The sequence below is a fragment of the Ictalurus furcatus genome, chromosome 7, assembly GCF_023375685.1.
Source record: "Ictalurus furcatus strain D&B chromosome 7, Billie_1.0, whole genome shotgun sequence".
NCBI lineage: Eukaryota > Metazoa > Chordata > Actinopteri > Siluriformes > Ictaluridae > Ictalurus > Ictalurus furcatus.
This window is the reverse complement of record NC_071261.1, coordinates 5,839,551-5,983,729: the sequence shown is the minus strand read 5'-3', so window position 1 is coordinate 5,983,729 and position 144,179 is coordinate 5,839,551. Positions and strand designations below refer to the sequence as shown.

The 144,179-nt window shown below is 39.5% G+C and overlaps 4 protein-coding genes across 6 annotated transcripts in view; 1 reads left to right on the top strand and 3 right to left on the bottom strand.

The window, feature by feature from the left end:
• Positions 1-35,643: 35,643 nt before the first annotated feature.
• Positions 35,644-47,161, bottom strand: c7h14orf119 (chromosome 7 C14orf119 homolog). Its single transcript, XM_053628007.1, has 3 exons — positions 46,343-47,161; positions 43,225-43,629; positions 35,644-36,340 (listed from the first exon to the last, which is right to left on the bottom strand). The coding sequence occupies exons 2-3, from the start codon at positions 43,624-43,626 to the stop codon at positions 36,167-36,169; spliced, it is 576 nt and encodes a 191-aa protein (XP_053483982.1). The 5' UTR covers positions 43,627-43,629; positions 46,343-47,161; the 3' UTR covers positions 35,644-36,166.
• Positions 47,162-49,977: 2,816 nt separating this feature from the next.
• Positions 49,978-90,861, top strand: mmp14b (matrix metallopeptidase 14b (membrane-inserted)). Of its 2 annotated transcripts, XM_053628006.1 has the most exons (11): positions 49,978-50,200; positions 50,353-50,450; positions 70,421-70,569; positions 71,275-71,397; positions 71,711-72,018; positions 85,722-85,883; positions 86,112-86,284; positions 86,373-86,511; positions 86,621-86,771; positions 86,855-86,970; positions 87,335-90,861. In XM_053628006.1, the coding sequence occupies exons 2-11, from the start codon at positions 50,355-50,357 to the stop codon at positions 87,727-87,729; spliced, it is 1,812 nt and encodes a 603-aa protein (XP_053483981.1). In that variant the 5' UTR covers positions 49,978-50,200; positions 50,353-50,354; the 3' UTR covers positions 87,730-90,861. The 2 variants fall into 2 exon arrangements, with proteins under 2 accessions (XP_053483981.1, XP_053483980.1); XM_053628005.1 differs by having other exon boundaries at positions 49,978-50,450.
• An 11,837-nt stretch (positions 90,862-102,698) lies between these two features.
• On the bottom strand, positions 102,699-107,420 carry LOC128609515 (uncharacterized). The gene is made up of 2 exons (XM_053628003.1): positions 103,947-107,420; positions 102,699-103,138 (listed from the first exon to the last, which is right to left on the bottom strand). The coding sequence occupies exon 1, from the start codon at positions 107,396-107,398 to the stop codon at positions 105,509-105,511; it is 1,890 nt and encodes a 629-aa protein (XP_053483978.1). The 5' UTR covers positions 107,399-107,420; the 3' UTR covers positions 102,699-103,138; positions 103,947-105,508.
• A 35,891-nt stretch (positions 107,421-143,311) lies between these two features.
• Positions 143,312-144,179, bottom strand: part of cbln12 (cerebellin 12) — a 2,462-nt gene continuing 1,594 nt past the window's right edge. For both annotated transcript variants that reach the window (XM_053628002.1, XM_053628001.1), the window contains 2 exons: positions 144,120-144,179; positions 143,312-144,006 (listed from right to left, as the gene is read on the bottom strand). The exon at positions 144,120-144,179 is cut by the window's right edge and continues 60 nt beyond it. In XM_053628002.1, coding sequence (XP_053483977.1) covers positions 143,809-144,006; positions 144,120-144,179 — 258 coding nt within the window. In that variant the 3' untranslated portion in view covers positions 143,312-143,808. The remainder of the gene's footprint in view (positions 144,007-144,119) is intronic.

Sequence of the window (144,179 nt, the reverse complement as noted above, 5' to 3'; positions counted from 1 at the left end):
CACTTTTCATCAAAAGTACAATAACAAAACTAGTTGCCATTCATCCTGTGTCCCCTTACACACCTGTGCTCTTTATACGCTCAAAACGCTATACAGCGAACGAGAAGGCGCTAGGAGCAAAGGAAAGTGGTTTTTCTAACAAACTCATATAATCAGTTGCCCGACCTACTCCAATTTGATTCTTTTCACATATTTAGACATAATATAGTACTATGAAATGTTTCTGACCCAAAATATTACGAAATATGATTGTTTACATTAAAATGCAAAAGTTGATGAAAAAGTATGATAAGGTGAAAAAAGTGACATTTTATGTCTAGAAAGTCACTTTTCATCAAAAGTACAATAACAAAACTAGTTGCCATTCATCCTGTGTCCCCTTACACACCTGTGCTCTTTATACGCTCAAAACGCTATACAGCGAACGAGAAGGCGCTAGGAGCAAAGGAAAGTGGTTTTTCTAACAAACTCATATAATCAGTTGCCCGACCTACTCCAATTTGATTCTTTTCACATATTTAGACATAATATAGTACTATGAAATGTTTCTGACCGAAAATATTACGAAATATGATTGTTTACATTAAAATGCAAAAGTTGATCAAAAAGTATGATAAGGTGAAAAAAGTGACATTTGATGTCTAGAAAGTCACTTTTCATCAAAAGTACAATAACAAAACTAGTTCCCATTCATCCTGTGTCCCCTTACACACCTGTGCTCTTTATACGCTCAAAACGCTATACAGCGAACGACAAGGCGCTAGGAGCAAAGGAAAGTGGTTTTTCTAACAAACTCATATAATCAGTTGCCCGACCTACTCCGATTTGATTCTTTTCACATATTTAGACATAATATAGTACTATGAAATGTTTCTGACCCAAAATATTACGAAATATGATTGTTTACATTAAAATGCAAAAGTTGATGAAAAAGTATGATAAGGTGAAAAAAGTGACATTTTATGTCTAGAAAGTCACTTTTCATCAAAAGTACAATAACAAAACTAGTTGCCATTCATCCTGTGTCCCCTTACACACCTGTGCTCTTTATACGCTCAAAACGCTATACAGCGAACGAGAAGGCGCTAGGAGCAAAGGAAAGTGGTTTTTCTAACAAACTCATATAATCAGTTGCCCGACCTACTCCAATTTGATTCTTTTCACATATTTAGACATAATATAGTACTATGAAATGTTTCTGACCCAAAATATTGCGAAATATGATTGTTTACATTAAAATGCAAAAGTTGATGAAAAAGTATGATAAGGTGAAAAAAGTGACATTTTATGTCTAGAAAGTCACTTTTCATCAAAAGTACAATAACAAAACTAGTTGCCATTCATCCTGTGTCCCCTTACACACCTGAGCTCTTTATACGCTCACAACGCTATACAGCGAACGAGAAGGCGCTAGGAGCAAAGGAAAGTGGTTTTTCTAACAAACTCATATAATCAGTTGCCCGACCTACTCCAATTTGATTCTTTTCACATATTTAGACATAATATAGTACTATGAAATGTTTCTGACCCAAAATATTACGAAATATGATTGTTTACATTAAAATGCAAAACTTGATGAAAAAGTATGATAAGGTGAAAAAAGTGACATTTTATGTCTAGAAAGTCACTTTTCATCAAAAGTACAATAACAAAACTAGTTCCCATTCATCCTGTGTCCCCTTACACACCTGTGCTCTTTATACGCTCAAAACGCTATACAGCGAACGAGAAGGCGCTAGGAGCAAAGGAAAGTGGTTTTTCTAACAAACTCATATAATCAGTTGCCCGACCTACTCCAATTTGATTCTTTTCACATATTTAGACATAATATAGTACTATGAAATGTTTCTGACCCAAAATATTACGAAATATGATTGTTTACATTAAAATGCAAAAGTTGATGAAAAAGTATGATAAGGTGAAAAAAGTGACATTTTATGTCTAGAAAGTCACTTTTCATCAAAAGTACAATAACAAAACTAGTTGCCATTCATCCTGTGTCCCCTTACACACCTGTGCTCTTTATACGCTCAAAACGCTATACAGCGAACGAGAAGGCGCTAGGAGCAAAGGAAAGTGGTTTTTCTAACAAACTCATATAATCAGTTGCCCGACCTACTCCAATTTGATTCTTTTCACATATTTAGACATAATATAGTACTATGAAATGTTTCTGACCCAAAATATTACGAAATATGATTGTTTACATTAAAATGCAAAAGTTGATGAAAAAGTATGATCAGGTGAAAAAAGTGACATTTTATGTCTAGAAAGTCACTTTTCATCAAAAGTACAATAACAAAACTAGTTCCCATTCATCCTGTGTCCCCTTACACACCTGTGCTCTTTATACGCTCAAAACGCTATACAGAGAACGAGAAGGCGCTAGGAGCAAAGGAAAGTGGTTTTTCTAACAAACTCATATAATCAGTTGCCCGACCTACTCCAATTTGATTCTTTTCACATATTTAGACATAATATAGTACTATGAAATGTTTCTGACCCAAAATATTACGAAATATGATTGTTTACATTAAAATGCAAAAGTTGATCAAAAAGTATGATAAGGTGAAAAAAGTGACATTTTATGTCTAGAAAGTCACTTTTCATCAAAAGTACAATAACAAAACTCGTTGCCATTCATCCTGTGTCCCCTTACACACCTGTGCTCTTTATACGCTCAAAACGCTATACAGCGAACGAGAAGGCGCTAGGAGCAAAGGAAAGTTGTTTTTCTAACAAACTCATATAATCAGTTGCCCGACCTACTCCAATTTGATTCTTTTCACATATTTAGACATAATATAGTACTATGAAATGTTTCTGACCCAAAATATTACGAAATATGATTGTTTACATTAAAATGCAAAAGTTGATGAAAAAGTATGATAAGGTGAAAAAAGTGACATTTTATGTCTAGAAAGTCACTTTTCATCAAAAGTACAATAACAAAACTAGTTGCCATTCATCCTGTGTCCCCTTACACACCTGTGCTCTTTATACGCTCAAAACGCTATACAGCGAACGAGAAGGCGCTAGGATCAAAGGAAAGTGGTTTTTCTAACAAATTCATATAATCAGTTGCCCGACCTACTCCAATTTGATTCTTTTCACATATTTAGACATAATATAGTACTATGAAATGTTTCTGACCCAAAATATTACGAAATATGATTGTTTACATTAAAATGCAAAAGTTGATGAAAAAGTATGATAAGGTGAAAAAAGTGACATTTTATGTCTAGAAAGTCACTTTTCAAAAAAAGTACAATAACAAAACTAGTTCCCATTCATCCTGTGTCCCCTTACACACCTGTGCTCTTTATACGCTCAAAACGCTATACAGCGAACGAGAAGGCGCTAGGAGCAAAGGAAAGTGGTTTTTCTAACAAACTCATATAATCAGTTGCCCGACCTACTCCAATTTGATTCTTTTCACATATTATAGTACTATGAAATGTTTCTGACCCAAAATATTACGAAATATGATTGTTTACATTAAAATGCAAAAGTTGATGAAAAAGTATGATAAGGTGAAAAAAGTGACATTTTATGTCTAGAAAGTCACTTTTCATCAAAAGTACAATAACAAAACTAGTTGCCATTCATCCTGTGTCCCCTTACACACCTGTGCTCTTTATACGCTCAAAACGCTATACAGCGAACGAGAAGGCGCTAGGAGCAAAGGAAAGTGGTTTTTCTAACAAACTCATATAATCAGTTGCCCGACCTACTCCAATTTGATTCTTTTCACATATTTAGACATAATATAGTACTATGAAATGTTTCTGACCCAAAATATTACGAAATATGATTGTTTACATTAAAATGCAAAAGTTGATGAAAAAGTATGATAAGGTGAAAAAAGTGACATTTTATGTCTAGAAAGTCACTTTTCAAAAAAAGTACAATAACAAAACTAGTTCCCATTCATCCTGTGTCCCCTTACACACCTGTGCTCTTTATACGCTCAAAACGCTATACAGCGAACGAGAAGGCGCTAGGAGCAAAGGAAAGTGGTTTTTCTAACAAACTCATATAATCAGTTGCCCGACCTACTTCGATTTGATTCTTTTCACATATTTAGACATAATATAGTACTATGAAATGTTTCTGACCCAAAATATTACGAAATATGATTGTTTACATTAAAATGCAAAAGTTGATGAAAAAGTATGATAAGGTGAAAAAAGTGACATTTTATGTCTAGAAAGTCACTTTTCATCAAAAGTACAATAACAAAACTAGTTGCCATTCATCCTGTGTCCCCTTACACACCTGAGCTCTTTATACGCTCACAACGCTATACAGCGAACGAGAAGGCGCTAGGAGCAAAGGAAAGTGGTTTTTCTAACAAACTCATATAATCAGTTGCCCGACCTACTCCAATTTGATTCTTTTCACATATTTAGACATAATATAGTACTATGAAATGTTTCTGACCCAAAATATTACGAAATATGATTGTTTACATTAAAATGCAAAAGTTGATGAAAAAGTATGATAAGGTGAAAAAAGTGACATTTTATGTCTAGAAAGTCACTTTTCATCAAAAGTACAATAACAAAATTAGTTGCCATTCATCCTGTGTCCCCTTACACACCTGAGCTCTTTATACGCTCACAACGCTATACAGCGAACGAGAAGGCGCTAGGAGCAAAGGAAAGTGGTTTTTCTAACAAACTCATATAATCAGTTGCCCGACCTACTTCGATTTGATTCTTTTCACATATTTAGACATAATATAGTACTATGAAATGTTTCTGACCCAAAATATTACGAAATATGATTGTTTACATTAAAATGCAAAAGTTGATGAAAAAGTATGATAAGGTGAAAAAAGTGACATTTTATGTCTAGAAAGTCACTTTTCATCAAAAGTACAATAACAAAACTAGTTGTCATTCATCCTGTGTCCCCTTACACACCTGTGCTCTTTATACGCTCAAAACGCTATACAGCGAACGAGAAGGCGCTAGGAGCAAAGGAAAGAGGTTTTTCTAACAAACTCATATAATCAGTTGCCCGACCTACTCCAATTTGATTCTTTTCACATATTTAGACATAATATAGTACTATGAAATGTTTCTGACCCAAAATATTACGAAATATGATTGTTTACATTAAAATGCAAAAGTTGATCAAAAAGTATGATAAGGTGAAAAAAGTGAAATTTTATGTCTAGAAAGTCACTTTTCATCAAAAGTACAATAACAAAACTAGTTCCCATTCATCCTGTGTCCCCTTACACACCTGTGCTCTTTATACGCTCAAAACGCTATACAGCGAACGAGAAGGCGCTAGGAGCAAAGGAAAGTGGTTTTTCTAACAAACTCATATAATCAGTTGCCCGACCTACTCCAATTTGATTCTTTTCACATATTTAGACATAATATAGTACTATGAAATGTTTCTGACCCAAAATATTACGAAATATGATTGTTTACATTAAAATGCAAAAGTTGATGAAAAAGTATGATAAGGTGAAAAAAGTGACATTTTATGTCTAGAAAGTCACTTTTCATCAAAAGTACAATAACAAAACTAGTTGCCATTCATCCTGTGTCCCCTTACACACCTGTGCTCTTTATACGCTCAAAACGCTATACAGCGAACGAGAAGGCGCTAGGAGCAAAGGAAAGTGGTTTTTCTAACAAACTCATATAATCAGTTGCCCGACCTACTCCAATTTGATTCTTTTCACATATTTAGACATAATATAGTACTATGAAATGTTTCTGACCCAAAATATTACGAAATATGATTGTTTACATTAAAATGCAAAAGTTGATGAAAAAGTATGATAAGGTGAAAAAAGTGACATTTTTTGGCTAGAAAGTCACTTTTCATCAAAAGTACAATAACAAAACTAGTTTCCATGTATCCTGTGTGTCCATACACACTTGTGCTCTTTATACGTTCAAAACGCTATACAGCGCTTCAGAAGGCGCTAGGAGCAAAGGAAAGTGGTTTTTCTAACAAACTCATATAATCAGTTGCCCGACCTACTCCAATTTGATTGTTTTCACATATTTACACACAATATAGTACTATGAAATGTTTCTGACCCAAAATATTACGAAATATGATTGTTTACATTAAAATGTAAAAGTTGATGAAAAAGTATGATAAGTTGAAAAAAGTGAAATTTAATGGCTAGAAAGTCACTTTTCATCAAAAGTACAATAACAAAACTAGTTTCCATGTATCCTGTGTGTCCATGCACACTTGTGCTCTTTATTCGCTCAAAACGCTATACAGCGCTTCAGAAGGTGCTAGGAACAAAGGAAAGTGGTTTTTCTAACAAACTCATATAATCAATTGCCCGACCTACTCCAATTTGATTTTTTTCACATAGTTAGACATAATATAGTACTATGAAATGTTTCTGACCTAAAATAATACGAAATATGATTGTTTACATTAAAATGTAAAACATGATGATAAAGTACGATAAGTTGAAAAAAGTGACATTTGATGGTCAGAAAGTCACTTTCCATCAAAAGTACCATAACAAAACTTGTTCCCATTCATCCTGTGTGTCCATTCACACTCGTGCTCTTTATACGCTCAAAACGCTATACAGCGCTTCAGAAGGCGCTAGGAGCAAAGGAAAGTGGTTTTTCTAACAAACTCATATAATCAATTGCCCGACCTACTCCAATATTATTTTTTTCACATAGTTAGATATAATATAGTACTATGAAATGTTTCTGACCTAAAATATTACAAAATAATCCAAAAGCCTATGTGAAAATCCTATTGGGTTTTTGTCGTGGGAACCTGTGTGATGATAACTTCCCGGTTCCGGTACAGAATGACGTCGTCCCTGCACCTCTCCCCACCATCATGGCATATCATTTGGCACAGAAGACTCCCGCAAGAAAAGAGAGAGAGAGATAGAAACATGCTATGCATCTGATAGATTGCCGTCAGGTCAGCCAGAAAGATCATGAGAATGTTGTGAGCGTTTTTTTTTTTGTTTGTTTGTTTGATAAGCTCTGAAAATTAGTTTTGGAGACAAGTGTGAGTGAAAGCCTAAGTGTGTGTGTGTGTGGTGTTTTCTGCATGGGCAGGCCTGCTTCTGTGTGAAAGAAGAAAAAAAAGAAAGAAAAAAATTAAACACTGTGTGTGTGATATTCAGATTGAGATGGGTAAAACAGAACTTTGTAATTTTTGCTTTTTCATTGAATGGTTGAATCTTGTACAGACTGTGGGGTGTGAGTCTGGTGGGACTTTTTGTAATATAATAATTACTTGCTATCAATAACCGCTGTGACTGGTTTAAAAATTGTAGAGCAGTCAAAAACTTGGCATTGTAAACATTTTCGACATCTGCCAGATTGCCCGTTGTGTAAATCGCTTAGACCTGTAATATATAAAAAATATTTTCCCAGATTGTGCGATCCAGAAAAAAGGAAGACTGAAGGCGAAAAAGTTTCTCCAGTTACTTAGAATCTCGATAGTTGGACTTGGAAAATGATTCACTGTCGTAAGGAATTGTGAAAAATCACACTTATCAAGCATAGCTCTGGCTTATTTTTCTTTTTAATTGTGGAGATGGATTTTTCTGTTTTCAATCCCATATTTAGTCTTTCGTGTGCTCGTTCATTTAAAATACTAAAAATAAATAATAATAATTAGGGATGCACCGAATGTTATTTTGCCAAAAATAGCAAAAAAAAAAAAGCACTTTCGGTGTTCGGCCGAATAAGTGAAAAGGCCGAATAAATTTGACCGAACAATTGCACGTGTGATGACGCGCCAAATAGCCTAGCAACCAGAGTGAGATGCGTGAATTTCACGACCTCCACTTCCGGCAGCACGCTTGGAGCAATGAGCGGGCGCGCATGCACGTGCTACGTGCACAAGCGCATGCTCTTCAGATGTTGACAACCGTGACATTGTTTACTGTAGACACATGCACGTTTGTTTTGTTTCTGTTCCAGGGTATTCTGTCACGTCGCGAGACGTAAGGGAGTAGAGTACGGAAGCAGGTAAAGACGTATTATTTAAGGGAGCATAACATTAACAACATATCTAACTATACTATATCTACTATAATACTCTGCGAGGTGTACAGGGACGCGAGCGGTATATATCCCCAATATAATCAACCGTATAGAACTGAATACAGCCATTTTTTGCGCTCGTCAGTATACCTTTTAATGAACTTTTTAGTTGTAGGCTACAGAGTGTTCCATTCTTTCAGCAGTCCGTTATAGGCCTAACATCGGCTATTCAAGGGGCTCAAAGATGAGCACATCAAAATATTTTTATTTTACTCATTTATTTATTTAAAGTTATATTGTGCCTTGATGGTAGCCTATGCCTGCTGGAATGAAAAAAAATGTTCAGTGTTAAATAAATATTTTGAAATTGTAATTTTTGTAATTGATTTTTTTCTTTGTAAAGCAAGACAAAATAGTAAAAAGCACATTTTGACTATTTAATTTATGCAGTGGTGAAAAAAATGGCAAAATATATGGAAAAATGCGAAAAAAACGTGTTCGGTTTCAGCCTTCGGCTTTCGGCCAAGCTTTTCATTATATTCGGTTTCGGCTTCGGCCAAGAATTTTCATTCCGGTGCATCCTTAATAATAATAATAATAATAATAGAAATTTGCATTTTGAACACTTTTCAAAAGTCTGCATTTTCAGGCCCCAAAACACCATTGTTGTGTAAAAGGCCCCTAAGCCTTTGTTGAGAAATGAATAAGTCAGACGCTCAGAATGTGGAGGAGAAAGTCCATTTGGACCTTTCATTTATATCCCATAAATTAATTGATAATAAAGGGTTTCTCTTTTTATGACTTGTGAGCAGAGAGAATAAAAAGGAATATTTTTCTGTAGGCCTAAAAGGAGGTCTTAGCCCAGATTATAGGCCAGGTTTTGTTAGTGATGTGTCGTTTGTGAATGAGTCTGCTCTATGAGTCGTCTCCCGTGTTCGTTATTTTTGTGAATTAATACAAGACAGAATAATAGGAGGATCTTTTAGCCACACTCCACAGACACGCGCACTTCATGCACTAACTGAATGTTGTGTTGATGTACATGTGTGTGTGACAAATCACGTGTGATAACATTATATTTTGTCATTCACACATATAGCCTTGTAGCTCAATTGTAGTCAGTTTGCTCTTTGAGCAGAATAAGCAGCCTTTGGACTGTGGATGAGAGGGATAAAAGTAGTAGATGCAGAGTGTTTCTTTTTTGTCTATATTGCTCATTTCATTCAGTGCTTTTATGTCTATAAAACCTGTAGAGATGTTAGGTATGATATTTGTAGTATGAATTACACCGGATTTTAGTTACTATTGTTATACAACTTGAAGTTAGTAATTTCTCCTGGTTTAAAAGGCTGTATTCTACTGGAGAAAATCTAATTGGAACAACGTAATTTTAAAAAATGATTGTTAACTTAAAAACTTGCGTTCATAAATATGGTAATTAAGTACATAACACTTAAATTCCTTTTAAATAGTGTGAAAAAAAAATAGTTGGAACAACTTTTATTTTTATGAGTAATCAATTTAAAAACTTGTGTTTATAATGCAGATTATTAAATAAGTTTTAATTGAAAATACATTTGATTGTATAGGAAAAGGTCATTTCTCTACCTCAGTGTAGTTCGTTGGTTGAAATTAATTTAATGTGTCATGTATGAAGGGTCTGAATGATATTTTGAGTCTGATACAGTTAAGTTAATAAGGGACAAGTGGGTGCATATGCACGTCTACCCTTTAAACTAAACACTATTGTTGTACATAGTAAAAAAAATTTCAATAGGTTGTTTTGAATAAAAATTAGTGGGATAAAAGAGACTAGAGAACTGTAAATACATGTCTAGATCTCATTTACTCTATTTTTTAGTTCTGTATTATTGGGATTATCACTTGTTAGCGCAGATGGGATATTAACATGTTAGGTTAGTGTACATCACAAATAGTCCTAGACTAAAGGATTTTTTTTTCATTCACCAGAATCATATTAAGAAAGGAATTCAGGAAGGGATAAGAATGAGTTCTAGTCAGACTAGAACTCTTTGACAGATTAACTAAACATGAGCGTAAAAGACCCCTTTATGATAGGTGTTATTCCTTTGATTAGAGAATTAGAGATTACTTTAGTAAATTTTTAATGATTTGATAGACCAACATTATTGAATCTATTCTGCAATATTTCATGATCCGAATGAAATTTGACACATTGATAAATCGATACAAAGGGCAGTGCAGTAATTACCTTTATCTAGAGATTACGCGATAAAACGGCTGTTGTGGTGCTATGTTTTTTTTATGAAACTTTGATTACTAGAAAATACTTCTTTTGCAATCTGATAACATGTCAACGGTTCACTGATAAGGCTTTTTAAAATTTTTGATAGGACACAAAGCTATGGGATTGGACTGTAATGATCTAATATAGTGGGATTTCCCTCTTTTAATAAAGGAACAACAAAATCTGATTCACAAATTTCTGGTATAACACCAGTGTCTAATGAAAGATTAAAAAGATAAGTTAAAGGAGATGAAATAATATCAGCTGCTAATTTCAAAAACACAGATTCCACACAATCAGGGCCTTGTGATTTGTTTATATCGAGCAATTTTAGTGCTCTGTAAACATCAGACCTCTTAATGTGTTAAAAACTGAACTCCTCATTTTGAATTGCTTTCTGCATTATTAAAATCAGCGTACAGTAAATCACCTGATAATTATTCACCTTTTTGAGTAGGCCTTGATCTGATGCATAAATTGAACATTTAATGATGGGTTTTGCAGTTGTGTTCCCAGTTGTCTGTCTCCAGTTTCCAAATCGGACAGTAATGGTGGCATCTTTCATCCTGAACTCGCCAATATACCTGGCACATTATGGGCTACCTAAGGTCGAAGCACGACAAGTAACATGTACATTGTATTAAGCTAAAGTGAAGTATAGTCATCCTGTGTTCTGTAAACAATATACTCCGTCCTCAGAAAAGGATGAAGGGACATGCCTAATTATTCTCGCAAGCTGTGATAACAACTGTGATAAGTTCTGCTATACAACACACCAAGTAACCAATGTTTAAGGCTGGAAGAGGATGACTTTTACACAAAATTTGCAAAATCACTGAACTAGTCATCCCAGTAACTCCATTAGTGCCCAATGTCCCTACTGTAACCTCTTCCATTCCATATGATAATTATTATTTTTCTGTTGTTGAACTGTGTTCAACTCTTTTTCCAGTGTGCCTGCATGTGAGAGCTCAAGGCCGTTACTCCCCTTAATATTCCAAGATCAGTAATACACCTGGGAGCATCTTCCTCAGGGGCCGTGGACTCCCCTGCGGTTTACTCCTCTGTGGTCAGAGACTCCCTCTCACGCTCCCAAGGCCGACATGACATGATTGCGGTCATCCTCCGCCCCATACCACACAACAAATGTTAAGCTTCCTGGACGTTATCAGGTATGGTCTTCAGTGTATCACTGATTGCTCTCTTCATGACAAAATCCTGAGAGCTGGGTGTTCTAAGGAAAAGACTTATGCTCTGCACCTGTACTATGGCTGGCAAACTACAACAAAGACTTTTACTTATATGTGACTGAGAGAGGTGGCGCCGATGCAGGTTGCCAGCTCAGGAGTATGAGGGCGCTTGCTGGTCTTTAGTTTATTTATCGAAAACATTGGATTTGGTGGCACAAGGATTGTCAGCACGTTTGCGTGCCATGGCTGGAGCTGATGTCTTAGTGCAGATCACTGGGAAAATTGCTCTCTCACACATTGATCTTACACTCATCACACCAGGTTACTTCTATTTTTATTAACATCCGCATACAACACATGACAGCTCAACAAAGAACAGGATATGAATTTATCCTTGTGCCACCCAAAATGTAACTATTAAACCTATTAGTGTGCCTAATACACCAACTGTAGTGTTGTATTGCCTAATTAATTCTGTGGCGCCAATGACTGAGAACACTCACAATTGCCTAGCCGAAATTCATATTTCCTCGAGCTTAAATTCGAACTTTTTAGACGTTCTATCTGAAAGATTTTGTGTCTGAAATTTCACAAACATTATGAGCACCCTGCTCTGCCCAGTTGGCTGAATTAGAAGCTATCACTACAGAGTGCGAACAGGTTAAGGGTAGAATTGTTTGTTTTTATGTATATGTATATATTCTGACTTTGCTTATGCCCATAGATTGTGTCATCTGTTTGGAGCTGTTTGAATGCAATGAGGCTTTAGAAAAAGCGTTGGAACGCCACATTAACATACCGAGCAAATAGTTTAATTGATTTCTGATTGTACCTACTGCACTTCTCACTGTATTAATTTCAGATGCGCATGGTTTTAACCAGTGCGCGAGGGGGAAGTTATGGGAAAGATAAAACAGCAAGAGTACTGGTCTCTGTACTTACAGGCAATGATGGATACTTTTTTTTTCTGAGTGTGATATTTATGCTCAAAACAATGTCAGAAAGGGAAAATCAGTATCAACAGGGCACATATCAATTCCAGAAGGGCCGTTTAAGCACTTGGTGAGAGACAGGTTTAGCAGATGGAGGGAGGCAATGCCATCAGCAGACTAAACTGCTGGTACAGTAATTAAATTTTTGAGCCGTAATTCCTAGATCTGGCATACCATCTCAGATTAGCTCTGGCAATGGCTCAGCATTTGTTTAAAAAACAGTGTTACATTAACTGTGAATAAATTAAAATTGTGATGTGTTTATCACCCTCAGTCACAGGGAATAGTGGAAAAGGTAAGTGGTACCTTTAAGGCTAAGCTTAATGCAATTTGTGCTGACGCTAAACTCGTTTCGGTAGATGCTCTACCTCTTGCACTCATGGCCTATCGCATGCAGACTAACAGAAATATGCATCCAACACCGCATGAAATGCTTACGGGTTGACCCATGTCTGTGTCATATCTGAGAGGTCCTTATGAAGGACTGCCGCTGGAGTAATTGCAGATGGAACTAAGAGCATATATGCGATAACTTACTGCTATGTATGAAGCTATCTATTCACAGGACCAGAGCTGGGGACCGAGAGAGGAGACAGTCCAGTGACTCCTGGAGAACTTGTGTACCTAGGGGTGTTCCAGCCCAGAAGGGAAGGGTGAGTGAAAGTGAGCACCTAGATTAAGACCTAGGAGAAAGGAGGATCAGGTGATCGAAGGGGACGATCCTATGGTTGACATTGCAGAAGAAAGAACAAGCCAAGATGGCTGATCGGCTGAACAGGATGGAACAGATTCCAGTTCCTCAAGTGAGGACGAAGAAGTTTGATGAGCCATGCCCTGGGTGTAAGTACTAGCTTGACCTCTCCACAAGGGTGGCCCCCTGCGATACGCAAAGTATCTGGGTCGAAGACAAACATTGCTAACACATCCCCTGAGAAAGGATGTGATGGAGTTTGTATTTTTTGCTTTTTCCATTTTTCTATTTTGGAATTTTTACATTTTCTATTACAATATAATCAATCGTGATTAAAGAGACAGGGTGGTCACTGTCTGATTTGTCTTTGTAATCAAACTGAAAATTTTTGTATTCATGTTCATTAGTCTATACTTGTATATGTGCTTAATCAACTGCTTATATATATATATAACTGCTTTTATATATATATATATATATATATATATATATATATATATATATATATATATATATATATGTATATATATATATATATATATATATATATATATATATATATATAAATTGTATACTGATAATTGTAGTCCTAAATCATTAATTTAAAAAAACTTTCACTGCACCATTCTCACTGTAAGCAACTTTCACTGTTACTCACTACTCACTTTTTTTTTCTTCCAGCACCACAGCTTCTATGACTTCATTGTGACAAAAGCTAGAGGCAAAAGTGGTAAGCATGCTTCTGATATTTTTAACACTCAAGTATGTCTGACTGTTTGAGTCATTCTGCCCATTTAAAACCAGTATTTCAATGCATATAAATTTGTCTTCAGGGCTTATGTGTTTGTATAGAGAGAGAGGGAGTGAGAGTGTGTGTGTGCACAGTGGTGCTTCAAAGTTTGTGAACCCTTTAGAATTTTCTATATATCTGCATAAATATGACCTAAAACAACAGATTTTCACACATTTTGGTCTCATCTGTCCACTAATCATAGGGTTGGCGGTTCGATTCTCGGCCCACATGACTCCACATGCCGAAGTGTCCTTGGGCAAGACACTGAACCGCAAGTTGCTCCCGATGACAAGTTAGCGCTTGCGTGTGAGTGTGTGTGGGTGAATGAGACACAGTGTAAAGCGCTTTGGAACCGCTAAGGTTTAAAAAAGTGCTACATAAGTGCAGACGACTTACCATTTCTCCAATATCCTTCTGGCTTGTCCATGTGATCTTTAGCAAACTGCAGACAGGCAGCAGTGTTCTTTTTGGAGAGCAGTGGCTTTCTCCTTGCAACCCTGCCATTCACACCATTGCTGTTCAGTGTTCTCCTGATGGTGAACTCATGAACATTAACGTTAGCCAATGTGAGAGAGGCCTTTAGTTGCTTACAAGTTACCCTGGGTTCCTTTGTGACCTCACAGACTATTACACCTAGGGCTGCATGATTATGGCCAAAATGATTATCATGATTATTTTGATCAATATTTAGATCACGATTATTCATTAATTTTAGGGCCAACATATTTTGATTGCACTTTCACATTTAAATAAACAGACCGCTGCTTTCACCTCCATGTCGTGCTACATTCCTGCTAATGTACAAATCTTTGCATTAAATTAGACTGGTCCTTAAAGTGCATCATCTTGTAGAAGCAATATATAAATAAAATTGTATCCAACATATAGGATAAGTAAAAATAAAAAGGCCATCAACCAAATGAAAATATGCATCAAATATCACAATATGCAACCAAATGAAAACAATTCAGGCGAATGCAGAAAAGTCAATAACCGTGTTTACAGGAGGAGAGACACAGCCAAATGAACCAATAGAGAGGTGCAGGGACGACGTCATTCTGTACCGGAACTGGGAAGTTATCATCACACAGGTTCCCACGACAAAAACCCAATAGGATTTTCACATAGGCTTTTGGATTATTTTGTAATATTTTAGGTCAGAAACATTTCATAGTACTATATTATGTCTAACTATGTGAAAAAAGTCATATTGGAGTAGGTCGGGCAATTGATTATATGAGTTTGTTAGAAAAACCACTTTCCTTTGCTCCTAGCGCCTTCTGAAAAGCTGTATAGCGTTTTGTGCGTATAAAGAGCAGCAGTGTGCATGGACACACAGGATGAATGGGAACAAGTTTTGTTATGGTACTTTTGATGAAAAGTGACTTTCTACACTTCAATTGTCACTTTTTCCACATAATTACAATTTATTCGCAACTCATAGATTTGAAGGAAAACAATCATATTTCATATTATTTTATGTCAGAAACATGTCATAGTATCATTATGTTATAAATATCTGAAAAATATCATATTGGAGGACGTCATGCAACTGATTATATGAGTTTGTTAGAAAAACCACTTTCCTTCACTCCCAGACGCTTGAAAATCGCTATATAGCATTTCCAGCGTCTGAAGAGCACCAGTGTTTATGGACACATAGGCGGAATACTTATCATGCTCTGCTTCAGTATGTCACAGTACATTTTGGCATTTATGGTTCCCTCAATGAATAGACGTATGAATGCTGCGTAGATGTATGAATGCTGCCAGCATTGCTGCAGAGGTTGAAGGGGTGGGGGGTCAGCCTGTCAGTGCTCAGACCATACGCCGCACACTGCATCAAATTGGTCTGCATGGCTGTCGTCCCAGAAGGGAGCGTCTTCTAAAGACTGCAGTTTGCTGAAGACAAGCAGACTAAGGACATGGATTATGAGCCCAAGATAAACTTTTTTGGTTCAGATGGTGTCAAGCGTGTTTTGCGGCAACCAGGTGAGGAGTACAAAGACGAGTGTGTCTTGCCTACAGTCAAGCATGGTGGTGGGAGTGTCATGGTCGGGGGCTGCATGAGTGCTGCCGGCACTGGGGAGCTACAGTTCATTGAGGGAACCATGAATGCCAACATGTACTGTGACATACTGAAGCAGAGCATGATCAGTATTCCTCCTATGTGTCCATAAACTCTGGTGCTCTTCAGACGCTGGAAATTCCAGCATGATAATGATCCCAAACACACCTCCAAGATGACCACTGCCTTGCTAAAGAAGCTGAGGGTGAAGGTGATGGACTGGCCAAGCATTTCTTCAGACCTAAACCCTATTGAGCATCTGTGGGGCATCCTCAAATGAAAGGTGGAGGAGCACAAGGTCTCTAACATCCACCAGCTCCGTGATGTCGTCATGGAGGAGTGGAAGAGGACTCCAGTGGCAACCTGTGAAGCTCTGGTGAACCCCATGCCCAAGAGGGTTAAGGCAGTGCTGGAAAATAATGGTGGCCACAAAAATATTGACACTTTGGGCCCAATTTGGACATTTTCACTTAGGGGTGTACTCACGTTTGTTGCCAGCGGTTTAGACATTAATGGCTGTGTGTTGAGTTATTTTGAGGGGACAGCAAATTTACACTGTTACACAAGCTGTACACTCACTACTTTACATTGTCGCAAAGTGTCATTTCTTCAGTGTTGTCACATGAAAAGTTATAATCAAATATTTACAAAAATGTGAGGGGTTTACTCACTTTTGTGAGATACTGTAAAGTCATAAACATGTAAAACACATCACAGTATCATATTAAGTCATAACAAGTAAGACATGTCATATATAGTCATAAACAAGTCAGACATCTCATATGGAGTCATAAACATGTGAATCACATCATAGTATCATATTAAGTCATAAATCTCATATTGAGACATAAACTTGTGAAACATATCATATAAAGTTATAAACAAGTCAAACATCTCATATTGCATCATAAACATATCATAGTATCATATTAAGTCAGATACAAGTCAAACATATCATTTTGAGTCATAAACATGTGAAACACATCATAGTATCAAAAGTCATAAACAAGTCAAACATCTCATGAACATATCATAGTATCATATTAAGTCATAAACAAGCTAAAGATCACATATTGAGTCATAAACACTTCATAGTATCATATTAAGTCATAAACAAGCCAGACATCTCATATATAGTTATAAACATGTGAAACACATCATAGTATCACATTAAGTCATCAAGAAATCAAACATCTCATATTGAGTTAAAAGCATATCATAGTATCATATTAAGTCATAAACAAGTCAAACATCTCATATCGAATCATAAACATGTGAAACGCATCATAGTATCACATTAAGTCATAAACAGGTCAAACATCTCATATTGAGTCATAAACGTGAAAGACATCAAATTATATTATTAAGTCATAAACAAGTCACACATCTCATATTTAGTCATAAACATGTGAAACGCATCATAGTATCATATTAAGTCATAAACAAGCTAAAGATCACATATTGAGTCATAAACACATCATAGTATCATATTAAGTCATAAACAAGTCACACATCTCATATTGAGTCATGAACATGTGAAACACATCATAGTATCATATTAAGTCATAAACAATCAGACATCTCATTTATAGTCATAAACATGTGAAAATCATCATAGTATCAAATTAAGTCATAAACAAGTCAGACATCTCATATATAGTCATAAACAAGTCAGACATCTCATATATAGTCATAAACATGTGAAACACATCATAGTATCATACTGAGTCATAAATCTCATATTGATACAAACTTGTGAAACACATCATAGTATCATATTAAGTCATAAACAGGTCAAACATATCATATTGAGTCATAAACATATTATAGTATCATTTTAAGCCATAAACAAGTCTGGCATCTCATATATAGTCATGAACATGTGAAACACATCGTAGTAATGTTGGCTCAAATTTAGCCTATTACCCAAAAACACTTAAAATTCAACATAGAAGCCAATACTCACATCTACCTCTGAGCCCAGTTGGAGATAGAAAAAAATACACCAGCCGTGAGTGAGAAGAAGCAAGGGTCCAGCTTTATTGTTCCATTCCACCACACGAGATCCACACCGATGAGAATTCTCAGAAGTGATCTCAATACCCTGAGCTTAAGCTCCAGTATTTATACTGTATTTACACACTAAATAACCCATATGTTTCAAGAAGACTATGATCTCACTACCAATAGGGTTAAAGAAGAGCTCATTTACCTTACTCTTATGTTCCAGAAAAGGGCTATTTCACTTACACATAGAATTGAAACCAGGGGTTTTAATTTACACATAAAATCAGAACCCAGGCATTTCTAATAACCCAGAAAATAAAAACCCAGAGTTTCTAGTTACTCAGAGGATCAGAAACCAGAGTTTTCAGTTACCCAAGGCATCAGAAACTTCAGTTTTCAGTTACCCAGAGAATAGAAAGTGGAGGAGACTAAACAATCTAATGGGACCTTGGTCTTATTGTTATCTCGAGGGGGGGCAGTTTGACCCAGCCACCCTTATAACTGGCTCTCTTCATGGTTCTCTTAAAATTAAGGCCTTCCTTGCGAGACGAGAATCTTCACCATCTGAATCATGAGTAAGTTATATTTTCCTGTATTTCTAGTTTTTATTTTCAGATTTACTCTATATCTCTTATTATATATGCTGCTTGAAAAACCGGTTTACTGTACTTCCTACTTCTTAATAGCATTTTTATAAAGAGTATATATATATATATATTATTATTATAAGACATTACCCTTATAATATCTTAATATTCCTTTTTATTATTCTTATAAAGTTATAATAGTATGTGTGTGTGAGAGAGATTGTGTGTGTGTGTGTTATGTCTACTTGCCCGCCCTTGACTGTACGAGGGTGTGTGTGTGTGTGTGTTTTAGCACTCCTCAGCTCGTACACTTCTTTCGACTTTTTGACTAACAACCCATAGTGTACTACTCTTAAAGATCTTTAAAGTGTTTTTTCCAATTTATCCACATCTGACTAATACCGCTTCTGTATGTCTAGGTGCCGGTGCCCGTCGTCAGTCCCTTCTCTCTCCGTTACTGGACCTGGATCTGGATCTGGATCTGGATCTGGACACTCATTACCAGCTTGTGCATCTCACTGCTGATATCATGATGCTACTTAACTATCTTCGCAGCACCCCCTCTAGGAATGGAGATCCGGGGTTCCCCCCTCTTCTTCGATACAGAATCTGCCCCGTGAACGTGCGTGTTGACGCCTCTACACAGTCAGAACCCCCCTCCAGCTTCCAGTCCGAGGATGATGTCGTCTTCTCTGATCCGGGCCCCGACCATTCGTCCCTCTTCTCACCTACCAGTCCGTCCGACTCTCAGTGGTCCGTTCACTTCACCCTCGCTGATTTCCCCATGTCCCCAGGATGCACCCCATTTTCTTCCCCCTCTCGCTCTCCTCCAGACTACGCACCCACCCGTCCTGTGAATTACCAATAAAATTACATTTTTACTCATACTAAGTCTCCCTCATGTTTATTTCATATCATTTTTATCCACAACAGTAACATATTAAGTCAGAAACAAGTCAAACATCTCATAAACATGTGAAACGCATCATAGTATCATATTAAGTCATAAACAAGCTAAAGATCACATATTGAGTCATAAACACTTCATAGTATCATATTAAGTCATAAACAAGCTAAAGATCACATATTGAGTCATAAACAAGTCTGACATCTCATATATAATCATAAACATGTGAAACACATTGTAGTATCATATTAAGTCAAAAAGAAGTCAAACATCTCATATTGAGTCATAAACATATCATAGTAAACACTTCAAGTCATACATCTCATATTGTGTTATAAACATGTGAAGCACATTATAGTGTCATATTAAGTCATAAAGAAGTCAGACATCTCATATACAGTCATAAACATGTGAAACACATCATATTATATTATTAAGTCATAAAGAAGTCACACTTCTCATATTGAGTCATAAACATGTGAAACACATCATAGTAACATGTCATCAAATAGTCAAACATCTCATATTGATTTAAAAACTTATCATAGTATCATATTAAGTCATAAACAAGTCAAACATCTCATATCAAATCATAAACATGTGAAACGCATCATAGTATCACATTAAGTAATAAACAGGGCAAACATATCCTATTGAGTTATAAACATGTGAAACACATCAAATTATATTATTAAGTCATAAACAAGTCATACATCTTATATTTAGTCATAAACATGTGAAACACATCAAATTATATTATTAAGTCATAAACAAGTCATACATCTCATATTTAGTCATAAACATGTGAAACACATCCTAGTATCATATTAACTCATAAACAGTTAAAACATATCATATTGAGTCATAAACATGTGAAACTCATCATAGTATCCTATTAAGTCATAAACAAGTGAAACGTCTCATATTGAGTCATAAACACATTATAGTATCAAATTAAGTCATAAACAAGTCAGACATCCCATATTTAGTCATAAACATGTGAAACATATCATATTAAGTCATAAACAAGTCAGACATCTCATATATAGTCATAAACATGTGACTCACATCATCATATCATATTAAGTCATAAATCTCATATTGAGACATAAACGTGTGAAACATATCAAGTCATAAACATGTCAAACATCTCATATTGCATCATAAACGTATCATATTAAGTCAGAAACAAGTTAAACATCTCATATTGAGTCAAAAACATGTGAAACACATCATAGTACCCTATTAAGTCATAAACAAGTCAAACATTATGACAATTTGATTCTATGATGTGTTTCACATGTTTATGACTCAATTTGAGATGTTTGACTTGTTTAAGACTTAATATGACACTATGTTGTGTTGTACATGTTTATGACTCAATTTGAGATGTTTGACTTGTTCATGACTTAATAGGATACTATGATGTGTTTCACATGTTTTTGACTCAATATGAGATGTTTGATTTGTTTATGTCTTAATATGATACTATGATGTGTTTCATATTTTTATGACTCAATATGAGATGTTTGACTTGTTTATGATTGTGATTATGATTAAGATTATGACTGATTTGTTTATGAAGTTTTTAATGTAAACAATCACATTTCATATCATTTTAGGTCAGAAACATGTCATGGTATTTTATTATGTTATAAGTATCTGAAAACTATCATATTGGAGGACGTCACACAATTTGATTATATGAGTTTGTTAGAAAAACCACTTTCCTTCCGTCCCAGCCGTTTGAAAATCGCTGCATAGCGTTTTCAGCATCTGAAGAGCACCACTGTGTATTGACACATAGTACGAAGGTGAACAAGTTTTGTTGGGGCACATTTGAATGAAAAGTGACTTTCTACACTTCAATTGTCACTTTTATTCACCTTATCATACTTTATTTTCAAGTTATAGATTTTAATGTAAACTGTTTAGTTTATGACTCAATATGAGATGTTTAACAAGTTTTTTGACTTAATAGGAATGTTTCACTTGTTTATTTTAGTTGATTTAATATGATGCCTAAACACGTCTGTGACTTAATATGATATGTTTAACATTTTTATGACTTAATATGAAACTTTGATATGTTTATGATTTAATATGATTCCTAGACATGTTTATGACTTGTTTCACTTGTTTATGAATTAATATGATGCTATGATATGTTATGATTCAATTTGAAATGTATCACTTGGTTAAGACTTAATATGATGTGTTTAACAAGTTTATGACTTAACATGATACTTTGATATGTTTCACATGCTTATGACTCAATATGAGATGATTCACTTGTTTATGACTTAATATGATACTATGATGTGTTTCACATGTTTATGATTTAATATGATTTCTAGACATGTCTATGAGAATATGAATGTTTCACATGTTTATGACACTATATGATGTGTTTCACATGTTTATGACTCAATATGATATGTTTAACAAGTTTTGACTTATGATTCCTAGACATGTTTATGACTTAATATGATGTTTTTAACTTGTTTATGATTTAATATGTTTCCTAAATATGTCTCTGCATTAATATTAATATTTGATGAGTCATAAACATGTGACACATATCATAGTATCATATTAAGTCATAAACTTGTTAATCATATCACATTGAGTCATAAACAAGTGAAACATCTCATATTGAGTCATGAACATGTGAAACATATCATAGTATCAAATTAATTCATAAACAAGTGAAACATCTCATACAGAGTCATAAATGTGAAAAATATCATTATTAAATTAAAAATGTGAAACATTCATATTAAGTCATAATCAAGTTGATTGATTTGATTGGCATCCTTCTGTCTTCGGGAGACGATGGTGTAGCATCCGTTTCGGGTGAATTTATTTGCTCCTTCTCAAGTGGCTGTACAAGCCAACCCGTGAGTGGCAGTCCTGGTTGCAGTTGCAGTCGCACGCTGTGGCTGAAATTGCCAAGCCTTCCCCTGTCTCTCTTGTCAGCAAGGTGCTTAAACCTGTCCTTCTCCGCTTTCTGAGTGCCCCATCTAATGGCAAAACGCCAGGCTGTACGGTCTTCAGTGCTGGATTCTAATGAACTAGGGTTGATGCCGCATAATCTCATGTCCTTCTTGCAGACATCTTTGAATCGCAGTTGGGGGCGTCCAGTTAGCCGTGAACTCTCAGCCAGCTCACCATACAGAAGATCTTTGGGAATGCGACCTGGATCCATTCTTTTTCCAGTTTCATTTTTATTGAACATTTCTGCTGTACATTTCTGCTGATCATTTCTGTTGAACATTTCTGCTGAACTAAACATTTCTACTGAACATTTCTGCTGAACATTTCTGTTGAACATTTCTGCTGAACGGGCGCACGGTGGCTTAGTTAGCACGTTCGCCTCACACCTCCAGGGTCCGGGGTTCGATTCCCGCCGGGGCCATGTTGTGCGGAATTTGCATGTTCTCCCCGTGCTGCGGGGGTTTCCTCCGGGTACTCTGGTTTCCTCCCCCAGTCCAAAGACATACATGGTAGGCTGATTGGCATGTCTAAAGTGTCCGTAGTGTATGAATGGGTGTGTGAGTGTGTATGTGATTGTGCCCTGCGATGGATTGGCACCCTGTCCAGGGTGTACCCCGCCTTGTGCCCCATGCGCCCTGGGATTGGCTCCAGGTTCCCTGTGACCCTGTAGAAGGAGTAAGCGGTAGAAGATGGATGGATGGATGGATGGATTTCTGCTGAACATTTCTGCTGAACTAAACATTTCTGCTGAGCTGGACATTTCTGCTGGACATTTCCGCTGAACTAAACATTTCTGCTGGACATTTCCGCTGAACTAAACATTTCTGCTGAACATTTCTGCTGAACACGTCTACCAAACATGTCTGCTGAACATCACCTTTTCTCTCCTCTCCTCCCCTCCCTTTCCCAAATATTCCATTGAGAAGAAAAAAGAAAACAAATTGAGCAACACACAGCAGTAAACATTCACAGGTTTTTTTATTTTTATACTAACAAAGGAAAACAAAATTAAAAGTACCCCCCCTCCCCCGGCTCATCATGGCTACCCAATAACTGTCGCTGGTTATACAGATATTGTAAGACCCAACAACAGGCACAAAAATTTATGTGGGAAGTGTCTGTAACTCCATAAAGTATACGATAAAGGGATGCCATTTATAAAAAAAAAAAAAAGAAACTTGTCCGTACAACCCTTCATCGTATACCTTATTTTCTTGAGTTTTAGAAAAAACATCACGTCCTTTAGCCATTGAGAGATAGATGGGTATTTAGCAGACTTCCAATGCAACAGTAGGGAACGTCTTGCTATAAGGGATTTGAAAGCAATAACATCCTTTTGTATCGAGCTCAATGGATCTGACTCATCAGTGATCCATTCTTCTAACGTGGCCAAGCCAATGGAAATGCTTCTCACAGAGGATGGCAAACATGCTGCTCGTGATGGCGCGTTCCAGAACTTCTGTATTGGGTACCCTGTCCTGCCACTGTACATGGAGGATGCATCGCAGGCACCTCAGGTGAAAGCTGTTGAGCTTCCTCTCATGCCTAGTGTAGGTTGTCCAAGTCTCACTACCGTAGAGGAGTGGGCTTAAAAATCAGGCCTGTTAGACACGCAGCTTGGTTTTCACAGTAAGGTTGAAGTTTTGCCACACCCTGTGACTTAGATTGGCCATAACTCCTGCAGTCTTGGTAATCCTACGATTTACCTCTGCATCATTGAAGAATGAACAGGATTTGGTTGACCCGAGGTAGGTGAAGCTCTCCACAACCTCCAGGTTGCATCCATCTATGGCAATGCTGGGAGGATGGTCTGTGCCCTGAGCCATGACATTGGTCTTCTTGAGGCTAATGGTCAGCCCAAACTCCTTGCAGGCGTGGGAGAGGCGACTGACAAGCTGCTGCAAACCTTCCTCCGAAAAGCATCTCACATAGGAGCAACTCAACGACTTTGGTCTTGGCACGAAGGCAGAAGATGTTGAAAAGCTTGCTGTCAGACCTGGTGTGGATGTAGACTCCCTCACTGCAGTCTCAGAAGGCATATCGGAGAAGCATGGAAAAGAAGATACCAAAAAGTGTCGGCGCAAGGACACAACATTGTTTCACTCCGCTGCTAACTGGAAAAGCGTCAGATGCTGCACGGTTGAAGCAGACTGTGCTATGCATGTCCTCGTGGAATTTGGTGATGACTGCCTTGAGAGTTCCTTGTCAATGACTGAAGTCTGGCATGCATCGTTGATGTGCTGCAGATCAGCAGTGAGACCAGGACACATGGTCCTGACGTTCCAGCTTGCGAAGCGAAGAGCTGGAGTCTTCTTGTTTTTTCCTTGCTTGCCTGGTGCAGAATTTATGGCCTACTTGTCGAGATGATTCTCTAAGCTCCATGCACCCAAGTGAAGCAGGCAAGCCATGGAGGGACAGCACCTTATTGGCTGGGGGCTGCCTAGCTTGAGGCGGGCGGTAGCTGTCCAGTGAGATGCGATGATCTCTCCCATTGACAGAAGCAAGCCCCTGGTGCCCGTTTCCTTCGCCAATCGAATGAGCTTAAAACCGGTGACTGCCACTACCCGTGTTGTGTCGGCGCCTTATAGTGTCGCTGGAGTGTGCTCTCCATTGGAGCTACAAAAGCCTGGGCAGGGTGATATGGAGGATCAGCTGTTTCCCATGCAGCAGACCCCCCCTCTCCACGCAGCTGGTGGACCCAAGGGAACGACGACAGCCGATACAACTTGGCACCAACAATGTCGCAGGAGTTGCCGGGACAAGACTACATTTGGCCTTGAACTGCCTTCGGGACTCTGGCTCCTGATTTGACTTCGAGGTTTACTCCTGAAGCCTTTTCCATGCATAGGATGGATGTAGCCGCAAGGCAGCGGAGGTTTAAAGTTCCTTCTTCTGTGAGCAACTGATTTTAAGGCGCCAGTGACCCGCCTCCGCCCCTTCTCCTGTCTGTAAAAGCAGGTCCGCCAGGCTTAGAAACTAAGCCACTCGAGCAGGCCAGGAGTTGGACTTGGTTGTCAGAGGCTATATGAGACGCACGCCATGGGAGCATTTTATAGATGATGTGAGCTCAACCATAGCAGCACCACCCCCAGCTATGACATTGGACCCCCTAAACAAGTTAAATACATCATATTAAGTGATAAAAATGTCTAGGAATCATATTAAATCATAAACATATGAAAGTATCATATTAAGTCATCAAATTGTTAAACATATCATATTAAGTCATAACCAAGTGAAACATTTCATACTGAATCATAAACATATCATAGTATCATATTAAGTCATAAACAAGTGAAACATCTCATATCGAGTCATAAACATGTGAAACATCTTGTTACGAAACAGGACTCAAACAGGAAGTAAGCGCAGGAGTAAAGTCTTTATTTACACTTAATTCACTGTACGAGGAGGCAGGAAACAAGGTCTAAACATAAACTTACAGCTGAAACAAGAAACCTGAGCTTAAACATTTGTCCTTTAACTAGAAATGAGGCATGCAACTACCGTCTAACCATGACATGAAAAGCTTGTGTAACTAGGACATGAAACTCTCGTTTAACAAAGACATGAAACTATCGTTTAACAAAGACATGAAACTATCATTTACCAATAACATGAAACACTCATTTAATTAAGGCCTGACATACTTGTTTAACTTAACATAAAGCGCTCGTTTAACTAAGGTATGAAACTCTCATTTAACTATGGCAGGAAACACTCGTTTATCTCTAGCATGAAACACTCGTTTAACTCTGGCATGAAACACTCGTTTAATTCTGGCATGAAACACTTGTTTAAGTATGGCAGGAAACACTCGTTTAACTATGGCATAAACACTCGTTTAACTCTAGCATAAACACTCGTTTAACTAAGGCATGACACACTCTTTTAACTATGGCAGGAAACACTCGTTTAATTATGGCAGGAAACACTCATTTAACTGTGGCATTGACACTCGTTTAACTCTGGCAGAAACACTCGTTTTACAAAGGCATGAAACTAGGAACAAGAAACCAGACAGAGCATGGACACATTACCGCCTGGCACCATTATACATTCCGTCTTTCCTCTATTAGTCTCTACTCTAATACTGCCCGATGTGCGTAGCAAGCAAGGGGTTTAAATAACCAGTCCCAATTACCTTAATTGCTGACAGCTGGTAACATTTCAAAGCACACCCTCGCACCTCCTCCAATAACTGAACAGGGCGGGGACAGAACAGAAACCAAAATAAGTGGCAGTGGCACTCCTGTACCCCTGTGTAATCTGTCCTTTCAGGAAAAAGGGCAGTCTCTGTCGGGCAACAGACAGGCGGAGCACCGCTTCCAGCATGGCTGGGGCATTGGGCGACGTCCACCATGGGGCTGGAGATTGGGGCGATGTCGTCAGCGGGACTGGAATGCTGGGTGACGTCCTCAGCAGGACTGGAACGCAGGGCAATGTCCTCAGCGGGACTGGAATGCTGGGCGAGGTCCTCAGTGGGACTGGAGCTCGAAGAGACATTCTCTGTGGGGCTGGAGATCGGAGAGACGTCCTCTGTGGGGCTAGAGCTTGGAGGGACATCCTCAGTGAGGCTGGAGCTCGCAGGGACATCCTTTGCGGGGCTGGAGCTCGGAGGGACGTCCTCTGCGGGGCTGGAGCTCGGAGGGACGTCCTCTGCGGGATAGGACAGCGGGACAGCTTCCTTGGTGGCAGAGACCTCCCCACGGGTCTCTAGCCGGAGCTCTGAGGTCGCCAAGTTGACCTCCGTCCGGGGCCCAGAGGTCGCCAGGTTGACCTCGGGCTAGAGCTTCAGAGCTGAGACCTCCCCGTAAGTCTCAAGCTGGAGCTCAGAGGTCGCCAAGTGGGGGCCCAGAGGTCGCCAGGTTGACCTCGGGCTGGAGTTCCGGAGCTGAGACCTCCCCATAGGTCTCAAGCTGTGGCTCTGAGGTCACCTGGTTGACCTCAGGCGGGAGCTCTGAGGTCGCCATGTTGACCTCGGGCTGGATCTCTGCACAGGCTTTCCGGTGTAGTCATTTGTGCTCCCGCCAGCTACTCTTGAAGCATTCCTTTGAACAGAAGAACGCTTCCTGGAGACCCAGTTTCTTGCAGGTAGGGCATTGTAGTTGAATCTCTCTTCCGCAGCCCACAGACGTGCATCTCGGTGTCCTCTCCACCAGGAACCTAAGGCGAAGCTGCGGATTCGAGCGTGTTCACCGACTTGGGAGTTGCGGAATCTAGCATGTCCACCCACTTGTAGCAAAGGTGGAAGGGTGGGTCAGGCTGGGGCTTTCCATTGACCCGCCACCCCAGTAGCTCCAGACCACAAAGATGTCCTGGCCGGTAGAATTCCTCGACAAAAAGTTCCGCGAACTGGGTGACGTCATGGAGAGCGGGCGAACCCAATACTCAGTAGTTGCTCCGTCCAGTCCCTGGCCGGACCACAAAAACGCGACACCAAGAACCCAATCCACTGGCTCTTAGTAGGCTTGGGATACGCCAGGCTGCAGAAATAAACTTGGCAGCTGCAGAGGAATTCCAGCGGGTAGCTCCCCAATCCCGCTGTTGCCGGTGGGAGTTTGGCGGCGAACCTTTTATGGGAACTGCACGGACAGGAAACGAGTGTCTCCCAATAAGGTGCCCTCCTGCTACTTCCATGGTCAGGAGCAGTATTCTGTTATGAAACAGGACTCAAACAGGAAGTAAATGCAGGAGTCTTTATTCACACATAAGTCACTGTACGAGGGGGCAGGAAACAAGGTCTAAACATAAACTTACAGCTGAAACAAGAAACCTGAACTTAAACATTTGTCCTTTAACTAGAAATGAGGCATGCAACTATCATCTAACCATGACATGAAAAGCACTTGTAACTAGGACATGAAACTCTCGTTTAACAAAGACATGAAACTATCGTTTAACAAAGACATGAAACTATCGTTTACCAATGACATGAAACACTCGTTTAACTATGGCATAAACACTTGTTTAACTCTAGCATAAAACTCTCGTTTAACTAAGGCATGAAACACTCATTTAACTATGGCAGGAAACACTCGTTTATCTCTAGCATGAAACATTCGTTTAACTCTAGCATGAAACACTCGTTTAACTATGGCATAAACACTCGTTTAACTCTAGCATGAAACACTCGTTTAACTATGGCATAAACACTCGTTTAACTCTAGCATGAAACACTCATTTAACTCTGGCATGAAACACTCGTTTAACTCTGGCATGACACACTCGTTTATGACTCGTTTATCTCATACTGATTCATAAACATGTGAAGCATACAGTGAGGGAAAAAAGTATTTGATCCCCTGCTGATTTTGTACGTTTGCCCACTGACAAAGAAATGATCATTCTATAATTTTAATGGTAGATTTATTTGAACAGTGAGAGACAGAATAACAACAAGAAAATCCAGAAAAACGCATGTCAAAAATGCTATAAATTGATTTGCATTTTAATGAGGGAAATAAGTATTTGACCCCTCTGCAAAACATGACTTGGTACTTGGTGGCAAAACCCTTGTTGGCTATCACAGAGGTCAGACGTTTCTTGTAGTTGGCCACCAGGTTTGCACACATCTCAGGAGGGATTTTGTCCCACTCCTCTTTGCAGATCTTCTCCAAGTCATTAAGGTTTCGAGGCTGACGTTTGGCAACTCGAACCTTCAGCTCCCTCCACAGAAAACAGATTTTCTATGGGATTAAGGTCTGGAGACTGGCTAGGCCACTCCAGGACCTTAATGTGCTTCTTCTTGAGCCACTCCTTTGTTGCCTTGGCCGTGTGTTTTGGGTCCTTGTCATGCTGGAATACCCATCCACGACCCATTTTCAATGCCCTGGCTGAGGGAAGGAGGTTCTCACCCAAGATTTGAGGGTACATGGCCCCGTCCATCGTCCCTTTGATGCGGTGAAGTTGTCCTGTCCCCTTAGCAGAAAAACACCCCCAAAGCATAATGTTTCCACCTCCATGTTTGACGGTGGGGATGATGTTCTTGGGGTCATAGGCAGCATTCCTCCTCCTCCAAACACGGCGAGTTGAGTTGATGGCAAAGAGCTCCATTTTGGTCTCAGCTGACCACAACACTTTCACCCAGTTGTCCTCTGAATCATTCAGATGTTCATTGGCAAACTTCAGACGGGCATGTATATGTGCTTTCTTGAGCAGGGGGACCTTGTGGGGGCTGCAGGATTTCAGTCCTTCACGGTGTAGTGTGTTACCAATTGTTTTCTTGGTGACTATGGTCCCAGCTGCCTTGAGATCATTGACAAGATCCTCCCGTGTAGTTCTGGGCTGATTCCTCACTGTTCTCATGATCATTGCAACTCCACGAGGTGAGATCTTGCATGGAGCCCCAGGCCGAGGGAGATTGACAGTTCTTTTGTGTTTCTTCCATTTGCGAATAATCTCAGCAACTGTTGTCACCTTCTCACCAAGCTGCTTGGCAATGGTCTTGTAGCCCATTCCAGACTTGTGTAGGTCTACAATCTTGTCCTGACATCCTTGGAGAGCTCTTTGGTCTTGGCCATGGTGGAGAGTTTGGAATCTGATTGATTGATTGCTTCTGTGGACAGGTGTCTTTTATACAGGTAACGAGCTGAGATTAGGAGAACTCCCTTTAAGAGTGTACTCCTAATCTCAGCTCGTTACCTGTATAAAAGACACCTGGGAGCCAGAAATCTTTCTGATTGAGAGGGGGTCAAATACTTATTTCCCTCATTGAAATGCAAATCAATTTATAACATTTTTGACATGCGTTTTTCTGGATTTTTTTTTGTTGTTATTCTGTCTCTCACTGTTCAAATAAACCTACCATTAAAATTATAGACTGATCATTTCTTTGTCAGTGGGCAAACGTACAAAATCAGCAGGGGATCAAATACTTCTTTCCCTCACTGTAGATTATGCTTTTTAACCAATATTGATTATTCGATTATGCTTAAGTAATAATTCAAAATGTTGGTAATTCACCATTAACATATCCAAATGTTAGTTACACATATTGAATACACTTTATTAACATATCCAAATGTTAGTTACACATATTGAATACACTTCATTAACATATCTAAATGTAGTTACACATATTGATTACGCTTCATAAATATTTTCGATAACATATGCTGATTCTCACAGCTGGACACTTTTTTATGATTTTTTTATTTTTTTTTGCTCTACAACTAAGACCTTATTCCTTCCCTTTCCTCTTTTACTACTTTTTATTTTACTTTTTGACCCATTGTCTTTTTGTTCCTGAATGTTTGGTTAGAACTTTCTGGAACATGGAGCTAATGCTAATTTAATATGTTCTGTCAGAAAACCCACACAGCTTGCAGCATGCTGTGGTAACGTTATTAGATTATATTGTCCACTTGCCATGAAAACAGACCCGTTGTTCAGCTCAACACACTATTTTTTTGGTCTCATTGAGTGATCCTGAAGGGATTGAATAATGTTTAAATGCACCTGTATTTTACAAACAGCTATAAAGAGGGCAGGAGGAAAGCCAAAGAGGGCAGGACTTGGTCAGACCTCCAGTCAGTGTCTGGGCAAAGACCACCAAGGTGTAAAACATACAGATATTTGTTCAGCACATTACTGTTCCTTGATGCTTTGAGGTTGTATTTAAAGTTGTATTTTTCATGAAACATTGTAGAATTTGGCAATATAGTCAATATTTTATAAGTGTACATTTAGTTTTTATCAATTAATTTGTTATCAGGAGGAGTGTCCAGATTGGCCCCCCTGGAGGTCAGGAGAATTGTTTGTTCGATTCAGAGGATGTGTGCCACACCACCCAAACAAATTCTTCCACCTGCCCCAACTGTTAACTTCCCCACAGTCACCCCAAACACCACTTTCCCCCTGTTCCCACCACCACTTTGCCAGCAGCAGCACACGGTTCGTTCACAGAGATGCTGCAGAACTGGCAGCCGATGGACGATATGCCATGAGTGTATTCTTCTACTTTCTGACTACTTTCTTTTGCAGGTATTAATTTTGTAGAACATGTTTCCTCACCTCCCTTAACACAGTGTTCTCTTGTAGCGCTGCCAGGCTGTCAGACTTTACGAGCCCCCCCTAGTAATCATCAGAATCAGGTAGGGCCAACTGTGATTTCCACTCAGCCATCTTACCAGAATTTGTATAGGTTAGGAATAAGACTGAGGATGGAGTTGTATAGTTTTGTAGTGTGTATCATTTTTAAATATTGTTAACTTCTTTATCACAGCCATGCTGAGGGAGGTGTTGACTAAATTAGAGATGGTGCTGGACCAACAAACCACTGGGATTGCTTCAATTACACGGAGGTCCAGGAGCAGTCTTTGGATGTTGATGAAGATTTACTGCCCCTGCATCCTTCCTCAACTGCGTAGTCTGGAGCAAAGGATGCAACAGAGCCCAGATTACAAGCAAAAACTGGTGAGAATTTTCTTTCTTTTTTGTTAACAATTGTTTACACAATTACACAGCTACTGAGAGCATTTCTTTTTTTCTCAAAATGACACACTCGTATTCAAAGCACAACATTCAACACCACTTTGATATGAGGAAACAGTTATGACCTAATATTTGGTAGAGGAGGAAAACATGGAAAACACACAGGGCAGGGTAACTGCAGGAGTAGTAAGGAGCACTGACACAGTTGACGAGGCAATACATGTTTGAATTATTTATTTTTAGATAATTTTATTTTATATTATTGTTTTTTTAAAAATCGGTTTTAGGTAAACTGGTTGACGCGTATTGATGGGGCAGATGTGCGCAGTTCCACCTGGTGTAATACGTCCTGGCAAAGAACCTAAATTGGAGGGGAGTCAATGGAAAGACTTCACTGGCCGCTCTCCAACTCGGAGAGGTCGTGATTGGTATGTATATCTGTTTACATACAGAATTAGCTGTCTCTCTCAGATGATATGTAAGGGGTAATCCACGGCTAGATGTGCATTAAACGATTTTAATGCATGATGTGGAGGCAAAGAACCACTCGTTCAAATCACTTAATGCACACCTAGCCATGGATTACCCCGCTTATACCATGGTCTTTCCACAATTAATAAAAGTTACAGCTGTAATTGATTTTAGAAACACAAACTTGGATTTAAATGTAAACTTTAATTTAAACTTTGGTTTAAAATAACCGTTAATTTCCATTAGTTAGGTGGTTAGATCTGGAATTTTGCCTGATATAAATCAGACACAGAGATAAAGTAGTGTGATAAGATTCCATTTATTTGAATGAATTGACAAATCTATCAGAGAGAGAGTGATTAAGCTTGTATGAATTACCTTTGTTATGTGTGACTCTCAGCAGTCAGTGTTTTGCAGCAGTAGTGTAATAAAACTGACAGTTGAATTACTTCATAAACGTGATGGTACCACCTCGTTGCTGAGAAATATAATGTAGCTTTTCAGTAGCAAAGCTATTATTATTGTTAAAGTTGCAGACAGTGCTGGCAAGAAGTGTCTGTTTGCTTAAGTGTGTTTGTGTGTGTGTGTGTGCATGTAGGCTGTGCATTGATTTAGAAATGATAACGGTGATTAAACTTACTGAAACTACTTGTGCAATAAACAGTTATAATTCCAGCCAACAAGAATCCAGTATTCACATTGACCATGATATAAGAATAATTAATGCTTAAGATTCATAATGACCTTACATTACATTTACATTTATTCACTTAGCGGACGCTTTTATCCAAAGTGACTTACATTACAATATGTATTGCTTTATTCCAAAGCTGCAGTTCAAAGAAACCTCTTCACGGCTGAGATGGAGGTGGAGGGGACCATGAAGAGGTGGCTCCAGCTGGCATCAAATCGAGAGTGTGGGCTCAAGAAAAGACTTCTGCAAAAGGAAGGTATTTAGAGTGTGTGTTGTTTTGACATTAATGGCTGTGTGTTGAGTTATTTTGAGGGGACAGCAAATTTACACTGTTACACAAGCTGTACACTCACTACTTTACATTGTAGCAAAGTGTCATTTCTTCAGTGTTGTCACATGAAAAGATATAATAAAATATTTACAAAAATGTGAGGGGTGTACTCACTTTTGTGGCATACTGTATACATAAATGCGTTTGTTAGAAAAACCACTTTCCCTTGCACCCAGTGGCTTGAAACACGCTGTATAGCGTTTTCAGCGTATGAAACGCACCCGTTTATGTACAAACAGAACTAATGAGAACACCCTTCGTCAGGGCACATCTGATGAAAAGTGACTTTCTTCACATCAACTCTCACTTTTTGAACCTTATCATACTTTATTATCATATAGAAGATTTTAATGTAAATATCATATTTTGTATCATTTTACGTCAGAAACATGCAAAATATCATGTTATAAATATGTGAAACATGTCATATTGGATCACGTCACTCGTGATTATATGAGTTTGTTAGAAAAATGACTTTCCCTTGCTCCCAGTGTTTTGAAACCCGCTGTATAGCGTTTTCAGCGTGACTTAATATGATATGTTTCACATGTTTATGACTTATAATGACTTATGAATATGAGATGTATATATCAACCTTTGATAGATCAGAGTTTTGTCTGGAAATCCCTTCATTACAATCTTAAAAGAAAATAACACAACGCAGAGGAACGACCCCTACATTTGCTAAAATACAAACAAACAACTTTTACTAAGCTCCTAGCACGTTTAACCTCTCGGCATAGCGGAATCTCGGAATCTCTTTGTGATTGTAGAACCATGCACTTTGACAACAACAGTTGCAAGACTTACTAGCAGATCCTGTGATTAAATTTTGTGGTTCTTGGAGACTTCTTCTTGCATCAGACGGTCTGCTCGTGGGCTGAATTTGCTGTACAGCCAGTCCTGACCAAATTGGCAGTCGTTTGAAAACTGAGCCATTTGTACATGTTCCTTACAATGGAATGATGTAGTTCAAATAATTTGGAGCTCTCTTAAATCTGTTACTAGACTCTTACAGAACTCTTTAGAGCTTGGCATGATGACACCACACACCTCAATGACAATGGGAAAAGCGTACACTAGATATGAGAGAGGCATACTTTTTTTTTTTTTTTTTTTAAATCAGGGACAATGCACATTAAAGTGCAGCTATTATGGATTTGAAACATGCCTAATTTTGTTTTAAAGATCTCATACAATAGATTTACTTGCATCCAAGATCAAAAAACAGTTTAATGTGCTCATAATTTAAACTGCAGCATTACCTTTTTCCCCCCCAGTGTCACAAACGACTCGTTAAATGATCCGTTCTAAAGGATTCATTCTAAATAACTCCTTTCAGAGAGCATACTCTGCTCAGGTTGGTCAGATGTCCCAGTCTGTTGTGATTGGTCTACCGAGCAGGTGATGAAGACCAGAGGCGGGGCTTTTTGTTACAAACCTACGTAGGTTAGTACAGGAAGTAAAGTCTGGAATCACTAACGACTCGATTCAGCTGTTCAGATTCGCTTCCTTCTTTTGGGAGTCGATAACTCTGTTTGTTGTGCGCTTTGATATTTGAAACTTTGTAGACTTTTTACATTCACAAACAGCTCTAACACACTACATGAAAGGAAATATCTGAAAAACCATAATAGGTGCACTTTAATAATACAAAAGAGATCAAATTTAGAGATAAAAAATGTGCCAGATTTAGCAAACTAGGCTAATTTTCATCTCTAGTGCCTAGTCAGGTTGATGTTATAATAACCAAATAGAAAATGGTCATTACACAAATACAAAACTATCATACCAGAATCTCTACAAATGCTCACATTTGATTTGACAGCAACCACATTTTCAATATCTTTATTTTATATATTATAATAAGACAGGTTCCATCTGCACTTCCTAAGCAGGTTCTCAATCTTGAACACCTCATTCTACTTTTATGGGTTTGAAGGTAGGTAAAACGTAGGGGTGTTCTTACTTTTTCTATGTGACTGATGTAGTAATTTTCACTATTTAAATTACCATAAAATGTCAATTATATGTCATTTGGTAGAGTATATCACCTTTATTAATAGGCACTGTTTCAAAGAGCATCAAAATGTTTGCTTGTCCAGCTGTGTTTAAAAAAATAAAAAAATAAAAAATTCCATGGGACGTACTTATTTTTTCACATGACTGTGTAAATAAAACACTACCATAAAGTTTGTAATGAGGAGTGTGTAAATCAGTATTTTAATTAAATGCAAGTTAAAATACAATTCCTGTCATTAAGCAGACTATGCAGACAATTTACCAACCATGCATTTGACATGTGACCATTTAGTTATTTTTGTTTTCATGTATGAACTCAATTACACTTTCCTTTTAATCATATTTTTGACATCATGCCTAAGGATTTCATTCATGATCAGCTAATCTAGGTTAATATTAATTCATGCTGTCATCTATAACAGTGCATTCAACCCTGCCTTTCCTCTTAGATCAGGAATTCCTTCATAAAAGTTCCTCAGATTAATATCAGTAGGCAGTGTGATCATCAGAATGGCATTATAGAATAGGGAAATGGAAAAGAATGTCAATCTGGTGATCACACTGCCTACTGATATTAATCTGAGGAACTTTTACTAAGGAATTCCTGATCTAAGAGGAAAGGCAGGGTTGAATGTGCTGTTATAGATGATGGTATGAATGAAATATCGGAGGAAAAAACAATTTATTTATACAAAAGCCATCAATCCCTTCCTGCAGTACCAGCTAGCTCTCTGTAGAACTGAGCAACAAAGATTGGATCCTTCTCTTCCAGTTTGGTCAAGAAGGCATTCCTTTCCTCTTCGGACCATGTATCAAACCACTGTGTCCAGAGTCTCAACTGACACTCAAAAATGTTAGGAGGGCAGTCCTTCACCTTAAATGCAGAGGGGGAAAAAAAACAACAGAATTTAGAATGGGCAGTTGACATCATGCCATGCATATTTGCAATGTTTAGGATGACTCAGATAGAGGCAGGGGATCCTTTCACAGGTGAATAAAAAAATCAATGACAAAATATCTTAATCAAAGAGAAATGGGTCTTTTAAGCAAAGGCCTATGAATTTGAGCTGTTTGCAACAACAGATCAATAAAATGTGACAAACAATTGTGGGAAAGTTAATTAAAAGAATATACAATGCATCCGGAAAGTCATGGCAAAGGCTGTGAATACTTATGTAAATGTGCCTTTTTTGTTTTTTATTTTTAATAAATTTGCAAAGATTTCAAACAAACTTCTTTCACGTTGTCATTATGGGGTATTGTTTGTAGAATTTTGTGGAAAATAATTAATTTAATCCATTTTGGAATAAGGCTGTAACATAACAAAATGTGGGAAAAGTGAAGCGCTGTGAATACTTTCCGGATGCACTGTACTCTAGTTATCTATGAGTATCCTTAATATTCAAACACTCTTATGCAACTAGTGTCTGCACTCGCAGAAGTAAGAAAAAGCACATGTGCTTACACACATCAAATGGAGTCAGTATGGATTGAAACTCCGGTTAAAACAGAAACAGCATAATGCATAAAATCATGCAGATATAGGTCAAGAACTTCAGTTAATTTCACATCAAACATCAGAATTAAAAAAAGTGTGATCTCTGTGACTTTAACTGTGGTTTGGTTGTTGATGCCAGAAGGGCTGGTTTGAGTATTTCAGAAACTGCTGATCTCCTCGGAATTTCACACACAACAGGATCTAGAGTTTACACAGAATGGTGCAAAAAACAAAAAAAACATCCCAAGTGCGGCTGGTCTGCTGACTGAAAACACCTTGTGATTAGAGGGAATAGAGGAGAATCATCAGACTAATCAGAGCTGACAAGGATGGTAAACAGAATGTAGCCTCATTATTACACCAATTTGAACACACTCAAACTACTGATTACTTTGTATGCAAGGTGAGTACGCCTTACATCACTTAGGTATTTTTAAGTATTCTAACAGAATACATTAGAATACACTCCCGTTTTTTGACAGAATGTAAAGTTGCAATAACATGTTTGAACATTCAACAATGCATTCAATAAAGACATTTATATTTAACTATGTCTCTCTGTCTTCAATTATTGTGCATTACCAACAGTAACTATGTTGCACATTTAATGCGGCTTCAGTCTTTGAAGCTTGATGCCATTTTTTACCACTCTGCCACATTTAGTGGTTATAGTGGATTATATTTGACTCTGACCTGCTGATTTACCACTGCAGGTACACATTGCTCTGTGCTATTTTCTTGTGTTTCATTTGTGCTTGAATCAGTATGGTTGTCTGTCTGTTTGACAGGGGAAACTCCTGCTTATTTTTCTTCAGCTAGTGCTTTCTGATTCTTCTGTCAGTTCTTCAATCTGTGAATGAATGATCTTGGACATTCATGCTTGCTCAGGACAGTTGCTGGATTCCAAACTTGCCCTTGTTGTATTCTAACTTTATCCCCAAAGAAGTATGTCTGGCAATTGTCTTGTTTGTCTATCATGATAAAACTCTATACTCTAATAATTTTTTTTTGCCTGTCAGTTTCAAGTTTCTTTTTAATCTTTCCATTTGCTTCTGGAGTAAACAATTTGCTGGAGGTTGGCAGTTTTGTGCACTTTTCTCAAAAGACCACCCATTCATGATGATGTATTTGCATTTCAGGATCCTCTGCTGTAGTTTTCCTGAACTCCAGTAGTTTCTTCTCTGAGATGGGCAGCTGAGGTATGATCCAGTTTACCTCCAACTGCTCTTTAAGCAGGTGTTCTGTATGTTCTTTGACTTAATACATCTGTGGAAAAGGTTTTTTTTCCCCGTAATTTAATTAAAAATGATAAATTCTTTATTCTAATATTTCGAGATACTGGATTTTTGAGTTCCATGAGCTGTAAGCCATAATCATCAAGATTGAAAAAAAAAAGAAAAAAAAAGGTTTGAAGTATTTCACTCTGTGTAATGAATCTAGAATATGAAAGTTCCACATTTTGAATTAATTACAGAAAAAAAAGAACTTTCCTATGATATTCAAATTTTTTTAGATGCACCTGTATGTGACTAAGACTATATTTCTGAAGTCTGGGCATCATCCTCTGTAGTTCAGAAGGGGTCTGATGGAGCGGCTTCTTGAAGATATTCAAGTGGTTTGTGATCACATTCTACACTTATATATATATATATATATATATATATATATATATATATATATATATATATATATATATATAGCCTTTAAGAATGCATTTGACAAAGGAAGAAGTTATTGGAATCATTCTCATGGCTGGATCAGGAAGTTGCCACAAGATTTTAATGCACATGAAATTACATGCAAAACACCAGATGTGTTCATAGTTCATAATGAACAAGTTCATAATGAGTGGGAGAGATGACTCGTGTGTTTACCAAGAAATGGTAATCATCTAGAGGATGTTTTGTAAATAAAGTTACATTTTGTTAAAAAGAGACTTTTGAAACACCTTGTAGAAAAATATTAAAATGTTGGCTACATTCATCAAAATTCCATCCATCCATCCATCCATCCATCTTCTATACCGCTTATCCTTTTCAGGGTCACGGGGAAATCTGGAGCCTATCCCAGGGAGCATGGGGCACAAGGCGGGGTACACCCTGGACAGGGTGCAATTCATCGCAGGGCACAATCACATACACACTCACACACCCATTCATACACAATGGACACTTTAGACACGCCAATCAGCCTACCATGCATGTCTTTTTGACTGGGGGAGGAAACCAGAGTACCCGGAGGAAACCCCCGCAGCACGGGGAGAACATGCAAACTCCGCACACACAGGGCCACGGTGAGAATCGAACCCCCGAACCTGGAGGTGTGAAGCGAACGTGCTAACCACTAAAATTGCATTGTGGCTTTTAAAAGAAATTAAATGAAATCATGAGGTGATGTTCTATACTTGTATCAAAACATTTGAAGAAATGTTCACCAGTCACAGATCTTGAAGTCAGCACCAATTATTGTATTTTTTAATAATTTAAAATATGTTATATACACTGGGGGAAATAAGTATTGAATGCATCATCAACATTTCAGTAAATATATTTCCAATGAGGATATTCACATGAAATTTTCACTTGAATACTAACTCAAGAAATCCAAACATTAAAGTCAATAAATGAAGTTACGTGTAATAAAGAGGAATGACTCAGGAAAAAAAGTATTGAACACACTAACTGAAATGTATTTAATACTTAGTGGGGAAGCCTTTGTTTGTAATGGCAGCTTCAAGACACTTCCTGTATGAAGAAATTAATGGGCCGCAGTGTTCAGGTGTGATTTTGCTCCATTCTTCTAAACATATTGTCTTTAAATCTTGTTCAATTGGATTCGAGTCAGGTGACTGACTGGGCCATTCTAACACCTTGATTTTTTTCTCTCTGAAACCAATTGAGAGTTTCCTTTGCTGCATGCCTGGATCGTTGTCCTGCTGGAAGTCCACCCACGTCTCATCTTCATCATCCTGGTGGATGGCAGCAGATTCTTCTTAAGAATCTCCCGGTAAAGGGCTCCATTCATGGTTCCTTCAATTATATGAAGTCAGTACCATGTGATGAAAAACAGCCCCACACCATGATGCTTCACCTCCACACTTCACTGTTGCTGTAGTGTTTTTAGGGTGAGATGCAGTGCCATTTCTTCCCCACACATGGTGTGTAGTATGACAGCCAAAAGATCAATTTTGCTCTCGTCTGACCAGACTACACTCTCCCAGTATTTCATAGGCTTGTCCAGATGAGTTGTAGCAAACTTTAAACGAGCCTCGACATGCCTTTTCTTTAGTAATGGAGTCTTGCGAGGTGAGTATGAGCAGTGGAGTGCATTGCCTATTGTTTTCTCTGTGACGATGGCACCTGCTGCCTACAAGTGTTTCTGGAGCACTTTCCGAGTCGTCCTTGGCTCTTGGGCTACTCTTCTGACTATTCTTCTGACTCCCTGGTCAGAAATCTTGTGAGGAGCTCCTGTGCATGGCCGGTTGATGACGGAGTGATGTTGTTTCCACTTGCGGTTAATGGCCAATGGTTAAAAGCACCAATGGTGCTTACTGGAAGATTCAGAAGTTTTGAAATATGTCTGTATCCGATTCCATCAATATGTTTCGCAACAATAAGGTTGTGAAGGTCTTAGGAGAACTCTTTGCTTTTACCCATCATGAGATGTTTCTTGTGTGACACCTTGGTAATGAAAAGCCTTTTTATAGACCAGCAATTTACTAACTCAGCGGATATTAATTTGCACAGGAGGTATAATTACTTACTGGTACAGCTGGTTCATTGTCTTACCTTGCCTTGGAGAACTGCTTTTCAATACTATTTTGAATTTTACTGCATGTTCAATACTATTTTTTCCTGTGTCATTCCACTTTATTAAACATAACTTTATTTATGGACTGTAATGTTGTGAATTCTTTATATTTCCAGATTTCTTGAGTTAATACTGATATCTGGGGAAAATTTCATGTGAATAACCTCATTGGAAATATATTTACTGAAAAAAAAAGCATTCAATACTTATTTCCCCCACTGTATTTATATAGATTCATTAGTTCCAAGACCTGCACAATTAATCGAATATCAATCACGATTATGATTTTGACTGTCCATGATTAAATGAACATGACTGACTGCAATATTGACGTTTAAAGTTCGTCCTCTGCTCATAGAAAACTCCGCTGCAGATCAAATCAAGTGCTTCCTACACTTACAGCCAATCACCATAGAACGGCGCAGGGATGTCATTTTGTAATGCCAAAACCCGAAAACAGAGTTAGCATTTTAGCCCTCGAGCTGCCAGCTTCGCTTCGAGCTCCAGCGCTTTGCGCAAGGGGAAATCATGACACTAACATGATGCTAAATGGCACTACAGAGGTTGTCGGGGACATTAAACGTCATGACGCTGAACGGGAAAAAAAACTTGGCAGATAAACTCAGACCACTCTATAGTGCGACCATTTCACTAGCATTTGTGACTGAAAAGTACTTTGTGCAACTGTGAAAATATATTTATTCGCAATGGTGTGAGTGACCTGTTCGGAGTTGTGTAATACAATCAGAATAAAAACTACAAAATGCGTCTACACCACGCAACAGTTGCTTTCACACTTTTCAGCTCCTCAATCAACCGAACACGTGTGAAAATAATGCAGAGAAGCCATTATGATGACCAGTATCTCTGCATCATCTGCTTCAACTTCCCGATATCACAAACCGCCATCTTTCATTGATCCCACAAAATGACCTGCACCTGCGACTGTGATCTGCTCGTGTAGACACAACGGCTTTGGGTGGAGTAAATTAATAATAATGCTAACGCTACAAGATGGGTTAAATTTAAACTTCTTTATTAAATAATTCCTCACCAATCATAATCAAGTGTAGCAACTGTTGAGTCTGTAAATACACAGGACACTGCTGCTCTTCCTTCACTAACTCTAATTCACTTCAATTAAACTGACAGTTGCCAGACATCACTAGAAAAGTCTACTCCAGTTTCCATGTTTTGATTTAATCCTCCCAAAACACAATATTATCAGCAGACATGGCAACACTGTACTGGGGGAACCGATCTAAAACTGATAAACAAAAATAAAACTACTAAAATGTAAAGACAGAAAATGTGCTTAGTTATAAATAAGTCATTTAATATATATATAAAAAAAATATTATAATAACTTCATTAAATACAAATAAAATGAGAAATGAAATAATATTTAATTACTATGGGCTGCATTTAATATCAATTTGACATTAAGCTTAGTTAGCTATTTCCTTAGAAAGCTATTAGCCTTTTTCCTAATATGGATCATTTTTGTGTTAGTCTACTTTTAATTAGGACTCTTTATTGTTTAAGATATTTAAAAATAAATATTTTATAATTGTTTATTTAACCAACAGTATTTCTCATTGCTATTATTTTAACTCAATTAACAGTGACCATGAGCAGAGAGCTTACATTTAACTGTTTATGATAGACCTCCTGATTAAAGCTTAAACTAAAAAACAGATTGGTTTCTGGATCGGTATCGGCTGTAAAAATCTTGATCAGAGCATCAGTAATGAACACCATTAAACTAAAGCGCTTTGCATCTGACGGGTAAATGAACTCACCCAATCACATCCTATATGAGATTATTCAGATATATACACAATATACACCGAGCGGGTCGAGAACTGACTCCAGCCCAGAACCATGACCGTGGAAAATGTCTAATAGTGTAGCTTTAAATATATTTAAGAGGAGCAGACGTCAAAGACTGAACATTGAGGCTTATTGTATTTGTTTACAAGGTGGAACAGGTTGATGGTTGTTGTTTTTGCATACAGCCTGTAAAATTAACTGAAAATATTTAATTTAGTTTATCAGAAGGTAAATTAATTTGTCATGGCTCACACTATGTTCCTAAATTCTGTCATAATTGACAAGCTCAAGTTTTCTCATGCCTACTTGTGTGTTATATTGTGGCATGAGAAAACTTAATAAATGTGAAAGTGCAATAAAAATATGTTGTCACTAAAATCAATTAATAATCGTGATAAATAATCGAGATCTCAATATTGATCAAAAATAATCGGCCATAATTGTGAAACCCTATTAGTTCCTAGCAAAAACACTTGTAATTTTCTATTTAAAAATGTTTGCATGACCATTTAAAATGACTCAACCAAAATTTTAACATGAAAAAAAGGAGATATAGCAGTGAAATATCAGTGAACACTTGGTGTGATATGACATTTTTGACTGAAAATAAAAATCACCTGAAGTTTATTAAGGTGCTCCAATAAGCTGCAAACTTTTCCTGGTACTGCCTTTGAAATCAGGTCTTGAAGAAAACATTCTCTTTGAGACGGACCCCAGCCAAGAAACCAGCTAACCACACAGCGCTGTTCCTGGAGAGTCACGTATGACAAAGGCACTGGACCATCACTCTGATTGATGGAAGAGTTATCCAAATGTTCTCCCACTTTTAGGCATAGCATATCTTGTGAAGCAGTAGGGTAGGATGTAATGGAGGATTGGAGGCATTGAGGCCAACCTTGGCCCTCAGATAAAGCTACTGGTATAGCTGATCTGGGGGTTGACTCGAGACATACATGATTCTTCATCGAAGACGACTGTGGTAGGCTTGCTTCTTGCAAGGCATGATGAAACCAGGCCATTTTCTAAGATAAAACAAAAGTACACCATTTAAAAACTGATCCATCAAGTATTTGATCAATTAATGTAAATGTAAATCAGTAGTCAGTCCAATTATTGACCCTATTCAGACCTAGTATTAACATCCTAATTAGGTAATCTGGACAGTGACAGTGGCAAGTAAATATCGCTTCAGGGTTAAATGTGTCTTTGTGATCTGATCACTCTTGCACAGGTGGTCCTGAACATATTATATTTGTAGTGTGAACCTTAAGGCCAAATAGCTTCGTCAAATTTGAACTGCCCTGTTTTTGATTGACTGTTCTGTCCCTAGCCTGCTGTTTTGCATTCATTAATATGAATAAGATGTGCACTATCAAATGTGAAATCTCTCATATATACCTCTTACCATTCTCAACATGAACTCCAGAGTTGGATCTACCGGGGTGGCATGGGGGTAAACTTCCACCCTAATAAGCCTTGCCATCCCAGATTTTTGGTATCCGAATTTATAATATGACTAAGTATACGATAGATAATGCTGACATTATGTAAGACTTTATTTAGGTAAAACTATCTCAAGGCCGGAAATGAGAGTGTCATGTAACCCTTGAGTTCAAAAATTGCTGGAATGTCTGACAAGTTGACATGATTTTTACTTGAAGCTTCAGAGGCAAAGGCAATGGCAATTAAGGAAGGTATAATTTATTGTTAAAAAAAACTAAATGATACAATTGATAGTTGTTTTTATAACTTTTGAGGTCTGAGGTAGCTAGCAACTAGACTAAGTTTGTGGAAGGTAGGGGTAAATCAACTAGCTAGTGAGTGTAGCAATCCATATTTTGTTGTGAGAAATTTAGCTAACATTCTATGAAGATGTAATAAGTTGATTTGTGTGAGTGATGTAATATGCCGATTTGTTTTTGCTTAGGCAGTGAAGCAAGTGGAGAATATGTTTATCAAGCTAACTCAAATATAGTGTGGCAACAGGGACAGGTTGAGCATCAGCTGTAGATGTAGATACTGATGTTTCTTTGTGCTTTCAGTGACTGCAGTAATGAAAGAGATTTTTGATTTTCAGGGTTCTACAAAGAGCTAGATATAACTTGAAGTGGCCTTTAGAAAGCCATAGCTAGCAAATTCGTAGCAAGATAGGTAGGCAAGTTTGAACAAGCAAAGAAAAAGCAGTTCTCCAAGGCTAGGTAAGGCAAGGAACCAGCTGAAATCCGTAAGTAATTATACCCCCTATCTGTGTAAATTAATATCAGCTGGGTTAGTAAATTGATGGTCTATAAAAAGGCTTTTCATTACTAAGGTGTCACAGAAGAAACATCTCATGATGGGTAAAAGCAAAGAGCTCTCTAAAGACCTTCACAACCTTATTGTTGCGAAACATATTGATACAGATGTATTTCAAAACTTCTGAATCTTCCAGTAAGCACCATTTACTGTTAGGCCATGTACCAGTAAGGCCATCCGCAACATCACTTTTTATAAATGTCCATTTTATAAAAACATTGCCTCCTTGAACAATAATATTTTAAAGTATTTTATTTGTAATGTCTTCAAAATCACCTGATCTGTATTAGGTGATTTTGAAGACATTACAAATAAAATACTTTAAAAGTCAACAGTTAAATAAATGGATCTTTATTGTGAGCATAGTATATATCATTGTGAACTGATTTCAGTGGGTATGATCATCTACCAAACTGAAATATCCATTTTTAAAGAGAATCAAAATAGCCTCCTAGCACAATGATATTGACAGATCCAATGAATTTAAATTGGAATTACTTTAAAATACTACAGTAAAATGAACTGATCTTTTTGTGAGTAGGTGCCAGTGAAAATATCTGCTTGGGTTTGATCATATACCAATTTGATATGTCCATTTTTATAATGGATTACAAAGTGTCTAATTTCTCAATTAATTGGCAGATCTTGTGTCTTTCAAGAGCAATTACTTTACAATTCTAAAGTAAAATGTATTGATATTTGTGAGCATAGAACTGATTTAAGGCAGTCTGTCTACCTATTTGAAACATCAATTTTATAATGGGTTAAAAAGTGCCTCCTGGCACAATTCTACTGACAGATCCACTTATTTTGAAGTTACTTTCAAATTCTACTGTAAAATTAATTGAGATATACCGAGAACTGAGTGACATGACATTGAAAACACTCTCTGGTTTTTCAGCGCTAGTGAATAAGTGTAATGTGCAGACGAACAGTTTGCATCCTTTCCTCAGCCCTACTGAGACATGACTGGACCGCCTCACATACCATCAAAGCCCAATCTTTTCACTGAGTGAGTAAACCGAAACACTGGGGCAGTCGCAAGACACTGCCCTTGTAAAAAATGGGTTGCACTTGCAAAAAGGTTAAGAACCGCTGCTCTAAAACCGCCACTGGCAGTAAACCAATTACTTATGGGAAACACGGACCTGTCAACACTGCTGTGTGAATTATCTACCCCGTTACACAGCAATACACGGTGTTATGTTATCACAAGATATGGCATTGGTGTTAATCACATCAGAGAATTAAGGACAAAGGAATGCAGATAAAGCAGGATGGTGCGAAGGCACTTAGGTGATACAGTCTAAAGGTGCTTTACACGCATTTCCGCCCTCAGCAGTCGTTTTTACATGTAATCTTATGGTAAGCGGAATGCAGCTGCTTAATAATAATAAATGAAACACGTACAGCAAAGGATACATAACAATAAACAAGTACCTTTTGTTTCTCTGTCAAGGAGGTGATCTTTTTGTAACTTTCATAACCCCTTCAAAAAAGAGACCAATTTTCACATCCAAAACATTTAACAGGGGGTCCTGGGTTGTTCACACGATTGGTCACATTATGATGTTAGCTTTTGTTGTTTTTTTTAGAATTTGTCTTCAATAAAAGAGCAAAAAACACAGCCTAGCTCTACGTCATATAAACTTAAAGCAGACGCTTCTTCTTCTACTACTACTACTTCGTTGTTGGTAGACCCGCTTAACATTGCCACCTACTGAACTGGAGTGGAACGACCCTGACCAAGTTTATGGCTACCTAATCCGCGTTCCAACGAATACGCGCTAATGCATGCATTCACACCTGGCATTAACATGGGTTCTTGGTGATCCGATTCAAGTGTACAGGGCTAAGTACTGGTGTGAACGAGGTCAAATTCGTTTCGAAGACGCACTGTTGTAAAAACCAACAAACAAAAAAACAACCTTCAAGAATCCTGCAGGATTTTCATTTTTCTTCAGGATGTTTGCTGGTATCAAAAGGAGTGATGAAATCCTGCAGGACACATTGACAAACGCCGCAGAATATTCCTATATGGATTTAAATGGAGCCTTCAGTACAATAGTGCAGGAATGTCCAGTACACTTGCTGCACAAGGGAAAAATCCTGAAGGACTGGTGCACACCTCCTGCAGAAATAAAATAATGTTCCCAAGTACTTAATCTATCCTGAAGGACATGTTCTTAATTCCTGTAAATAAAAAATAAAAAAAATATGCAGGTTATGTAGTCGACAAAATTCATTTAAAAATGTTAGCTCTGCTTTAAATGTGAAAAACATGCTGTATAAACATTCTTTCTGAAGTCTTTTAGTGGCTATATAGGCATGATCATTTTAGGGTAATAACACATGTTTTCGTCATGAACAACTGAGTGTTTTAATGAATAAATTGAGTAAATTATTCAATTAGTCATTCAATGAGTCAATTTACAGAAAGGACCAGTAAATTAATCTTTTTCGAGAAAAGATTGATTAACTGAGATGACTTCACTCTTTGGCACTGTAGTCGCACTGGTATTCGAATGCACAAATTCAACTGTCACCAACCGTCATGTCTGTAGAGGTCTAGTCCAACTTTTATTAAATCATTTCTATAATCTTTATGGTGTGCTAAATTTCTGTTCTGTTAGCTTGCATACTATCAAACATGGTTAATTTTATTATTTACACGCAGCACTTAGTGTAACATTAGCTCACTTGCTACCAAACACAGCTAATTTTAACCTACACACAGTGATTGGCGTAACCTTGTATGCTCGCTTATTAGCAAACAGCTCATTTTAAAAAATGTTTTTTATTCTTTTTTTTTTAGGTGTGAATTTCAACAGCTTGGACACTTCACAGATTGCATTAGTCATTAGCTGACATAATTTCAATAAATAAAATAATTCATTTGTGAAAATACTTTGCTTTTGTTGTGAAGTTATTTCCCCCGTATGTTCCTGCAGGACATAAAACTGGCCATGCCCTGCAGAATTTCAAATCTAACCTGCACAATAGTCCTGCAGGAAGTAATTCCTGTGTGTGTTTTAAATAAACCTGCAGGATATAGTTCCTGGAGGATATAATTCCTGCATATAATATTTCCTTCATAGAATTTCACACCTAAACCCCCCCCCCAACTCTGAATATGAATAAATGAATCATCTCAGTTCATCTCAATGAAATGAATATGCTTTGAGTGATCAGATCACAATGTCCTTACAAAAAAACCCTACTCGGAGATGGTCTGGGACGCATATGGCTGCATCACATTTGTAATGTGAATGTGTCTCGATGTGTCCCGGACAACATAAAACATGTAAGATATGCAAGAAAGTGTCATCAAAAAGCGCAAATGATTACATAAAATCATTGTGAGACTGTGTGTTTTTATAAGTTTCATTAGCAGACTATACAATGAAAATTTTTAAAACATTCCATAAATGCAGATAAAATAGGATTTGTGGTACGCCTCTGCATCAAAATAAGTGCAGTGGAAGGCTGATGTAATAAATGTGCGTCACGCTCTTTCTCATGTGGAAATGATGTATGAAATTGGAATGCAAGTTGTCATTGGAGACGCATTTCAATGCTATTTGTAAATGGCTATGCATCTCGGTTGTTTATTTATATTTGTTTATTATATTGGTTATTTATACCATTTGTGAAGCTCATACACCATATATGTAAAAGGATATTAACTCTGTTAGGAACAGCATCAAGGACCACTTCAAATGACCAATTCTGCAGGGCAAGGTGAGTGTTTGTGTCCTGCAGGATACATACAGGGGAAATAACCACAATAAAAGCAAAGTATTTTCACAAATTAATTATTTTATTAATTGAACTTATGTGGCATAATGACTGATGCAATCTGTAAACTTTCCTACCCTGAGTAAAATTCATACCTAAAAAAATAAAGTAAAAAAGGTAAGAAATTTTTAGTAAATTACTAAATTAGCCATGTTTGTGAGTAAGTGATCTAATGTTGCTAACTGCTGTGTATAAATAATAAAATTATCTGTGTTTGTTAGCAAGCGAGCTAACGTTACACTGACATATTTTTATACCTTAGAACTTTGTTTTACCATGGTCATTTTTATACAATTACTAACAACATTAACACATTTACATTTTTATTGATAATTGACCATGTCTATTTTTCTATTAAAATTCCTGAAATAAATACACATAGGTATACACAACATTCATAAAGACAAGAGAATAAGTGATTTTTTGAAATACAAAACTGGCACCTGAAATCCTATCATAATAATATAGAAGTGATTTTTAAAAAATAACCTGTATGTAAAACAACAAATATATAAACATTTTCATTACATTTAAATCTGTCCTCTCCAATCCTGGTCCATCAGAGCTCCCCAAAAACAAATTCATTATCTTTTGTTTACACAAATACCCAGCAATAAACTGGAAGAGGCCACTGAAACTGTGAAATTAGCTTCTAACTATGGATGGACAATTCCAGCCCTGAGGGCCTGCAGAGTTTAGCTCTATCCCTAATCAAACACACCTGAACAATCTAACCAGTGTAGTTTAGGTTGGTAATAAATGCAAACTTAATGCAGTTATATTTTCACATATAAATAAGAGAAGCCATTTTGCACTCTGATTTCTTTTAACACTGGTGATGTCATGAGTAAGAGAAAGGGAACATACATAAGGCAGTTTTTAGTGGCAAGAAAAGACAAGCAAGTTGAGGACTAGTTCAGTAAGTACATACTAGTTTTTTAAGGCATTCAGGGCACATTGGTCACATAAACATGAACAGCATTGTATGAATTATAGCATTTAAAGTGTTGTGTTGATGTGCTGTTTAAAGTATATAACAGAGTGGTTCACTGAAGCACACATCTGCATTACACGAACCAGTTAATCTGGGCAAATTGAAAAAAGCTGACCCCCTGAGAGTCAGTGTATAATTCACACACTGCCTGACTCATCAGTACTTTGTTGACAGGAGACAAACCCGAATGAGGTTGTCAGTAGAGCCAGAGCAGCGCCGCAGAAGTGAAGAAAGAGGGATGGGGGAATAGGAAGGGGAGGGCTTTGGGTTAGTTTGTGAAAGTTAAGACACATCGAGCGACCACGTCAACAGCGGAGAGAAAATGGCTGCAGAGACGAGCACCACTGCGCAGGAATGAGAAGACGGTCACAAAGTTTCGGGAAGACTTAAAGTAGAACAAAGAAAACTAGTGGTTCACTGACATCGTCTTTCATTTCGCCTCCTAATATTTGAAAGATATTACCTGTAGCCCTGAGCCGCAAATTCATTCAGTGGTTATATTTAAAGTAAGATTTGCGGGTTTTCTAGTTTTGTTTAACTTTCATTTAAATAATATTTCTGATCAGCGCTCTCGTGGGGATTTGTTTTTCGCGAGGTGATGTTTTTTTAACAGTTGGGGGGGGGAGAGAAAAACAAAGTTTCTGGATTTGTTTTAAAGATATGCTTCGAAGAATGGCGACACTGGACCTGATGATTTTATTTGCGCTCTGGCTGTGCGTTCAAGGTGGGGCGCCACAGGGAGATTTAAGTCCGGAGGTAAGCAGGCCAGTAAGAGTGTGTAGGTAAATACAGCATGTAAATACTGATACAGAGGTATCGCATCAATTTGTTTGCATGGAAATATTGTATTATTTTGCTGCTCTCAATTAACACACACACACACACACACACACACACACACACACACACACACACACACTCAGCTGCTCTGTAATCCTGTTATCGAAGCTTACAAAATTGCGGAACTGCTGGAAAATGACTCGAGCGTTGTATCCGAAGAATGGACAAGATACATGCTACTACACAATACTGTGACTGGGACAGACCAGCTCAAATGACTTCTTCTTGCTGTATGTAGGTCTAATTGACATTATGTCAGGTGATCAGAAGCACGAGAAGGGAATTTCAAAAGAGTCAAAATTTCTTATTTGTTTCTTTCTGATTAACACTGCATGAAAAGAATAAGAACAGTGTATGAGTTTATGCTCTTTGGCGAACGATTGGCGCCCGGTGTCGGCCCTCTGGGCCGGCAGGGGGCGCCCGGGGGGCCTCAACAATTTGGTGTGAAAAATAAATTTTCTCTCTCTCTCACACACACATACACACACACACACACACACATTCAATTCCTAATGTAATGTAAAGACCAACCTTGTTCCTGGAGATCTGCCTTCCTGACGTCTTTGGCTCCAACCATAATCATGCCCACCTGACCATCTAATAATTTCCTTAAGAAGTTCTTGATCAACTAAAACAGATGTGTTAGTTGATCAAGAACTTCTTAAGGAAATTATTAGATGGTCAGGTGGGCATGATTATGGTTGGAGCCAAAGACGTCAGGAAGGCAGATCTCCAGGAACAAGGTTGGTGACCATTGCTCTAGAGCAGTAGTCACCAGCCTTTTTAAGCCCAAGATCCCTGACCTTGACCTTGATGCAAAATCTACCTATCGAAGAATTGATAGAAAAGACTCCAACTTGAGGCATTTTATTTAGTATTTTAATTGTATTTGAATTACATTAAATGTCTTGGTTTTAAAATTGATGCAACCAAGAAAACAATGTGACAACACTGTAACACTTGCAGTGTTGCAGATCATGATGAAGATTCACATGAAGTGTCATTGTAAACAGTAAAAGGCTTATTCGCTGAAGCTTCTGAAGGTAGCATTTTAGCATTAGCATTTTAGCATTTTATAAATGAACTATAAAAAAGAACATTCTAACAACATTCTCAATTAAGCTAAGTGCAGTTGTACCGTGGGGGAAATATGTATTGGATCCGTCAACATTTTTTTTTTTCAGTTTGATTGATTGGGCCATTCTAATACCTTGATTTATTTTCTCTGAAACCAATTGAGAGTTTCCTTTGCTGTATGCTTTGGATTGTTGTCCTGCTAGAAGTCCACCCACGTCTCATCTTCATCATCCTGTTGGATGGCAGCAGATTCTTCTCAAGAATCTCCCGGTAAAGGGCTCCATTCATCATTCCTTCAATTATATGAAGTCTACCAGTACCATATGATGAAAAACAGCCCCACACCATGATGCTTCACCTCCAAACTTCACTGTTGGTATAGTGTTTTTAGGGTGATGTGCAGTGCCATTTCTTCTCCAAACATGGTGTGTAGTACAACAGCCAAAAAGTTCAATTTTGCTCTCATCTGATCAGACTACACTCTCCCAGTATTTCATAGACTTGTCCAAATGAGTTGTAATAAACTTTAAACAAGCTTCGACCACATTGTTCATCATGAAATATGGATGAAAATGATACCAAACATGCCCTGAGTAATACTGTTCTTAAACACAGTTTAGATGATCAGGTTAAGTTGTATCTCTGAAACACATTCCTGATCATTTTAACCTTAATCAAATTACTGCCACAATTTATAAATCTTCTACACACTTTCTTGCGACTCAACCACCAGACATCAGCATGAAGTAGTAGGTCTCCGTCAAGCTTATCCAATAATGCCTTGAATAAGCGCTTTTGCTCGTATCGAGTTTATCATTTTGACCACCAGTGTCATTAAGTGAGAAAAGTCCATGAGTTTCCCAGCCACGAAGTCAGGAAAATCAGGGTCATTACGGCACAGTACTATAAAACCAGAGCACAGATTCCTGTAGCAGTACACCACGGAGTGTGGTTTTTATGTCGGCTTTGTTTTTGAAATCTGTGAAAATAGTCTCGGCAGTAATGGCCATTGCTTCCTTGAATAAGTCACCATCTGTAAAAGGCTTTTTGTTTTTAGCCAAAAAGTAACTTATATGAAATGATGCTTTGATGCAGCTTTAATTTGAGCGGCAGATTTTGTACAAAGTGATTGCTCCGATTTCAGCTCGTCAACTTTCCTAGCATGGATTGCACTCTTTGGTGGATAGCTGTCTTTAAATTTCAGGTGGTTGGTGTTGTGGTGCTGCTCCAGATTTCCTCTTTTACATAGTGCTTGTTCTTGGTGGCACAACATACATACACACTTATCTTTCACCAAGGTAAAAAGAAACTCTTCCCATTCTTGATGGAAATTGTATGTGTTTACGCCTTCTTTCATGGAGTCTTCACCATTCTATCTTAACCGTTACATCGTGGGCTATCATCACCATGGAGAGCCGTATAGTGACGTTTGTGACAGTTAACTAACCGGTGCCCTTTTCTTATCTCATTGGTCATTTTAATGAAAATAAATACATCAGTTGGATCAAGAAAAACAGAGAGAGAAGCTTACAAAATTTAACTTTAATCAGGCATGATAGTCAGTACGTTTACATGGACAATAATAATTGAATATTAATCTGATTAAGACAATACTCTAATTAATAAACTACCACATAAAAAGCAATTTTTGATTACCTTAATCCAACTAAAGTCATACTCGAAGTAAACACAAATCGAATTAAGACATGTGGAGTATTCCTGTTTCAGTCGCATTATCGATGTGCATTATAGACATGTAAACACCTTAATCACACTATTGTCCCACACACTAACGTCGTGTTGGAGTTTTCACCGCATTCTGTGACAGGACACACACACACGGCAGTGCTCAACCGTTTGACTGCAAACAGAGCACGGCTGCGTCCCAAACCACGTACTTACCTACTAGGAGAAATACATGTTTCTCAGCTACTATATAGTAGGTAATATATATAGTAGTACATGGTTGCGGCTACCGACGCAGCCTACGGCCTACGGCTTCAAGCAGTCATCTATTAGCACGTACAGCATGACAAATAATTAACCGCACTTGAAGCTTTCATAAAATTAAAATTGAAACACCCAAAACTGTGTACGGTACCATAACGAAGATGAACTGTATGTTGATACGTGAAATTCTGGAGGGAACGTCGGACGGCGTGGCGTGGTGATGTAATGACGTGTGCCGTTACTTGAACTATGTTATAACATGTAAAACGGGAACATGAAAGGAATATTTTAAAAGTGACTCATGTAAACACCTTAATCACAATATTGTCTAATTCAGAATAAGGTTAGATTACTGCTAGATTACTAGATTAGATTACTGCTGTCCATGTAAACGTAGTCAATGATAAAGACCTACCAGTCGATCACGATCAATGAGTTGGTGATGTCTGCTCTAGAGTTTACACAGAATGGTACAAAAAACTTTGAGTGAGCATCAGTTCTGTTGGAGGAAATGCCTTGTTGATAAGAGAAGTCAGAGGAAAATGGCCCGATTGGTTTGAGCTGGCAGGAAGGGTATAGTAATTCATATAACACTGTTTACAAATGTGTTGAGCAGAAAAGCATCTCAGCATGCACAAAACATCGAACCTTGAGATGGGTGGGCTACAACAGCAAAAGACCACATTGTGTTCCTCAGAAAAGGAATCTAAGGCTACACTGGGCACAGGCTCAGAAACTGGACAGTTTTGGTCTTTTTCCGGACTGCAACTGACCAGTTTCAATGATTCTGTGCCCACAAAAGCCTCAGAATCTTAGGACTCTAGCATGGCTCAACTGGACCCACCATCCCTCAAGGTACATGGAAGAAATGCATCAAAATTATTTTCTGTCCTGGCATCTAGGTGGTGGAATGAACTGACTTCTTGTGTTTTCTTTTTATGCTATTGAACTAGAGGCTAGCCCTTCTGTAAACTATAAATGACTGGGGTAGCGCTCAACATGGCAGCTACAGACCCCCTCTGAAAGTACTTGAAGAGCAAGGACAATTCTATTGTTTTTGGTATCCACTAAAGACATTTGGGTTTGAGGTCAAAACATAACAGTGAGACGATAGATCAGAATTTCAGTTTTCAATTCCTATGGTTTACATCTATACAGTATGTGTTAAAATATTTAGAACATTTAAAACATTGCTTGAACCCACCCATTTTTCAACAGATAAAAATTTTTGGAACTGTGATTGAGTTTTCAAATAACATGTGTTTACACATAATCCACAAGAAGCAATAATAACTGAATTTACACAAATTAACCAGTTCAAATGTATCAAATTTACATACACTTGATTCTAAATACTGTGTGGTGTTACCTGGATGATCAAGGACTGTTTTTGTATTTTGTGATAGTTGTTCATGGGTCACAGTCTTCAGTTTTCACAGATGTTTGCCTTGTTTGCTCTGAGCAGTTAAACTGCTCACTGTTATTTAGAAAAATGCTCCAGGTCCTGCACATTCTTTCCTTTTCCAGCATCTTCTGCACATTTGACCCCCATATGATTTGGAGAGCCATCTGTGAAAACTGAAGACTGTGTGAAAAATGAGGACAGTTGATGTACTCATACACAACTATTACCAAAGGTACAAACATTTACTGATGCTCAAGAAGGCTACACATTACATTAAGATCCATTAAGAACATTTGAACAGGATGGCTGGTGTAAATTGTTATCATTTTGTTTTGATCTTATTTTTTGCATTTAGTACTACCCTTCAGAAACTGCATAAGATATTTACATGTTTTCCAGAAGATAAAATAAGGCCTCAACTGTATGAATCAGTGTTCAAATCTGATAAGCCAGGTGTTTTCTGGTAGCAGCTTAACCAACAAATAATTGGCTCTTTTTACAGCAGGGATGAGGGATTGGAACAGATAGTCTTACATTTACAGCATTTGGCAGACACATTTATCCAGAGCGACTTACATTTATCTCATTTATACAACTGAGCAGTTGAGGGTTAAGGGCCTTGCTCAAGGGCTCAGCAGTGGCTGCTTGGCAGAGCTGGGATTTGAATTCATGACCTTCTGATCAGTAGTCCAACGTCTTAAGCACTGAGGTACCACAGTCTTTATGTAAATAGCACTAAATATTTGGTTGCATATACATTTACTTGACACAGCTACATCAAGCTGGCAGCCGACTTACATCACCAAACTATTGCATTCTTTTTTTGTGAGGCTTTTCCAGGCTTGCACCACAGCTTCTTTCAGTTATTATTTCTGAAGGGGGTTTCTCCCTACAGTTTCCTCTTGAGGAGATGAAATAAATGCTCAATTGATTGGCAGTGTCTTTTGGTTAAATGGGCTGCACTATATAGTACTTTTATCCAAATCGCTTTAGACTGGTTCTCATTCACCCATTCACACACACACTTATACACCAATGGTAGCAGAGCTGCCATGCAAAGCGCTAACTTACCATCGGGAGTAACTTGGGGTTCAGTGTCTTGCCCAAGGACACTTCAGCATGTGGAGTCATGTGGCTGGGAATCGAACCGCCAACCCTGTGATTAGTGGACAACTAATCGAGGCAGGAAGGGGCAACAGAGAGAGCTTCTCTCAAGCTCCTACTCGCTTGAGAGATGTCAGGGCCAGCAGAAGAGCTACCTTTAGAGTCAGAAGCTTCTCAGAGGCTGACCCTAAGGGCTCCAATGTGGTCCCTGACAGATCTTCCAGGACCACAGAAGGTCCCAAGAAGGCAGTTGGGCCTCAGCCGCCTGACACCACGCATGAACCTTGAAGTTAGAGGATGTTGCCCCACAGAGGCTCCATCAACAGGGGCATGGCTGGCCGAAATGGCGGCCATGTAAACCCTGATTGTAGAAGGAGCCCACCCCGCTGAGAAACATTCTTGTAAGAACGCCAGGACTGTAGCTATTGTGCAGTTCACTGGGTCTAGCTGACGTTCCTCACACCACAAAACAAAAAGCTGCCACTTGAGTGCATACAATTTCCTTGTGGATGGTGCTCTAGCATTTAACATGATCTCTACAATCTCAGTTGTTAGACCAGAATCTACGAGCTGGTGCCCCTCAGGGGCCAGACCCACAGTTTCCGTAGTTCTGGCCGGGGGTGATAAATCAGCCCTCCGGCTTGAGACAGTAGATCCACTCTAAGGGCTCAAATGGGGCACCTGACAGACCTTCCAGGACCACAGAAGGTCCCAGGACGGTATGCACGGCCTGCAGATGGGCCTCAGCCGCCTGACACCATGCATAAACCTCGAAGTTACAGGATGTTGCCCCACAGAGGCTCCATCAACAGGGGCGTGACTGGCCGAAATGGCGGCCACGTAAACCCTGATTGTAGGAGGAGCCCACCCTGCTGAGAAATGTTCTTGTAAGAACTCCAGGACTGTAGCCATTGTGCAGTTCAATGAGTCTACAGTGGATCCCTGTGGATGGGAATCTCCCAAGGAGTGCCATCTCGCAGGGATATTATCTCTCAGAACCATATTCGAGCTGGCCAATGAGGTGCTACCAGCAGCAGACATAGACTGTCTTGGCGAACTCTCGCTAGAACTTGTGGGAGCAGAGCGATGGGGGGAACAGCGTACAGATGGTACAGATCCAGCCTTAATTGTGCGGGAGGAGTGAGGGCGAACCACAGCAGGCCATGTGTCGTCTCCTCAGAGGTGAACACATGCCATCCCGCTTGGCCAAACCTTGCCATATGGACTCCACCACTTGTGGATGGAGCCACCCTGCTCCAGATGAGGGCCGCACCAGAGACCGTGAGCTGGACAGCTGTCTAAGACCGCGCTCCAGCCCATGAGGGAGGTGTCTGTCATTACCGTCTTGTGCTAAGGAGACACCCCTAGAGTGTGACCCAAGGCTAGAAACCGGGGACACTCAAATTCTCAGAGCACATAGGCATCGCCATGTGACACTGATTATTCACCAAGGTTTCGTCCTTGGACGAAACCCCCAACTTCTCAGCCACCACTGAACGGTCTCCTGTGCAATAGGCCCATAAGCGCCAATAGTCTCCCAAGATCCAGCTTTATCTTGTTCAGTGTTGATAGGATTGACCCTATGCATGTTGGGGATAGAAACGCCACAATCGTAGTAGAATCCTCATAACCCCTAGAAAAGTTGTCCACTGCACTGGGGAAAGCATACTTTTCTGAGATTCAACCTGAGCCCCAAGCTCTTCATGTGGACGAGAACAACATCTCGATGTTGAGGTGAATGGTAGCCAGTTCCCTGGATCGTGCTAGAATTAACCATTCATCCAGGTAGTTTAGTACACGGATGCCCTGGAGTCACAATGCAGCCGGAGTGACATCCATGCAGTTTGTGAAGGTGCGAGGGGATAAATCTAGTGATATTTTTATGTGGAAATATGCACCTTTTAGATCTATCGTCACAAACCAGACTTCAAACTGAATCTGTGGAACGATAAGTTTGGGCGTCAGCATCTTGAACCTGTATGTCCGAAGAGTACAGTTCAGATGACGCAGGTCTAAAATTGGCTGCATACTCCTATTTTTTTGCGGACCAGGAAATAACGGCTGTAAAAACCTCCCTCCCTCAGGGAACGAGGTACATTTTCTATGGCCCCTTTGTCCAAGAGGGATCTTACTTCCTGCATTAACGTCAGGCTCTGGTCTGTGCTAACTACTGTGGTGAGCACACCTCTGAACCGGGGGGAAGTTGGGGGGTCGAGCTATAAACTGGACCCGGTAACCCTTTTCTACGGTAGACAGAACCCATGGAGACACATTTGGCAGTAGTTTCCATGCTGCCCGATGGTCTTTTAGTGACATAACTATTACATATTCTATTGGAGGAAAAGCATCAGATTTTCGTTGCCCTGTGACAACTCGCTGACCAGAGAAACCTGAAAACTTGGGGACCGCCTTGGCTAGGAGAGGCCCTACAGTAGCACTGGGGGCTACCTGCCCTAACAACCAGCACCAGCCTTACAGTCATTCCATCTCAAGTGCTCTAATGCAGGTTGCTTGACCGTTTGTAATTTTCCTTAATTTTTTTGAGTGATTACCTTTTATGTATTGACATTGCAAAACCACCATTTAAATATATTTTGTGTGTGTATATATATATATATATATATATATATATATATATATATATATATATATATATATATATATATATATATATATATATTTTACTCGTTTTAATTATGACAGTCATCTTTGTATAATGGCACACAACATATTTTGTCATAAAACTCACTTACTGCTTTTATCACAGGAGAAACAACACCATAGCTCTATTTATGACACCCAACTGAACACTGAAGGCCTGGACTGGCCATTGGAAGCACCGGGAGAATTCCTGGTGGCCTGACGACTGATCTTTATTTTTTATTATTGCTTGTCCGACGTACTCAAGTGATCCTTTCCGAATTCGGCATTCAATAATAAATTGTTAATAATTCATGAACCTGTTAGTCTTGACTTGCAACACTACCATTCGCCTCAGCTCCAGCGAATGGTTTCGAACAGAGTCATCAATGCACAGAGCGAAGATAGAGAGGAAGCGGCCAGGTGGAGCAGAGAGGGAAAGGTCACACAAAAGGAAAGCCCTCCAAAAAGAAGCAGCAAAATGTAGTAAAATTACTGACCTGTTCAGGGCTTCAAGAGCAGGTCATTCTCATCTGTAAATACTGTTTGTTCTCTAACTTAGTTAATGAAGTATTAACCACAGTTTCACTGTATTAGCACTATACAAATATTAGCACTCTTACTATCATCACTCAAAATATGCCAAAGGACAGCGTTATCAACTGTATACAATGCCTTCCAAAAGTGTTCACCCCCCTTGGAATTTTTCCTATTTTATTGCCTTTCAACCTGGAATTATAATGGTTTTTTTAGGGGTCGTATCATTTAATTTACACAACATGCCTACCACTTTGAAGATGCAAAATATTTTTTTTGTGAAACAAACAAGAAATAAGAGAAAAAAAAACAGAAAACTTGAGCGTGTATAATTATTCAGCCCCCCCCCCCCAAGTTAATACTTTGTAGAGCCACCTTTTGTAGCAATTACAGCTGCAAGTCTCTTGTGGTACGTCTCTATAAGCTTGGCACATCTAGCCACTGGGATTTTTGCCCATTCTTCAAGGCAAAACTGCTCCAGCTCCTTCAAGTTAGATGTTCCCCTGGTGTACAGCAGTCTTTAATTCATACCACAGATTCTCAATTGAATTGAGGTCTGGGATTTGACTAGGCCATTCCAAGACGTTTAAATGTTTCCCCTTAAACCACTAGAGTGTTGCTTTAGCAGTATGCTTAGAGTCATTGTCCTGTTGGAAGGTGAACCTCTATCCTACTCTCAAATATCTGGAAAACTGAGACAGGTTTCCCTCAAGAATTTCCCTTTATTTATATCCATCTTTCCCTCAATTTTGACCAGTTTCCCAGTCCCTGCCAATGAAAAATATCCCCACAGAATGATGCTGCCACCACCTAGTTCAAGTGGTTTTTATTGTCATTTCAACCATATGTGATTACGGATTCGTCATGGAGGAGTGAACTGTTTAAATCTCTGCCAACTGGATTTCGTTCAACCGGATCTGACCTCGTTACCTCAATCTCCTCTGAATATGGCCCTAGTTAACGCTAGGTCCGTGTGCAACAAAACTTTTATTTTAAATTACTTTTCTGACAGACGTAATTTATATATTTAATTACTTAGATATTTAATTCCTGACGAAGACCTGAGTTAGTGCTGGTGTTTCAGTAGTATTCGAGGAACTCTGTCCGCCAAACTGTTGTTTTGTTAGTACTCCAAGGTCTGGCAAGGGCGGTGGGGTTGATATGGTTTTTAAACAATCACTTAATGTACGGACAGTTTCTTTTGGGATTTACTCGTCATTTGAGGTACAGTGTGTTGCGTTAGAGTTGACCTCTTCTGCACTATTCTGTGCTTTGATCTATAAGCCACCTAACCTGGACAGTGCTTTTTTAAGTGATTTTTGTGAATTTATAACTTCTATTGTTCCGTTGTACGATCGTATGTTATTATTGGGTGATTTTATGTCTGCTGCCCTGGTCGACCCTTGGTTACTGAATTTTGTCATATCTTGGATTCCTTTGGTCTTATTCAACATATAAATCAGGCAACACATGTCCTTGGTCATACTCTAGACCTTATATTGTCATATGGAATCGCTGTTGATAATGTTAATATTGAAAATGCTTCCTTCTCTGATCACAAGCACATTGTTTTAAATGTCCCTATTGCCAGCTTTGACTAGTCCCTCAGGCTATTACTCCTGTTTTATTAATTCACTCATTGCCTCACAATTTAGTGATAGTTATCTAGCTAATGCTGTTGAAACATCTTGGTGCTTCAGAGTCTTCTTCTGGGCCTGTCGATTTGATTACCTTATTTTACACATTTTGTTCTATTATTTTAGATTCTATTCCTCTTTTCAAGCTGAAACAACCAAATCGTAAATCTTATTACTGGCTGGATGATAATACTCGTTCTCTCAGACAGGCTTGTCGTAAAGTCGAGCGGAGATGGAAGCATGATCGTTTAACTGTGTCCTTTCAGATTGTTTAAGTTTCAGAATGCAGCAAAGTCAGCTAGGTCTAGGTATTTTACTGATTTAATTACTACACACTGTCATAAACCTAAGATTTTATTCACCATGATAAATTCAATAATTAATCCGAGTTGCCAGTTCCATGGGGAATTCTCGGTTGAACTTTGTGAGAGATTTTTAAAGTTTCTTGCTGATAGCCATTTGTTCCTCCTTCACTTTGCAGTTCTCAGACCTGTCCCTGAATTCGCTGGCTATACCAGGTTCCTTTTACCAATTTCAACATGTTTCTCTAAAGGAACTGTGTGATCTGGTTAACCAGATGAAAATAACTTCCACTTCAGTTGATGATATTCCCTCTGAGATTATAAAAGCAACTTTTTTCGTAGTTGGCCCCAGTATCCAGGTGTTGATAAATTCATCTTTGGAAGTTGGGGTGGTCCCGAATTGTTTTAAGTATGCTATTGTTCAACTTTTGCTTAAGAAACAGGGGTTGGATGAAGGTTGCTTTAATAATTATTGGCCTGTCTCTAAGCTATCATTTCTGTCAAAGCTGTTAGAGAAAGTTGTGTAGTCACAATTGATCCTGTTTTTAAATTCAGATAAGTTATTGGAACTTTTCAATCTGGCTTCACTGCGTATCATAGCACAGAGTCTGCTTTGCTAAAAGTATCCAAGGACATTTTACTGGCAGTGGATGCTGGTAAAAATACTCTGTTGATGCTACTAGATCTTACAGCTGTCTTTGATACTGTAGATCATAACATACTTCTTTGGCACTTACAGCATTTGATTGGTATCAAGGGGAATGCCTTACAATGGTTCAGCTCATATCTGAAAGACAGGTCCTTTTTGGTAGCGTTGGGTAATTTCTCCCCATCTTCTGCTCCTATTATTAGCGATGTACCTCAAGGCTACATTCTGGACCTACTTCTTTTTAACTTTGGGGAATATTATTAGAGCGCACAATGTCTCTTCGTTTATATGCTGATGATACCCAGTTGTACATCCCGTTGTAAAGCTGGTGACTCCATTCAACCATTGTTGGACTGTCTCAACGATATAAAAAAATGGTTAACAAATAACTTTCTCCAACTTAATGAAGACAAAACCGAAATAATTGTTTTTGGTCCCCGGAGATTGAGAGATGGTCTCAGTAATGACCTTCGTAATCACTTCTCCTCAATTTCTTCTCAGGTTAGGAACTTTGGTATCATCCTAGACTCAGAATTATGCTTAACCGAACAAATCAGTTCGGTCGTTAAGAATAGTTTTCATGAATTACGGATTATTTCCAAACTTAAAACATTTTTGTCTTTCCAAGACTTGGAGAAGGTTATTAATGCTTTTATCACATCGTGGATAGATTATTGTAATTCACTGTACTCGGGTCTTCCTCAGTCATCTCTTGCTCGTCTCCAGATGGTTCAGAATGCAGCTGCAAGGCTGTTGACCAGGGCAAAGAAATATGATCATGTCACCTCAATTTAGCATCGCTACATTGGCTCCCGGTCCAGTTTAGGATCCAGTTTAAGATTCTGTTGTTCGTCTTTAAAACTCTTAATGATCAAGCTCCTTCTTATCTCAAAGATCTTCTTACACCAAATTTATCCAGCGGATTTTTAAGATCTTCTGATAGGTTTCTTCTGTAAGTCCCTCGATCCTGTTTAAAAACAAAGGGTGATAGAGCTTTTTCAGTCGCTGCCCCTCGTTTATGGAATCAATTACCACTAGACATCTGCCGTGCACCCTCAATTATCATTTTAAAAAAGAGGCTGAAAGCATATCTCTCTTCCCAGGCGTTTTAATCTAATTTCAATCTAATCTATTATCTGTCTTTATTTGGTTTTATTCTGTTTTCTATTTTACTTTTCTTACTCTGTTCAACACTTTGGTCCGCTTTGCTGTGTTAAACGTGCTATATAAATAAAATTTACTTACTTACATGCTATAAACAGCTTTTACAGTACACAGTGAAACGAAACAACATTCTTCTAGGATCATGGTGCTACATAAAACAACACACTAACCATGAGACTACACAGAACTAAATAAGCTTTACAAACATTCTCCACAAAGTGCACATGCAGATGTGTGCTAACAACACAGGACAGTACAGTAACTACTAAAACAGGACAATAGGCACAGTAAGTGACAGTGTAGTGCCAAACAGTATACAGTTTTCACAGGTGTGAAGTGTCTGATATAACGGGTAGTGCAGAAGATAGGTGCCAAGGAGTAACAATATAATTAAAAAATGGTATAAATGTAAACATAACATGCTATGACTGAGTATTCAGCAGATTAGCTTACACCAAATATGGACATAGCAGTTATTGTGGTAGCAGCCAGGTAAAGTGTATAATAGTGACAATAATTTAAATACTATATTTTTATAATGCAGTAGCAGCAAAAATGCAACAGAGTCAATGCAGGTATGTGCAAATATTTCAATGGGAGTGGGGTGGTGTTCAGTTCAGAGTGTGTGTGTGTGTGTGTGTGTGTGTGCACGTGTGTCAGTCCAGTCTCTGAGGAGTCTGATGGCTTAGAGGAAGAAGCTGTTATACAGTCTGGCCGTGAGGGCCTGAATGCTTCGGTAACTTTTTCCAGACGGCAGGAGAGTGAAGAGTGTGTGTGAGGGGTGTGTGGGTCATCCACAATGCTGGTGGCTTTGCGAATGCAGCGTGTGGTGTAAATGTCTGTGATGGAGGGGAGAGAGATACTGATGATCTTCTCAGCTGTCTTCACTATCCGCTGCAGGGTCTTGTGATCCAATGAGGTGCAATTTCCGAACCAGACAGTGATGCAGCTTCTCAGGATGCTCTCAATAGTTCCTCTGTAGAAGATGGTGAGGATGGGAGGTAGGAGATGGGCTTACTTCAGCCTTTGCAGAAAGTAGAGATGCTGCTGGGATTTCTTGGTTATGGAGCTGACCAGGTTGATGGACCATGTGAGGTTCTCAGGATCCAGTTGCAGATGGAGGTGTTCAGGCCCAGTAGGTTCAGCTTTCCAATCAGGTGCTGAGGAATGGTTGTGTTGAATGCTGAACTGTCTATGAACAGCATTCAAACATAGGTGTCTTTCTTGTCCTGGTGAGTGAGGGCCTGAATGCCCTGCCACATGCACCGCGTGTCACTGTTATCCATGAAGTGACTGTGGATTTTCTGGCCGTGTGCACGCTTTGCCTCTCTTATGGCCGGGACAGTTTGGCCCTCGTTGTTCTTATTGCAGCCTTGTCACCTGCCATGAAGGCAGACTCTCAGGTCCTCAGCAGTGCACGCACCTCCGCAGTCATTCAAGGCTTCTGGTTGACGTCATCAATGTACTTGCTGATGTAGCTGGTCACTGATGCCGTGTATTCCTCCAAGTTGGTGGAGTTGCTGTCAGTTGCAGCCTCTCTGAACATGTCCCAGTGAGTGTGCTCAAAAAAGGCCTGAAGAGCCGAGATGGTTCCTGCTGGCCAGGTTTTCACCTGCTTCAAAACCGGTTTGGAGCGTCTGATAAGCAGTCTGTATGCTGGGATTAGCATAACAGAGATGTGGTCTGAGTAGCCCAGGTGGGGGTGGGGCTCTGCCCTTTACATGCTGGGGATGTTTGTGTAAACAAGATCCAGCATGTTCTCCCCTCTCGTTACAAAGTCCGCATGTTGGTGAAATTTAGGGAGCACTGTTTTGAGATTTGCATGGTTGAAATCTCTGGCGATAATAAACAGTCCATCATGGTTTGTGTTCTGCAGTTCACTAATAGCCCCATACAGTTCACAGAGCGCCTCCTTAGCATTAGCGGCGGGGGGAATGTATACTCCGATTATCAGAACAATGGTGAATTCCCGCGGTAAATAAAATGGTCTGCATCTAACTGTCACAAACTTCACCAGCGATAAGCAGTAACTAGAAACTAGCATGCTTCAGTATGGGGATGGTGTTCTCGGGGTGATGGGTTTGTGCCACACATACCGTTTTCCTGGATGATCAAAAAGTTCAATTTTAGTCTTATCTGACCATATGTTTGGGGAGTCTCCCGTATGCCTTTTGGTGAACAGCAAACTTGTTTGCTTTTTTTTTTCTTCTGGCCACTCTTAAAAACGCCCAGCTCTGTGGAGTGTACGGCTTAAAGTGGTCCTATGGACAGATACTCCAATCTTCACTGTTGAGTGCTGCAACTCCTCCAGGGTTATCTTTGGTCTCTTTGTTGCCTCTCTGAGTAATGCCGTCCTTGCCTGGCCCGTGAGTTTTGGTGGGCGGTCCTCTCTTGGCAGGTTTGTTATGCTCTGTGGAATGTTCAAAGTTTCTGATATTTTTTTATAACCCATCCCTGATCTGTACTTCTCCACAACTTTGTCCCTGACCTGTTTGGAGAGCTCCTTGGTCTTCGTGGTGCCCCTTGCTCAGTGGTGTTGCAGACTCTGGGGCCTTTCAGAACAGGTGTATATATGTACTGAGATCATGTGACACTTAGATTGCACACAAGTGAACTTTATTGACCTAATGATGTTACTTCTGAAGGTAATTGGTTGCACCAGATCTTATTTAGGGGCTTCATAGCAAAGGGGGTGAATACATATGCATGCACCTCTTTTCCGTTTTTCATTTTTTAGAGCAAGTTATATTTTTCATTTCACTTCACCAATTTGGACAATTTTGTGCATGTCAATTACATGAAATCCAAAAAAATCCATTTAATTTACAGGTTGTAATGCAAAAAAATAGGAAAAATGCCAAGGGGGTGAATACTTTTGCAAGGCACTGTAGTTTAATTCATTCATTCATTCATTCATTCTAATTAATTTAGAAGACAAATTTACATACAGTACATTTAGGGAGCCCTCCATGTTGTCATTTTAAATGTTATAAATACAGCCAGGGCAAACAACAACAGCAACACTTTTCCAAGCTACTAGTCATAAAAGGCAACATCAAGTTCAGTATTAGGATTTTTCTAAATAGATATTGTCATGATGTAGTTAGTATTGTACTAACAGATATTTAGGCAATTTAGAAAATTATGTCTGCCCATATGTGAGGTTGAAAAATATCATTTGTCTCCTATTTTTCACAATAAGGTGGAGAGAGTCAACCTGGCACTAGCTTTGGTACAGGACATGGGTCTGTAAGTGCTTCTTTCAGAAATAGTTCAACACAACGAATGCATCAATGGTTTCCCCAAATTCAACTGAAAATGATTTTGCCAGTTTCAAAATTATTCAACCCCTTCATGTCAAGCATCTTTAGTACTTAGTAGAGCACCATTCTGCAATGGGGTTGAATAATTTTGATTGCATTTTCAGTTGAATTTGGTATTCGTTGTGTTTAACTATTTAATTTGCTTTTGTTTGATTTGTTCATTGTAAACAGCTGAAAGTCTGTAAATTTTGACAATAAACCTGATTTGCAGTGGGGGTTGAGATCTGACAGCGGGAACACAACTCGCTAACTAGCCAAACGCGGGTAATACACCTACGGATAGAACCGTGAGGTAAGTGGCATGCCGTGCAGAGATAAACCATAAGGAACATAATTCAAGCACCATGGCAAGCAGCTCATAGCTCAGCAGCGCGAAGCAGCGATGCTAAGGAAAAAGCCTATACTTACCATTGGCGAGCAATCTGGAAAACAAACAAGTTGTTATCAGTCAGACAGCGCAGTACCAAACGTATTGTCACAGCTTGAGAGGATGAATTGTGGCTGCTCCAAGTAAGCTGCACTTGACAATGTGATGAAAAAATCTATGACCTAATCCGAAGGCGAGAAAGCGAAAGAGGTGGAGTGCTGAGCTGCAGTGGCTTGTATCACCTCCTCTCAGCTCATGTCACCATGTGACTTCATTGGTATTCATTTTCTCGACCTATCTTGCTGACGCTGTGATCATCCATGAAACAGAATGAAACAGAACTGCCCCATGCGCCAGGCGTTGTGTGCAGAGACCTTCAGCTTGCAGTTGATCTAGTTTCTCTTTTTCTCGTTTGTGTATTTTGTATAATCCCTGCTTTTGCTGTTTACTGATCGCCTGTCATGTGCCTGTGTTCTGTGTACTGACTATGATTCATGATTTGGATTTGTCTGCCTGCCTCTCAAATAAAATGCTTAAACTGCATTTGCATCCATCTACTCGCTGAACATGACATGGTGACATTCATTCTTATGTGAACAAACACGCATATAAACACGATGGCCATTATTGAGGTCATATACATATATGGTGTGATAAGCGATAAAGTAATTATCGTGACAGCCCTAATCCTGCAGAGTAATGCCAAATGCCAAAAGGACAGACGACCAGTGTGTAAATAATAACAATCCGTATTTTTATATTGGGCACATGGTGGCTTAGTGGTTAGCACATTCGCCTCACACCTCCAGGGTCTGGGGTTCGATTCCTGCCGGGGCCCTGTGTGTGCGGAGTTTGTGTGTTCTCCCCGTGCTGTGGGGGTTTCCTCCAGGTACTCTGGTTTTCTCCCCCAGTCCAAAGACATGCATGGTAGGCTGATTGGCGTGTCTAAAGTGTCTGTAGTGTATGAATGTGAGTGTGTATGTGATTGTGCCCTGCGATGGACTGGCACCCTGTCCAGGGTGTACCCCACCCTGTGCCTGATGTTCCCTGGGATAGGCTCCGGGTAAGTGGTAGAAGATGGATGGATGGATTTTTATACTGGGTGATACCTCAGATTCTGAACAAAGCTGGTCACAGTGATTGGAGGCTACTAAATTGATTTGCATCATAACATAGAAGAATCAGTGATGGCCTACAGTGGTGCTTGAAAGTTTGTGAACCCTTTAGAATATATCTGAATAAATATGACCAATATTACATATTTGTGAGTGGCAAAAGTAGGTGAACCTCTAGGATTACCAGTTAATTTGAAGGTGAAATTAGAGTCAGATGTTTTCAATAAATGGCATGACAATCAGGTGTGAGTGAGCTCCCTGTTTTATTTAATGAACATGGCTCTATAAGATTCTGATCTGCACAACACATGTTTGTGGAAGTGTTTCATGGCATGAACAAAGGAGATTTCTGCTGACCTCAGAAAAAGAGTTGTTGATGCTCATCAGGCTGGAAAAGGTTCAAACCCATCTCTAAAGAGTTTGGACTCCACCAATCCACAGTCAGACAGATTGTGTACAAATAGAAATTCAAGGCCATTGTTACCCTCCCCAGGAGTGGAGACCAACAAAGATCACTCCAAGAGCAAGACGTGTAATAGTCCCTGAACCCAGGGTAACTTCAAAGCAAATAAAGGCCTCTTTCACATTGGCTAATGCTAATGTTCATGAGTCCACCATCAGGAGAACACTGAACAACAATGGTGTGCATGGAAGGATTAAAAGGAGAAAGCCACTGCTTTCCAAAAAGAACATTGCTGCCCATCTGCAGTTTGCTAATGATTACATGGACAAGCCAGAAGTCTGTTGGAAAAATGTTTTATGGATGGATGATACAAAATAGAAATTTTCGGTTTAAATGAGAAGTGTTCTGTTTGGAGAAAGGAAAACACTGCATTAAAGCATAAGAGCATAAGAGCCTTATCCCATCTGTGAAACATGGTGGTGGTAGTATCATTGGTTGGCCATGTTGTGCTGCATATGGGCTATGACGACTTGCCATCATTGATGGAACAATGAATTCTGAATTATACCAGCGAATTCTAAAGGAAAATGTCTGGACGGTTCCTTTATCTGTCCATGAACTAAATCTCAAGAGAAAGTGGGTCATGCAGCAAGACAATGACCCTAAGCACACAAATCATTCTGCCAACGAATTTTTAAAAAAGAATGAAGTTAATGTTTTGGAATGGCCAAGTCAAAGTCCTGACCTTAATCCAATAGAAATATTGGGGAATGACCTGAAGCAAGCATTTCATGTGAGGAAACCCACCAACGTCCCAGATTAAAACTGTTCTGTACTGAGGAACGGGCTAAAATTCCTCCAAGCCAATGTGCAGGACTGATCAACTGTTACTAGAAATGTTTAGTTTCAGTTATTGCTGCACAAAGAGGTCACACCAGATACTGAAAGCAAAGGTTCACATACTTTTGCCACTCACAGCCCAGCATACGCTCAACCTGAAACCATGTCGAATATGTTAAACAAGGTACACCTGTGTCAATTTTGCATCCATATGTGTCCAGTTGTATAGTTGCACAGTAAATATCACTGACTTTGGGAGGTCTAACAGCTAAAATGACAGTCAGATTAGACCAAGATGAGGAAGGGTTCCCTTCTGAGTCTGGTTCCTCTCAAGGTTTCTTCCTCTTAACATCTTGGGGAGTTTTTTTCTCACCACCGTCACCACCAGCTTGCTCACTTGGGATAAATTCATACATCTGTATCCCGTGTTTATATGTTTCTGTAAGACAATGTCCATTGTAAAAAGCACTATACAAATAAAATTTAATTGAATTGAATTGAACCAAGGAACTGCCTGTGAAACTTCAAGATTAGCACAGACCAAACACAGCCCAACACCCAGGTAACATCAGGGGGTTGCTTTTCAGCAGGAGGAACTGGAAATGTTTTTGCAATCAAGGACTAAATACAAACAAATTCTTGAGGAGAAAATGTTCCAGTCATTCAAATATCTGTGTCAGGGGTGAAAATGTATGTCCTAAAAGGACAATGACAAAAGCACAGGGCAAAAAATACAAAGGAATGTCTTGGGGAAAGAAGACGACAAGTCAACACCCAGACTTAAATCCAATTGCAAATCTGAAAAACCTGAAAATTGCTGTCTCCCAAATTTGGGAAAGTTGGAGAAAGTTTGCATTGTTGAATGAAAGAAAATGCGGAGGCACCGTATTTTGGTATTGGGTATTGGTCCAATACCATGGAAACATGAAACAATAACGTGAAAATATCAAAAGGAGGTACTACAGCATCTTCATACAATACAAGTAACCTATAAAACATCTTACGGCATTATAACAGCATCTTTAATAGAGAGTGTGATGTAGGCCAACCAGAGCATGCACAGCAGTAAACGGCCACATGTGAGAGAAAGCACTTTTGCAAGTATTGAGACACTCATACTTATTTTTTCCAAAGTCTACACATTGCTTGTGAGGTTAGGTGCATCACCCTGTGCTATTTTTTAATGACTATGTATGCGGATACTGCTCTGCGCACTCAAATTGGCCACACTCATACTCTTTATTAATCATAATGTTTAAATGCTATAACATCTTAAACATAAAATTCAACAAATGGAATTCATTGCATTTAACTTTAATTTGTAGAATACTGATCTGCCTTTGTTGCCTTTGCCATGTGTCTATGTCCTCTAGGCATGGCTCCAACAGTATGGGTACCTTCCTCCAGGTGATCTCCATAAACAAGTACCCCGTTCACCTCAATCCATTTCTTCTGCTATTACTGCAATGCAAAGATTCTATGGCCTAACTGTCACTGGAAACCTGGACTCTAACACACTGGAGTGAGTCAGCTTCACATGTAAAACTGACTAAATAGTCATTCAGTTTAAAGTAGATTATAGTTAAGTAGATTAAAGCATAATTTCAGACACTGCAGTCTTAGCAAGTGGAAATACTTTGAATACAGTCTAATTTATCTAGTATTTCTTATAAGATTACAATAAACCAAATTTAAGACTGTTAAACCTATTTCAAGCTACAATATTTGTACTCATTTAAAGCTTGAAATAGTTTCTATTGGCAGATAATTTTGCTCATTTTAAGCATTTATTTCTAGAAGGAAGGAATGTGCTAATTGAATAACAAAACTACAAGCCTGAAAGGAGTAACAATGTCCAGAAATAGGTTTATTGATCTTATATTTGCTTTATTGTAATCTTATAATAAGAAATACTAGATAAAATTTACTAAATTTAAGATATTTTCTCTTGCTAAGTGATTGATTTGTGGTCCCTCAGATTTGTGGTTGCTGTACTATTTGGAAATCCACCATTATATAAGTGCTTTTCTGTTGCCCAGCAGCTCATACAGAAACTGTTGCAAGAATTAGTATGTAATAATTTGCCCAGAATAACTGAATTTAGTCTGTAGTGTGGTGGTGATGATGATACATGATCTCATATATATATATATATATATATATATATATATATATATATATATATATATATATATATATATATTTTTTTTTTTTTAATGTTTGCCAGGGCAATGAGAAGGCCTCGCTGTGGTGTTCCAGATAAATTTGGAGCAGAGCTTAAGAGCAACTTGAGAAAGAAAAGATATGCTATCCAGAGACTGACATGGAAAAAGAAGGAGATCACATTCTGGTAGGAATCATACTGCAGATATCCACAAGTAACAATGAAAATGAAGATCCTGGTTTGTTAGGGGGTATGACAAACTTTTTCCACACTTATGGAAGCACTCTGTGGCATACAGTGTAATCCATTCCACTTTGGGTTAGGTGTGGCTCAGATTCTCATGTGATTTGTCTGTTTGAAGAATTTCTCTTCTCTTTGTACTTTTGCACCTACTTCTTACCATATCTCTACATTTTCTTTTTCAGAAATGTGGCCTAATTTACCTGATTGTCTTTCCAAATCTGCTCTTTCATCTCCTCTGTTTTCTTTTCTTTTTCAGCATACAGAACTACACGCCTAAGATTGGGGAGTATGAGACCTATGAGGCGATCAGAAAAGCTTTCAAAGTGTGGGAGAGTGTCACCCCTTTACGATTTGAAGAGATCCCTTACAGTTACATTAGGCACAAGACTACTGACTTTGCGGACATTATGATCCTCTTTGCTGAGGGTTTTCATGATGATGCCAGTCCATTTGATGGTGAGGGTGGGTTCTTAGCACATGCCTACTTTCCTGGAAATGGCATAGGAGGAGACACACACTTTGATGCTGCAGAGCCCTGGACAATTGGAAACCGAGACTTGTGGGGTAAGAGAGGTGAAGGGTTGAAAGGAGATGTTGAGAAATAAACATGGGTCCTTGCTTTTCCCTAGGGCTGTGTAAACACTATATCAAGGGTCATCAATTATATTTGAGATGGGACCAAATTCTTATGGAGCAAATACTGTTTGGACAAAAACATTCAGTGGGAGAAAAAATATAGCTGAAAAATAGAACTGAATATAACACAATGTTTACTTTTATCCAAGTAAATAAAAAAACTAATCACCATTAAAACCACTATACAGCATAGAAGGTATGCATTGACGTCACGTTCCCACTGGAGCATGCCCCCCTCAGCCGGACTGAGTGGCAAAACATCCAGCAAAGTGGCTGGATTTAATAGGGGAAGCTGCGAAAACGCTAGTATAACTAACAAATCAGCTTAAATGAAAGGCAATTGAACTCAACAGTGACCCTTACAACTTGCCCAAAACCTGTGGTCTATGAACATTGGCATGTGGCCAGAAATAAGTTTTCCCAACATTAATATGTACCTGAAGCCTGAAGGCATACAAAAGCCTTGACGCTTGGTCCTACTTCAAGGTGGGATTTGTTGGAGAAATTAAAGTGACAAGAACACCAATAAACATTCTGGTTGTATGTACAAATATTTTTATTTTATTATATAATTTTATCTGGTTAACCATAAGCTAGCTAGTCCTAGTTTGTTTGTAGCTAACACTGCTTGCACTTACTAATGTTATATATTTGTGAAGGTAAAACAGTCAGAGAATGAATGAGCCTCCATTATTCATCAGGTGAAATATGCAGCGTTTAAAAAGAAATATGTAGCAAATTATTCATCATTGTACAACATGAATACCACACGCCAAAAGAACTTACACTTACGCTGCTTGACTTAGTAAAAAAGGAGTGAATTTTTTTTGGCACTCTGGCTAATTTGGCTAATTTGTACTCCAGGCCCCAAGCTCCCACCCCCCAATTATCTCTTTTTATTGCCACGTGTAAAAACAATCATTATCAATAAGCATAACAATTATTGCATATTAAATAAGAGACTATAAAGAAGAAAATTTGAACAGTTTATTAAATTAACTGATGCATTTAGAACTATATACAAATAAGTATACAGTACAAGGTATTAACACCATTGTACTCTCTCTCATACACAGACACTATAGAAACTCTGTCTGGATGTCTTTATAAGCTGTTGATTTGTAATTTATTATTCCCCAAGTACCAAGAACAATGAACTTTACTATTATTATTATTATTATTATTATTATTAATTGAGTGAATAATAAGTTTTACACACCAGCAGCTCCAGAAAGAAATGTGGAAATTAGCTAAAACAGTGACAGGATCATTGAATCAGTGAGTTGAACTTGAGAATCAAATCGGTTCTATTCATGAATGAATTATTCAGACTGGTTTTATCAATGGGATTCTCCAATTCATTTAAATGAAATGACTTAAACAAATGATTCACTCATGAATCGGCCATCATTACAACACTTCTCATATAAACTCACTCGGGACAATTAAAGCAGATTTATATGATGACATTAAATTTTGAGCGATTCCTCACAGAAAGCTGTTGCAAGGCTTCGGAAACCTTGAATATATCCAATATATTTCTATTTTATGTTAATTATAACAGCTTCATATGGGCTAGCTTCAGAATCATAGCACAAAACAGGGAACATAAATAACCTTATTTTTTTTCAAAACTGGGTGACTAGCTGTCTTCTCCTTCTTGCTCTCTCCTCTTTTTCATGTTTTTCTTTCCTTTTTTGGTATCCCGATTTTGTCTGTGCCATCTCTTGCCTAATGCATGTAACGACTCACAACTGTGAAGTGCCATGTTTCTGAATAATCTGCGAACGTCTTAAGGGGACACATACATGCTCTTGGCACAGTCTGAGGGTGTTCATTATAGTGTGCTTCTTAATAGATTATTGTGCAAAGAGTCCATTTAAATACCAAAATCATACAGGAAATTATGGGGTTCTGCTGGGCCCCCCTGTCTGACCAGGGTCCTTAGAATCGTCCTAAACTCCCCCCATTATGGTGCCCCTGTGTGCATACCCTCTATATTAACACAATATATAAAGCTATCTCTGCTTGGCACATTTCAAACAAAATGTGGGACCAAGATGGTAATAACATTTAAAACTGAAGTTCTGAGATGAGCTCTTATTTTATTTTATATATATATATATATTCTAAAATGTATTTTCCTTATAACAATAATATTTTAGTAGGTCTTTGTTATTTTATACTTTACAATATTTCATACTTTACCCTTTACATCTTTAAATATTTTTAATACAATTTGACTGTGAAATGTATGGATGACAGGTTGGGGGAAAACTTGTTTGTCCCCCCAGATTTATTTAATGAACATAATCCAACTATTGAAATATTAGGCTCATTATTTAAATGTATATAATAATATTTTGCCTATTGAGCCATAGAGCAGTTTATGTCCAAACATTCTACTAATAGTACTAAGTGGGATTATAAATCATTACAGTATGCATTTGTAGAAGAGTAAAGACACAGTGTGTATAAAGGATGTTCAATATGAGGTTATTGTGAATAAGTGTCCTAAAATAAGGACAGAACAGTTTTATGATTACATAAACTGTGTAAACTATCATAAGTAGTTCATATTTTAATAAATTGTATTATTTATTGGAGCTTGAAATAAATACATTTCATTTAAAAATCCAGTCGGAGACTACTTAACTACAAGGACTTCACAATAAATACACTATGTGGCCAAAAATATGGGGACATCTGATCATTACACCTACAGTCATGGATAAAGAAAGCACATTCTCCTTCAATCCTATTTTTATCAGTGCCTAAATAACAATTTCTTCTATAAACAACTTATATAAACAAATGAATAACCTCAGATGACTATAAAAAAGCACAACAGATTTCAATATGTAGTCATTTTTTTCCCAAAAAGTAAACCAACATTCGGAAACCAAGTAGGAAAATACACCCTTCCTAGTTCCACAATCATTAAAAATGTAATTAGTAGCCAGGTGTTAATCAAGAAATGAACAAAATTAGTTAATCACCAAGAAGGGTGACTACCTTTATAACAGCTGAACTTTTGGCAGTTTGGTGTTCTGGAGCACTCAGGTGTGTGTCTACAGCATGCCAAGAAGAAAGGACATCAGCCATGACCTCGGAGAAGCAGTTGTTACTGCTCAATCTGGGAAGGGTTATAAGGCCAAAATTTGAGCATTCAAGACAGCTGATAGTCTTCCCTGGAGTGGATGTCCCAGTAAATTTAGTCCAAGGTCTTTGACCATTTAATGCTCAGAGAGATAATGAAAAACCCAGGCTTGTTTTGCAGCAAGAGTACCTGGAAAAATTGCAGTCTTTGAGAAAATGATGAACTCCACTTTATACCAGAATATTCTTGAGACAAATGAGGTTCAGCAGCTTATGCTGGTCTGAAATTGGCTCTTGCCACAGCACAATGCTCCCAAGCACACCAGCAATTTGTAGTCTGAATGGCTAAAAACTCAAGGTGTTGGAATGGCAAGTCAATTCAATTCAATTTGGTTTTATAGTGCTTTGAACAATGGACATTGTCCCGAAGCAGCTTTACATATTATATAAATTCAGGATATAAATTTTAAATGTGTGAATTTATCCCTAATGAGCAAGCCAGAGGGGACACTAGCAAGGAAAAACTCCTTGAGACGATATTGATGAAGAAACCTTGAGAGGAACCAGACTCGGAAGGGAACCCATCCTCATCTGGGTGACAATGGATAGTGCGATTATTAAATCCCTTCTATAAATGTGTACTACATGGTCAAAGTAGTGCAGTTGTGTAACCAGGAAATTTTTCACACGAAGTGTGTTTTGTTGAACTTATCCACTGTTCACTGATGGACACTGATGCAAAACTGTTAGTGGTAATTGCAGTCCAAAAGCTATAATAGGAGTTGCAGTCCTAAGCCATCACAGCATAACTGTTTTCATTCCTGGAAACCCCATGACTACTGTGAATAGGGCAGTTGGAGTCCAGGGAAGACTGGAGGACAGCCAGGAAAGACTGGATGGCAGCGGGAAAGACACCGGGTGGTAACCCAACCCACTAGTCTCTAAGGGAGACACCCAGTATTTACCATGAAGTCAACAAAGAGAAGACAACCAATAGGCCCTCCTGGAGGTGGGGTGAAAGATGGGCCTAATTGGACGGATCATACGGAAACAACAGGAACGAATACTGATAATGAGAGGAGCCTGCAGATATGTGGTTGTGGGTGGAAAAAAGGTGACCACATTTAGAGGACTGTGAATCCACCAGGGAAGAGTAAAGTGCGGAGGGAAAAGCCAACAGCAACCTTGCACTGCAACATCAGATCAGATTAGATCAGAAAGCCAGGTCGAAAACCACAGCACCAACGGACCCATCGTTGCTGAGGGAAGGCAGGTAGGCGAAAAGAAAAACCCTGTAGTGGAGTACAACCTGTCTTGTGAGCACCAAGAAGAACAGAACAGCAGGCACCAGCTAGGAAAGACAAAATCAAGTGGCCAAAGACCAGTGAGGCAATTGCATGGCAAAGACTGGATACGGACCTGAGTGGAATACTGGAAAGGTCACTGCAAGGGAGTGTGGAGGCTAGGCTCAACCTATTTGCAGAAATTTTCTACCAGGACTGTAAATTCATGTTCGGCATAATTACCACAAAGAAAACCACTGCTCCAAGACAAAAAGGGAGGCAAGAGAAAGCGATTGAGCAACTGGTGCATCAGTGACTGCAACTCTGAAGGAACTGGAGGAAGGCAACACCGGGCAAGAAAGAAGGTCTCAAAGCGCTGTGGAAGGACATCAAGCAGAGGCTTTCCAGCCTGCGGAGGGCTGAGCACATCCGAAATCGCAGGAAGAGGAAGGAGAAGGAACGAGCTGACTTCTACAAGAATCCCTTCTAGCATGCCAGGCAGTTGTTAGAGGAAACAAAGAGTGGGAAGCTAGAAATAACTAGGAAGGAGCTGGAAGAATAGATCAGAAGGCAGTACAGCAACCCAGCAAGGTATGAGCCTTTAGGTTAGCCAGAGTACGTGCCTCGTCCAGCCTTACCCATGTCCCAGTTTAACATCTTGCCCCCAAGCTCAGAGAAGTGTGAGCGGTCGTAGGAAAGGCCAGATCATCAGCAGCTCCAGGCCCCAATGGGATACCCTACAAGCTATATAAGAACTGCCCTGCAGTGCTAAAGTTGCTATGGACCCTCATGCAAGCCGCCTGAAATATGCATTGCATCTCATCGGAGTGGCAAAGAGCAGTGTCAATATTCATCAGCAAGGAAAAGGACTCTAGACTGATCAGCCAATTTAGGAGCATCACCTTGCTCAATGTTGAAGGCAAGATCTTCTCTGTTTTGGCATGGAGAATAACCATAACCTCACAGGGAATGGCTATGTTGACACCAGCTGCCAGAAGGCGGAGGTCCCAGGCTTCCCAGGATTTGTGGAACACTCATCTGTGATTTGGAAGCAGATCCAACTGGCCAAGCGCGAATAGAAAAATCTGCACATTGTTTGGCTTGACCTTGCAAACATGTATGGATCAGTGCCACATCAGCTCATCAACTACACCACTGAGTTCTTCCACATGCCTGACAACATCAGGAGCCTGGTCTCCAATTACTTCAAGGACCTGCAGATGGGCTTTGCCCTCCAGGACTTCACTACCAGATGGCAGCAGTTGTAGGTAGGAATTGGTAGGGATAACAATAAAATAAATAAATAATAATAAAATAATAATAATAATAATAATAATAATAATAATAATAATAATATTTCCTTAGATTTATATAGTGCTTTTCTAGGCACTCAAAGCACTTTACATTATATGGGGGGGTGATCTCCACAACCACTACCAGTGTGTAGCAGCCACCTCTACACCATGTACAGCCAGGCTGCTAAAAAGGATGGATGAACTGATGTCCTGGGCAAAGATGAAGATAAAGTCTGCTAAGTCCCGAAGTCTCTCACTCAGGAAAGGGGTTAGGAACGACAGCACCATCTTTGTCATGTGCGGTAAGAAAATCCCATAGCTGGCTGAAAGCCTTGGGAGACAATACATAGCTGAACTCTCTGATAAGCACATGGGAAAGAGCATGCTGAAACAGCTCTCTGATGGTCTGGAAGGACTGCCCAAAGCCAGCTTTGTAGAAGGTGTGGTGCTACCACATCACACTATCAGAGAATAATGTGGCCATTGAAGTTGTGTGAAATCCCCTTATCCACAGTAAGCAAGATGGATGGGAAAACCAAATCTATCATCTGAAAGTGGCTGGGCTTGCCATGATGCCTATCTGAAACTAGTCTTTTTGGGAAGGACATCTTACAGCTGCTGCAGCAATCCATCAGCATGGGCTACAAGTAGGAGACGACCAGGCTAGTGTTGGAGCTGAGAAAGTCTAATAACCAGGCAGTAAGGAGTACAAATGTCCAGGTCCAGACGGGGCACAAGTGGAAAGCCCATGCTGAAGTCGATCTGGCAAAGCAGGCAGTAACACAAAGGTATCATCGGTAGAGTCCAGACAGGAAAGACAGGTCTTGGGTGGGGAGAAGCTCCGTGGGTCTGGTCCAAGGCCAGCAGGAAAGAGGGGAAAGAACTGATATTGTCTGAGGTGACAACGATGGAGAAGGAGTGCTATAAGATCAAGGCTGTAGCACAGGGACACAGCAGGGCTGGACAATGTGGGAAGGTGTTGTTGGCAGAAACATCAACATGGCAGACCAGCGAAAAATCCCACAGGAAACTCTTATCTTATCAGGGCAACATACAACCCCTGCCTATTGACCTGGACCAGTGGTTTGGCTGGGAATAATGCTGCCACCTCTGTAGCAGTCCAAATGCATGTCTCCAGCACATCTTATGAAGCTACAAGGTTGCGCTCTCCCAAGGGCGCTATAGGTGGTGACACGATAGGAGCATAGACAGGTCATCAGCAGAGGTCATCCTCCACCAGTGTGTCAGCACATCCAATTTATCAGAGAAGGAGGGGGTAACACAAATGCCATGCCAAGAGTTCCATCAAGGAAAGTTCCTTTCACCCAGGACTGGAAAATGAGAGTCGATCATGGCAGGAAGCTCCAGTTCTCTGGGGAGATTACCAACACAAGTTTCTGTTCTGATATAGTGATGTGGACCAGTGGCACCAAGACCATGCTCCTCATTGAGCTAACTTTTCCTTGGGAGCCAGGAATAGAAGCTGTGTTTGAGAGGAAGAGGCTGAAGTACTATTGCTGTACAGGCTTGTTGGAGAACCATCATCTACCCAGTAGAAGTAAGATGCTGTGGCGTTGTTGGACCATCAACAGTTCGCCTCATGAGGGATATGGGAGTAACTGGTGCAAACCAGAGGAAGGCCCTGAAAGACCTGGCTGAAGAGACAGAGACAAGCATCTTTTGGCTCTGGGTGAGGAGAAAGGTGATGTCTAGGGGTAATAACACCTTACCCAAGATCTAGTTGCAGTGGGTGGCAGGGAGATGTCAATGCCACTGTTCCACCACCAGGAGATCTTCTGAGGTCAAAGTAGTGAGACGTTGTTGAATGGTGGTACCCAGCTGACAACCCTGCAGCTGACCTATACCTATATGGAATCAGTGGTACTGAGCATGCTTTGTGCCAGTGGGGCTCATTACAGCCTTAGTCACAGCCACAGTCCCAGTTCACCACAACAATCTATACCTGTGAATCCTCCAGATCTGCTACTTTACCTAAGAAAAACTATCCACAAAAGGCTTTACTAAACAAATATGTTTTCAGCCTAGTTTTAAACACTGAGACTGTGTCTGAGTCCCAAACACTAATTGGAAGGCTGTGCCATAACTGCCGGGCTTTGTAAGATTAAGGTCTACCACTGCTGTAGCCTTCACTATTCGAGGTACCAATAAATAGCCTGCACTTTTTGATCTAAGTAGGCGTGGCGGATCATAAAAGACCAAAAGTTCGCTCAGGTACTGTAGCACAAGACTATTCAGTGCTTTATAGGTCAATAGTAGTAGTTTATTTATAATAAATGCAAAATTTGATTGGGTGCCAATGAAGTGTGGATAAGATCGGGGTGATGTGATCATATCTTCTGGTTCTAGCAAGGACTTTTGCAGCTGCATTCTGGACTAACTGGAGCTTGTTTATGCTCTTACTGGAACATCCAGACAGTAAGACATTATAATAATCAAACTAGCGGTAACAAATGTTTGAACTAATTTTACTGCATTGTGTAGTGACATTATATTTCTTATCTTAGCAATATTTCTGAGATGAAATAAGGCTATCTTGGTAATATCATCTACATAAGCTGGAGTCAATAATCACACCAAAGTCTTTTACTGCTGCACATGATGAAACAGAAAGTCCATCCAGAGTTACTATGTACTCAGGAAGCTTACTTCTGGCTGCATGTGGTCCTAGTACAAATACTTCTGTCGTGTCAGAATTACGTAAAAGGAAGTTAATAAGCATCCAGTGTCTAATGTCCTGTACACATTCCTCAACTTTATTAAGTGGTTGTGTCTCATCTGGCTTTGCATTTCTGCAACAGTGGAGGCTAATACCATGTTCATGAATCATTTTACCTAGAGGTAGCATATGGATGGAATTATCTGTTTGAAGAACCATGTAAGCAAGAGATCTAGTATACAAGTAGTTGATTTTGATGAGGAAATTAGTTAAAGTCAATGTTCAGACCTCAACCCCATTGAGATTCTATCATGGGTTTTTAAGAGAGCTATGCATAAAAGAATACCCTCAAACATCAATGATGTTCATTGATGTTTGCGGGCATTTTCTGTTGTAAAGAAAAGTGAGTCACTATTTCTCAAAAACAATGTGAGAGACTGATAAACCTTAAAATTAAAGTTATTATTGCTTAAGGTTGTCCTCCATGTTACTGAATTATAGGGTGTACTTATTTTTTCCCATCTGATTTTTGAATGTTTGTTTCATTATTTGTTTGTTTATAGAAGTTGGTGAGGACAGCACAATTGTTATTTAGGCCCTGATAATTAAAAACATAGAATTGAAGGAGAGTGTACTTTCTTTTTCCCATGGCTGTATATGAGCTTGTTGGACATCCCATTCAAAAACCATCTGCATTACTACTGAGTTTGTCCCCCGTTTGAGGCTATAACAGCCTCCACATCTGGAAAGGCTTTCTACAAGATTGTGGAGTGTGTATGTGGGAATTTGTACCCATTCAGTCAAAAGAGCATTTGTGTACAGAGTGAGAATTGACATTCCAAGTTATCCCAAAGGTGTTTAGTGTGGTTGAAGTTAGGGCTCTATGCAGGCCACTGGAGCTCCTCCACACCAAACTCATTAAAAAGGTGTTGTTTTTTTAAAACATGTCTTTAAGGACCTTGCATTGTGCACAGGGGCACAGTCATGCTGGAACAGGAAAGGGCCTTCTCCTTACTGCGACAAAGTTGGAAGCTTACAATTGTACAAAATGCCTTTGTATACAGTAGCATTAACATTGACTGTCACTGGAACTAAGGGGCCTAGCGAGTGGCGGTTGTAAACCATAGTAGCTGGGGGGGGCAAGGTAGGGCTTCTGTGATCTCCAGAAGTAAGCTAATAAAATAATTGAATAAATAGAAATAATAAAATAAAATAAAAGGAACTAAAAGAAACTTTCAAATGGGCAGAGTGTAATATAATATACAGTATCTCACAAAAGTGAGTATACCCCTCACATTTTTGTAAATATTTGATTATATCTTTTAATTTGACAACACTGAAGAAATGACAATTTGCTACAATGTAAAGTAGTGAGTGTACAGCTTGTGTAACAGTGTAAATTTGCTGTCCCCTCAAAATAACTCAACACACAGCCATTAATGTCTAAACCGCTGGCAACAAAAGTGAGTATACACTTTTAAAAGTGAAAATGTCCAAATTGGGCCCAAACTGTCAATATTTTGTGTGGCCACCATTATTTTCCAGCACTGCCTTAACCCTGTTCTGCATGGAGTTCACCAGATATTCACAGGTTGCCACTGGTGTCCTCTTCCACTCCTCCATGACAACATCACGGAGCTGGTGGATGTTAGAGACCTTGTGCTCCTCCACCTTCTGTTTGAGGATGCCCCACAGATGCTCAATATGGTTTAGGTCTGGAGACATGCTTGCCCAGTCCATCACCTTCACCGTCAGCTTCTTTAGCAAGGCAGTGGTAGTTATCATGCTGGAATACTGCCCTGCGGCCCAGTCTTCGAAGTGAGGGGATCATGTTCTGCTTCGGTATGTCACAGTACATGTTGGCATTCATGGTTCCCTCAATGAACTGTAGCTCTCCAGTGCCGGCAGCACTCATGCAGCCCCAGGCCATGACCCTCCCACCACCATGCTTGACAGTAGGCAAGACACACTTGTCTTTGTACTCCTCACCTGGTTGCCGCCACACACGCTTGACACCATCTGAACCAAATAAGTTTATCTTGGTCTCATCAGACCACAGGACATGGTTCCAGTAATCCATGTCCTTACTCTGCTTGTCTTCAGCAAACTGTTAGCGGGCTTTCTTGTGCATCATGTTTAGTAGAGGCTTCCTTCTGGGACGACAGCCATGCAGACCAGTTTGATGCAGTGTGCGACGTGTGGTCTGAGCACTGACAGGCTGTCCCCCCACCCCTTCAACCTCTGCAGCAATGCTGGCAGCACTCATACATCTATTTCCCAAAGACAACCTCTGGATATGATGCTGAGCAGGTGCACTCAACTTCTTTGATCGACCATGGCTAGGCGTGTTCTGAGTGCAACCTGTCCTGTTAAACCGCTGTATGGTCTTGGCCACCGTGTTGCAGCTCAGTGTCAGGGTCTTGGCAATCTTCTTATAGCCTAGGCCATGTTTATGTAGAGCAACAATTCTTTTTTTCAGATCCTCAGAGAGCTCTTTGCCATGAGGTGCCATGTTGAACTTCCAGTGACCAGTATGAGGGAGTGTGAGAGCAATGACATCAAATTTAACACACCTGCTCCCCATTCACACCTGAGACCTTGTAACACTAACAAGTCACATGACACCGGGGAGGGAAAATAGCTAATTGGGCCCAATTTGGACATTTTCACTTAGGGGTGTGCTCACTTTTGTTGCCAGTGGTTTAGACATTAATGGCTGTGTATTGAGTTATTTTGAGGGGACAACAAATTTACACTGTTATACAAGCTGTACACTCACTACTTAACATTGTAGCAAAGTGTCATTTCTTCAGTGTTGTCATATGAAAAGATATAATCAAATATTTACAAAAATGTGAGGGGTGTACTCACTTTTGTGAGATACCGTAAATATAACCATACAAAACCCTTTATAATATATAATAACATTACATTTATTTCATGTCTCCTACAAGCAGTACAGTAGATATAAAAAGTCTACACACCCCTGTTAAAATGTCAGTGTCGCGTCAGGAGAGGCGAAGACGGGTGCAAGTGCAGATAGCTTTAATACAAACACCACCAAACACAAAGCAGGAACTAGTGGCAAAAATACTAAGGCTAGAAATAAACATAAAACAAAGACCATAAACACAGCAACAGAGACAATGGTAAAGTGAGACAAACGTAAGACAAGGAGTGTAGTGTAAACTGTGGCTAATATACACATAAGTGCACGTTAACATGAACATGATTCAGGTGCAGGTGACCACCTATATGTGATATATGTGGTATGTGACCACCACATATATGATATGACCGTGATGCAGTGAGGTAAAGTGGCTGCTGGGAACTGTAGTCCAGAGTTCCTTTTCTGATATTACATGACAGTCAGATTTTTGTGATGTAAAAAAATGAAACCAAGATAAATCATGTCAGAACTTTTTCCACCCTCAATTACAACATATAAAAATTAAGTGAAAAACAATCAGAAACATTTTAGGGGAAAATAGGGAAAATTTTAGGGAAAATATTTTCACCAAACATACTTTTTTTTTTTCAAATTATCAAATTATTAATCCTTTTGGAATTGGCCTCATCAGATCATACGAATGTTGTTCATTGACCTTTCATGTGCCTTTCATGTCTTTATACTCAAGAAAGCATACAGTGGATATAAAAACTCTACACACTCCTGTTAAAATGGCAGGTTTTTGTTATGTGAAAAAATTAAACCAAGATAAATCATATTAGAAAATTTTCACCCTCTATGTGAAATTACAGTGTATAAAAATTAAGTGGAAAAACAATCAGAAACAAACAAAATTATGTGTGGCTCAAAACAAACACACATTCAAAAGAATCTCTGCTTGGAGAGAATTAATAAACATGTAGGCTAACATAATTGTGGATGTAATACTTAGCAAGCTATGATAGTGAAAATAAATTAAGATGAATAAGGGCATTCAAAATAGATTAAACCTGGATCATTTCAGGTACATATACACAGCTTTATCCATATCAAGTTTCTACTATTGTATCTGTTAAAGTAATTGCTTCTGTTAAGATTTTTGTCTCCGTTAAGACTCCGTTAACATACCTGAGGTGGTCTGATCAGTCCTGTGAGGACGTGCAATGATAGAGAAGCATTCCCATTGGCTGCAGCCTGTAGGTATTATGGCCAATGATGGAAGTAAACATTGTGCAAACACACGCAGAATATCCCCCCTACACTTCTGTGTGGAACTCGCATTTCTGTGCAAATGTCATTTTCGTAGGCTTTCGAGTGGAAAAAGATCCTCTTAATTTCCAGCAAAAAATTTTAGCCAGTTTGATCTGTAATGCTGTCCCCACTTGAAATTCACTCCCCAGACTCAGTCCCCCTGCATCCACCCAATTTCCAGCCTTGGGTATGATGAAGATATGAAGCACTCTCTCAAGCGTGCAAGGTCTCATCACAAGTTCTTGCTTCTCTACGTTGGTCATTGAGTAATTTCTTCAACAACAAAAAAAACTAAAAGTTGTGGCACATAACAAACCATGCATTGCATCAAGTTTCAGAAAATTGTTTGCTGCAATATGATTTCAAATTTAGGGGGGCCAGGAGCTTGTTGACACAGGGGCACTGCCCCCAACCAAGAAAAAAAAAAAACCTACCTTGGCGCCTAGCCCAATCCTGGAAAAATAGCTCCAGACCATTATTCCTCATCCACCAAACTTTGTCACTTTGGCAATCACTGTCTTAAATCAATTGTCATTCTAAATTCAAAATGCTTTTAATTGTTTGTTTACTTGAAAATATCACAATTGCCATCTTTACAGTATTTTGTCTGTTATGTTGTATCTTGTCATATGTAGGGTTTATACTGCCTTGTGCTGTGATGACACCAATCCGATGTGCAATATTGTATCGGGCCCAGGCCAGAAAAAATAGTGACCCGAATATAAGAGAAAACATATTGGATATCAGATCCTGTTACAAATGGCAAAGACTGGAACTGGATTTGGAAAATACACTTATTTTTGGAACTGGAAATATTTACATATAAAGAGACTTTTTACTAGGATTGATTTTATTCTATTTATTATATTTATAGTGTGTTATTTTTGTGTAAAAAAGTTTAACTGTGAAGTGCTTCATGTAAAAAGCATTTTAAAGCTTAGTACTTCTTAGTACTTTGTAAAGAAAATAATATTGACTGATAGATCAGTATTGACTATATTCAAAGTTCAATATTGGTATCAGTACAAGACAAGAAAAAATTGTATCTCCAGCCTAGTGAATTTCCTCTTTTCTAGGTAATGATGTTTTCCTTGTGGCTGTACATGAGCTGGGTCATGCACTGGGTATGGAGCACTCAAATGACCCCTCTGCCATTATGGCACCTTTCTACCAATGGATGGACACAGAAAACTTTGAGCTTCCAGAGGATGATCGTCGTGGCATTCATCAGCTTTATGGTAAGTTATTGCCTTGTATGTATGTATGTATGTATGTATGTATGTATGTCTTGCCGTAAAACCCTATTTGTCTTTCCCTTTTGTGGACAAATAAAGTGGAAGTGAAGTGAAGTTATTGAAACAGTTGAATTTGCTTTGTCAAGACATGGGCAACAAAAGACAACTCAATGAATATCTTTCCTAAGAACAGTCAGCTATTAGCAATTTTACTGCTTCTCTACCCTGTAGGACCCAACCCTAGTGGCAATCCACGACCTTCTGTTAGCCCCCACACCCCTTACAATATCCCTCATCCCACTGACACTCCACGCAAGCCAGGAGTACCTCGCTTTGGCCCTGATATCTGTGAAGGTCACTTTGACACCATTGCTATTCTGAGAGGAGAAATGTTTATCTTCAAGGTATTTAAAATAATCTGTGTGCTTATATACAATGAATAAGAAACTGTTTTAATGCTGATATCTAAAGCTGTTTGATCCTGGGTGGTAGAATAAATGGTTGTGGCGTGTTCATAATCACCGGGTTATGGAAAATTATCCACTGCCAATTGGACATGTCTGGAGAGGTCTACCTACATCAATTGATGCTGCCTATGAAAGAGAGGATGGCAAATTTGTCTTTTTCAAAGGTAAGAGCTGGTTTTATTTTGTACCTTTAAAATTAGTTGCAGAAGATTAACAGACTTAAAATATTTCAGTTAATTTTTTAAAAAAAGTACAAGATATCTTGTTTCACAGGTGACCGACATTGGGTATTCAGTGAAGCAAATTTGGAGCCGGGATACCCAAAGACACTGAGAGCTATGGGCCGCGGCCTCCCTCGGGACAGAATTGATGCTGCCCTTTTTTATACACCTACAGGAAACACCTACTTCTTTAGAGGAAATAAGTAGGTGATTGTTTATTGGTTTGATAGAATAGCATTTCTTGATTATCACAAAGGACAATGCTAGTGTCATTATTTTCCCTCAGATATTATCGATATAATGAACAGTTACAATCAGTGGACCTGGACTACCCTAAACCCAGTAGCAGGTGGCAGGGTGTCCCTGATGACATCAAAGCAGCTTTCATGAGCCGAGACCAAAGTAAGAGTCTTTTTTAAATTCAGCACCTCAATAAGTGCATAGTTTTGCAAAAGCAACACAGTTTGTTTTTAAAAGCGGGATTGTTGCTCTTATAGAGCTAATTTAACTAGTTATTAATTTTTTTTATAAATAAATGAACTAGTTATTATTGATTACATATTTGCAATTAAATGTAATGGTAAGTCACCCAACAAAGACTTAGATTTATGTAGTATATTATAATTAGTCATAAATAATACAGCCCCATAAAAATATCAATTCCGTTTCAAGCAGCATCAACACAATGTTCATGGCTCTGCCTTGGAAAGCATATACTGAATAAACATCTTTACAGAATACTAAAGACATCATCTCTGACTTTCAGGTTTCACATATTTCTACAAAGCGAATAAATACTGGAAGTTCAACAACCAGCTGATGAAAGTGGAGCCTGGTTATCCCAAGTTTGCCTTAAGTGATTGGATCGACTGTCCAGATGAGGAAACTACGACAGGCGGAGGTCGAGCAGGTGGTGGTAGTGATGGCAGTAACCATGACAAAGAGAATAATGAAGATGAGGAAGAACTGGAGAAGACAGAAGTGATTGTTATTGAGGTGGATAACACTTCAGGTGATGGAAGTGGTGTGGCAGCAGTAGTGGTGCCGCTTATGCTGCTGGTGTGTTTAATTTGCACTCTGGGAGCCTTACTCTTTTTCCGCAAGTATGGCACTCCACGTCATGTACTCTACTGTCAGCGTTCCCTACTAGACAAGGTGTAGAGAGGTGAAGAGGAGAGGAGGATGAAGATAAAGGTACAGGAAGTACCGTATATATTATATTATTTCCATGCTTTTAAGTTGTTGACCTTAGTTTTGCAAAATATGATTAAAAGGGATTGGAATATTTTATGCATACAAGCACCTTCCCACTTAAAACCTTAGGTAGACCTGTTGTAGAGTGTAAGTATGGCCGACTGGAGAACACAGAGCAGTACATGGTCATTAAAACATAGTCCAAGTTGCCCTGAATTACAGCACAGAAAGTTATTATTAAGAGTGAAGCAGTGATGCGAATGTACAGGATGCTTCCGCACATGAGTTCACTTCAGTTTGGCAACCACAGAGCACATGTAAAAAAGAAAAGTGATTAATTGAGACTGACCATTTCTATAAGAGGACACATCCCAGTTGTCCCAAAAACGGCGTCAGTGCATGCGGTAACATAATAGCAAAATATAAATAATAATAATAAAGGGTTGTGCTCAGAGGTGTGCATTAAGACTGGGATTATGCGCAACCCAACGGAAAAGTTACAGTAGCAGTCAGGTATTGATACTGCAGGACGAAATGACGTAAAAATGTTATGCGAACGCAAGGTTTTTACTTTGTTGATGAATTCTAAAGATATCCGTCTTACAAACTCAAGGGGATTGTTGCCAGGTTTCAGCAAAATACCCAGCCTCATAAACCTTTTTGTGCTCTCTGACATTTTCTGCTAATCAAAATCAAAAATTTAAAAACTTTTCAAAATTTTCGATCCATGACCACATTGTTTGCTATTCTGTTAATTTTGCATTTATTACAAATATATTTTTTACATGTGTTTTTAAATGTTCTTTTAATGCTTATTATTTTTTGATCTGTGACCGGAATTCTTTTGATGGAAAATTAATCTCATACACTGTGCCATTTTAGGCCAATTTATACACAGCCTTACTGAGTGGCAAATTAAAATAGTTTTTTTTTTCTGTACAAACAAAATAAATATGTTTTTCTGAGCTGCTGCTCAATAAATCCCATGCAGATCATGCTGTGCACAGGGCAGAATATATCTGCTGGCCCTTTAAAAAATAATGATTTCATTTATTTAAAATAAAGAAATAAAATAACTAAATAACCAACTAAAAATTGTACATTCATTGTATGTGTTTTTAAATGATAGTTCTCATCATTAGGAAAAAGACAATCTATCTAATTTTGACTGGCAGCATCATTCCAGTGTGTGTCCCAGCTTTATAGATGATAGATATCCATTGACAATATATGAGAGGACAACATGGCACTATTCTCTCCCATTGTGCATTTTGAAGCCATTTTTGGGTCAAAACAGGAGTCATCCTCTTACAAAAATTGGTGCCAGAGTCTGCACAGTAGAAACCTAGGACCCAGAGCATACGCAGAAGATATGGCCAGACAGGCAGTGGGTCTGCATACACATATGTGCCCATCCATAATAAGTTACCCAAAGTGCAAATTAAGCGCATTAGCTAACCCAAAGTGTCAAGTACCGCATTCATCAATATGTCAAATGCTAAACTGTAGTCGTATAATTTTCACAGGTATATCGATTCTACCATGGAAAATATTTTAGAGCTTTGATTCATGACTGACTGCATTTGCTGGCTAGCTAACACATTATCCATCATCCATCATCATCAAAGTAATATAAGTAGTGACTGTAAGGTAGCAACTGAAAATAATGTGGAAATAACCAGCAATCAACATTTACACTCAACACAATATATTTTTTAAGAAAAAATCATCGATCGAAAAAAAAATCGATACACTCCATGATTTTCATCTAGCTCTAGCATTGGATTGCAATCAAATTTACTGTACCAGGACAGCTAGAAGGACCTTGTGATATGAAAATTTCATTAGAAATTTGTTGTTTATAAGTCTAGCTAGCTACCTGCCTTCTTTAGCTAGCAGCTTAGCTGCATTTGGCATGAAATGGCAGACACTGATGTTGAGCTGACTTTAGAAAAAGTCTTTTGATGACGAGGAGAGACGGAAAATGTAACAAAAGACAGACCAATGTCCAAAATTTTTATTCAAAAGTCAGGGAGCAAAAAGGTGATTATTTTTTTTGTCTTGGTACAGCATTGTGCAAGCAGAAACTACTACTACTACTACTACACACACACACACACACACACACACACACACACACACACACACACACACACAGACTTGCACCCAACTAAAAACTGCACACTGCATAATACTTTAGTATTGCGGTTTCTGTGTGGAAATTTGTTTACAAGTATTTTCAAACCAATATTATTTTCTGACATAGAAAAATAAGACAAAGACATAAGACAAAAATTGTGATTGTTATGATTAACATTTTATGATTGCTGATAATGAGTTTCATCATAGATGTATTTTCATGAGACATGTTAATTGTGATGTAATGTTTTTATCAGATACAAAAGATTGTTTACTACATAAATAAAACCACTAAAATTTAAGAAGTTACTGTATGTTCTAATAAATGGGCTGCAATTTGTTTATTTGATAATCTATTTTTTTTTCATTTGTTTTACTTTTCTACCCTTGTAAAAACAAAAAGGGGGGGGGGGTTCTCTGACTTTTTTTTTTCCAGTTTTCTCCTGGTGAATTCATTGATGCCAACTACTCCTCTTTTACTTTTTTATGCCTTAATGCGGTTGTGGTTATTTGTCTTGCTATAAATTCTAACTGTTATGTGTAACTGTAAATGTGGAATGTTGAGATTACTGTTTATCAGATGGCCTTTTACATCACCTGATAATTGATTTCATTTTCTCATGTCATGATTTTAAAATTGGTAAAATTGCTGACAAATATAGCTTATTCTCTCACACATACTATTTAGGGTTAAAGTGACTTAAATGAGTATTCTGTGTGAGTATACTATGTCTTTTCGCTAATATTCCTTAATATTTTACTGTATATTAATTATGATATCATGATTATTATTACTTATACTAACATTCTTCTCAATGAAATTAATGTGTTTTACTAACATTGTCAATAGGATGTCCTGCTGGACAGGCAAAACTCATCATGCAGTGGCCTTAATTTTTTACATTTCTGAATTTATGAAAATAAATAAATCAAAGACCAAAAGAAAAAACTAATGCTTATTGTGTTTCAATTGTAAACACAATTATGTTGTGGTTCTGTTTGACTTTGGCATATTTTCAAACTCAAGTCCAGGCTATTTATTTATTTATTTGTCCATCTGTCTATCATATATCTCTCTATCTATCTATCTCTCTAGCTCTCTATCTATCTAAAACAAACAAACAACAAACTATGCCACATCTATCAGTAAGCCATCTATCTTTCTAAACACAATATAGTCAGTTACTTAACACAATAAATTGTAAGTACATTGTCTTTTTCCATAATTACCTGAGATATTTACCAGATTGGGGGGGGGGTGTAACATTTGTAACATTTCTTTGCAAAAATCATTCTAAAGCTTTAGTTTGAAACATGATGCATTTGTCTTAACTATTCATAATGCACAATACCATTTTTATGTGACTATAAGAGGATATATAAAATTACATCATAGGACTGCTTCCATGGGTGGGGTTGGTTGTAGCATCTCAATACAATCACCTTCAAAAGTATTGAAACAGCAAGGCCAATTTTTTTTTTTAAATTTTGTTATGCACTAAAGATCTTTGAGTTTGAGATCAAAAGATGAATATGAGATGATGGGTCAGGATTTCAGCTTTTAATTCCCTGATATTTATGTCTATATGTGTTGCCATCTAAATGGCAACTTTTGTTTGAACTGACCAATTTTTGAACTACAGTCAATCTAGCTTTAACATGAGGCCTTTCAAGAAGAGATGAACGTGTTACTCAATCTTTATGGTCTTTATCTCTTCTGGCACAAATTGTGTGCCTCACACATTAACACATTAGACTTGTCTTTTCTTTCTCTGATCTATTATCTGCAATAATAGAAAGATACACACCCATGACTTGGTCAGGGTTTACAATTCAGATTAAACTGCCTGCATTCTCCACCAAAATATGTAGAGAAAACTAGCAGATCAGCTCAGAGGGGGGCATTTTGCAAACTTAAAATTTTAATATCTGATCAACTGTTTGTCCAGCGATAAGTTAAAATTAGTGTATTTATTAATTCTGAATAAAATCCTCCATGGCCCCCAGCAATAATACTGCATATAATGAAAACACTATATTACCAGCTAGCAAAAATATGTTCTAAGAATATTTTGCTATATAGCATACCCATTATTTTATGGAAAAATTATTTCTGAATGTTTTCTGAATGTTCATAATGTCCAGTTAAAAAAAAAAAAACATTTATGAAAAATTTGTATTGGTTATGTGAACGTTAGAGAAAATATTAACGGAACATTAAATTTGATCATTTTGCAAACATTAAAAGAAAGATATTTCTGAATGTTCTCTGAACATTCAAAATGTCCAGTTTTCTCAATGGTTTAAGAATGGGTTTTTTTCTTGGTTATGCAAACATTGAAGAAAATGTTCCCCCAGGAACGTTGCTTATATTCATGTTTATATTAATTAAAATCATAAAAATAGGTTAATCCCCCATCCCCCTGACAAATTGCACCCTGATTATAATATACATTTGAATTACAAAAATAACTTTTACATTTTACTGTAGTAGTACACTAAACAAACTGTAAGAATCTCAGAGAAGTACACAATTCAACACATGGAATCAAAGAGAGCTTACATTTTCTAAACCAAAAACACAACCCCAAGTTAAAGATGGGAAACAAAACATGAACTCAAACATACAACTTGACAACACAAGTCAAATCTAACAAGACATGTTGAAAACAACACAACCGAAACAGAAACCATCACAAAATTAAGTGTTTTCTGTATGTATGAACTGTTTTATATGGAGTTTCAGACACTGTTGTTTTTCAAAATGTGTTGTGATGCTTCAGGCTGAAGTGAGACCTTTGAGTGTCTGGATAGCATCTATACAAACAAAAGATAGTGTTGTTTAATGTGGATGAAAGAGATAGATAGAGCTTTTTACACATTATTCAGAAAGGTAGATCTCCAGGAATATGGTTGGTGACCATTGATCTAAAACATGGTGTGGGTGCAGGTTTTAATAACACTGGAAAGGAAAAGGAATATAGAAATAAGGGCAGATTTGCTACAAACTAGAGTTTGCATGGCTAACGGTTTTTGGTTTTGTAATCATTCAAAAAATGTTTACCTAACGTTAATGATACTGCACAACAGTGCAATCAGTTATGTCCCTTGTGCTTGATGTTACTGTTAGCCTGGGCGACACTCGATTACCATCAGGACAAATAAAGTGGCAGCATGGTTCATACATATCTTGGTTACTGGTTTACTTTACTTTCATTTTCAAGTAATTATACATAAATTCACTGCCTGTTACTATGCAAAGCTAAAAACGTGCAGCGATGTGGGCAGTTTGTGGACAGAGATTTTCCTCCTGCTGTCACTAAGTGCAGCTGCATGTTAACTCATTTAATCCGATGGAATTTATGTGATGAGGGGCCATCACACATTTACATCCAAATGATTAATAATCATCATCCAAATGATTAAATGATCCACCTAGAACGAAACCCAAATACCAAAGTAAAGACTATTACATGCAGTCATTTAAAGAATATAAAGCGGTAAAGACCACCTGTTTCTGCTCACAATTTAGGAGATTTTGTCCGATTTCACATACAATTTAAAAATGAATCCAATGTTGAAGCAAATCTAACTTGCTCCTGCAGGAATTCCCTGGGACTGCAAGCCTCTAAAGTAAACTATTTATCTAGTCATGAAAACTTCTCCAAGATAGCCAGATATATAATCAATTCACTTCAGAATGGCTGAGGTTTGACTAAATATATCAGCCCGTCGTAACAGTCATATGCAGACTATGGATGCCATTGGTTTTTAAATGGTGCCTTACGGAGCGCATGCGCAGAGTTGTGAGTAATACAAGGACAAGGAGAGAAATTAATTCATATGAAATACTGTTACAGAAGGGGAATTTCGAAGTTCTGATTGCTTATAGTAATGAATTAGGTTCAGTGAAGTCAATAGAGTGTTTTATACCTGGTTGCCTTTATATTTCATAACTTACATTCATTGTTGGTTCCTTATACATGTGTCTTGTGACTTCATGTTGTAAATTCTTTTATCACTGTAATGACCAAACAATCAAATAGTAGCATTTAAAAAATGTTAGATGAAAGTCCAACTAAAACATTCCAAAAAAGTTGTTCCATGAATGATGTATAAATAAAGTTTTTGTGCTAACATTCTGAGAATATTTTTAAAAACAAGATAACTTTGAATGAAAGTTCTGGAATGTTACTGGAAGAACATTCGTTTCTAACTTTGATAGAACCTTGCCACTACATCAACCAAAGTTCTGAGAACATTCCCTGTCAGCAGGGTTAAGAGCACAGTAATAAGATAAGCAGTTTAATACATTAACTTGTAAACAGATTGACACATGACACTTGCCTTTAAAATCTGACAAGACTTTGTTAAACTGTTTAATACACAGAAACTAATCTAACACATAAACACACACACACACACACACAAATGTCAACTAAGAAGAGTTTTGAACAAGGAAAGAATGAAATCACAAGTGAAGTTATCACTGTGACATGTAATTCATGTAATGGAGGTTAGGACAGATGCAAGTGCAGATAAGAGCTTTTATTAAAGAGAGGCAGGCAGACAAATCCGAATCATGAGACAGTAGCATGGTCAAAAAACAGGCAATGCGTCAGGCGATTGGCAAACAGGCACAAACTAGGCAAAACTGCAATCGAGAATGAGGGTGAGAACAAGATCAAAATAATAACACGAACTGAGAAACAAACGCTTGGTATACGGAAACTCACGTAATACTTCGCGAAGTATAAAGAGACATGAAGGGTTTAAATGACAAACATAATCAAGGGTGATCACAAAACAGCTGAGACTAATGATGACACCTACGGGAAACAACCAATGACAATACAGGAGTGGAGACAGGACATAAACCATAACAAATGCATGTGTCGAAAGTAAACAAAGTCAAGGTCTCCGAAAATCAAGCTCGTGCTTCGGGTTACCGAAAACGCTGCATGCTAGCTAGCGCTAGCTCGAGAGGAAATCGTGACAGAACCCCCAGAACACACTCCCCTCCCCTGGCCGTCCTGGCCTTCTGGGCAAAATATCTTCAGCTGAACAGGAAGGCAGAGCGACGTCCTCAGCGGGACAGGAAGGCAGAGCGACTTCCTCATCGGAGCAGGAAGGCAGAGCTACATCCTCAGCGGGGCAGGAAGGCAGAGCAACGTCCTCATCGGAGCAGGAAGGCAAAGCAACATCCTCATCGGAGCAGGAAGGCAGAGCGACGTCATCATCAGAGCAGGAAGGCAGAGCGAAGTTCTCAGTGGAGCAGGGAGACTGAGCAGCGTCCTCAGCTGTATAAAGATGCTGAGTGGCGTCCTCAGTCATGCAGAGAGGCTGAGCGTCCTTCTCTATCGACTCTGCAGGCTGAACTTGGTTGGCCGTGCCACCAGACTCAGGTGTACCCATTGCTTGGTTGGCTGTGTTGTCAGTCTCAAGCATGAGCAGAACTTGGCTGGCGGTGCCAGCAGACTCGGGCGTGAGCAAAACTTGGTTGACCGTGTCAGCAACTCGGGAGTGAGCAGAACTTGGTTTAATGTGTCAGCAACTCGGGAGTAAGCAGAACTTGGTTGACTGTGTTAGCAACTCTGGCATGAGCAGAACTTGGTTGACCGTGTCAGCAACTCGGGAGTGAGCAGAACTCGGTTTTCCATGTCAGCAACTCGGGAGTGAGCAGAACTTGGTTTTTCGTGTCAGCAGACTCTAGGTTTCTGTTGTTTTTTTCCTGCCTGTTCACTAGAATCCTTACAAGGCACAAAGAGACATACAGTGGGTATAAGTATACCCGATAAGTATTGGATGCGTGAACATTTTTTTCAGTAAATATATTTCTAATGAGGCTATTCACATGAAATTTTCACCAGACATCAGTATTAACTCAAGAAATCCGGAAATATAAAGAATTCACAACATTAAAGCCCATAAATAAAGTTGTGTAATAAAGTGGAATGACACAGGAAAAAAGTATTGAACACGCTAACTGAAATTTATTTAATACTTAGTGGAGAAGCCTTTGTTTGTAATGACTGTTTCAAGACTCTTCCTGTATGAAGAAATTAATCGGTAGCAGTATTCAGGTGTGATTTTGGACCATTCTTCTAAACATATTGTCTTTATTTATTTGAGTGACCACAAATTTATTGTCTAAATCTGTGGTCACCCCACAGATTTTTAGTTGGATTCAGGTCTGGGCTCTGGCTAGATCATTCAAAAACATTGATCTTCTTTTGGTCAAGCCATTCCTTTGTTGATTTGGATGTATGCTGTATGCTTTAGGTCATTGTCATTGCGGAAAGGTGAAATGCCCCTTCTGCCCCAAAATTTAGACCGTTTAAAAAGTTAAAAAGTAGAAAAAGGCTATAAAAATGTCTCCTTTTATATATATATATATATATATATATATATATATATATATATATATATATATATATATAAATATGGTTTTATTAGTCATCAGATGAGTAAGCTTGTTTTTGTTTCTGATTACAAACATTTTAAAAGACCACGATTGTTTCCAGCATATAAATACCGTAAATAACCTAAATAACCTTTACATTTATTCATTTAGCAGACGCTTTTATCCAAAGCAACTTACAAATGACAAAATACAAGCAAAACTTGTATAGCAGTGTATAGCATAGTGGTGTATTGGGACGAGATGTCCGCGTTACGCGCGGAGGTCTCACGTTTGAGCACTTCCGCGTCTCTGACCACAACACCCTCGGCTCTCACGATGCATCCACCGCCGTCCGCCTCAGCGTATGTTCAGCCAACGCTGGCTGCGCACATTCCGACCACGCCAGCTGCGCACATTCCCACCATGCCAGCTGTGCACAATCCGCCTCTGCCTATACCAGAGAGATACGATGGGGAGCCGGAACGATGGAAGGGCTTCCTGCTACAATGCACGCTATTTTTTGAAAGCCACCCGGACATGCCGGAGGTCCACAAGTTGACCCACTTTATGGAGTTACTCTCCGTAACAGCCCTGGCATGGGCTACGGAGGAGTGGGAGCAAGGAGGCGCGCCTTCAACCATTCTCCTGATGGCTGGGAGACTGGCGATGAACTCATGCATATTACACAAGGCTCACGTACCGCGAGGGAATACACACTGGAATTCCGCACCATCGCTGTCCGGAGCGGATGGAATGAGCCAGCCCTTAAGCCCGCATTCCGTTGGGGCCTAGATCCGGAGTTATTGCAAGAGTTAGCCTGTCGGGGTGAACAGCTAACCTTCGATGACCTCGCTGATCTAACCATAAGGCTGGATCATCTGCGCCATACTAACCGCCCTGTGCTACGTAGTACATTGCCACCAGAGCCAGTTCTACCAGCCAAACCCATGCAGCTTGGACGTGCACGGACCCGCGAGGAGGAGAGGGAAAGAAGACGTACCCGGTGCTTTTATTGTGGCGAGGGCACCCACGTCATCCGTCACCCCACAGGAGGCCTCGATCGACCGAGAGGAGCACGGACAACCCACCTCGTCGCATCTGGGTGAGTTTTAACCAGTCACACGCTTCTCATATATTTGCGTTACCTATCGTGATAGAGCATTCAGGTCGGTCTTTTGTTCTTTCAGCGCTCATCGACTCCGGAGCGGCTGAGAACTTCATAGATGTGAAGACGGTGCAGAAGCTCGGCCTCCCTATACGTCCCCTGCTCCGACCTTGCAAACTTCAGTCCATAGACGGGTCCCCTATTGGTGGAGGAGTAATATCCCACAGCACGCTACTGGTCAACATTCAAGTTAGCGCCCTTCACCACGAGAGTGGAAAACAGCCTTCAGCACCACTTCCGGACACTATGAGTACTTGGTTATGCCCTATGGGCTCGCTAACGCCCCCTCAGTGTTCCGGAAACCTAATCAATGACGCCCTGAGGGACATGCTGGGGAGGTACATCGTCGCCTACATCAACGATATTTTGGTATATTCGACATCCTTAGAGGAGCACGTCAAGCATGTCCGGCAAGTATTGCGTCGCCTGTTGCGATACCAGCTCTACGTAAAAGGCCGAGAAATGTGAGTTCCACCAACACACATTCTCATTCCTAGGGTATGCCCAAGGGGAGTCACTGTGGACCAGGTCAAGATTCAAGCGGTTGTGGAATGGCCCACTCCTCTAACCGTCAGGGAGTTGCAGCGTTTCCTTGGCTTCACCATCGGTGATTCATTCAAGACTTCAGTAAGGTGGTGCAACTGCTGACATCCCTCCTGAAGGGAAAACCCCGGTGACTCCTTTGGACCCCTATCACCTAGGAGGCTCTTGAGAAGCTTAAGCGGGCCTTTACAACAGCCCCCATCCTCAGACACCCGGATCCCTCCAGGCCATTTGTCGTGGAAGTTGATGCGTCTGAAGCAGGCGTCGGAGGGATTCATGCGTCGGAGGGATCACCCCAATTATCGACCCAGGGATAGGGTGTGGTTCTCCACAAGAGATTTAAGGTCACCCCTCCCGAGCAAGAAGCTTCAACCTAAATATACTGGGCTCTTCCAGGGCCTGAAACAGATTAATGAGGTCACGTACCACCTGGATCTACCAAAACACAGTCACATCGCCCCGTCTTTCCATGTATCACCCCCTCAAATCTGTGATACCGGGCTCCTTGGACACAGCGTTGCTGGAAGACTCTCCACCGGAACCGCTGGAGATTGAAGGCCGCCCAGCCTACCGCGTATGTGACATTCTGAACTCCAGACGTAGGAGAGGAAGACTCGAGTATCTGGTAGACTGGGAGGGGTATGGACCAAAGGAGCAGTGCTGGGTCCCATCCCAAGACATTCTGGACACAAATCTGCGTAGAGGCTTCCACGTGGCTCATCCAGATAAACCTGGTCCTCGGAGGAGACGGAGGCCTCGGAGGGATTCAGCTCCTGGAGTGAGCCCTTTCGGGGGGCTCTGTTACACCACGGCGAACTCACGGCTGCAGTTCCCAGCGTGTAGTGCCGTCCATGGACATGGCAGACAAGGACTACACTTCCCAGCCATGCCCGTGCTCGAGTTCGCCGGAGTTCTGATTACGAACACCTGCGCTACATCAGAAGTTATAAAAGGGCCTCGTTAACGTTAGCTTCTTGTGAAGTAAACGCTCAGCAGCCTCGTCTCTTTCGTGCACCAAGCCTTAGTTTTGTATCCGTTTATCTGGTTTCGATATTCGCTTGTCTTTTGACTACGTTTCTGCCTACGCCCTGTATAACTCGTTATCTACCTTGATTTCGTTCCGTGGTCCGTCTGTCGTCTGCCCCACGTACTCCAGTTTGCCAGTCCTTGTTTGTCTCCGCCAAGGAATCGTAACAGCTATATAGAACAGAAAGAAATGTTATTATAGAAAGTAGGTTAAAATTTATGAAATGTATTAAATATTACCTTTTTGAGAATGTTTTTGTGGTTCATTTTGACTTGGCTCTAAGATCTTTGGATTCAGAAGGATTACACCTGATAAACTATGAAGCCTGTCTATGTTTAGCCAATGTACTATGTACAATGTTAGGAAACTGACGGAGGACTAAAAGTAAAGACTTATCTTTTAAATGCTACGAAATGGGTCTAATAGGATCAAGTTTAATTCATGATGAAATCGAAATTTCCGTATATATATATATATATATATATATGTATATATATATATATATATATATATATATATATATATATATATATATATATGTGTGTGTATATATATATCATGGTCACCCCATTCGCCTGACTTGAAACCCATAGAAAACCTGTCCAATAGCATGGACCGCAATATTTGAAAGATCTGGAGAGATTCTTTAGGGAGGAATGATTTTAGATCCCTTGCCATGAATTCTCCAACCTCATCAGGCTTTATAGGAGAAGACTCAGAACTGTTATCTTGACAAAGTGAGGTAGCACAAAGTATTGACTAAAAGGATGCCAATAATTGTTGCACGCCTATATTTAACAAATATTTTTTTGGGTAAATCTGTGTTGTGTTTGCAATTGTTTAATATCCATCAGAGCAGAATATTTTTATGAACTTTTATGAATTTTTTTGACAAAAGATCAAAAGGTTAAACAATAAAGACAGTTTTTCTCAGCCTTCTTTGCTCATATTTACCAAAGATGCCAATATTACATTACATTTACATTTATTCATTTAGCAGATGCTTTTATCCAAAGCGACTTACAAATGAGAAAATACAAGCAAAGCGATATATCAAGCAGAGAACAATACAAGTAGTGCTATGATACAAGATCTTTTAATTGAGTTCTAGAAGGAGCAAAGTGTATAAAGTAAAGGTGTAAGTGCCTCTACTTAAGAGTAAGGTTTTTTGTTTTTGTTTTTTGTTTTTATGGGCTGTGCTGGCTCAAATTTTGCCTATTACCTGAAGACACTTAACATAGAAACAGATACTCGCATATTCAATTGGAGAAAGAAAAATAAGACACCAGCCATGAGTGAGAAGAAGCAAGGGTCCAGGTTTATTCGTTCCGTTCAACCACACGAGATCCACACAATTTGAGACACCCCAAAATGTGATCTAAAAAACCAGAGCTGAAGCTCTTCTATTTATACAGTTTTCTTAGGGTCAGGATGACCCAGACACCAATGTGTTTTAGAAAGAGCTTATCAAAATTACCATTCTGTTTTAGAAAGGGCTTATCAAAATTACCAGTATGTTTTGAAAAGAGCCTTTTCCGAACACCATTAGGTTTGAAAGAGGTACGAGACACAACATTTCGGAGAGACCTCGATCTCACAGTTATCTTGCGGGTGCAACGTGACTCAACTACCCTTATAAATGGCCCCTCTTGGTCCTCTCTTAAAAATTAAGGCCTTCGTCTGTATTACTCCTGACTTTTTCTCGTGAGACAAGACTCTTCCCCATCTCCAAGTATATTATGAGTAAGTTTCTTTCACATTTTTCTGTATTTCTGGTTTATAAGTTCCTTTCATATTTGCTCTACATTTCTGTTATATATATATATGGTTATACTGCTTGCAAGTGGTTTACTGTATTCCCTACTTCATAATATCATTATATTATCCTTATGTTGGCTCAAATTTAGCCTATTACCCAAAAACACTTAAAATTCAACATAGAAGCCAATACTCACATCTACCTCTGAGCCCAGTTGGAGATAGAAAAAAATACACCAGCCGTGAGTGAGAAGAAGCAAGGGTCCAGCTTTATTGTTCCATTCCACCACACGAGATCCACACCGATGAGAATTCTCAGAAGTGATCCCAATACCCTGAGCTTAAGCTCCAGTATTTATACTGTATTTACACACTAAATAACCCATATGTTTCAAGAAGACTATGATCTCACTACCAATAGGGTTAAAAAGAGCTCATTTACCTTACTCTTATGTTCCAGAAAAGGGCTATTTCACTTACACATAGAATTGAAACCAGGGGTTTTAATTTACACATAAAATCAGAACCCAGGCATTTCTAATAACCCAGAAAATAAAAACCCAGAGTTTTGAATTACACAGAGAATCAGAAACCAGAGTTTTCAGTTACCTAGGGCATCAGAAACTTCGTTTTTCATTTACCTAGGGAATCGAAACCAGAGAGTTTGAATAACCCGTAAAATAGAAAGTGGACAAGACTAAACAATCTAGAGTGACCTTGGTCTTACTGTTATCTCGCGGGGGGGGGGGGGGCAGCTTGACTCAGCCACCCTTATAAATGGCTCCTCATGGTTCTTTCTTAAAATTAAGGCCTTCCTTGCGAGACAAGAACCCTCACCATTTGAGTCATGAGTAAGTTTACATTTTCCTGTATTTCTAGTTTATAATTTATTTTCATATTTGCACTATATTTCTTATTTTATATATATTTATACTACTTAAAAAGCGGTTTACTGTACTTCCAACTTCTTAATATCATTACAGTTCTACTGTCCTGCATATCCTACTATTCTGTTTTTTTATAGAGAGTTTCTCTATTACTATAAGATATTATTAAAGTTATTCATGTGTGTGTATGAGAAAGAGAGAGTGTGTGTGTATGTTGTGTCTACTTGCCCGCCCTTGACTGTACGAGCGTGTGTGTGTGTGTGTGTGTGTGTGTGTATTAGCCCTCCTCAGCTCAGCTCGTATACCTCTTTTTGACTTTTTTTGACTACTACTGCTCTTAAAGATCTTTAAAGTGTAATTCCAATTTGTCAATGTCCGCCTAATCCCGCTTCTATGTGTCTAGGTGCCCGTCTTTTCTTCTTCTCCCCTTTGCTGGATGCTAGGTCTCCCTTATGTTTATTTTATGACGTTTTTTTATCCACAACATTTCCCCCCTCTGAGGCTATAAAGCCTCATACACTACCTTAATTAAGCGGGTATCTGTGGAGGAACTGGTTCTGCCGCACCCCATGGCCGTCCCCCGCTAGCTGTCGGAGGATTACTCTAACGAAGCCATAATCCCTGCGCCCCGTACTCAATCCGTCCCCGTACTCAAATGGGTCCCTTACATTAACCACTTCTACGCAACACTGATCCAAATAGGAGCTGAGGAGGTTTTGTAGACCTGGTGGGAGACGTGCTAGCGTTGTGCGCCCCGGGGTCTCATAGTAGATTGGCAGCTGGAGAATGGGCCTTAGGACCCCCCTACATCCACTTTGCGCCGGACATGTGTAGATGTACCTAGCCATAACTCTTAACCCTTAACTTACTTCTCCTTTCAACTATATATATATATATCTTATTTCGAATCTAACTACCTTGATTATACGTTTGTTTGCCTACATCGATTATAAGTGTGATTAACTGAGTTCCCCTAATCATTCATTAATACTACTTCTGCCGTACGTATGAGTGGCCACTACAGTAACTAACTACTTGATTAGATCTACACGTCCCTATCTTTCTCAACTAGGCCTGTCAGCCCACAGTTTTGTATTTGTCGGGACCTGCAGATTCTTGCTTCCCCTCAAAAACCAAACCCCAGTCTTTCGCAGTCAGGGGTGGGCGAAAAAACCTCCTACGAGGAAAAATTCCCACCCTGCCAGCACTATGTGCTCGACAGCACCATTATACTTTTCTCATGCCTGAGTGCGTCATATCACAAACATTTTATAACATTTTATAACAATACTTGACAGTCTGTTGTATGCAGTATCTCTCTGTATGCTGGTTGTCTTCAGCTCAAGCACTTTACGTACTGTAGAGAGCCACCCTTTGGGGAGAGGTTAGGCTAGCACTTACACCCAGGGTATGGATCATCACATCTTCTTCTCACCCCTCAGGGTTCAGTAGATCTGCAACACAAATGAACACATAGAAAACACCAATAGGTCCCGTTTGTCTCGGATAGGCCCATTACCTTGCCACTACCTTGTACAAACGGGTCCTTGCGCCCCCTTTCCCATCAGTCCTGGCTCATGTCCCGTCTCATGTTCTCGTAGACGGTCTCGCTGGTGTCGCTGCTGTCGCTGCTGTCGCTGCTCATTGTCTCCCATCGCATGGTCTCAATCACCACCCCCCGTTGAGGCGGTAACGCCTCACCCTTAACAACATACTGGCCAGAAATGGAGGCTGAGGACATCACCATCCGCCGTGCGCAGGGGATCACACAGCAGGCCACCAGAGCCACAAGGAGAAGGAGGACAAACAGGGACGCTCCCAAGCGGGTCAGGGCAGCAGTCCAATCTCCAGAAAGAAACCAGGAGAGCCACGGCGGGAGGCGGAGACTAGACCCAAAGCCGGAGTTAGCCGCTTGCTCCGTCTGGAGGGCCTGTAGTTGGCCCAGGACCTTGGAGAGAGCTCCCTCAGAACCAGTGTGCAAAGGGATTGCAGCACAGCACTCGGGACCAATCATTGTACAGACACCTTCCTCCGGGGCCCGCATCTGGTCCAGGACAAAACGGTTCTGAGCAGCCATGAGGGAAGTGGCATGGAGCTGATCACGGACCAGTCCGAGAGCACTCAGCGAGTAGTTAATGAAGCGTTGCTCGTTGTACCACATGTAATTAATCCATGCCACGTTGCGGTTGATCTACACGGCCGGGAGCAAAATAGACGCTACACCACTGCCAACGGCCTCCATGGCTCTCTTGGGTCCCTTACCTGGTTCGGCGCTGCTGCAGTGGTTCAAGTGATACCAGTAATTCCTCCCCTCTACTTTCACAGCCGTGGGGGTTGCAGCAACCACGGTGAACGGTCCTTCCCAACGTCCCGCAAGGGGGCTCTTTCTCTTGAAAACACGAATGTATACCTGGTCCCCCGGTGCCACTAGGCGCACGTCCTCCCGTACCTCGTTCTCTCCATGGACTGCCTCACGAACCTGTGAATACAAATGTCTATGGATTTTGGTGAGGGTTCGCACATAATCCTGCATTTCGTCCTCCAATTGTGCCAAAGATGGCCCTGTGTATGGACCTCGGGTGAACGCCATAGGCATTGGGCGCCCAGTAAGCATTTCATGAGGAGTCAAGTGCGTCATACGATTGGTCTGTGAACGCATCTTCATCAATGCCAGTGGTAAGGCCTGTACCCAGTTCAGGCGAGAGCTCTCGCATATTTTTGCCAGTTTATTAACTAGGGTACCGTTCACTCGTTCTACCATGCCCTGGGATTGAGGATGATATACACAGCCTAGCTTATGATCTATCCCCAAGGCAGATGCCACATTGTCAATGACGTTATTCACAAAGTGGGTGCCGTTGTCCGAACTCAGAAAATCTGGAATACCGAACCGGGGAATGACCTCGCGACATAAAAATTTAGCCACGGCCCTCGCATCTTCCTTGGAAGTCGCAGCTGCCTCCACCCACCTGCTGAAGCGGTCTACTATTACTAGAATGTAGCGCTTCCCTTCTTTCCGGTTGTCTGCTCCCATGTCTACATAATCCATCATTATATGCCGGAACGGCCCCGTCGGCGGGGGAATATGTCCTAAAGGAGCAGTGAAGTTCTTTCGCACATTGTTCTTGATACACACTTCACATCTTTTCAACGCATAGTCCACCATACTGGCCAGAAATGGGGACCACCATTCCTGACGGATTTTTCGGATAGTTTCGGTCCTATGGGCGTGATCCAAGCCATGGGCTTCTTTGATCAAGAGCGGGAGGTAACAGGCTGGGGCTATACACAATCCTTCTATGCTGCGCCATAATCCAGTACCCGCCTCTTTTCTCGCCCCCCGTTTTATCCACGCCGATACTTCAGCCACACCTGCGGTGTTCTGCAGCTCCACCAAGTGGGCCACATTGTCTACCTGCGGATGCCGCATCGGACTTTCCCCAGGCTGAGTTAGGGCCATCATCTGCCCCGGCCCTACGGCAGCTTTCTTAGCTGCCTCATCCGCCAGTGAGTTCCCTTTAGTGATAAAGGAGTCATCGGTCCTATGTGCCCTGCATTTCACTACAGCTAATTTTGTGGGCAATGTCATAGCATATAGTAAATCTGAAATCGCTTCCCCGTGGGTCACGGCGGACCCATCTGCCCGCTGGAATCCCCTTTGAGCCCAGATTGGTCCAAACACATGGCAGACTCCATGAGCATAGGCTGAGTCCGTATATATAGTGCAACTCTCATCACGGCCCAAATTACATGCAGCTGTCAACGCCCGTAGTTCAGCTAGCTGGGCCGAGCAGGGTTGGGGGAGCGGAACACTCATCACTACCTCAAACGTCGCCGGGTTTCCCGAATCCCCTCCCCCAGGCAGGTGTCATTCCCAGGTGCATGGGGGCCCTCATATGATATATGTAATCCATCTGGGCGGGGTGCAGCATAGTAGTTATGTGTGGGACTTGCTGTTGTGGGTGGGCCTGGTATCCACTGGCCAACAGCATAGGGTCAACCTGTGCTGGGGCTGACGCTTGTGGATGGGGCACCATTACTGCCGCTTGTTTAATGTGCTCCCTCCTCCGTTCCTTCTCTTCCTGTTTAGTCCTGGTCAGTTCGCCGAGCTGTGCCTTACAGAGTTGGCTCATTAGGGTTTCAGTGGCATCTTTAGCTTCTTTTTTCAGCTTTCTGTGTTGCTCCACGTGATGGGTCACATGTGCCAGAAATGAAGCCCATTCCATTGCGTTGAGCCCCACCACTTCCTCTAACTTCTTCTGTACCTCCCCAGGGAGAGCCTTCTTCAATAGCAGTTTGAACAGTCCCACACTTGCCACTGAATCGTCCCATTTGGCACCCGTTTCATCCCTCCATTTATCTTGAAACTTTTGTATGAAGGTTATCACGTTTTCTTCGTCTTTCAGTTTTATATTTTCGAGCTTCCCAGGGTCCATCTTAGCCGGAAACATACTCCTCACAGCATCCCATATTTCTTGTCGGTACAGGCCAAACGGGATGGCGTCAGCCTTGGGGTCGTCTATCAAATCCCTGTGTTCTGCCCCATCGAAAATTTCTTCAGCCCGTCCCTTGCCCACTGTTTGGCAGAGAATGGCTTTGATATCGCCTATCGCCAGGTGCTGTCCTGATGTTTTTTCCTCAAACTGTGTAATCCATTTCTGCCCCCCTTCACACAAGTTGGGTAGTCGTTGGATCAGGCCCGTTAGGTCCATGAAATTCCAGGGTGCATAATGTAGGGCTTTTCCTTTAACCATGAGGGGCATCATCTGACCTGGGGGTGACCCCCCAACCTGAGTAAGGCTGGGCTCCGACTGGGAGCGGGCATGCGCCAAGTACGCTGTGATACCAGGTTCGAATCTCACTGGGGGCTTCAGGCTTGCCCTGCTCCATAGTGATCTAGCTCCTCTAGGCTCCAAGTCTTCCTCCTCACTGACGTCTTGTTCAACTTTTCCTTCGTTGTCTGTGTCAGTCCCCTCGCTCTCAGTCCCCACTTGTTCGTCCAGATCCATGTCTGAACTCACTTGCTTCTTCTTCTGCTTGTGATATATTAGGACTTTTGAGGCCTTACTCAGGCTCTTCACATGTTTCCCTGCTGACTGGTTCAGTGCTCTTCTCGACCTCTGTGATTTTGACTCTCCCAAACGGGGCTTGTGCGCATACTTATTTTTCACAGCAGTCGCCATTTGGAACGCTTGACCTGCGAGATTTTTCAATTCATCCATTTTGCCCACGCCGTATGATATCCCGTCCTCTAGCCGTCGAATCCTACCCTCCAATTCCTTATCCTCCTCGATAGCATATGGGGAGAGCACCACATCCCCCTCTATACGGACCACCCGCCCCACATTGTCTCTCGGCTCACTTTTTCCTCCTCCTGTGGTATGTGGAGCCCCTCGTGCTCTGTTTCCACCCTCGTGCCCTCTCTCGCTCCTACGACCTTCTTGATTGCCCCTGGTCCCATGCCCCTCCTGCTCCTGTATTTCCCCCAGTCTCTTGTCTTTTTGCTTGTGCACCCTCGGCAGTGACCCTGGCCTCGGGGTGCTAGTGCTGGGGGGAATCTCCCCGTGCTCCGGCCACCGAGTGTGGGTCCAGTCTTTCATATACTCCTGTAGTTCCCTGTCCCTCTCTTTGTTGCCTACCTGTGGGAGGTCCAGCCGTGGGCTTTCGCTCTCGACCGGGGTTCTATCCTCGTATTCGGCAGCTCCTTCTTCCATTTTGATAGGTTCTCCAGCCTCATTCTCTGGTATCCGGTGAATGTTCCCTGTATGTCCACCTCAGTTTCCTTCCATTCATCTTCTCTGTCTTCCAGGTCTTGCATCATGTAGAGCCCGGCAGGTGGGGCACTTCCGACAGGCCTCGCTGGAGGATGGTACTGAGGGTTATATGAGGGCGGGGCCTCGGCCCATTCCTTCTGAACGGCCTCTTTTATCTTTTTTCCTAGGCTTGCTTCCTTTTCTTCTTTCTTCCGTATCACCGCCTCTGCTCGTTCTCTCTGCCGTCTATCCTTCTCCTTCTCCTCTTTCCCTGCCTCCACAAACCAGTCCACTATCTTCTCTGTCTTCACATATTTCTCCCTCAATCTCAAGCCTTTTTTCTGTTCATTCCATACAGCTAATCTCTCTTTCATTATCTGGCATAGCTGTTCATCAAAAGTACCTTCCTCGGGCCATTTCCACTCACCACTAGTCTTCTCACTCCATTTTTTACAATAATGCCTAATGTCCTTCTCATCTGTACAGTGTTTGCTTATCACCCTCTCTATCGGGCTCATCTTTTTCTTACCTTCAGCCATAACTCTGGCCGTGTCTCACACCTCTCAGCCCTTAGAGTCTGTTGTACATGCCCCCTAAATCCACTAAGTTATCCCTCACAGCCAAATGTTTTCCTCCTACCTTGTCCTGCTGTTCCAGCCTGCTTAGCCTATCTCGTACCGATTTATGCCCGCTTTTCCCTTCCGTCCGTACTCGGCCCAGCCAGCCTCCCTAGGGACTCACATACACTCAGAGTACATACATTCAATCAATTTACTTATGACGATTAATTAATTAAGTAAATGCTTCAATTAATCTTATAAACCTTAAGTTTAACTGTTTCACACAGCTTCACACAACGGCCAGTCCGGCAATTCTTACATGTTTACAATATTCTTAGACATAATATTTACCTATTCAATATTACCCAATTATGGGTAATTAAACAAAAATTAAATTGTATTATTATCTGTCATTTAAATTAATCTGCTCCATCTTAATTTTATCTGCCATAAATGGCTCCTCATGGTTCTTTCTTAAAATTAAGGCCTTCCTTGCGAGACAAGAACCCTCACCATTTGAGTCATGAGTAAGTTTACATTTTCCTGTATTTCTAGTTTATAATTTATTTTCATGAATGGAGCTTGTTGTTAATTTGTTTTACTCCAGCTAATACTTATCAATGTAAGTGTAAACCAGGGGTAAAACTTAGATATAAATAGATTAAATAAATAAATAAGTCCCGAGTGACTGTTAGTATCATCCAATACGAAGTCAGGGTGCTGTTAGGATATCAGCCTGTAGGCGTGAGAGTTGCAGCCAATGGAATGGCTGAGCCCGCCTCTCAGCTAGCGAGGGAGATCGGAAGAAATTCAGTAGTAACTGAGGCATCGTAGCGGTATGTTGATGCTGCTGTTACGGGTGTAAATTACCAACAGTGTAGAGTGCCACAAAAGAGTCTAAGTTGGAAGGCATGCTAGAGTAATGTGCCGTTCTCTTGCACTGGTGAGTTTATATCCGTCAACTTATATGCGACATCCGCCATTTTAGATTATTGACCTCGGTATAAACAGCGCTAGCCACCGCGCCTCATGTATAAACGGCGCTAGCCGCCATGCCTCGTGTTGCTGTATGCTAGCTGTGAGCTGTAAGCTAACGGCTAAGGTGTCTTATCTTTGTTAATAAATTGTGTATATATTAACTGATCAAAACAGGATATTTCATGGTATTCTGTATTTAGGACTGCTACCACTGGTAAGTGGAGTAGCTCCGTGGACATGTATGTTTTAATTATATTTTATGTCGAATGTTAAATTGAGTGTACTGTTATGCATTGAGGCCTAGTAACTGCTGAAACACTGATGTTAGTGAATATTAGCGGATAGCTAGTTTTCATGCCCTACATTCACGCAATTAAATTATTAAGTGTATTATGAATGTGGTTACTGAGTTACTGATATTAACTCCAGTTATGCTGACCATGATAATAGTTAGCTGTTAAGTGATTTTATGTGACCTATCGCATATAGGTCAGGTTTTAATGTTGAGTTCAGATGTTGATTGACCGCGGATACGGTGGAGTCCGTCCCGTCAGCGAAGATTCTGGATAACCTCGGAGAAACTGTTCCAGTAATGGATGGCAAGCCAGCCCCACTCGACCTAGAACCTGATTGCAGCGAGGAGGTTGCAATTTCAGCACACTGCGTCCAAGAACTTCGATTTATTTTTCCCTTGGCCCAAGGGATCAGGTAGAACTGTGTGCACATTGACACTTGTTTCCTTTGGAGGAGGACACTCAGACTGTACAGCAAAACTGACCTTGACACTTGGCGTTCTCATGTGGACTTGCTTATGCAAGACGATTCAATCTCTGATCTCGATAAGGCAAGGAAAATATTAGAAAGTCTTCTTGCTCCAGCATCTGATCTTGTCATGCATCTTGATCCTGCCTCTCCACCTACAGATTACTTGTTATTGCTGGACTCTGCTTTCAGAACTATGGCTGATGGAGAGGAACTGTTTGTCCATTTCGTGAATACTTTACAGGATCATGGGGAGAAGCCTTCTGCTTATCTTAGCCTGGTATTGCTTCTGATGTGTGGAGAATGGTCATCTGGTGGTCATGTGCGGGTCCAATCCTAATCCTGATCTGGTAGCTGCAAAAAGAAAAGAGCTTAGATGGCGATGCCAGAGGTGGAAAAGGCAAAACAGTAGTATAGTGCATTTAAACTGAAATCAGGTCCCGTCGAGGAGCGGACAGGAACTGTAGCGAGTTGTAAATGTCCCGCTGAACCTAAGTTTAAGTTAACGGCCAAGAGACAAGCCTTACTAAAGTCTCATACTCAAGTAAATTCCTTTAGATTACCAAGGGGATTAGTAGGTGCAAAGAGTACCGCTCAGATTAAAATAGGAGGGGAGAATGTCCATTGTTTATTAGATACAGGCTCCCAAGTCACTACAGTGCCCCAATCATTTTACCAGAGCCATTTGGCAAAGCATGAGATTAAACCACTCTTTGAGCTGCTAGAGGTTGAAGGAGCAAATGGGCAATCCGTGCCTTACCTTGGGTACATTGAGCTCAGTGTCACTTTTCCTAGGGAGTTCCTGGGGGTAGAAGCTGAAGTGCCAACCCTTGCTCTAGTAGTTCCAGATATGGGTGCAGCTTCACAGCCCCTGATGTTAATTGGAACTAACACCCTGGATGTATTGTATGAAACCTATGCTGGAATCACTGCTGAGGTGCGGCCGTCGACATCACATGGCTACAAAGCAATACTGAAAGTTCTTGAACTGAGACATCACCAAGATAGATATGGTAGAACTGGATGGGTTATCATACATGAAAAGAGTTCCCGCCTTGTTCCGGCTGGTCAGACGGTGGTGATAGATGGTTCTGTTTCTGCACCTAGACTGTTGTCAGAGAAAACTGCTGTGCTTGAACATCTGTCCACATCACTGATTTTACAACTCTCCCTTATTAAGACTATTTGTGTATATATGTGTATATAGTTTCTGTTGATGTGTTTTGTCATGGAAAATGTGAACGTGACTGCTTTTGACGCTAGGATGCAACTTCCCTTTTCATGTATCGTATGTGGACCGAGTAATAGCAGAAAATCTTATTTTATCAAAATGTTGTTGGAAAACTGTAAAGAGGCAATGTCGGTAGTTCCCAAAAACAATATCTGGTGTTATACGTGTTGGCAACCTCTGTACGATGAATTGATGACCAGAATAAATATAAAATTTCTTCAAGGAATCCCTGATTCTTTGTGTGATGACAAACTATTTCCTCCCAATAAAATAAACTTGTTGGTAATCGATGACTTGATGGAATCCGCCAGTATAAACGATGAAGTAGAAAAGGCTTTTACAAAATACAGCCACCACAGAAATCTGAGTGTCATCTACCTCGTTCAAAACTTGTTTTTTCAAGGCAAGACTAGAACAATCAACCTGAACACCAAGTACATGATTCTTTTTAAAAACCCTAGAGATAAATTACATATCAGCAAACTGGCTCGTCAAATGTATCCGGCTAACAGCAAGTATTCTTTAGAATGCTTTCTCAATGCCGTCTCTAGACCTTACGGGTATTTATTTGTTGACCTGAAAGCACAAACACCAGAAGAACTTCGTCTCCGGCCAGGGTTGTTTCCGGGAGAGAATCCGGATGTGTATGTTCAGAAGAAGAAAAAAAACTTTAAAGTATCGGCAACAAATGTCTGATCGATTGAAAAAAACCCTCCCGTTGCTGAATTCATTACATCGGTCTTCACCCCGAAGAAGAAAGGATATATTATGTGATGCACTCATCCTGAGCATATGTGAACTAGCTTTAAACGTACTTAGAGGGAACATACCGCTGACGACAAAACACTACCGGGTTTTAAAAAAACAAAAAAAATGTATCAAACTATTTGCGGATAAAAGAGCATCCGTAGAAAGAAAAAGGAAAGTTTTTAATCAAGCCGGAGGATTTCTTCTGCCATTGCTCAGTGTAGCCATTCGATTTATAAGCAGCTTAATTGCATCCCGCAACAATTAACATGAAGACCGCAGAGAAAATGTATTTAGTCCCTCAACATCAGCTGGAAAAACTTAGAAACATCACCGCAAAGAAGGAAAGCTTAAGAAAGACTGTAGAAAACAACTTGGACGATGCAATACGAGGTATTTTATCAATGACTGATCTGAATGATTACGATAAGCGAAACTCTATATGTCTGCGCTGCAAAATTTTTTTAACTTGGTTAAACAAGGAGAGCAGAAAACCGCTCAAATGACGCTGTCCCTACCTAATATACTGGAAAGCAAAATGGAAGCAACGGTGACCGAAATGCCCAAAGATGAGATTGTACAAGAGGTGCTCGCTAACATTTCTGCAAGAAACAAAAGAAATGCTTCGTACGTTATGGAAAAACTTTTAAAAGCCAGTGCTTCGTGGAACGATAGCGGTGAATTTATTTTTAAAGGAAACACTATCAAAGGATCTCACATGGTGGATTTGCTTAAAAATCTCACGGCCTCTCATCGAGTATCTGACGAACGGAGGCCTTTAGGCTGGAAAGAGTCCTTACAGACAATAGCCAACCTAAATATACCATTTTCAGCAATACCTAATGGAGGTGTTCGACGCAAATTATCTGACATAAAAAGATCTAAAGATATCTCTCATCTTGTTTCCCCACCTAAAAGCAAAGACTATGATTCTGAGCCAGTTTTCAAATCCCCCGTTTTTAACAGTTCTGACTGGTTTGGTTTTTGAAATGACGACGGACAACGAATGTTATATTGTGTTATCCTTTATTTCAATAAAATAACTTTTGTTTAACAATTTTCTTGTGAAGCATTGTCATTTAATATTCCACTACTCATGCAAATGAAAACATATCTAGAGAGTTAACACATTGTACACAAGTAAAAGAATGTTTTTTATTTAATGTAAGGTACATTTTTTTAACAAAAGAAACAACAGCATTATCATTTCTACTTAAATCTTCACTATACATAGACATAATACGGTTAAATGAATAACCTTTAGCTTTGTGACACAGAAAAAACACACAGTGTTGCCCGCAGCAAACTCAAGTAAAGTTTTGAACTTCTACAGGGTTATATTTTATTTTGCAACAGTTCTTTGTCAAAAAATAATGAATTGATCGAGGAAAGAGTTTGTAGTCTGGAGGGTTTCCGTACGAGTCAAAAAATTCTCCAGTGGTTTCGTCATTAAGGCATAAAGCTAGCCAGTGTTCGCCCGGCATGTGTCTCGGATGTGTGTTTACGATGAACAAAGCAGGAAACTTTCTCAGTGTACTCGTAGGTAGCTCGTCACAGGCCATCACACTGTGAAATATTTTATCTATTTCAGGACAACTTCTCATAACCTCCGTTAGTTCTCTGGGATCCATGAGTTACTGGTCATCGATGAGCACGTTTCTTCGATTATTTATTTCTAGAATACTGTCCAATCGCATATTTCCACACTTTATTAATGACAAATGTTGCCCACAATCATCGTCAGGATTCAGGTTGAATGCGAATAAAGTATAGTCGTTCAGTAAAAGTTTATCCTGAAAAAATATATCCGAGTGAATGTGTCCAATCTGGTCAAAGGTGTTGCTTTCAGCACTGAAACTGGCCCTTTTCTGAGATCTTCGTTTCGGCTGTCTGGGTCTGTGGCATCCATATGCCCAGCTGTGTCTTTGTAGGTGCAAAATTGTGTTTCCAGGTGTAACGGATAGCTGCACAGTGACGCAGAGGCGGAGTCCGTTCCATTCCGTGGTGTTTTAATTAACGGAAGAAAAAGAGAGAGAGATGGAGAGAAAGGTGTGGTCTTCGGAAGCAATAAATAGAACAGGTGACTAGGTGAGAGGAAGCGGGAGGCGGAAATGAGAGCCAGGTGGGAATGGCGGAACTGATGGTGTGCGGTTGCCCGGGACCATGCTAATGCTCGTACTGTGGATTATAACCTTGTGGATATTGATTCCGGAGGCTGGCGAACACTTCGGGAACATTCTGCCAAGGTGAATCAACGAGCGAGCGGAGCTTTGAGGGTTCGGAGGCACATCACGGGTTTGAGATCCTTTCTTTAATACTTTGTGGAGAACCAGTATGCTTAAATCGTTGGATGTTCCTGTCTGTAAATAACTCCGAGTGTTAAGCGGAATCTGACTGCCGGTTTCCCATGCTTTCGGGTTCACGAACTCCCGTATGACTAAATCACCGCCGTTGAAGTGCTGCTTTTAAAGTGAACAACTTTTTTGTTTTGGTTAAGAATTATTTTTGGGTTAAATGGTGTATAAATTTTTTTTTTTTTTTTTTTTTTTTTTTTTTTCTGCCTTTTGTGTGCGAAAATTTTCTTGTATGACTAGACGCTTGTTTCCTTATGGGTTCGTCTATTAATCCCACGTAGGGGAACTTCTTGGTTTTCATTATTTCAGTTTCTATGACTGAAATGATCTGTATTTTCTTACGTTTATTGCAATAATAATAATAATAATAATAATAATAATAATAATAATAATAATAATAATAATCTTATTTTGTAAGAATTGAGTAGCCTACTGATTTTTTTTTTTTTTTTTTTTTTTTTTTTTTTTTTTTCCTTCTGAGTGATGTCCAAATTATAAGTTATAAGTGACAGTTAATTTGAACTGTCTGGTGCCCAAACCCCATAAGTAAGGTATCTGTTACAGAAGATATCTGTTCCATAGTTGAGAAGACTTTGGAAGGTAGTGCAATATGGGTATGTACTGCTAGATTGAGGAATAAGACGATCCCCAAGCATGACATCCACTTGTGAAAAAAGTGAGGCTACAGGATAGTTAACGACCCCAACCTTTGCATCGTTAGCTATACTGGAACCGTCAGGGTTCATGACTTTACAGGCCAGATGTAAAAGTGTTGTTCAAGTCGAGGTAATCCTCCCCGTTTCCAGCCATGTAAAACTCCAGGGGCCCGTTGTCCGTAAGAGCGGAAAGTGGAGGTATTTCGACATGTGTAATTTTTTCGATACTCGTTTGGGTATAAGGTAATGTGAAAATATGCCATTCTGTCTTGGTACACTGTGAGGATAGACTGTGTAACAAAGCCATGATGTTAGAAAACGTTCAGCCGCTTTCTCTTGTGAGAGATGGAAGGATGTCTGTTGCCTCTCTGCCCGGTCTTTTTCACACTGGTCTTGATTTTAGTAACCTTACGTCTTTTATTAGGAATCACGTGTGGACGCCCTGGGAGCCTTTTAGATTTTTTACACGCAATCCATGCAAAGCCCAGTCCGTCTTGATTTTGTGTCTTGCTCATAATGTTGCTCACTACGTCGCTTACGAAACCTTTAGCCGCTGTTTTTAAATGAGGTTTTGCAATAGCAAAACCCCTTTTGAGGAACGGAACTGCCATTCTAAAAAGACCCTTGATCAGACCTCCTAGCCCCGACCCATACATGGTGGGGGCGCCTTGAAACCCCGGAAGGCCATTTCCAGCCTGATGGACATAATCCATGTAGGTCTGCGGGTGAACGTAGCCCCTATCCATCATTTTACATACGGAACGAATGTTTAGCGGGTCTAAAGTGTAGTTTAGCTATAAATTTCCCGTAACTAAAAGGTATAGGCTTGTTCTGATCCGTTTTGACATAGATTACTATATCGGTGATGTGGTTCTTGGTGAGAGGTGCGTAATGCAGCTTATCATAAGTAATTGTGACGACTTTGTTGTTTTCTCCCGTTATATGTACACATCTCAGTAACGGGGTAAAACTGTCCCCAACTCGCTGATACTCGATAACGTCTGTATCTACATACATCGTGTAAAAGCCTGCGTGAATATCAGCGGGGTTAGGCGCGTCTGGTTCTCGGGCCGTTATCGGAACACTGGGGTTCATACCGAGCATGTATGCTAATTTTCCATTAGCTTTGAACACAATGTTTTTGGGACACGATGTGTATTTTATATTTCATAGGGTTATAGGTTATCTTTATTCCAAGTTCCAATTTCTTCATGTTTTTGTTGATTTCACTAACCAGTTCTTCGATACTTTTATAAAATCCTTGAGTGATAAAGTAACTGTTTTGTGTTTTCTTTCCATCCCTCTGGATAATATGACACGGACAGTCTTCCTCTGTTAACGAGTACCAACTCTGGATATATTGAACCTCTGCGAGCGAGACTTCCCATATCCCGCTCAAATCGATTGGTTTGGCGAATTTAGTAGTGTAGTGCAGGATCTTCTTATTAGGGTAAATATCCAACGACACGTTGTTTGGAAGCGTCACAAAGAATCCACACTCTTCCATGTTTTAATGAATATAGATTTCAGTTTTGTTCACGACGATCCTTTTGATATGTTAACTACGTCTTCGACCGGAACCCAGGAATTAAATTTATTGGGCCGCCCCACCCATTTCACCAGGCAGAATTTTTTCCGGTTTCTGGTCTTTTCAGAGAAGATTTTCTCAATTTTAAATGTATTGTCCTTCTCGATAATGATCTTTTGTAACTCGGGTTCATAAAATGTTCCCTCAATTTTTTCAACATGATGGTCTTGTAATTTATATACCGGGGATCTCTCGGTATCTGTTCGGAGATTGTAAAATATTCATCCGTAAAGTTTTGCTCGTATCCTTTTTCAAACTCTTTTTAAACGGGAACTTCTAACGATATCGCCATCTTTAAACTTGAATTTTAGTTTCTTTAATTTAGGTGTGAACAGTCCGTAGAGGGTTTTAAATACTCTGAAGGAATTGGCTTCTTGACCTCGGCGGGTTTCATTTTTATGCTGGAATGGTAATTGTGATTGTACGCTTGAATCAGATCCTGGACTATGTCGGTGTATTTTTTTTTCGTGTTAAAAGCGGTAAAATACCTCCACGTCCTGGTCTTTAGCGCTCTGTTGAACCTTTCACACATCTGGATGCTTCAGTTACCTCGAGTCCGGTCTTATTTTGTAACACACGTAACCAGGCATATTTGGATAAAATATCCATGCACGTGATCATAAATTTCACGTTGTCATTACTCTCTGACAGGTTGCTCATATCGACTAAATCAGCTTGCCATTGTTCATCGATGTTCTTTACAAAAACCTTGTTTCTTTTAAACTTTGTAGTTACTGGTTTATGTAGACTGTACGCATCCTGCTCTGCTAACCAGTTTTTCAGTAGCTCTTTTACCTATTTTCTCAAGAATAGCTCTTTGCAAACTCTCAACGCCACCGTACGAACCAGGTTCTGATGGCGTATAATATATATTCATCAATCATTCAGTCATTTCGAGTGTCAAGACAAGAATGATCAAACGCAAGTGTAGATTAAGCATTTTATCTCAGAACACGTGAGGATGTTATTGGATCTTCAATCAAAGTAACATTTTCCTTTCTAAACAATTTATACACACACGTGTTTAGAGACATGATTAGTTTTACATTCAAACGTTTGAGCAATATATGTAAGATAAAACTTGATAAACATAAATATGTTAAGGACACAAATTATTTACGACTGTCTTCAGCATTTTTGTTTGTTTGGCTTCAGGCTTTTCTCGCAGTCAGAACAGATGTGGCGTGTTTTGAAGTTTCCCATGTATGCGGCGGGTCAGCGGGTTCCGGAGATGAGTGAAAGGTCCAGTAGTCCACAACGTCTTCGTATGCTTGCTCGTTGAAAACGTCTGGTTTTCTCCTTGACCTCGTTCAGCATGGTTTTGATGTGAGGCTCATCTCGCCATTCAGCTTTTTCAGCGATTTGTAGGTATTTAGGTGCAGATAGTACTCGTCAGGATCGAACTAACATGCGTGTTGGAGTCGACTTGGATGATCCATTGCTCAGCTGTGGCAGTTGTCCTTCAGATCCTGTTGGATAATTCTGTCCAGCAGTTCACCCGTAACTGCACATATGATGGCCAGCAGGTTGGTTATGCACCCGTCGGTTTCATCGTTTGTTGTCAGATAGGTCAGATATATATTTTTCCTAGGTTTTCGCCGTCTTCAAAACCTGAGCTGGTCACTTCATCATCCAGGGTAGAAACAGAGTTGTAGAAAACGGGTCTGAGTTCACAAGCCATATCACTTGTTGATGCTCAGAATGTTTTGACTCGATATGTAGTCAGACTCATTTATAGATCATGTAGGAGGAGTCTTGGGAAAGGCGGAGTTTCTGCTCAAGAGTAGTATATTGACTATTTCAGAAGAGATCTTCTAGCCTTACTTTTATTTCCGTTTCTTTGTCTCTTCCAATTTTTTTGAATAATTCAGCGATTTGATGGAAGTAGTGTTGTAGATAGTGCCAGCTGGTTCCTTCATACCTCACTTCAGTTCTTTATCAGGTGCGTTGTCACCTGTTAATACAGAACACGGTGCAGTGAAGCCTGGTTCTTGGAGAAATTTGTTGCTCTCATGTGGTATTTGCATTGCAGAGATGTACTGCTCCATTTATGCCTGTACGCATCCGGGGAAAAGAAGTCCATTCTAACAATGTAGACACAATCCTTGCACCATTTTCTGAACTTCTTACAGTCACGCTCGTTAAAAGTTACGCTCTCAGTAGCGCAGCTCCAGTGGATGTGACCCGGGATTGAAAACTTGAAAAGCAAAACGGTTCCTTTTTCTGCATCGAAAAAAAAACCGGCTGTACATCCATTTGACATTACCCAATATAGAATCTTTTCATGCTCTAAAATTTTTTCTAATCTTCCCAAAAAAGTGATTTTTTTTGGGGCATTAGGACAAGCATCAGCCATGTTGTAAGCTCACACACAATGTTCGAAGTACAGAGTATTTTAAACCTAGAGGGTGGGTGAGTCCTTCTTCTTCTGTAAACTTATGGTGTTTATACCGACACCTACCAGATGGAGAAATTTTAATTTCTTTTGTTCTGATTGGCCAGGGGTGTGTGTGTGGAATGAACATATCCATACTATGTATGAATACATTCTATGTGAAAGAACTTGTGTGTTTTTGTGTGGGAATGCACCAGAACCGGATTTAAAGTTTACTACTGATAATAATCAATTAGCTATGGCCTAAATATTTAAACAGGTGTCTTTTGTTCTGATTGGTCAGGGTGTGTGTACCGGAAGCAGATTTAAAGTTTACTACTGATATGTATCTTTAACTATGTCTGTCCAGTGACACTGGTGATGACCTTTTTGACCTAGACCTGTCAAAATAAATATGATTGATTGATAATGATTTTGACATAGACCTGTCAAAAATAAGGTTACAATAGATACAAACTCTCTTACTACTATCCAGTATCACCTAGAACAGGATGGATTCTCTTCTGAGTCTGGCTCCTCCCAAGGTTTCATCCACATCTTGTTCAGGTTTTTCCTTGCCACTATTGCCTCTGGCTTCACAGAAAGTTGGACGTAGATCTTGATCCCTAATGAGATCATTAGGAATCAAGATCTATGTCCAAATTGCTGTGAAGCTGTTTTGTGACAACTTGTATAGTTTAAAGCACTATACAAATGTAACTGAATAGAACATAATTGAATTCATTATTTTTAAAGGTGTTTTCAAACACTTGTGTAGGAATTATCTGACATGTAAATAAAAACAAAAAAACACAGCTGTAATATATCTATTTATAATATATCTATAATAGACCTATAAGCACTGTTTCTAAGCCAGTGGATCTCAGTTGATTCAGCATGAGGCCCCCCAGAGTCAAATTGTCTTCTTTTTTTTATTTTTATTCTATATTAACTTTCTCAGCTAAGGCACTGCATCCTCTATCTAAAAACTTCAAAATCCATTTAAAATAGTCTTAGGCTTTATCACCATGTGGCTAGCAGTACTGTACATGAGTATTCCAACGTATGTCTGTGTCTCAACTTGGTGTGCTATGTGTAATTGATTTAATTTATTAATATTTCTCATTTTTATGTAAATCATAGTTCAAAGGTTGACAATCGCAGTTTACATACAGGTAATGGGTGTTAATTTTTTTATTTATTTATTTATTTATTTTTTTTAAATGTTCTAGAATTTCAATGCGACTCCCCTGGCGCCATGTGGTAGCCCCCAGTTTGAGAACCACTGCTCTAAGCTGTGTGTGACGCTGACCTACACTGTATTGCCACATATATAACATGAACAAAAGGTTTATATTAATGCGCTCATTTTAACATATCTCTAATTCAGAGATTTAAGGATTTAGAATCTTAAGACTAATAACACAGCCAATCTATTTTTCTGTACCAAAACAGCTAAAAGAGCCTGTTTTTGCTCCCTGACTTCTAAATTAAAGTCTTGGGTATTAGCTTGCCCTCTTGTTTAATTTTCAGTCTCTTATCATAGTATGAGCTTCAAAAGGCTTTCCTAAAATCAATACGTTAGCATTGTCTACCATTTCACCCCAAAAAGCAGCCAAGCTGCTAGCTGAAGAAGCTAGCTCACAGCTAGCTAGCTAGACTTATTAACAACAAATTTCAGAAATGAATTCAAATAATCAAACAGAACTTTGTACTTACAGTTTATTTACAATATTTAAGAATTACACCTGCAGCAGGCTCCAAGTGATTCCAACTGGTGCCGATATGTTTAAGTTTGAGATAGTCAGTCATATTCATTCCCAAGGTACTGATTGGCAGGTGGCTATGAGGATCCACACACTTTGAGAGGTCTACCAATCATCATACAATGTGCATCCATGTGGGACAAACGAAGAGCGCCTCTTTCAAAAACTCTGTCCACTCCAGAGAACCAGTGCATCTGTGCGGGAATCAAAATGATGCATTAAAACCTGTTGTCCAAAGAGCGTTAATCTTTCTTCCACTTAAAACACAGTGTACAGGAACCTGTAACGAATACCAAGAGAAACACTGGTTTCAATAGGTATGTATTAGCTTTGTGTCAGAGGCTTTAAAGGGGATTTACATGAAGTTACACAAACTAATAATGCAATATTGCATTGAGATTTTTGATCGTTTTGATTTGCTAAAATATTGAATTCCACCAAGATTGATGAATAATATAGATAGTTTGGTAAAAATTTCAGTGTATTTATACTTGCATGAGGATACACACACAAAATTATTCAGGCCCTTCATAGATATGACACGCATCTTATTAGGAGGTGTGTGTATGTGTGTGTGTGTGTGTGTGTGTGTGTGTGTGTGTGTGTATATATGTGTATATATATATATATAATTTATTTATTTATTTATTACACTATATTTATATAGATACACACTATAAATTTTATGTTGGAATAGTGTCATCTCTGAAATTTAGTTCAATTTGATTAACACAAATTAGTTTCATCTGGGGAGACGGGCTCAGACAACGTGCTCAGTGTGTGACCGCCATTTTCTTATGCTGTCTCTACAAGGAATGATGCGGCTGATTTTGGATATTCGTCGTTGGTAATGGTTACGTCAGGAGACGTATTTTGCTGGTGTGCTCTCTCTCTCCGTTTCGCTCACAGATCACTCCGCCTTAATTGGACGTGCTGACATTGTGAATGGGGATTGGAGAAGATTGTGTCTTTTTTAAAAGAAAGAAGGACGTTATGTCGAGAGGAATGCAGATGTGTGGTGTGTCAGTGATTGTGTTGGTACGATTGAGTAGCGAATGTTTTCTTGGTACTTGAGTGAAATCACTTGCTTGTTATACCGTGTATGAGTGAAAAAAGTGAGTGATTGAAGTGTTTCGGTAGGATATTGTGTTGTCCCATTCCCCTACCTTGTCTTATGTTGTGGCTGAGTGTACGCCTTATTTGTAAATATCGCCTATTGTAAATATTTCTTTTCTTGGTATCACGAAAGCTGTAGGGGTTGGGTGCTGTTTATTTTTGGGTCGATCTTTTCATCCTCTGTTTTTGAATCAGTTAGGAGGTTAGACTCCTGTATTTTATTTTGAATTAATTTTTTGTTGTTAGGTTATTTAAATTGACAAATTTATTTATTTTGGCCTTGCCTAGCCCTGAAGACATTTGCTTTCTGAGTGATTCTGTTTGTTTTGGGTCATTTCTTTCTTGCAATCATTAAATTTGCAAGGTATCGGAGACTTGAATGACACGTGTGTCGACCTCCATTATTTTGATTATGATTTATGTTTATACTTTTTATGTTACACCTCGACCCTAGACCAGGGTCGTAACAGTAAGTATTCATTTTTTGTAGTTAAGAATTTACCTCTCTGTAAAAGAATGTGTACAGTATAATGTTGAGTGCAATATGCAACAGCGTTGAAATAGTTAAGCGAGGTGAATTGTTCAAAGCTTCCTTCCTGTCACGATTTCCCCTTTAAGCAGCACGCTGGAGAGCATGTAGGCATGTGTGCACGGGCAAGGTGCCCGAGCATCTGCCTTTCGTTTGTTGACAATCGTGACATTGTGTACATTGGGCACATGCTTTTGTTACCTGCCTGTGTCTTCGTTGTGTCTCAAGACGTGACACTTTCGCTTAAATTGATTAAAATGTGCAAATTAACGTCGTCAGTCAGTACTCAGTTCAACTTCTGAAGTTTGCTAGTGTCGTGGAAATTGGACAACACACGCAGACTCGTCCTCAGCTGAAAAGGTTTATTACAGAAGGATGAATACAGGATAAAAGAATGCAGGATAGGATAATGAGAGTGCTCTGAGGTGCTTGTGCTGAACATCTACTATATATATGAAGTGCAGGGTATGATACACTTCTGTGTACCTATAAGGTTTGAGGCAGTTCAAACAGGCTTTCTTTCAAGGTCGAACCCTTAGAACATGTTTGTGTCTCTGCATGCAGATAAACATTCTGTACTAATCTAAATGATGTGACATGACCTTCTTTGATGTTATCCTCAGATGAACATGAACAGAACAAAATTATTACAAAGAAAAATGAGTAATTTCCCTCACCTTTCCCCCATTTGATCATTACAAAATATGATCACTAAAATTAACAGAGAAATTACTATGCTGTGAATACATCAGAACTTCCGAATCCTTTCACGGTTCAACTGAATTCATCATAATACAGACATAATGAAGGCGCTAAGGCTGTTTTTGCGGATATAAAGTGTGGTCAAGCGAGCTCATTTAGTGTGAAATGAGAATCCTCATGGTCAAAGGAATATTTACAATAGACCTGAAATGGATGTCAATGGGTCGTTATCGTCAGTGTTGCTGGGAGGATCCAGTCAGGTTTAGGATACAAGTCAGGTTGGTCATTATAGGGATCATACTCAGTCTTTGTCAACATCAGCGTTTGGTCATTAGTGAGAGACTGCTCTGAACGAGAGCAACAATACAATTTCACAATATCTGTTGTTACCCAGATGAGGATGGGTTCCCTTCTGAGTCTGGTTCCTCTTAAGGTTTCTTCCTCTTAAAACATCTTAGGGAGTTTTTCCTTGCCACCGTTGCCACTCAGTGGCTTGCTCAGCTGGGATAAATTCGCACCTTTAATATCTGTATACAGTGTTGATATTTCTGTAAAGCTGCTTTGAGACAATGTCTATTGTAAGTGCTATACAATTAAAATTGAATTGAATACAAGGCAAAATGAACAAGACAAGAAGAATCATTGCAACTACTGGTAGACAGACGGTTAATATCCACGAGCCCCATCCCCCGAGTACTGAGTTCAGCCAATCAAACCCCATCTCGCTAGTCTGTGGAGGGCTGCGTATCGTAGACCGCATGTGTTCAATGATAGAATAACCATTATGTGTCTGCGTGATGAGGGGATGTTATATTGTGTGGGTAGCACTGTTGGTAATGATTCTTATGGCCAAAGGCGATACAGAACGGTTTACGGAGGTGGCCAATATCTTGGCATATGGGCTTTTCTTCCACCCAATAAACTTCAATATCGCACTTTGGTTTATCTTTCCAGATTAAGGGTCTACCCCCGGACCCCCAGTGTTGTCGGGAACGGTCCCAGTGATTTGTGAGTTTATTTCTGTGACGGGGCTTACTAACAGATACCACCTATACCAGGAGAAGGGTGCACGATTTGGAATAGGTTTGTGTGAGTGGATGTGCAGGTTGATATCTAATGATTTGTGTTTAGTCTGCAACAGTAGTCTGTGGTCAGGGAGCTTTTGGGGCATAAGAGGTGAGGTAGCAAAGTCACATCAACTAACCTGCTCTCTCTGTTCTGGTCATGTGGCTATATAGTACGCACTAAGGAAGTTCAGTCCTCCTAAGAGTACAGTTTCTCCATCGTCAACATTTTCTACAAAAACTACTTGTCAGTGATTTCACAGGCTACTAGATACCACTTGGTGTCTTGTGTAACCATGAGGAACCAGTGTGAGAATGTGTGTTTGAGTGCAGTGTGTCATGTGTGTGGGTGTGTATATGCAGATCGATGCTCGAGTGTCAGTCCTCCTAGAGGCCTCTTGATAGAAAATCACTTTCTGTCGAAGTCCAGTCTACTCCAGCTCACTGCTCGGGTCTGGCTCTCTCCTGCAGTGGCTGGCATGCATCAACGTGGCTCTCTGGCTGACCTTTTACCATGGAGTGAGTGACAAAAAAGATCTAATGGCCCTGACCACCGTGGCTTGTTAAAGCTGGTCCTGCGGAAGTCCTTGATCAGTCCACTCTCCGGGCTTCAGATCATGCAGCGGGCCCGTGGCTGGAGCTTGAAGTGCTGCCTTTACCTGCTTGTGGATAGAGTGCAGAGCAGAAGACAGGGTTGCACAGTAATTTAACATTGCATCATCACAATGCTGCAGCGTCGGGAAGAGGAGCTGTCACAGGTCCAATTCTGTGTCTGGAGGTCTCCCAAACAGTATCCCAAAGGGGCTAAGTCCATCCTAAGCCTGTTTCAGAACAGCATTTGCTCAATCTGTTTTTTAGTGTCCCATTTTCTCTCTACCGCCCCAACACTAGCTGGATGATATGCAAAGTGCTGCTTTAATTCAATACCCAAATATTCACCCAACTACTTAAGGGCATGGCTCACAAAAGGTGTGCCATTATCACTGGAGACTTTTGTGGGAGTTCCATCTAGGAATTACTTCTCTAAGCAACACCTTTTTGCTTTCCTGTTTGGACATAGCAATGCGGCCTTCTCTAACTTTAAACCTCAACCCACGTTATATGTTGCGCAAACAGCGTGCACAATTTTATTTATTTATTTTTTGAGTAATTAGAGAAACCAATGCTTTACGCAGCTATCATTCCCCCTTTTGACGCATGGTCCCTGCCATGCGTCAACGTTGAAGACAAGGACAGCCCTGGGGCACAGCCAAACTCCAACAACCATGCAGCCTGCTTTGCTCCACACAGCCTTTTCCTCCACTGGAGCTCGTGCTTGGAGGTCTGAAAGCTATAAAGTTTTGGGACCATGGATGCAGCTGCTTGCTTTGCTGCACTGTCCGCTCGAGCGTTTCCTAGGAAAACAGGGTCTGATTTGTTAGGAAATAGTGTCGCCGGAAGCCGTTTCCCACGAGCAAACACTAATTTTTTTTTTTTTTTTTTTTTTTTCCTCAAATTCTTTATATATTTAAATATATAATTTTTTTTACATTTATAAATATCACCGATACTATTTTAGATAAAAACAATTGTAACGCCGCGCTGTTGCTAAGTTTCATCGGATCTTACAAATATTCGTGACTAGCTTGTAGCCCGCTAGCATTACCTTACCGCTAACCTTGTTTACATTTCACATCTATCGCATTTTCTGCTGTTTTAAAAGCGAATGTCGGTTGTTTTTCCGCTTTTGCGTGCAGATGAGGACTCGCTCGAGCTGCACATGGTGCTGTTGGAACTGGAGGCCATGGAGAAACAGATCCGCGGCCTACTCAACAAGCATGCCTAGTGCTGGCTCAAATTTGGCCTATTACCGAAAAACTTTTAAAATTCAACATAGAAGCAAATACTCACATCTACCTCTGAACCCAGTTGGAGATAGGAAAAAAAGATACCAGCCGTGAGTGAGAAGAAGCAAGGGTCCAGATTTATTGGTTCCATTCCACCACACGAGATCCACACCGATGAGAATTCTCAGAAGTGATCTGACACCCTGAGCTTAAGCTCCAGTATTTATACTGTATTTACTCAGTAGAGAACCAATATGTTTCAAAAAGACTATATCAATACCAATAGGGTTAAAAAAGAGCTCATCTACATTACTATTGTTGTGGATAAAAATGACATGAAATAAACATGAGGGAGACTTAGTATGAGTAATATGTAATTTTACTGATAATTCACAGGACTGGTGGGTGCGTAATCTTGAGGAGAGCGGTGGGGGGAAGAAAATGGGGTGCGTCCTGGGGACATGGGATAGTCAGCAAAGGTGAAGTGAGAGGACCACTGAGAGTGGGGCGGACTGACAGGTGAGAAGAGGGAAGAATGGTCGGGGCCCAGATCAGAGAAGGTGACATCTTCCTCAGACTGAAAGCTGGAGGGGGGTTCTGGCTGTGTAGAGGCGTCAATACACACGTTCACGGGGTAGATTCTGTATCGGAGAGGGGGGGGGGAACCCCGCATTTCCATTTCCAGAGGGGGTGCTGCGAAGAAAGTTAAGTAGCACCATGATATCAGCAGTGAGATGCGCAAGCTGATAATGAGTGTCCAGATCGAGATCCAGATCCAGAAAAGGGGAGAAGAAGGAATGACGACGGGCACCTAGACACACAGAAGCGGTATTAGGCAGATATTGACAAATTGGATTTACACTTTAAAGATCTTTAAGAGTACTACACTGTGGTTTATTAGTCAAAGAGTCAAAAAGAAGTATAAGAGCTGAGGAGTGCTAAAACACACACACACACACACACACACACACACACACACACACCATTGTAACTTTATAAGAATAATAAAAAGGAGTATTAAGATATTATAAGGGTAATATCTTATAATAATAGAAAACTCTTTATAAAGTACAGAATAGTAGGATATGTAGGACAGTAGAAGTGTAATATAATGATATTATGAAGTAGGAAGTACAGTAAACCGTTTTGCAAGCAGTATAACTATATATAAAATAGAGATATGGAGCAAATATGAAAATAAATTATAAACCAGAAATACAGAGAAATGTAATTTACTCATAATTCAGATGGTGAAGATTCTTGTCTCGCAAGGAAGGCCTTAATTTTAAGAGAAAACCATGAGGAGCCATTTATAAGGGTAGCTGAGTCAAGCTGCCCCCCCGCAAGATAATAGTGAGACCAAGGTCACTCTAAATTGTTTTGTCTCTCCACTTTTGAACCTAATGTTAAATTGAAAAGCCCTTTTTTAGAGCCTAATAGTAAATTGAAAAGCCCTTTTTTAGAGCCTAATAGTAAATTGAAAAGCCCTTTTCCAAAACATAATAGTGCTGGCTCAAATTTAGCCTATTACCCAAAAACACTTAAAATTCAACATAGAAGCAAATACTCACATCTACCTCTGAACCCAGTTGGAGATAGAAAAAAAAGACACCAGCCGTGAGTGAGAAGAAGCAAGGGTCCAGATTTATTGGTTCCGTTCCACCACACGAGATCCACACTGATGAGAATTCTCAGAAGTGAGCTCCCACCCTGAGCTTAAGCTCCAGTATTTATACTGTATTTACTCAGTAGATAACCAATATATTTCAAAAAGACTATCAATACCAATATTGATTTGGGGGGGGGGGGGGGCAGCTTGACGCAGCTACCCTTATAAATGGCTCCTCATGGCTTTCTCTTAAAATTAAGGCCTTCCTTGCGAGACAAGAATCCCCACCATCTGAACCATGAGTAAGTTACATTTTTCTGTATTTCTAGTTTATAATTTTTCATATTTGCTCTATATCTCTATTTTATATATAGTTATACTGCTTGAAAAACGGTTTACTGTACTTCCTACTTCATAATATCATTATATTACGCTTCTACTGTCCTACATATCCTACTATTCTGTACTTTATAAAGAGTTTTCTATTATAAGATATTACCCTTATAATATCTTAATACACCTTTTTATTATTCTTATAAAGTTATAGTGTGTGTGTGTGTGTGTGTGTGTGTGTTAGCACTCCTCGGCTCTTATACTTCTTTTTGACTCTTCGACTAATAAACCATAGTGTAGTACTCTTAAAGATCTTTAAAGTGTAAAGCCAATTTGTCAATATCCGCCTAATACCGCTTCTGTGTGTCTAGGTGCCCGTCGTCATTCCTCCTTCTCCCCTTTACTGGATCTGGATCTGGATCTCGATCTGGACACTCCTTATCAGCTTGCGCATCTCACTGCTGATATCATGGTGCTACTTAACTTTCTTCGCAGCACCCCCTCTGGAAATGGAAATGCGGGGTTCCCCCCCCCCCTCTCCAATACAGAATCTACCCCGTGAACGTGTGTATTGACGCCTCTACACAGCCAGAACCCCCCTCCAGCTTTCAGTCTGAGGAAGATGTCACCTTCTCTGATCTGGACCCCGACCATTCTTCCCTCTTCTCACCTGTCAGTCCGCCCCACTCTCAGTGGTCCTCTCACTTCACCTTCGCTGACTATCCCATGTCCCCAGGACGCACCCCATTTTCTTCCCCCCACCGCTCTCCTCAAGATTACGCACCCACCAGTCCTGTGAATTATCAATAAAATGACACATTACTCATACTAAGTCTCCCTCATGTTTATTTCATGTCATTTTTATCCACAACAATAGTAATGTAGATGAGCTCTTTTTTTAACCCTATTGGTATTGATATCAGTCTTTTTGAAACATATCCACAACACTAGCTGCAGGAGCGAAGAACCGTGCTGGAAACAGCTTGTGCTTCCGCCTACAAATCCAAGGTAAGCACGCAGCGTGGTATTACCACACCCAGCCCCTCTAAGCCATGTGTTTTTCTCTGTAAGGACCATGCACCAAAGACGTATCCAGCCGAGGTCTCCATCACACTGGCGCCGACACACCTTGGGTGAACCAGCGGCGGAAGGCGCAGGCCAGACCCTGGGTGAGGACCTCTCCCACTACACCACCCCCGGTGTTCGAGATTCCAACCAGGAAACACTTCGACCCCTCTCCGTCAGACCAGACCAAATGCTGTGATCGTCGGGGACTCTATTGTGCGGAACGTCTGCGTCACTTCATTTAAGGGTAAGGTCGGCACGCATTGTTTTTCTGGTGCTCGTGTCCTAGATGTTGCTGCGCAGGTACCCGGGATCCTGAAGAAGGACTGCATTGGAGCGGTCATGCTGCACGCGGGGGCGAACGACATCAGGCTACGGCAGACAGAGGTTCTGAAGAGGGACTTCGGCAGACTGATAGACGGTACGAGGCAGATCGCCCGCTATGAAGATCATCGTTTCTGGACCTCTCCCCACATACAGATATGGAGCTGAAAGGTTCAGTAGACTTCTTGCTTTGAATGACTGGTTAATTTCTTATGTAATGAACAGAATCTACTTTGTCATTAATTGGAATCTGTTCTGGGAGTGTCCTAGGTTGTTCCGTGCTGATGGCCTGCACCCCAGCAGCCTCGGAGTGGAACTCCTTTCAGACAACATCTCCAAGACGCTACACACCATGTGACTGTCTGCCGTAAGTACCCTTTCCAACATTTATCATAATCAACATTCAATTAATAATTCAGCACTTGTAGTAAATTCTATAGAGACTTTGTCTATTCCCTGAGCTAAACAAATACATTGGATATTTCAGAAAGTTTGTTTTAGTAACCTTACTAACTAATTAGATCATAGTAAATGCATATCTAGCACCTTTGACCTGAAGCTAGGACTATTAAACATTAGATCTCTTACGTCTAAGGCTCTTATTGTTAACGAAATCATCACTGATCAGGAATGTAATTTAATGTGTTTACCGGAAACTTGAATTAAACCAGACGAGTACATAGCATTAAATGAAGCCAGTCCTCCTGGATACAGTTATGTTCAACTAGTAGAGGAGGAGGTGTTGCACTCATCCATAGTCTAAATCTAAGTATCACATAAAAACCTAGTCATAAATTCAACTCTTTTGAAGTTCTTTATACCAGTATAACATATGTAGCCACAAAAAATAAGTTGATTCTGCTAATTATTATTTATAGACCCCTAGGGCCATATTCTGAATTCCTTAGTGAATTTGCAGATTTTATCTAAAACCTAGTTGTTTCTCTAGATAAAGCATTAATCGTTGGTGATTTTTAATTCATTTTGATAACCCGAAAGACCCACTGAGAACAGCGGTTGTGTCCATTTTATATTCAGTGGGGTCAATCAGAATGTAATAGGACCCACACATAGTGGTGGTCACACTCTTGACCTGATACTAACATACGGATTAAATATAGAAAATATTGTAATTTTCCCGCAGTCTGAAGTTGTCTCAGACTATTATCTTATCTTGTTCATAAAACGTACTGATCATAATATTTGCACCTCGCCTCGCTACCGAATTAGTAGTATTGAAGTATTAGTAGTACTTCCAAATAGCCTGGAAGGAGAGCCTCCTGAACTATAAACAATCTCTTAGTGATGCTAGAAAAGTCTCTCTCCACTATAATAGGAGATATAAAAAACAATTCGAGATTACTATTCAACACAGTAGCAAAATTAACTAGGAATAAAAGCACTACAGAAATAGGCACACAATCATTACATAGCAGCGATGATTTCATGAATTTTTTTAATTGGTAAAGTTAAAAATATTAGATGTGAAATTCAGGCTATTAAATTAAAACCAGACAGTTTTATAACTAATCCTGCAGATGATAATATAACAGATGTATCAGATCAATGTTTAGAATATTTTACTCCCCTGTGAGAGACCTAACTAGCTTCATTAATCTCTTCAGCAAAATCATCAACTTGCATAGTAGATCTTGTACCTACATTTTTCTTTAAACAGATTTGTCCTGGAGTAATTGAACCACTTCTAAATAATCAATTCTTCCCTTAGCACTTGCTATGTACCAGATCATTTAAATTAGCAGTTATTAAACCCCTGCTTAAAAAACCTGACCTTGATCCTTCAAAACTGTACAGCTATAGACCAATATCAAACCTCCCCCTTTTCTCCAAGATCTTAGAAAAGGTTGTAGCACAGCAGTTATGCTCATACTTACATAGGAACAACATTTCATGAAATGTATGTCAGAATTTAGACCTCATCATAGCACAGAGACAGCGTTAGTTAAAGTAGTAAACGACTTACTACTGGCCTCTGATCAGGGTTGTGTCTCGTTGCTTGTATTACTTGAACTTGGGGCAGCTTTTGATACTATAGATCATACTATTCTCCTTGATAGACTACAAAATGTTGTTGGCATTAAGGGAACAGTCCTCTCCTGGCTCAGGTCTTATTTGACTTATTTGAATGTTATCAGTTCGTAGATGTAAATGGCGAATTCTCCATGCATACTGAGGTTAAATTTGGTGTTCCACAAGGTTCTGTTTTAAGCCCACTGCTTTTTACTTTATATATGCTACCTCTGGGTTAAATTATTCATAAACCTGGAATTAGCTTCCACTGTTATGCTGATGATACACAGTTGTATGTTTCAACAAAGCCAGAGGACAGACAGCAGCTTAATAAAGTTGAGGAATGTGTAAAGGACAATAGACATTGGATGCTTATTAACTTCCTCTTACTTAATTCTGTTAAGAGAAAAGTACTTGGACAAAAGCACTAGGACCACATGTAGCTAGAAGTAAGCTTTCTGATTACACAGTAACTCCAGATGGTCTTTCCGTTTCGTCATGTACAGCAGTAAAAGACCTTGTAGTGATTATTGACTCCAGCCTATCATTTGATGCTCATGTAGATAATATTAATAGGATAGCCTTCTTTCATCTCAGAAATATATCTAAGATCATAAATATATTGTCACTACATGTTGCAGAAACATCAGTTTATGCTTTCGTCACCTCTAGACTAGATTACTGTAATGCCTTACTGTCTGGATGTTCCAGTAGGAGCATAAACAAACTCCAGTTAGTCCAGAATGCAGCTGCTAGAGTCCTAACTAGAACCAGAAAGTATGACCGCATCACCCCGATCTTATCCACACTGCATTGGCTCCCAGTGAAATCACGCATTAATTATAAAATACTACTATTAACTTATAAAGCACTAAACAGTCTCGCACCACAGTATCTAAGCGAACTTTTGGTCTTTTATGATCCGCCATGCCAACTTCAATCAAAAGGTGCATGCTATTTGTCGGTGCCTGGAATAGTGAAGACTACAGCAGGGGGAAGAGCTTTCTCTTACAAAAGCCCCACAGTTATGGAACAGCCTTCCAATTAGTGTTCAGGACTCAGACACAGTCTGTGTTTAAGTCTAGGCTTAAAACCTATTTGTTTACTCAAGCCTACCATGAATAGACTTTCTGTTATGCAAAGTACACAGTCTTAACAATCTCTTCACTCCCTCTCTCCTTCTGTTGAGCCACACATGATTTTATGAAGATACTAGAGATCCTGATCCTTTCTGCTCTCCGGACTTGCCTGATCCATTCTGATGCCCTACCTCTGGATGGAACTCTCATCGACTCCAATTCCAGATGGACACACTCACTGTGGTTGCTGGGACTATGGTTACTTCTAAGGCCCCAGGATTGCAATTACAACATGCAGTTTTGCACTCAGGTCTCCTTTGAACAGTGGACTAGTTCAACAAATGGATTTCAAAAACCATACAGACTTGTTAAAACCATAATGAACTTTCCTTTACTTTCACACTATCCGTTGTTACCCAGATGAGGATGGGTTCCCTTCTGAGTCTGGTTCCTCTCAAGGTTTCTTCCTCTTAACATCTTCGACATCTTAAGTGCAGACCATTAAAGAGTTTTTCCTCACCACTGTCACCACTAGCTCGCTCAATAGAGATAAATTCAAACCTGCTTTGTGAACATCTGTAAACATCTATTGTAAAAAGTGCTATACAAATAAAATTTGTACAGCTTTTGCTTTCTGGGATATCCATAAACCATTCTTTTTCAAACTCAGTATCTCTCCCTTTTTGCACTCGTGCTGTGCAATGGAGTGTAGAGGGTGGCATAAAATCAACACGCTTGTCCTTCATCTTATGTGCTGACACCATCAGGCGAGCACAGGCTCTAGGCTTGATTGTGCATGGTAAACATTGATAAACACAGAGCTCTGTTTCTTTAACAAACACAGTTCCCAAAGATGAGTCATCAGTTATTGTTACTCCCTGAGGTGAGGAGATCAAATTTAAGTGTAAAGCACACATTAAGTTCCTGCCCAGTAGATTTATTGGACATGAAGATGAAATTAGGAATTGTTGGGTTACTCTTTTCCCATTTTCACATTCACAAACTAGCGGTTCAGAGAAACGTTCTAATACTGAATGTCCTGTTACACCCATGGAGCACAGTGACCGTGAACTCATTGTCAGGGATTCTTTTAATTCGCAGTGTCTTATTACTGACTATGTTGCTCCTAAATCTACCAAAAATGTGACACTTTGCCCATTAATTACAAGAGCTGTACACGGTAACTGTGTAAAGGGAGAGGCATTATACTTTAAAGGGTTAAGGGTAATGACTGGTTCAGACATTTGTGAATTGTCAGTCTGACTAATGTTGGATGTACATGTATGTGTTTATGCCTGCTCTTTATGAGCTAACTCACAGTTTGGGTGTCTGTCACCTCTTCTGTTCCCACGTGCCTCACCCTTACTTTCCTCCTCCCCTTAGTTGGTTGCCTTGGTTCTACTCTGGACAGTCTCATGCAAAATGTCCAACTTTTCTGCAGATAAAACATGTGAAGTTGTAACTATGGGTGTTGCCACCTGGCCTTCCTTGTCCGCATCCTTTTTGTTTTCCTCTCCACCCTGGGCCTCTTCCTCTGCCTTCCATGGTTGTGTGCTGATTGCTTGCATCATGGTGAAAGAAGCTGTGTGAAGTCTTTCTTTCCTTTGCCTCTCGTAGGAGCTTCTCCGTGTGGATTGCATATCATCCTACCCGAGTCAGATTTCTGGTGTCACGGGTGATGCGTTGATGTTTTACGAGAGCAGCGATCTTTGGTTTCATACCATTTCATGAAGCTGTTTCTGAGATGTGCTTCCCATGCCATGACTTCGGCTTTTTGTCCATCTGCCAGTGCTACTGGCCTTTCCAGTTCTGAATTTGCATCATTGACTTCAGTGAGATGAGAGATACTGGGACACAGTCTGTGAATCTTGCCGGTGCACTTTGCTATTTTTGTCATGTCCATTCGCACAGGAAAGGTGTTCGTCAGCCTCTGCTGGAGCACCGCGCTTTGTGCTCTGTACCTTGCATTGACTCCATCGTCCCACTGTGGGTTGATCAGGTGGACATCGTTCTCTGGGAATTCACGTGAAACCTTGACCCAGTCCGTGCCAAGTTTCGCCATAAGCAGTCGTCGTAGTTCATGAGTGGTGGGTTTGAATTCTCTGCAGAATATCTGAAGTTCATCCACAAACATTTGTCCTCCTACTTAGTGGAGTGTCATCAGATGCGTCATGCTGCTCCTGATGTCCTCCAACGTCCAGGGTCTGTGAACTAGCACAGGGCGTCCTTCACCGGCCACTTCTAGCATTGGGGCATTTACCACGGCATGCACTGTCCCTTCTCTGTCCGATTTTCTTGGTCTGAAGCCCTCAGGCAGCAATGTTGTTGGTCCCTTCACTAGGGATCTCGTGTGTAACGCCACCGGTGAAGGTAGGACAGTTGGCACATAGTTTGTTGGGGGTTGGTGGCTCAGTTCGGATAGAGTGGCGTAAGCTGGGATGCTTCATTGTGAGGAAGTGCCTCTGGAACTGCAGGTTCCTCCTTCCTTACTGGCAGTGGGCATCTCAGTGAGGTGGAGTCCAGGTTGGGATCGGCTTTCTGCAATTTAGCACACTGAGAAACAAATGAGGGCTCTGCCTGATATTTTTTCTCTTATATGCCTCACGCTGCCATTCAGCAAATGCTTTCCAGTCTTCTAAAAACTGCACTTCGCTCATTGTTTTAGGGGTCTCTTAGTCTCTCCTTTGTCTCCAAATTAAATTGTTGTAAACTGTTGTTCTAACTGTGAGACTAAAACTACCTTTTCCTGGAAAACCACATTCTTTATTCCATACAGCATATTGGTTCAAACAGTGCTCTCCATAATTTACATGTATAAATGTGATATTTGGACACACATGAACAACCTGTGCCCTGGATGAATTGCTTGTCTCAATATTCTGGTTGTGAAAGGATAAAATTCAGGCACACGAGGGCTATCTGTAGTATATCACAGCCTGATCTGATTAAACCCAAATTATAAAAGGGAATGAAATTCCCAGTAATCAGGTACCGAGAAATATGAAATGTGTGGCTGAATCCTAGACATTGACAAAAAAATTCTAGTTTTGTTAACTCATACACCTTCAGAAAATGAAAATGTAAGAGCAAAATAAGAAATTACCTGTGAGGGTGAGTCCACATACAGCAATTTGGTAGGATTTAGTCCCCCCCCCCCCCCCCCTTTTTTTTTTTTTTTTTCCTCAGCAAAATTTACTTGTGCGTTAAATTTGCCAAATGTATCATGTACTGCTGATATGACTGAATGAGTCAATGGGGCATACCACTTGATGATAACTCGTCACAAAAATACTGCACCTCTTGCACTTCTTAAGTACTCTCTTTACTTATTTATTGCTCGAACCGGACTCTGCCCATTAGCAAATATTTTACCATTATCTCTCTCTCTCTCTCTCTCTCTCTCTTATTTATTTATTTATATTTATATTTATATATATATATATATATATATACATACACATACATACATACATACATACACACATATATATATATATATATAATATATATATTACACATACACATACACACACTAGGGATGCACCGAATGTTCGGCAACCGAAATTATTCGGTCGAAAATAGCAGAAAAAAGCATTTTCGGTGTTCGGTCGAACAAGTGAAAAGGCCAAATAAATTTGACCGAACAAGTAGCAAGCAGATAGCAGATAACAAATAGCAAGTAGCAACCAGAGTGAGACGCACGAATGTCACGACCTCGATGAGGGGGCGCGCGCATGCACGAGCTGTGGACACGTGAGTTTGTTTTGTTTTGTTTCTGTTCCGGAGCATGTTTGTCACGTCGCGAGATGTAAGGGAGTAGAGTATGGAAGCAGGTAAAGACCTATTTATTTAAGGACAGGCAGACAAATCCTATATCTACTATAATACTCTGCGAGGTGTACAGGGATGCAAGCGGTATATATCCCCAATATAATCAGCCGTATAGGACCCAATAGAACCATTTCCTGCACTCGTCAATGTACTTTTTAGTTGTAGGCTACAGAGTGTTACATTCTTTCAGCAGTCAGTTATAGGCCTAACATCAGCTATTCAAGGGGGGCTCAAAGATGACCACATAAAAATATTTTTATTTTACTAATTTATTTATTTAAAGTTATATTGTGCCTTGTTGGTAGCCTATGCCTGCTGGAATGAAAAAAAAATGTTAAGTGTTTAAATAAATATTTTGAAATTGTAGTTTTTGTAATTGACTTTTTTTCTTTGAAAAGCAAGACAAAACAGTAAAAATCACATTTTGACTATTTAATTCATGCAATGGTGAAAAAAATGGCAAAATAAATGGAAAAAACACGAAAAAACATGTTCAGTATTCGGCCTTCGGCTTTCGGATAAGTTTTTCATTATATTCGGCTTCGGCCAAGAATTTTCATTTCGGTGCATCCCTAATATATATACCCGTCGGTATATATCTTAGTTTTGACGCTGTGATCTAAGAAACACCAATATTGGTGCCGTCGCAGAGGCAAAGTTCCTCAAACTTCTTATAAGAAATCGCTCCATGTAATACTTCTCTCAATGTAATACGTGCATTTCAAATATCATTGACTCTCTTCCATACAGACAGCAATACACAATGACTTCATAAAATTCTAATTTACCTTAAGGCTGTTTCTAGAAGATTCCTACCAGTCAGTGGTAAGGCTGCATCGGTCTTTCGCTCTGCACAACAAAGGGCAAACCGCCTGCTTGTCAACACGACTTCAGGGTGAAACTTTTCCACGGGCATCCTTCGGTTTGCTTGTTGTCCAGAAAAGCTGAAAGACTCGCGCAGCCCAGCCAGGAGACACCAAATGTCGTGGAAATTAGACAACACTTGCAGACTCGTCCTCTGAGGTGAAAAGGTTTATTACAGAAAGATGGTTAATGCAGGATAGAATAATGAGGCGCTTGTGCTGAACATCTACTACATATGAAGGGCACTTCAGGGCACTTCTGTGTACCGATAAGGAGTAGTTTGAGGCAGTTAAAATAGGGCTTTGTTTCAGGGTTGAACCCTTAACAGAAAAACATATTTGTATCTCTGTAAGCAGATAAACATTCTGTACTAATCTAAATGATGTGACATGACTTTCTTTGACGTTATCCTCAGATGAACATGAAGAGAACAAGAACAAAACTATTACAAAGTAAAAATTAATAATTTCCTGCACACTGGGGCGCCTGTGACTTAGGTGGTAGAGCAGGTTGTCCACTAATCGTAGGGTTGGCGGTTCGACTCCCAGCCGACTCAAGAAGCGTCCTTGAGCAAGACACTGAACCCCGAGTTGCTCCTGATGGCAAGTTAGTGCCTTGCATGGCAGCTCTGCTACCATTCGTGCGTGTGTGTGAATAGGTGAATGAGACGCAGTGTAAAGTGTTTTGGATAAAAGCGCTATATAAATGCAGACCATTTACATTCCATCCCACGTTCCCCCCACAGGGAACAAATGTTCGTAATGCAAGTTGATTTCTGGCTAGCAAGATGTCAGACTCTAAGGATTTTGTATTTTGTCACAGAACCTTTTTCTAACTTGCAAAACTGGCTAGCTAGACAGCCATTGGCTCATCAACTTCTGTGCTGCACACTTTAGCTTGGCCAGTTCTGTGGGATTCTTGCTATTTTGTAAGAAATCTTAACCCAAGATATTAAGATTTAAACAAATTAGTTATTAAAATGACTGATCTGTGTCTTCTGTGAAATTTTGTGTAATTGTTCTTTCTTTGGATTATGAGGAGTATATGTAATATTTTATGCTGCTCCCTAAATGCATGTATAGTAATACACAAAAACATGCTGGTGCTAAATGTTAGTAATATATCTGCTGTTTGTGCCCAGTGTGGTATCTTTTACTGTATTGTACACCAGTTAACATACAGTTGAGTCAAAGAACAAATTTCAGTGAAGAAGGCTGAAATTCTACAGATTAACATGATAAACCAGATCTTAATTTAGGTTTGTTTTTTTAAATGATTATCAACATCGTCACAAGTAGGAGGTGTAGGCAGAGACGAATGCAAGTGCAGATTAGATTTTAATATAAATACAAACAAAACCAGACCTTTAGAACAAGTGGCAACAACATTAAGGTGAGGAATAAACATAAGACAAGGATCATAACAGAGCAACATGAAACAATAGCAAGTTGAGACAAACAAGACAAAAGTGCAGTGCAAACTGTGGCTATACATACACTTAGTGCTCGTTAACAAGAATGAGATTCAGGTGCAGGTGGTCATGTGACAATGATGCCATGAGGTGCAGTGACTGCTGGGAACTGTAGTCCGGAGTTCCTTCCAGCATGTCCATGACAAACATGCAGAAGCAAGTAATAAAGTAGTTAATCTCTTAATAAATATTAAAGGTATTCAAAAACAGTTGAACAGGACATAATATATTAAATACACATAAAAGGCAAAAAAATATTTTAAGTGTTTTCTCCCTATTCCAATCCCCTGCTTAATATTGATCAGACAATGATACCAAATAAACCTTTTAAATTTGTCTGAAATCAGTTTAATTACTTGTGAGAAGTGTGTAATATTAAGTGAATATAGAGTTGGGGGAAAAATAGAACCATGTAAACAAAAGCATCTGTTTTCATATGAGTGAAACATTCCACAACATGTCTATTGAATTAAGGTCAGGATTTTGACTTGGCCATTCTAAAACATTAACTTTATTCTTCTTTAACCATTCTTTGGTAGAACGACTTGTCTGTTTAGGGTCGTTGTCTTGCTGCATGACCCACTTTCTGTTGAGATTCAGATCATAGATAGATGTCCTTACATTTTCTTTTAGAATTCACAGGTATAATTCAGAATTCATTGTTCCATCAATGATGGCAAACCATCCTGGCCCAGATTCGGTGAAATAGGCCGAAACCACAATACTACAAATAGCATGTTTCAGAGATGGGTTAAGGTTATTATGCTGGAATGAAGTATTTTCCTTTCTCCAAACATAACCATTCTCATTTAAATCAAAAATTTATATTTTGGTCTCATCTGTCCACAAAACACTATTCCAGTACCCTTCTGGTTTGTCCACATGATCTTTAGCAAACTGCAGAAGGGCAGCAGTAATCTTTTTGCAGTTCTTTCTCCTTGCAATTCTGCCATGCACACCATTGTTGTTCAATGTTCTGGTGGTGGACTCATGAACTATCTCAGACTTGGATAGATCCCTGTTCTTTAAATAAATTATTGTCATGCATTGATTGAAATCACCTTACTCTAATTTCACCTTCAAATTAACTGCTAATCCTAGAGATTCACATACTTTTGCCACTCATAGATGTGTAAGATTGGATCATTTTCCTCAATAAATAAATGACCAAGTATAATGCTTCTGTCTAATTTGTTTAACTGGATTCTCTTTGTCTGCTGTTAGGACCCGTGTGGAAATCTGATGATGTTTCAGGTCATATTTATGCAGAAATATAGAAAATTCTAAATATTACAGCACTGTTATATTTATTATTTTTATTCTTGATGGTCAAGTTTATCTTTCTTTGTATTATAACTGATAGTCAAGTTTATTTTAACTTTGGCTTTCAACTAACTGTTCATGTGTTGTTCATGCAGAGAAATGCAAATTTCCAGATGAAAAAATGGTTGTGTTTCACTGTCACAATTACTAGCTTGTTTGTTATATACTTTATCAAAGTTTAAATATGTCACCAACAAACAGAAAATGTTAATTCGGCATATTGACTTTTTTTCCTTTTTTTATTTTTTATATTATATTATGGTTGTTTGACAGTACATTGCCAACTGTATACCTGTTTTATACTTGTTCTTATGTGTTTTAAATAAAAACATCTGAAACAATTTCTGTCTCTCTTGTCTGCATATGGGGAGATTAAGCATGAAACAAAGTAATCGATAAAACAATGGCGTAATGGGGGAACAAGCATGAAACAAATTCACTTTCTAAAATGTATCCATTTCATTTAAACTGTATTTGATCAAATGAAGTTGGACCACCTCAATTACATCTCATTGCATGAATCAGGTTTTATGAGTTGGGGCCATACATATTTATTGGATTTTCATCCAATAAATGTGTATAGCCCCAACTCATAAAAACTAAACTAAACTATCAATCCTGCCCTCAGTTAAATTGTGTTAATTCAATTAGTTATTTTTTTGAGTGTACAATTTTGATGGAGACTACAAAGCTTTTCTGTAACTCACTTTGGATAAGGGCTTCTACTAAAATTCTGTAAATGTAAACAGAAGAGTGTGTGTGTGTGTGTGTGTGTGTGTGTGTGTGCGCGTGCACGTGTGTGCGTGTGTGTGTGCGTATACACGCAGAGCCAAACCTAGATCATATGGGGGCCCCAGGCAAAATAAATGCCTTGGGCCCTTCTGACAGATTTATATGTCTTCATGTTACCCAGAGATATTGTTAGGACCCTTTACTTCCGTGGAGCAATCGCAGTAGATGCATGTTTTGAAGACTTCATTTCTTTATTGAAACAATAAAGCCTCTGCTGAGCTGGAATGAAAACCTGCACTCGTACTGGCCCTTTGCCGATAAGATTACACACCCCTGTTCTAGAGCCTGCTCTTTGGTTTGTTTGTGTGCATATGTGCGGTAGGGAGAGAGTGCAAGAGAGATTCTTTGAACCAATTCAGCATAAAATACAAGTTGCAACAGCCTGAGTTAAGTCCATAGGTGTCCAACAAAGGCATAGGCTTGCCAAAATCTCCATCTGTGTACCCTTGAGCAGTTGCATTATTTTTCGCAGTGTGGAGAAAATGAGAAATCTGAATATTGTTTAAGAAGGATTATTTTAATGACTTTGTTTCACATACACATTTCTCTGAAAGTAGGCCATTGTAGAGTAAAATAAAAAAAATGGAACCCATGTAAAAGGAAAGAGAGCAGACGATGATGTTGATAAGCTTTTTTTAGTGAAAGGGGTATGTGGTAAATGTTTTAGAAAAATGTTTTAGAAAAATGCTACATTCACATAATTCACATATCTAGATTTGTGGTTGTCTTTGAAAACACCCAGATGTCGCTTCAGCAGAAACCATCTAAAAATTATGTAATTTTTTTTGTTTTATCCCCACTGCCTATAATATACTTCACTGTAAAACCGGATAGGTCATTTAACTCAAAAAATTTGAGGAAACTAAAATTATTAACTTGATAAATCAATTTCTTTAAGCCAAATACACTTAAATATAACAAAAATTTTACTCAAACTTTGTCATTTAAAATTAATTTTTTGTTATATTTAAGTGTATTTGGCTTAAAGAAATTGATCTATCAACTTAAAATATTTTGAGGTCATTAGTTTCCTAAATTTTTTTGTTAAATGAACTTATCCGGTTTTACAGTCTTTGGCATCTCTAATTCAATAAAACATACATTTATTTTACCAAAGTAACGAGATAATATTTTCATTCATGTTACTTTATAATCTTGACTTGGCTTAGCTAGTTTAACAAAAAGCAGTGTTGAACATATCTAAAAACTAGCTTAAAATCTCTACAACCTTGTGCTTTTCTCATGATTTAATCACGTTTTTGGATAGTAACATGCCATAGTGAAGCAGACATTAATCTAATCAATTCAATTTGTGATGAGATACTGACTGTCAAAATGTCTATAAAGAGAAAAGCACTTACAAACTCTGTACAGACGACATTGGACAATGACATTTTTTAATGTTTCAATGATAGCTGGAAAATACTTGAGCAATTGTACTTTGTTAGTTTTCCTCAATCCTGTTTTGGAAGATTTGTACTTTGCTGAAGTATTATTGAAATTGAATACCTGTACTCCTACTCAGATATATTTCTTTTGGAAAATTACTTTTTACTTGTTCTCATTTGCCTACCACATAAAAATGACATTTTAAATATAAAATATATCTTTAAAATTTACCATAAAATCTAAATAATTATATTATGTATAACTTTTTGTAAATTATGTAAAGTCATAGCATTTTAAATTGGGAAATGTAGTCAATTCAGGAAGACCTGTAGTGTTCAGAACTATACTGTAGTGTTCAGAATACAGTACTGTGCAAATGGCATAGGCGCATGTAAGAAATGGTTTAAAGCAAAGATTCCTTGAAAAAATAATTAAACAAACATTCTCAACATTAAAAGCACTAAACTAAACAAAGTGAATATTTGTATTGGCTGGTACGTTTTTCTAAGCATCTTGGAGAATCTGTCACAGATCCTAATTTCTCGCCTGTCCACATTGTCCGTAGACAATCTCCTGCTTCATGCCGATAGTGTGCGCGTTGAGAGCTATTACCTGAAGTGCGACTTAAGATGGTGCAAGATGACGAACAGTATCTCAAAGTGGTAAATACAGCATTATTAATTAATATGTACATAATTGCATTTGTATAATTTGCACAAATATATTAATTTTACCATTGTCATTTAAAAGATATTAGAGCTTTGAGTCTTGACTGACTGAGGTACCATTTGATACCAAACGTAAGTAAATAAGTATATGTAGCTAATGCACAAAATGAAAATATACTGGTAAACAGTAGTGAACATTTACAATCAACACAACACATGTTTTTTTTTTGGGGGGGGGATCAATGTTCTCTCTGACTTTCATCTACCACCTGCTGCTGGTGATGGTGCTGGTGAAGTGCATTCTTTTACACTAAAGTCATACAATCAATAGTAAATTATTATAGACTGTAGCTAATTTTGGCTGCCCCAGTTTATCCCATGACTTAGACAGGAAAACGAGCAACATCCTGAAATAACTGCAAAGAATTCAATGCTGAGGGTCTGTTAGAACAGTTTACAGCAAAACAAGACATGGCTTTGCTACAGAACTGTCAAGAGCTTTAGGTGCAATTTGGAAAGTGTTTGTGCATTCATGAGGCTCGACTGTCATCTCCAGATATTTTCCACCATGCCCTTTTAATTGTCGTCAAATAATTCCTATAAAATGGTAATTGTAAAGAAAAATACTAGGGGAGATATCAAGGTCAACTGAACACTGTTCCTGAAAATAATTTGTGGAAATGAAAGACTTGTGTTCCATTCACTAACATGGAAATGGGTGGAGTTAAAAATTGTAGTGCAGCCAGCCACTAAAGGGCATCAGAGACATCTTGGCATCACTCTTAAACCCCTGTTATGACATCCACCCATATATATATATATATATATATATATATATATATATATATATATATATACACACACACACACACATTGGTATTACCTGACAACCAACATTCCTATGTTTTTGTCTGAAAAGTCATCCATTACTTAATATATTACTAAATTTACTGACATATAAAAATTTCTGTAACATTTAACTTACAAAAAAAAAAATTAGAAATCTAAAAGGTTGTTTGTCTCGTCCAACAATGCAGAAGTCCTAAAATAAATAACTAATACAACTTTCCGTGTTAAAAAAAATAGGGTGCCTATTATTTTTGCACAGTACGGTACAAGAAAACACATTGAAGCAATCTTGTTTAAATGATTTTATCTATAATGTTAATTAACCTCTGCTAGAAATAACGTCAGATTGTATATGTTGCCTTACAAATCATCTGAAATATAATTATTCTACTATTATACTAGTCTTGCTTGCTTAGACATACTGACATTTTTTTCCACCCCACTGTTACTGTATATTAGTTTTCTGGCCAACCCTTTTGAACACTTTTTTTTATAGGGGGAAGACCAGAAAGCCTGAGAAAGTGGAATATTTCCAGCCTCCCATCAAATTACCCCGCTCCAATTTAAGGTAGGCCTTGTCACCCCTCTCCATGATCACCAATCCAGCATTAGTGGCTGCCTCTCTGGTTACATCTTGGTCACCAGCAAAGGCAGAAATCATTGGCCATCCATTAAGCATCAAGCTCACCTACAATAGATAAACAGTAGAAAAAAATTCCCTTAATAATAAATTCTCCTATATAAAAGTTTATAATAACTCTGCTTTTATGGTAAAGCAATAATTGCATATTAAGGATATACCTGTATGGTTTGTCTGTTGTAAGCTTTCACTACATGGAAGTTAAAGCTGTACACCCCTCT

Coding starts and splice junctions, on each gene's coding strand:
- LOC128609515 (XM_053628003.1), bottom strand. CDS start 107,398: ATGGAAGAAGGAGCTGCCGAATACGAGGATAGAACCCCGGTCGAGAGC.
- mmp14b (XM_053628006.1), top strand. CDS start 50,355: ATGCTTCGAAGAATGGCGACACTGGACCTGATGATTTTATTTGCGCTC. Junction 85,884..86,111: donor TGGCATTCATCAGCTTTATG/GTAAGTTATTGC, acceptor TCTACCCTGTAG/GACCCAACCCTAGTGGCAAT. Junction 86,285..86,372: donor GAGAAATGTTTATCTTCAAG/GTATTTAAAATA, acceptor CCTGGGTGGTAG/AATAAATGGTTGTGGCGTGT.
- c7h14orf119 (XM_053628007.1), bottom strand. CDS start 43,626: ATGGCCTGGTTTCATCATGCCTTGCAAGAAGCAAGCCTACCACAGTCG. Junction 36,341..43,224: donor AGCACCTTAATAAACTTCAG/GTGATTTTTATT, acceptor TCTGCATTTAAG/GTGAAGGACTGCCCTCCTAA.